General features: G+C 41.6%; 2 protein-coding genes across 2 annotated transcripts; one reads left to right on the top strand and one right to left on the bottom strand.

Moving 5' to 3' along the window:
* The first annotated feature begins 11,649 nt into the window (after nt 1-11,649).
* Nucleotides 11,650-12,983, top strand: ATOH7 (atonal bHLH transcription factor 7). Its single transcript, XM_055140596.1, has one exon. It carries the CDS (start codon nt 12,478-12,480, stop codon nt 12,874-12,876), a length of 399 nt encoding a protein of 132 aa, XP_054996571.1. The 5' UTR covers nt 11,650-12,477; the 3' UTR covers nt 12,877-12,983.
* An 11,541-nt stretch (nt 12,984-24,524) lies between these two features.
* Nucleotides 24,525-121,555, bottom strand: MYPN (myopalladin). The gene is made up of 20 exons (XM_055139154.1): nt 121,500-121,555; nt 102,739-103,638; nt 80,966-81,141; nt 78,285-78,336; nt 73,020-73,134; nt 72,081-72,152; nt 63,949-64,090; nt 59,976-59,999; nt 57,219-57,335; nt 56,376-56,730; nt 50,890-51,483; nt 50,214-50,352; nt 44,005-44,226; nt 39,036-39,185; nt 37,374-37,456; nt 36,070-36,196; nt 34,575-34,782; nt 31,490-31,655; nt 29,009-29,142; nt 24,525-27,786 (listed from the first exon to the last, which is right to left on the bottom strand). The coding sequence occupies exons 2-20, from the start codon at nt 103,635-103,637 to the stop codon at nt 27,617-27,619; spliced, it is 3,945 nt and encodes a 1,314-aa protein (XP_054995129.1). The 5' UTR covers nt 103,638; nt 121,500-121,555; the 3' UTR covers nt 24,525-27,616.
* Between the last annotated feature and the right edge of the window lie 22,624 nt (nt 121,556-144,179).

Genomic DNA, 144,179 nt, shown 5'->3' with positions numbered 1-144,179 from the left:
GCCAGCAGAGCAGAGAGCCCTAGAGCCTCTCCTTGTCCTAGCTATTCCCAGAAGGTATCCCTATCCCTGGACACCCTTGGCATCACTAGAGAATTTGCATGGTCATAAGAAACTTTATAAGAGATAATTTTCAGGACTCATGGGCCAGGGATGGAGCTCAGCAACAGGAGAGCCATTGTCTTGCATGCATAAGGGTTGGGTTTGACCCTACACCATGCACACACTCACACAGTTATACTGTAGAGGAGGAGGAATTAAAAAAAATTTTAATATCAAGTAAAAAAACTTTTGGGCAAGAAGACATGCAGATATTTTAAGAAATAAAACACTAAGTAAAACACTAAAATATGCAATAGTACAGCAGGTAGGGTACTTGCTTTGTATGGATCTGGTACACATTCAATCCCTGGCATTCCGTATGTTCCCTGAGAACACTAGGAGTGATTCCTGGGCACAGAGGAGTAACTCCTGAGCACTGCCAGCTCTGGACCAAAAGCAAAACAAAACTAAAACTAAAATGTTTGGTGTGTTATTTTATTTATTTATTTTGGTTGTGTGGCCTCACCCTACAATGGACAGAGGTGATTCCTGGCTCTGTGCTCATGGATCACTCCTGGAAGTGCTCAGAGGACCATATGTGGAGCTGGAATTCCAAATGGGGCCCAGGCAACCACTTAACTTTTTATACTATGTCTCTGGTCCATAATCACGAAAATGTTTAAGACAGCCCTCTCCTTAATTTAAAAGAAAAGACTCAGCTTGCATTTTCCAAAACATTTTCTTGGGATACTACTCTCTGGATATCTGCTGAGATACAGAATCTCCATAGCCACATAATTTGAAATAGTTTGAGAAGGACCCTATTCATAAGAAAGGATCTGGAAAGTCTTGCAGTGAGAATATCGTATAGATTTTTTTTTTTTTGCTTTTTGGGTCACACCTGGTGATGCACAGGGGTTACTCCTGGCTCTGCACTCAGGAATTATCCCTGGCGGTGCTCAGGGAACCATATGGGATGCTGGGAATCAAACCCAGGTTGGCCGTGTGCAAGGCAAATGTCCTATCCGCTGTGCTATCGCTCCAGCCCCTATTGTATAGATTTTTAAGCTTGAATTTTTTTTCTTTGTTGGGAGTAACCACCTCAGGATACATACTGAGAAATAGACTTTAGGGAACCAGCAAAATTGATATGGGTAAAATGAGGCAAGGAAGCAAAGGGATTTGGGAAATAGGGTCAACATTCTGGAACTTCTCTGGCTCACTTAGACTGGGGACACTTGGGGGATCAAATTGGTAAAGGACTTGCAATGGACTTTTTGTGGAAAAAAAAAACAACTCACATTCGAGAGTTATTTCCTGGCCTCACATTAAGTCTGTAAGTAAACTTTTGACTTGCTAGTCTGTAAGTAAACTTTTGACTTGCTCAAGGCGAGGGATCACTAAGAAAATGATGGCTAGAGGAATCAGTTGGGATGGGAGATGTGTGCCGAAAGTAAATAATGGACCAATCATGATAGCCTCTCAGTGTCTGTGTTGCAAGTCATAGTGCCCAAAAGTAGAGAGAGAGTATGGGGAACATTGTCTGCCATGGAGGCAGGGGGAGGTGGTGGGGAATGTGTACTGGTGGAGGGATGGTTGTTTGATGATTGTGTAATTGTGACCCAAACATGAAAGCTTGTAACTATCTCACGGTGATACAATAATTTTTTTTTTTAAAAAGACCTGTGGCAACAACCAGACAGCTGGATGCAGGAACTAGTTTTTCCTGAGCCCCAATTCAGCATTCACCAAGCAAACCCAACTACTAGGGTGAGTCAATTTGTAGGGACGAATTATATGACAACTGGACATTAGCCACTGGGAACAAAACAAACATGCCCAAAGGAGAGGTCAGGGGCTTCGCTGGCAACTGAGCACATTAGGAAACAGTAGTGATGTAACTAACCAGCAGATTGTGGAGTGTCAATCACGGAAGTCTCCCTGCCAGGCAGTGGCCGAGAGGTGAGCTTACAAGCTATGGGAAGCGGGGCTTGGAGGAGCTGACCCCTCTCCAAGTTTTAGCAGGAGGAACAAGAGCTGTATTTCCAGGGGACCAACCCCACTTCTCCTTGGCATGTGTGATTGAGTTTTCTGAGTGCTGAAGGACAGTCTGAAGCTCTGGGTCAGAGGAGGTCATATTGCAAACCTTGGTTCTTTCTTGGGAGTCATTCACCATGATGCTTGGGGAATCTAATTAGGGTTGACTGCATGCAGGACAAACACTTTAATTCCTGTGCTATATTTTTGGCCCCCAAGATGAAGATTTTCAGGTCTCTACCCCAAAGTGGTTGTGAAGACAGGAGCTAACTCCTGGCAGACGTTTGCCATTTCCTGAGGAGTTATCCCCCAAACTGATGATGGTCAATAGGAAGCTGGGTCCTACCTGGGCAAGGATCTAAGAATGACAAATGCTGGTCACCGAAGCTGTGCACTTACGTTTTATAACACTTTTTAGATCAACATTACCTTATCAGGGCTGGAGTAATAGTATAGCAGGTAGGGTATCTGCCTTGCACGTGACTGAACCAGGTTCTATCCCCAGAATTCCATATGGTCCCCCAAGCACTACCAGGAGTAATTTCTGAATGCAGAGCCAGAGGAACCTCTGAGCATTGCCGGGTGTGACCCCAAAAGACAAAAAACAAACAAAACATTACCTCAACAACAATAGGGAAAACTGAATGGTTCTAACTCCTTGAACAAAACTCAGAAATAAGGCAGGGATACACGGGAGCACAACCCTCGAAGGAAAAGTCCAATCTGGACATTTAGAATAGCTGGTGAAGTCAAGCTGCTGAAATTGCAGAAGAAAAGAAAAAAGCAACCCCGGCTAAAGTAGGCAGTTCCCAGGGGGCAGGCGCAGACCTCAGTGGCTGCTGTGGGCCAGAGCTTCCACTGTGCTGACTCAGAAACTGCCTGAAACCTGGATGGTAATGAGTGTCTTCCTCTGGGGACAGGAGCCACCTGCTCCCTACAAAAAAGTGTCTACCACAAACTCAGAGCAGAGACAAAGCAGCAGGTCTGTCAGCCCTGCTTGATGGTCAGGTTCACCTCTCTCCAAGTTTCAGCAGGAGGAACAAAAGCTGTGTGTCTAGGGGACCAGGCCCGCTTCTCCTTGGCGTGTGTGAGCTTTATGTGTTCCCCCCTCCCTTCCTTCTCTCTTTCAACAAGTATCTATTGATCATTTCTTAGGAGCTAGACATAACTCTAGGTATTGGGGGCCAGAGCTAGGAAGAGACCAGAAGAAAGCCCCATATCATGGCTCTTCCAAACAGGCAAGGGAGGGCAGGTGACATGTCAGACATGGCAGTAGATGGCAGACACAATGGAGCCAGCCAGGGGGACGGGGGGGGGGGGGAACTGCCTTTGAGGCTGAGGGAGCAACTGGTAAAAGAGTCAAGTGGGTAGAGCTTGGGCAGAGGAGGAGCAGCCTGTGAGGAGCAGTGGTCAGAGCGGATGTCCTGGAGATGGGGCTGCCAGCTGAGATATCCCCCCTCCCCCAGCATGGTAAAATCTCCCTGTTCTGAGACATGCTGGGCCTCATGCTGAGAACAGTGATCTTGACTATGCTGATCAATGTTTGATTAGAAGAAAGAGAACATTCATATCTATTCACAGATGGGTATAGATGCACACACACATATCTCACTCACTCTTTTGTAGACTATATATCACACTCCAAAATAGAGCTGAAAAGGGTGAGATAAAGTGGCGGGAGCTGTAATAAGGGGGTAGAGTGCTTGCCTTGTACACGGCTGACCCAGGTTCACTCCCTCGTACCCCATGGGATTCCCCGAGCACAGCCAGGAGTGATCCCGAAGCAGAGTTAGGAGTAAGCCCTGAGCACCACTGGGTGTGGTTCAAAACTCAAAACACACAAAAACAGGGGCTGGAGCAATAGCACAGCGGGTAGGGCTTTTGCCTTGCACACGGTCAACCTGAGTTCAATTCCCAGCATCCCATATGGTCCCATATGGTCCCCCAAGCACCGCCAGGAGTAATTACTGAGTGCATGAGCCAGGAGTAACCCCTGTGCATTGCCAGGTATGACCCAAAAATAGCAAAAAAAACCCCAAAAAACCAACCCCCCAAAAACCAACCAAAAAAGACCCAAACAAAAACAAACAAATGAAAAAGTGAATTAAAATAATATTCGCAGTTTCTAGGCTTTCCCACACTGTGTGACTGTTGTGTCAACCTCTCTCGAGGGCCTCTTCCTGAGTTTTGAGGTCTTTTTTCCGATGTGTGCTGGCTCTTATTGCCATAGCTGGGGATGTGAATTTTGTTTGGCTGAAGGCTGTCTTGTTCCCGATGTTGCTTTGAACATGCTGGAAGAAGGAAACAGTGATTTTTAATAATTCCTGTCCAAGGGACAGAGGCACTGATTCTAGGGGGCTCAGACAATGGCGTCCCTCCAACGACTTTGCTCTTGTGATCTTTCTGAGGGCTGCACAAAGCGTTCTCCAACTTTTAGGGTTCAAAAGAGGAAGCAGACCTACTGCAAGTGCAGTGGACAAAATGGTTATTAGGACCACAAACTTGGGAAAAAGATAGGCCCAGAGGTCCAAACACAGGCTGTGAGCAATGCAAGAACACTCATTTGGAAGCCCTGACTTGTGAGTCAGAACTGGGGCTGGTGAGAGAGTACAGAGGTGAAGGTACTTGCCTTGCATGTAGTTGACCCGAGTTTGATCATTGGTACCACTTGACTAGGAGTATCACCCAAGTTTGATGTGGCCCCTTGACCTCCTTGTCCACCCCCAAAAGTCAGAGCTTACAAGGGATCTGAAAGCCAGGCGGCCAGCCTGATATAACTTCATAGTGAAGCACTTGCCCTGCACATGTGAGGCCCTGAGCTTGATGCTGTCCTAGCACTGGAGTGTGGTGAGGGCGGGGAAGTCTGTAGAAGTCAGGCTCTTTGTGGTCACCCCCTCTGTGAGTTCATATGAAGCATCTGATAGTTCACAAGAAGTATTGGAGGCCTCTGCAAGACTGGTCCTCAGCAGAGATCACTGGGTACAAAAGGAGAAAGATCAAGGCCAAACTAGTGACTCTCGTGTCACGGCTCTAAGTTACACTCATCTTCAAAGGATGCCAGATTATTCCTGCCTCCCAAAGCTCAATTTTGCTTTTGCCGACTCAAACCCAGAACCACAAGGGGAAGGAAGAGCCATATTAATCACATAGCTTGTGTCTCAGTTTCCCACACATGCCTGTGACTGATTTCCCTGGGCTGGTTCTCGGGCTATGAATAGCACCTTCATGGCTCTTGATGCGTCTTCTCACATACTGTAATACTAGGAGGGAAACAGCCTTTGGTGAACGCCAATATTATATTCCTTGGGAAAGTGGGGAACCCTGGAATACTTGTGTCTGTAGCTGTAAAATGGAACCTAAAACTATAATGAAATCACCAAATGTACCAAACAGTGAGGTCACAAACAGCCTTTGTGTCAGCTTTTGCCTCTGACATTTCAAACTCATATTTGTCCAATGTTAAAGAAAAAGTGAAATTTGGCTTTGCTTTCCCTCTTGCATGGGACAATGTGGATGAGCAGGGAAATGAAACAAAAAGTGAGCAAAAGGAGGTGGTCAACATTCTGGGTAATTCACAGGTCTTTTTTCCCCTTCATCAAAACAAGTATGTGTATATCATATTTAATTGTGTGCCAGTGTATCTTTAAGTGCTTTACTGAGTAATTTTATCCTCATACCAATTTATAAGGTTGGTTCTATTATTAACCCTCTTTTGGAGATAAGTTAAGAGGCATAGAGAGATTATTTGGGTTGCCCAAATCACATGGCTGAGATTCATAGCATGTCTAACTCTAGATGTTTTTCCTCTTCAGATCAGACTAGGCTACTCTTTTTTTTTGGGGGGGTCACACCTGGTGATGCACAGGGGTTACTCCTGGCTCATGCACTCAGGAATCACTCCTGGCAGTGCTCAGGTGACTACATGGGATGCTGGGAATCGAACCCACGTCAGCCGTGTGCAAGGCAAATGCCCTACCTGCTGTGCTATCACTCCAGCCCTGAACCAGGCTACTCTTAAGGGGTCATGCTGGTGCCAAGCATTGAACCGTGGCAAAGTGCTTTGACTGATCAATCCTTTGACTGATTACTGTTGTCCCCTAACTGTAGTTTTATGAGTAAAAGGTTCAGAAATTCGGGGAGGGGCTGTAGGTCAGTGTGGAACACCCGCTTCCTATCTGTGAAGAGCTGGGTTTAATCCCCAGCACCCTTCCACCCCCCGCCCCCAACACACAAAAATGATTCATTACATCCCAAAGCTACAGAAACTGATAAGATTTCCATTTTCCAAAATCAAAATATGTAGAATTAGCCTTCATGTATAAAGTGATTGCCTTAGGGACCAGGCAGGGTCCTTTATAGGCAAAGTTCCACTGAAGGCTCAGTGTCACCTGTGAATGGTTAGCACAATTCCACCCTGCAGTTCCACGTGGGGAACCAGGAGAAGTTATTCATGCATGGCCATAGTTGATAGGAGATCTAGGCTTCCAAACTGACTTCAAAGATCCTATTTAGCTAAGTGAAAGGGTGTGAGGTCCAGGAATGAGCAGACACAGGCAGAGTTCAACTATGCAAATCAATCTGGCTTGTGGCGATATAACACCAAATCAACCTGATCTACAACAGCTTCTCGATCAGCGTGTGACATGTCTGGGCCCCTGAGGTGAGCATGTGCTTTTTGGAGGTGAGTGATCATTTTGGGATGACCTGGGTCAGGGGGCAGTGGTGCTACACAGATTTTTTTCTTTCATTTAAACTATGGGATATCGCAAAGCTACAAAAATTGTAAAATCCTGCATTTCTGGTCTTAAATGAAATAAGCACTTCAATTTTATTTTCAATTTTTAAAATTTGGGGCCATACCTGGCAAGTGTTCAGCGGTTACTAGCTCTGTGTTCAGGAATCACTCCTGGTGGGGCTGGGGAATCTATGGGATGCCAGGAATCAAACCCGGGTTGGCCCCATGCAAGACAAAAATGCCCTATTTGCTGTACTATCACTGACGTTTCAGCAATCCAATTTTAAAATTAGTAAGTTTTTGGATAATGAGGGAGTGGGTTTTTTTTTTTATCACCATGTGGAAAGTTACAAAGTTCTCAGGTTTATGTCTCAGTTATACCGTATTCAAACACCATCCCTTCACCAGTGCCCATATTTCACCACCAAAATCCCCGGTATGCCCCCCGCCCCCCACCCCAACTGTATAACTGATGAATTTCACTTCATTTTCTCTTCACCTTGATTACGTTCCATATTTCAACACAAAACTCACTATTGTTGTGGGAGTTATACCCCCAAACAAGATAACCCTACTAAGGAAGCATTTGATAATTAGTTTTCCATTAAAAGATTGTATGTTTTCAGGTTTTAGAAAAGGTCGCGCAGCCGTGTTAGCGGCCGTGTGGTTCGGATGTGTTCCAGTCCCGCAACCTGGAGCCGTGTTAGTTGCTGCTCAGTGTTGCCAGGGCTCCATCTGGAGAAGGTGTGCTGGCTGCACCTCCACCTTCCGGCTCCCCGGTGTTGTTGGCCCCAATTCGGGTCCGGAGCATTTTCCAGGCCGCGTTGCTCACCAGAATGCCTGGCTGCTTCTCTGCTGGTTGTGGCAAGATGGCGCCGAGGGTGGGTCGAGGGCGTGACTTCCGGCGGCCCGGACCACTTGGAGTTTGGGCTGGCGCCACCCCACTCCAGTGCCCCCCACCCCCCGAGGCTCGGATGTGTCCCAGTCCCAAATAGGGAGTGTTGTTTTTGAGGCTATTCTACACAATGCAGGCACTGATTCTTTAACCTCTAAAATAATAGTATTTTTCCATTGACATTCACAAATTCCTTCTATATTCTATAGAATATATATTCTATATTCCTTTCTCCTCTTCTTTCTAGCTATCTGTCAGTTTTGATTTTTGGCCAATACCCTTACATAGTGACACTGCTTAGCCTGTAGGATGATGCCTCAGAGTGGGGACAATGTAGAAATCATTTTGATATGAATGTTCTTTGACCCATGTGACTATGGATCCACTTTTTTGATAAGAAAGAATCCATTCTGCATTCAAACTGTGGAACAAACAAAACTTTGGTTTGCTTATTTTTGCTTTCATGTTTCTGGGCCATGCCCAGAAGCCTGTGCTGAGGATTGACTCCTGGCAGTGCTCAGGGAATCGTCTGCTGTGCTGGGATTAGACCAAGACCAGTGGAATGCAAGGCAAGAGACTTTCCTCTTCTACTATCTCTCTGTCTCCACATTATTTTTCTCTAAAATAATAACATTTTTTCTTTAAAGTAGGTAAGGGAATGTAGATCAGTCTCAGAGGTTGTTTTCTGGGGAAATAGTCATTCCCTATATTTTTATCTAAATTATTTTTTCAGTCATGAAGTCTAAATCTGAGGTGCTAGAGGTATAAGATAAATGACCTTATCCTCTAATACGGGGCCTCGTGGGATAAGGGCGTAGTCATTCCCTATGTTTTTATCTAATTTATTTTTTCAGTCATGAAGTCTAAATCTGAGGTGCTAGAGGTATAAGATAAATGACCTTATCCTCTAATACGGGGCCTCGTGGGATAAGGGCGTAGTCATTCCCTATGTTTTTATCTAATTTATTTTTTCAGTCATGAAGTCTAAATCTGAGGTGCTAGAGGTATAAGATAAATGACCTTATCCTCTAATGCGAGGCCTCGTGGGATAAGGGCAGAGCCAGTCCTTTCCACCCCCTCCCGCCCCTATGAGACCCCAAGTTGCCACCCACGAATGAGTCCTCTGGCTTCTGATCAAGCTGCTTATCAGCCATGATCCCAAGGACTCAGAAACAAAGCTCAGAACACAGCAGCTTTTGGCAGAAATACCTCTATATTTAATTATTAAAACTTCAGAATTCCAAAATTGTGCAGCCGCAATAGTGGCCACGCACCATCACATGTGTTGGGGTAAAATCCCACATAATAATGGTGGGTTTGATGTCAAAATGTTGAATGTAACAAAAGTAATGTGGAAATCATATGCCACACAGGTAGGGGAAGTGTGTGGGATAGGGGGGATACTGGGGTTTTTGGTGGTGGAAAATGTGCACTGCTGAAGCATTGGGATTTCATCATCGTATGACCGAGACTTAAATCGAAAACTTTGTAACTGCTCTCATGGTGTTTCAATAAAAAAATTTTTTGAAAAGACCTTATCTTCTAAGCAGAACATTTTAATACATTTATTTGTTTTATTTTGTTTTGGTTTTGGGTCACACCTAGCAATATTGGTTTTGGGTCACACCTAGCAGGGGGTTACTCCTGGCTCTCTAGTCAGAAATTATTCCTGGCGGTGTGTTGGGGACCATATGGGCTACTAGGAATTGAACCCAGGTTGGCCATGGTACAGGGCAAGTGCTTTACCTGCTGAACTATTGCTCTGGTCCAAATACTGTTCTAAATTTATCTGTGCTTTACCTGACTTTGGAAAATCACTTGTGTATCTCAGTTGTCTCATTATGAGCTGAGGGGCTTCATAAAAGTGATCTCACTATTGTAAAGTCTCTTAACACAGACAACACGGGAGATTTAATGTCCTGCATTGTTTAGTGCCTTTGAGCTTAGTGTTTAGTCTCTATTTTTTTCCTCTAGAAAAATAAATGAACAACTTTGAAAAATTGTGTTTCAAGAAACTTTGTTTAAAGGCCTTCTAGGAAATGAAGTTTCAGTGTTCAAGGTCTAGGAAATGGTTGATATTGATAAGTATCTTTAATATAGGACTTCTCAGAAATGTTTCTTCCAAGCAAGTGAGAGTAGATACATTACCCAAACTTACATGATGTTGAAACTCTTCTTCCAGAAGGATCTTTGCAGAACAAATTGTGAATGTCCTTGAGAATAGATTTGAAAAATGTTTCTAGATCTTTTTGAGGAACTTTATCAAAATATTCCCTATCTTTGAGTCAATTTCTTGTCTTAAATATCTACTAGTTTATATTCCAAAATAGTAGTGCTGGGTTGCAGAGCTAGTATAGAGGATAAGGTGCTTGCCTTGCATGCCGCCTACCTGGGTTCTACTCTAGCACTGTATATGTTCTCCTGAGCACTGCTAGGAGTTATCATTGAGCCACAGAGCCAGGAGTAAGCCCCAAGCATCACTGGGTGTATTCCAAAATAAAACAGCTAAAATAGTTGTTCTGTGTGCAACTTACATACAGTAATGTTTCTTTTTCCTCAAAAAAATTATTTATTCAGCCTACATGATGCAAGAGCTATAATAGCAAACACACATTCTGCAAAGACATATGTTTTATCGAACTTTGGACCTAGTGTTCAGAAAAAGTACATAGTCTATTTTGCAGTGAGACATGTGAAAGAGTCACATGCTGGGGACTTCTTGGGAGAAAGAAATGAGATAATTGAACAAAAAAAAAACCCTGGCATTGGTAAAATTTTACATTTCCATGAAAATTCAAAAGAATAAATATATTTAAGATATAGGCGTGTAAATCACAGTCTTCCCTCACACTGTACTGCGTGACTGGTCATGGCTGCTAGATTCGATAAGAGAGCTGAGTGACACTGTGCAAAAAAGTCTGTGTTCAACATCTGTCATGCTAAAGGTCATTAATTTTCAATTGCATCCCATTGTCCTCATGTTCCTTCACTTTGCTTCAGCTGGGGATTAATCAACTATTTATGGGCAGACAGGATTTGGAGTCAGGGCAGACACAATGGGATTTCTGGGTAAGGCAATGTGGGATGAAGCAAGTTATGGTTAAGGATTCATGAAAGCTTGTTGACAATGGAGTTAAGCAAAAATATCTAAGAGTGTCGCCAATATAGGTATTTTTAATTTTTTATTAGTGAATCACCATGAGGTACAGTTACAGACTTACAAATTTTCATGCTTGCATTTCAGTTACGCCAAAATAATTTATGTTTCTAAAGGAAAAACAAGCATGCTTGGTCTTCCTGAAAAATTCAGAAATGATCCTAGCTTGAGTCTAGGTGATGCTGATCTCTTTGCCACTTCACACTTCTTAAGACAGGAACCAAGTCACTGGCATTTCTATTCATCACTAACTAGAGTGGAAGTCATGCTTGTCATTGTTTCTGAGCACAGTTGATACATCTGAAATGCCTGAATGATGTGAAATATTTATAGCTTTAAGCCATGGAGGGGAATCTTTCACTAATAATCAATTTGAAAACTTCATAATGACTTACATGCTTATATTTTTCACATATATGTGTATTGTGATTAACTTTATTATTTTTAAATGTCAAATTGAAGTTGATTGTCCTCTCGAGATTTGTCCTGGAAACATTTTTGAACTTGCGTCAGAGGAAATGGAGTACACATTTTTAATTAATTTGCTTAAGTATCTGGACTCATGCAATTCAAGCATAAAATTGGAACAGCATACTTTTAAAACATACCATTTAAAAGTGTTATAATAAAGTATCTTGCAGAAAACAGGTAAATCGTTTACACAGTAACATTTCAGGACTGCAATAGTATTAGGACCTACAAATTTGTCCCAAGTTACTTAACGGCTAAAGTAAAAGGGACAGTCTAAAAGATTAGCATTATCTCAAGCGGTCACACATCTTGACATAGCTAAATCTTCTACCAAACTTGTGATATATTATCTCCTGATTCCAAGACAGACATGTTCACTCACACACAGTCACTGAAGATTTAACAACTTGGGCTTCAGCTTTTGATAGGTAAGCTGCCCGCCTATGTGGGAAAAGATGCACCAAGCTCTCCCTGACCCCCACGTCGTTATTCTTCTGAGGCCAATCAGGCCACTCCAGATGGTGTGTAGGGGTTGAACCTAGTTCTGAACAAACTTCAACAGATGATGGCCGTGGTGTCAGGATTTTGCTGGGCGTCGCCCCCTTCCCCGCCGGCAGTTCCCAGGGCTGGAAGGTGCTGAGACGGAAGGAGGGACGCCCGCCCACCTGCCACCACCTGTTCCCTCCTGCCGCCCTCTGCTATAAATTCTCCTCGCTCAAAGCCTCCTCCAGCGTGCTCCGACAGCTACTGCAGGAGGGGGTTGGAAAAGCGTTGGTCCTATGCGAAGCGTCGGGGATCCCACCGTGCAGAAAAGAAATTCGCCAGCTTTCCCAGGTTTCCCAGAGGACTCGATTAGGCGTTTCCCGAACCAGTCACACCAACTCCTGCCCCCTTTCCTTTTCAACTCCATGCGTGGGGGCGGGGGGGGAAGGACTTTCTTCTGGGCATCCCAGCTGGGACAGGGGAAGAGGCGCTAGGAGGTTTCGGCGCGGGAGGACGCTGCCAACCCGGAGTCCCCGGCGCGCGGCGCGGTGCCTGCACGGCCACTAAGGACAGCCACGTCGCGGCGCGGCTCGCTCACGCCGGGCCCCGCACAGGTCGCCAGCCGGCGGGTGGGCTCGGCGCCGTGACCGCACGCCCGGGATGAAGTCGTGCAAGGCGGGCGGCCAGGTGGCGGGCCCGTGCGGCGGCCCCGGGCGCCTGGAGAACGCGGCGCGCCGACGCCTGGCGGCCAACGCGCGCGAGCGCCGCCGCATGCAGGGGCTCAACACCGCCTTCGACCGCCTGCGCAGGGTGGTACCCCAGTGGGGCCAGGACAAGAAGCTGTCCAAGTACGAGACCCTGCAGATGGCGCTGAGCTACATCATGGCCCTCACCCACATCCTGGCCGAGGCCGAGCGCTTCAGCTCCGAGCGCGACTGGGTCGCGCTGCACCGCGACCGTTACCTCCCGTTCGCCGGCTCCAAGCTGCCGGCCGAGAGCGAGCACTACGGACAGAGGCTTTTCGGCTTCCAGCCCGAGCCGTTCCAGATGGCCAGTTAGGGGGCGCGGCCCCGTAGGCACGATCCGGGTCCCCGCGGTCCGCCCCGTGGCGCGCAGCCCTCCCTCCTAGTAGGGGCTCGCGGTGGTCTGGACTTGCAGTTACTTTTATGCCCATCACCAGCCCGATGGGCGCAAAGCTCTCACTGACGGTCTTTCCTTCCTTACCAGTGTTTTGTAGATTTCCAACGGGGCTCCTGAGTGGGGTTCATTGCTGCGAAGAGTAAACAAGCCCCCACCTTTCCCCCGTCTGGATTACTTGGAGGTAAAAACAATTCTAAAGGGGGGGAGGGGGAAGGATCAGGCTCTTGTGCAGTTTAAGAACTCAGATAAAGCGATCACTTGATCGAACTTTGTCCTCTTGGGATGATTGTACAGGGTCTTTTACTTTTTGTGTGTGTGGGCCTCCAGCAGAACGTCCTCTCTGCCGGGTAAACTTTCATTTATACTAGGTGGACCGTGCGTGCATGCATGAAGTAGTAACCTTATGCTGTCCGGCAAGTGGGGCGTTTGTGCTCTGTATTTTAAGCATTGGTATATGTTACTGAAATGTAGATTCTGTAAAATATACATTAAAATGTGGGTTTGTTTTACATGCCAAGGGCCTGCTGCTTTTCTCATAAAGACCTATTATACTGAGTTCTTCCTTGAGCAAAGATGTGGAATGTTTAATTCCAGGGATTGGTGTATGTGCTGTAGGACCTTGTTCAAAAAAAGACAAGCTGGTCGCGCAAGTAATTAATTTGGAAGTTTTCTTTGTCAATTTTGGAAATATAGATATTTTCCCTTGATTTTTTAAGGGTTAACCAAACTAATATTAAGTTTTGAAGTAACTGCATTTAGGCATATAGTTCTTCAATATTTTATTTTCCTAGTTACTGCTACTGATTTCACATAAGAACTGAAACATAGATCACCAAAAGAAATGAAAAAAAAATTGCCTTTGGAAGTGATTTACATTATTTAAAAATTTTATTTATTTATTTGCTTTTTGTGTCACACCCAGTGATGCATAGGGGTTACTCCTGGCTCTGTATTTAGGAATTACTCCTGGTGGTGCTGGGGGAATCATATAAGATGCTGGGGATTGAACCTGGGTCTGCAATGTGCAAGGCAAACGCCCTATCTGCTGTACTATAGCTCCAGCCCCAGGAAGTAATTTACTTTTAAATATTTTTGGTTTGGGGGCCATGGGCTTACTCCTGGCTCTGTGCTCAGGGATCACTCTTGCCCGTGCTGGGGGACCTTACAGGGTGCCATGGATCAAACCAGAGAAAATTATTTCCTTTTCATCAATATAATTTGGTCATTTCATCAATATAATTTGGTCAAGTCTAATCAAAATGAGAGTAAAATACATAAGGTATTGGTTTGAATTACTTTTATAGATTTGGGTAAGTAAACCAATCCCTTAAAATAAGGAATAAATTTGGTAGTCAACAGCCAGGCATGCCACTTAGGTACTAACTTGCTAGTAATGAAAAAAGGCAAGACTGGAAATTTGTGCAAATGGACTTTGGCACGAGTCAACAGAAACAACAATGACATAGTAACAATAATAGTAATCTGTTTCTATTACAGATTCCAACTCCTTACAGCAGACATAGTCAGACACCTATTTTGAGTTTATCAAGTCTCCACCAAAAATTTCACTTTCTTAGTTATTTCTACTTATCAAAATTTAATTGATGGGCAGTGAACTGGTCTTCTCCACTACATACTTAAAAATTATTTATTTTTTGGTGGCATCATGACTTATAGTAACATTAAATTTAGAGTTTTATATTTACACTGTTCCATCACCTTCACCATGTGTCACTATCCCTCTACCACAGTCCCAAGGTCCCTTCTCCCCCGCTTGTTTGAAATCCCAGTTTACAGTTCTGCGGGCAGTGTCTCGAGATTTGTTCCTTTTGGGGACTGTCTATTCCCTGAGTTTATTTCTCTATACTCAGGTATGAGTGAGGTCAGTATCTATCTTTTTCCTTTCATCCTACTTCAAGTAGTGTGAGATCCTTCAGTTCCATCCAAGTTACACTGAACCTTAACATTTAATTTTCCCCCATAGTCTAGTCATATCCCAAAGTGTATGTATACCATAATTTCTTTTTTCTTTTTCTGCAGGTAAGACCCTCCCAGTGGTGCTTGAGACCCAGAAGCCCCACTGGCTAATCTCTTTCATGTGGGGGTGGGGGGCACCCTCAGGGTCATGCCTGGCAATGTTCTCAGGCCTCTCTAGGACGGCATCTAGCAATGCTCATTTTTTGTTGGGCAGTTGGGTTGTTTTCAGACCCTGGCTATTATCAGCACATTAGTTTTAACTGACAAAATCCAAGTGTGTCTTCAGAAACCCATTTACTTACTGATGCTGAATTTCCCTTTTCTCTTGGTAGCTGATAATAAGAAACCAATAGGTTGAGCCAACACTTTGCTTTCTCACTGAAACTCAGGGAATTAAGTACTTACCCTTGTCTTAAGCGGACTTGAGACCAGAAGACAATGCAGCTCTTAAGTGATGACATCAGCACTTTCTCTGGGCCACATCTCTGCAGAGTGTCCTTGGACCATGGTAAAATTTGGGACAGCTGCCCTCCTCTATATTGGGGTGCAATTGCTCACTTATTTAGACCTCAAGACGAACTTCATCAATAACTCCCAGTAACTTAATGGAGTTTGAGAGCGAATAAAATCAGTGTACTATCAGAAATAATCACAAAAACAAATTGTTAGTCCTTTTTTGGGGGGGTCATGTTTATAGTCTCTTCTCTGGACTATAAAGCTTTATCTAATGGAAGAAAACTCACTGTCCATCTGATCTGTATGGGAGACCCAGACAAACAATAAACATTTTTGGGGACTTAGTAATTTTAGCACACTTGAAAAAAAATAGAGGCCTGGGGTCAGACAGATAATAAAGCAGGTAAGGCACTTGCCTTGTATGCGCCTGGGTTCAATCCCCAGTATCTCATATGGTCTCCCAAACACTGCCAGGAGTGATTCCTGAGTGCAGAGCCAGGAGTAACTGAGCATCACCAAGTATGCCTGCCCCTGCCAAACTGCCCCTCGGTCCCCCAAAATAGAGGCATCCATTGCTTGTTCAGGAAGGCCTAGGGCCACACCCAGTGATTCTTCACCCATGTGCTAAACTCAGTGTTGTTTGGTCACATCAGGGACATACCTGCAAGGGTAAGGTGTCTAGGATCCGACTGTAGGCCTTTTGCCATGTGCTCCTGCCCTTTGAGCTATTTCTCTTTTTGCAGAAACACTCAATATAATTAAACAGTCAAAAGCATGAAATTAGGGGGGACTGGAGAGATAGTACAGTGGGCAGGGCACTTGCCTTGCATGGGGCCAACCTAGGTTTGCACTCCAAAACAAAACACAAAACAAAATAAAAGCATGAGATTAGGAGCTGGAGAGATAGTAGGGGGGTAAGGCACTTGCTTTGCACAGAGCTGACTTGGGTTCACTTCTGGCACCCCATCTGGTACCTGAGAACCACCAGGAATGACACCTGAGCACAGAGCCATGAGTAATCTCTGAGTGCTGTAGAGTGTGACTTGAAAACATCCATCCACACATACAAAAGCATGAGATTATAGGGGTCAATGAAACAATGTCTGTTTTGAAGTTAAGATTCATGTTCTGAAAAAAAAAAAGATTCATGTTCTGAATAGACTTAGATTACAAAAGAACTTAACAGTTGCTGTAATAATCTGTTATGTTCTCTGAAAATCTATGTTTTTTCTAGTTGGAGAACTGGAAAATTTGGATCTTAAGAATATTTTCCCTAAGGAGAGAGTGAAAAAGAAGGAAAGTGCCTCCCATAGAGAGAGGCTGGGGGTGTGGGGTGTGTGGTTTTGGGGGATGGTGGGAGGGAAACAGGGAACATTGGTGGTGGGAAATGTACACTGGTGGAGGGAGAGGTGCTGGATCATTGTATGACTGAAACCCAATTATGAATAGCTCTGTAATGGTCTGTCTCATGGATATTCAATTAAAAATTTAAAAAAATATTTTCCCTATGCTCCCTTTGCTCAGTAAATCAACACCTATTATCAAGCACCTGCTCATGTTCAGGTTTACTCAATACCATTCTTATGGTTGGGGACACAGCAAGGAAGAGCTGACATGTTTCAATTGACCCAAATCCTAAAGAGAATTAACGGGCTGCTTTAACGGTGTGGTACTAGCAGTATGTGCCCTGTGAGTGGGGGGGCGTGGAGAGATAGCTAAGGGGCTTGTCTTGCTCATGTCTGACCTGAATTTGATCCACAGGTGGTTCCCCAAGCCCTGCCAGGAGTAACCTCTGAACACAAAGCCAAGAGTAATCCCTGGGCATTCCCAGGTGTGGCCCCCAAACAAACAAACAAACAAAGAAAACCCCTGAAAACTAAGAATTAAGAGTTGGGGCCAGAGCGGTAGTACAGCAGTAGGGAGCTAGCCTGGCATACCCCTGACGTGGGTTCAAGTCCTAGCACTCTGTATGATCCCGTGGCCCCACCAGGAGTGACTCCTGAGCACCACTAGGTTTGGCCCAAACCCCACACCCCTAAAAAAAAAGAGCAAAACTAGAGCATTGAATAAGAAATGCACACTTTGCAGGCAAGATTTCATCTCTGCTTACACGTGGACTCTGTAGGTGTCAGCCAGAGGTCTGGGACCCCCAAACCAGGGTCAGACATCTGGAAGGCTATTTGCATATGAGTGGGGCTAGGCCTGGTTTTCCTAACCTTAAATGTTCATTATGTCACACAAGGAAGTCTTGGGAAAATATCCCAGGCTGAGCTTCCAGCTCAAAGACTGGTTTAACTGCTTTGAGGGATACTGGGCACATTTGTGTTTTCCTAGTTTATTCTCTGAGTTGTCATTCAATTAAACACTATCAGACATGTTATCCAAACTGGAATGTATTGGTTTCTCATCTTTGGGTTTGCAGAATTTTAGAAGGATTCGTATATTTCTTTTTTGAAAATTAATTATTTTTCTTTAGTTTTATTTCCTTTCCTTTTGTTCTTCCAGTGACTGGGGATGGTATACAGGTGGCTGTAGTGCTGATACATGAGAGTCTTCTTGCTTGCTGACAGGGTGAGGGTGTCCCACACTTTAGCTGTGGTGCTCTCACACTCTTGGCTGTGTAAGCCAGAGACTGTACACTATGTTGTAGCTCCAGGCGCCTAAACAACATCTCCATGATGGAACTGCGTGCATGGGGGTGGGGCCAGGGACTGAACACTGGGCCTCAGATTTGCAAGCATAGTATCAGGAGTAGCCTGCAAGGTAGGTGTCTCTGAACTCCAAACTAACACCAGATACAGCGAGTTTCTTAGCTTATGAAGTAACCTCTATAATCATGGAAATATTAAAGTTTTGTTAATATGAGCAAATGGAGTATATTTAGATTGTGGCTAATACTATAATTCAGCAATGAAGGTTCAGTTCACTTAAAATTTGCCATCACTGTCTCTGTATCACTGTCATCCCATTGTTCATCAATTTGCTTGAGTGGGTACAAGTAACATCTCCATTCGTCCCACTCCTGAGATTTTAGCAGCCTCTCCTTATTTGTCCTTCCCAATGCTGCAGTATTGGAGGCTCCTTCAGGGTCAGGGGAATGAAGCCTGTTATGTTTTTGACATATCAAATATGCCACGGGTAGTTTGCCAGGCTCTGCTGTGTGGGTGGGATACTCTCGGTAGCTTGCCAGCCTCTCTGAGAGAGAAAAACTGCGTGATTTTCTTTGGGGAGCTTTGTTTTATAGTTTCTGGGTCTTGGCCATTGATGAGATTACATGGTGCCAGGGGCAGTTTGTGGGTGTGACTACCAAGCTACTGTAATACTGGGGATCTGGGTGGAGGAGGCCCAGCCCTAATCTGAGCAGGTTTGGAAATCTCAGCCACGGGTCCCACATACCTGGGTTCCTCTGCCAGTTCTTTCATGCGTGACACTCGTCTGTGCACATGGAGAGGGGCCTTGAGCATGGCTGTGACTGGGTTCTGGAGGTTTTCGGCTACCGTGGTTCTGCATGGGGCAGGAGGAAGCCTCAACCTGCCCCCCCCACACTCTGAGGGGGCCCAGTGAAGACAGCCTGGCATGGGGGCAGGAGATTCTGCCATATTTGCCAGATTCTGCCAAAAAAAATTTCCATATTACAGTAAAGGTCTGAGGCTATTTTAAATTTAACTGACTCTGCTTGCTGCTTTAGTGTGACTAAAGATGTCTCTTCACTATATGTGAATGAAATTTCAAAATGCATACATCTATGAGCTACTCCAAAACCAAAAAAAAAGTGTTTTATTGAATTCACCCAGGACTTCAGATTGCACACAACACATTTTCTCCCTCTCTCTCTCTCTTTCTCTGTGTCTCTCTGTTTCTATCTCTGTCTCTCTCTCATTCTCTCATATTTTGGAGCTCAGGGCTTATTCCTGGCTCTGTACCCAGGGATAACTCCTGGAGGGTTTGGGGGACCATATGGGATGCTGGAGATCGAACCTGTTTGTTTGTGTGCAGTGTAAGAGCTTTCCCTGCAGTAGTATTCCTCTGTAGTATACTCTGGCCCCAGACAAAGCACTTTTAGGACTGGAAAAATAGTTCAGTAGGCTGAGTTCACAGCAGCATGCTTTATGCAGAAGGTCTTGTTTCCATCGTGCATAGCCTGTTCCCCTAAGCACAACCAGGACTAACTCCTGAGCATAGTGTCAGGAGTAGCCTCCAAGAACCACTGTACACATCCCTCCTCCAAAATGTTTAAGTAGTGTAGGTATCAAATGTATTTTCACATTAGAAATTAGTTTAATTATTAAAGTGAAGGGCTGGAGCGATAGCACAGTGGTAGGGCGTTTGCCTTACACGCGGCCGACCCGGTTTGGATTCCTCTGCCCCTCTCAGAGAGCCCGACAAGCTACCAAGAGTATCCTGCCCGCACGGTAGAGCCTGGCAAGCTACCTGTGGCATATTCGATATGCCAAAAACAGTAACAAGTTTCGCAATGATGATGTTACTGGTGCCCGCTCGAGCAAATCGATGAGCAACGGGATGACAGTGACAGTGACAGTGATTAAAGTGAAAATATATATTATCGTGGGACTCGAGACATTGTGCAGTGACTAAGGTGCTTGCATTGCATATGGCTGACCCAGGTTGGATCCCTGGCTTCCCATATGGTTCCTGAACACTACCAGGAGTAATTCTGAGTGCAGAGCTGGGAGGAAGCCCTGAAGATCACCAGGTGTGGCCCAAACTCTGTCCTCCAAATGTTTATTATCAAATAGTGTTGAAATACTTTAAAAAAATAAATAAGGGAAATATTTCTTAATCACTGGTATTTTAAAGTCTTGTAGCAGACTTGAGTTTCTATGCCTCTGCAATATAACCAGACCCATATGTATGCTTACTCCCAGAATTCATAACCTAAATTCTCAGAGGGTTGCAAAGTATAAAAGTATTCTTCCTCTATTTCTTGCAATCTTAAGGCTACTGTTCTTATTGATGTTTCTATTACTTACATATTCACAAAAGGCACTCTGTTTATGGTTCAGGTATTAAGTGTAATTAGAAGAAGCAAACTTTTTTTTTTTTTTTTTTGCTTTTTGGGTCACACCTGGCGATGCACAGGGCTTACTCCTGGCTCTTCACTCGGGAATTACTACTGGCGGTGCTCAGGGGACCATATGGGATGCTGGGGATCGAACCCGGGTGGGTCGCGTGCAAGGCAAACGCCCTACCCGCTGTGCTATCGCTCCAGCCCCAGAAGAAGAAAACATTTTAAACAAATACGGAAATTTTTTTGCACTACATAATTTTTCAAAATGTGATGTTAGTGCTTTAAAAAATATTTTTTAGCATACTGATGATCACTGCACCGTAAAATTTTAGAAGATGCTTAGCATTTTTCAAACAAGGCTTCAGTAATTAATTGTAAAATATTGACTCACATTGAACAAGGATATGCAACGAATTCTAAGTACTGTAAGTTATTAGATTACTTAGATTACTGCTGCAATCTAAGTAATGGGTCATAAAAAGTATTGATCTTTTTTTCATTTTGTTTTTGTTTTTTGGTTTTTTTTTTTTTTTTTGCTTTTTGGGTCACACCTGGCGATGCACAGGGATTACTCCTGGCTCTGCACTCAGGAATTACCCCTGGCCGTGCTCAGGGGACCATATGGGATGCTGGGATTTGAACCCGGGTCGGACGCGTGCAAGGCAAACGCCCTACCCGCTGTGCTATCACTCCAGCCCCTTCATTTTGTTTTTGAATTTTATTTATTTAGGCATTGTGATCAATTCTGTTAATAATAGAGTTTCAGGCATAGTGTTCTAAGACCACATCTGCCACTAGTGTCAGCTCCCTCCACCAAAATCTTTAGGTCCCTCTCACCCTCAGCCCCCACACTTGGCAAACTCAGTTCTATATGCCAATTATCAGGATCTGTTCCCTTTGGCCATTTGTTATTCCCTTGTGATTCTTTATAACCCACATATGAGAGTCATCATTCTGTACATGTCCCTCTCCTGGCTGACTTCATGCAGTATGATACCCTCAAGTCCCATCCATGTAGCAGCAAATAGCATGATATCATCTTTTTTTTTTTTAGCTGAGTAATATTCCATTGTTTATATGTGCCATGTAATTTCCCACTCATTTGTTCTTGGGCAATTGGGTTGTTTTCAAATCTATGCTACTATTAATAGCACTGTAAGGCACATTCATTTTGACTCAACAGCTAGTGGAAAAACTTTGAGGGACAGGTTACCCAAGGACTGTGGAAGGACCTTGAATAAAGGTCATTATGAATAAATTTGCCTTGGAGTTTACAACAAACTTTAAAAAGTCCATTGCAAACAGACTCAGGACAGGATCTCAGATTGGAGGTACACTGGGAATGTGTAGGAAGAAGGGAAGGAAGAGGCTGTGATCAACCAAAACAGTTATTGGGCTTTTGACACCATTTTTTTTTTTTTTGCTTTTTGGGTCACACCCATTGATGCACAGGGGTTACTCCTGGCTTTGCACTCAGAAATTACTCCTGGTGGTGCTTGGAGATACCATATGGGATGCTGGGAATCGAACCCGGGTGGGCCGCATGCAAGGCAAACGCCCTTTCCGCTGTACTATCGCTCCAGCCCCTCTGACTCCATTTTTCAGTCTTCTCCTTACAAATTTGTTTTTTCTTTGCCAACCAGCCTGCCAAGTAGAAAGTGGATGGGAGTAAGCAAGCAATTGCTTTTTAAAAAATGCAGCAGTTCTGAGAAGTCAAAAGACTCTCAGGCAAGAATTTGTTCTGTTGGACTGCTTTCTTTTGAACATTAGGCCACGAAACAGAGACCTGGAGATGGACCATGTTGAAATATGAAGTGCACTGGCAGGCATGAAGGTGAGAATGTGATGGGGTGGGTTGCAGAAGCGGGGATAATAGATCACAGGGCACAAGACATCTGGGGGAGGAGGGGGTAAATGAGGACTTGATGCAGAAAGGAGCAGATACACTTTGTCGCTTCCATATGATAGATACTAAAAAGGGAGGAAGTGGCCTTGCATTTCCTCTTATAGGCTGCTGTGCTTGGGACCATCTAGTGTAACAGACACTGTAACTTGGTTATGAAGTAATTGAGTCGATTCTGAATTCACTTTGGAGTTTAGCATTGAGTACTATGTGGAAATATAATTTGAGGGTTTAATTAAAAAAAAAAGATTTGCCTTTTGGCTACTGCATCACAACTGTGGTACTCAAATCTTACTCCTGGCTCTGTGCCCAGGGAACTATATGTGTTGCTGGAGATTAATCAGGGCTGGTTGCCTGCAAGGTAAGCACCTTAATCTTTGGTCCTGCAATTTGATTTTTAAATGGATTAGCAAATGGATTTGGAAATAACCCATTTATCATTTGAAGTTTATCCATATTAACCTGTACATAGCTTTTGACTCCTTTGAGACTTAATCTGCATTGGATGTATCTTTCAGAAATTTAGCTATACCCACTGCTGGTCTTGTGACCATTTAATTTCTCATTGGATGCTTACAAAAGTGTACTGCAGGATAAAAAGAAAAGATGCATTCAAACCAGTTCTATCATTTGGCAATTCTCATATGAATCTTAGGTTGGTGAAGAACACATCTTTTAAAAAAAATGGTTTGGTTATTTGGTTGGTTCCTGGACCACACCCAGGATGCTCAGTGGCTATCCCTGGATCTGTGCTCAGGAGTGACCCTGGAGATACTTGGGGGACCTTACTTAGGTATGCCCCAAGTTCCTTACTTCCTGTAATATTCCCCTGGTCTAAGACAATTTGGTTTTAATGATGTGTTTTCTTCCCCCCTTCCCCACTGACCTCCATTTCCATGACTCACAAGTCACAGAAACCTTGCCACTTCTTTGGCGAGAAGAGTATTTATGGGATCAGTGCAGCATTTTGAGTCAAAGGGTAGCTGAATTGCACCAATTGCCATCATTTCCCTGGTCCATTTTTTGTTTCTGAAATTCCTCTCTGGGTTTCATGAATACCACATGGTTAATGAACACAGTATGAAAGCGTTCATTTAGTTCTATGGAGCCACAGTTTCTGTGTGTTCATTTCTACTACATTTCTGGCACTCCCGGGCACTGTGCTCACTGAAGTCAGCCCTACAGCTTGATGCCATCTGCAGCCTTTTGGGCCTTTCCAGGTAAGTTCTGAAAGAATTCTTGGGCCCAAGTGATAGTACAGTGGGTAGGGCTTTTCCTTGTATAAAGCTGACCTGGGTTGATCCCTGGCATCCCATATTCTTCTGGGAATACCACCAGGAGTGATTCCTGACTACAGAATCAGGATAAATCCCTGAGCATGTGTGACCCAAAAAGAAAAAAAAGTTCTGAAAGAATTCTCAACAACTTGGCTGCTCATTGGAATAAACTCAGAGGCTTTAAAAAATGATACCTGTGGGCTGGAGCGATAGCATAGTGGGTAGGGCATTTGCCTTGCACACAGCCAACCCGGATTCGATTCCCAGCATCCCTGAACACATGCATTGCCAGGTGTGACTCAAAAAGCGGAAAAAGAAAGAAAGAAAGAAAGATGCCTGTGTCACAGTTCCAGCACTGTTTTTCTTTTTTTCTTTTCTTTTCTTCTTCTTTTTTTTCCTTTTCGGGTCACACTTGGCAATACACAGGTGTTATTCCTGGCTCATGCACTCAGGAATTACTCCTGGCAGTCTGGCAGCGCTGGGGGGCCAGGAACCATATAGGATGCTGGGAATCGAACCCGGGTTGGTTGCATGCAAGGCAAATGCCCTACATGCTGTGCTATCGCTCCAGCGCCCCCCCCCCATCACTGATTTTCATGATAAACCGGGACTTACACTTTTTGTTTAGGGGCTATACCTTGCTGTGCACAGGGGACACTCCTGGTTCAGTGCTCAGAGGATCATGAAGTGCCAGAGATCAAACTTGGGCAATGAACCCAGGCCTTCTGTATGCAAAGCAAGAGCCCAAGCCACTGAGCTATCTCTTTGGCTTAAGAATTGGTATTTTGAAATGTCCTCCAGTAGATCCTAATTTGTAGTCACTGTGGAAATGAGCCATTTGTGGACTCATTTCACTTGATACAAAAACATATGACTTACGTAGAACTTTAAATTTAATTCAGGTAACAAATATTTATTGAGAAACCTTACTTTAATACAATCAATCCAACAATTCAAATTTCAGGAAAAAAAATTGTGGGGGGGTGGGGTGGGGAAGTTTGCTTTATTTTATGCTACAGCGCCATCTAGTGTCCAAATAGAATACTTATCCTAGTCTGTTGAAAGCTAAACAAGAAGTTAAAAAATACTCAGAAAGCCAAGACATGTAGACAAGACCATTCTTTCATAGGAGAACTAAGGTTTACAGAAATAGTTTCATGGGAAAACTAAGGTGTACATAAATATATATGATGGGGTTTCCAACGTTGGAGAATAATTTTTGTAGTTATAAAGTGCTTTTTTAGTTACAAAGATTTCATTAGAGAAGTCAATACAGAAACAAAACATTTTGCAATACTTTTTTTTTGTCTTGTTTTGGGGCCACACCCAAAACCAGTACTCAGGACCTGCTCTCAGCTCAGTGTTCTTGGGTTGCTCTTGGAGGGCCCTGAGTGACTATACAGTGCCAGTATAAAGACTGAGGACCGTACTCATGCAAGGCAAATATTTTACTACATGCATTCTGAATGGCATTCATTGCAGATTTCTAATTTTTTAAAAAGTATTTCCCCTGAATACATGAAAAAAGGAAACTAAATATAATAATTATGTCAAATAATTTACTGAAATCCGTCCTTTTTTTGTGGAGGAGCATGTGGATATTCAGTTGGCGGTTGCTTCTGGTGGTGTTGGGGGACCATGTGGTCCCAGATGGTGCTGAATCAAACCCTGGTCTCCTCCATGCAAAGCCCGCACTTCACCATCGAGCTCTCTCTAGTACTGCAATTCTGATTTCTTGGATGTAACCCAAGATATTTTGTTTTACTCAGAAATAAAATTGAAAATAACTAGAATGATTTTAGCTATAAAATGCAAGAGGAAGATTATTAGAAACTTCTAGTTTTTATAAAGACTAGACTTTCTTTTGTCTCAAAAAGTGGCCGTCTACATGGCTTATATCATGTCTCACCCATGAGATTGTAAGCACCCTGAGGACAGGGACTGTGTCTTTTTCCTATCTCTGTGTTTCCTAAATCCTCTAGCATAACATTCTGGACACAAATGATTTTTTGAGTACATGAGTTTAGTTTGGCTTTGTTGTTGGGGCCAGGGCTGGTGGTGCTAGAGAGGATGCCAGGTCGGGGATCCAACCCAGGAGCTTGCACCTGCCAGGTCTGTGCTCTGCCACTTCTCTGGCCATAAATGAATTCATTTTTAGACTGAGCATCCTGCCTTGAAATAAAGAGAGTTCCAGGACTTCCTTTATAGTTACTGTTGTTTGGCTCAGAGAACATTCGAGCCAAGGCCTCAGGAAGTGGTACCAGGTGCCTCCGGTCTACTTCACCTGTGAGTCTGGAGGAACCGTCACTGTAAGAGCCATTCTTAGGGAAAATTTGGGGTGGTGCATGAACTGTAGATTTCTCTCCATTCATTCACCCAGCAAATAGAAAATATTGAATATCTACTTTCTGTGAAGCAACATTTTCCTAGGTATTGTAGACATCACATAAATTTACGTCTAAAAATTCTTTGGAGAGGCAGGCGGCTTGGAATTGGTGGATGAGAATCATTGTATCACTGTCATCCCGTTGCTCATCGATTTGCTCAAGTGGGCAACAGTAACATCTCCATGGTGAGACTTGTTTTTGGCATATCGAATATGCCACGGGTAGCTTGCCAGGCTCTGCCGTGCGGGCGGGATACTCTCGGTAGCTTGCAGGGCTCTCCGACAGGGGGTGGATGAGAATACAGATATATATTTCCCCTTTCTTATTTTTCTTTTTGGGTCACACCCAGCGATGCACAGGGGTTATTCCTGGCTCTGCACTCAGAAATTACTCCTGGCAGTGCTTGGGGGACCATGTGGGATGTTGGGAATTGAACCCGGGTCATGGGACCATATGGGATGCTGGGAATTGAACCCGGGTTGGCCACATGCAGGGCAAATGCCCTACCCACTGTGCTATCGCTCCAGCCCCTTCCCCCTTTCTTTACACTGCCCCATTAGTATCTTTCCTACCTTTTTAAACACCTAATTTGATTATTGATTACACTTTTAAGAAGCTAATAGCTCTTAAAGTCCTCTTCTTCCTCAACCTTTGGGGCAAGTGGAAAACTATGCCCTCCCATCACGTCTTCTTCTTGTTTGCATCTCTTCCTTCCTCACTGCCTTATACTATTCTAGACTTTTGGGTAGCAGGGGAAGAGCGGAAAGGTACATATTTTAGGGGCAGATAAAGAGGACTTTTGCATATTATGCAAGTGGCAGTTAACACCCAAAGAAAAGTTCTTTCTAGGTTTATTAACAACCCTTCAGTTTTAGAATTTTGGGGTAAAAAAGAAAGAAATCTCGGCATCATATCCAAAAGGAAAGGGTGCAGACAAGCTGGAACTGCCCTTTTTGGCTACAGAATAAGTGTACTGTGCAATATTGAGTGTTTCAGTGAAAAAAATATTGTTTTTTAAATCTTAAACATAGTTGGCACCGTATAAGGTGGCTCCGTCCACGTTGGATAAGCAAATTGCAAGTGCTGACTTTCCTTCATAATATGAGTTGTATGGTATGATCTCCTAAGGCTAAGTAGAAGCTGGTTTAACAAACCCACCAATGCATCAGTGAATCCAGGAAAGGTGATGGATCTCCCACAAACCCCCTTTGCATTGTTTGGTGAGTTCATGAGACCTGAGGTTACTACGGATGCCTCCTGGCCCAAGCTTATGGCCCCTAATTACTCCTGGCAGGGCCTAGCCATTACTAACACAGCAGGGTGCTGGGGAACATGCTAGCTTTCCCCAAAGTAGGGAGGGCAACTGCGCGACATCTTTGGTTCATCTGTATTGTTTTCTCACATTTTTGCTGGAATCTTTAAAAAAAAAAAAACACAAAACTCTACATCTCTACGTCTTTCTGGCAGCCAAGACTGCAAGAGTCCCCAGCTTACATATTTAAAGCACTCTTTTCTACTGGTCCAGCAGCATGGGAACTTACTCAAATCCAGTTGCTTGGAAACCACCTTGTCTGAATGTCCTTTCCCTTGCCACCACTCACCCCCTTCCATCGAAGGCACCCAGACATTCTTAAAGTTCATCACTCTCCACTACACTCCGAGAAGAACATGAATACACTATTGTGCTTTCCATGGAGGAAAAAGCCGAGAAAATGTCAAGTCCTTTCGTGATGAGAGATCCGTAACGACTGCTACTGGGCCGGATGGACATGGGCGGTGGGATCTGCTGATGCCACTGAGCTGGAAAATGAAGCAAATAAGGCGTTATTGTCAGGGAAACAGTCTAGCAAGGGATCCACGAGTGTAACCTGGCTCCGTTCCTGTCCTTGCTGTGGATCCTGGTCAGGGCAGTGTAATCTATTCGGGTCTGAGATGCTTTATTTGCATGAGAGAACAATAAAACCGCCCCTCCCTGTCAGGAGTAGAAGCACTGGGCTGATGATTACTTGCGTTTTGTTAGTTTCTTTGTTTAGGAGCCACACCTGGTTGTGCTCAGGGCTTACTCCTGGCTCTGCACTCAGGAATCACTCCTGGTGGTGCTTGGGGCACCATATAGGTTGCTGTGTGCAGGGCAAGCACCTCACCCTCTGTACTATCTCTCCAGCCCCCTGAACTGATGATCTCTTGAGCCCCCAATTCTGAAACTTAATATTTGAATCCAAAAAGATCAGAGGGTTTTTTTGTTTTGTTTTGTTTTAAAGAATGTTATTTTGATAGGACTACTCTATCATTCACCCAATGGTAGAATTGGGCACTAAATCTTTGTGGAATGAATTAACCAATGAACAGGGCTGGTGAAATTCTGTTTGTCGGAAACAGGCAGTGGGAAGGGGGTTCCAGTGGGTGGCTAGTGGCAGCATGGAAACTATAAAGATACTGAATGCTCCATTATACAGCACACAAACAGTCTGAAGCAACTGTAGTTCCCAGGCCAGAAGCTCTTTCTTTTTTTTCCCCCCAAACACCTGGCAATGCTCGTGGGTTACTCCTGGATCTTCTCTCAGGAATTTCTCCTGGTGGTTCTAGGGGGACCATAACCCAGGTCTGCTATGTGCAAGGTAAATGCCCTACGCACCGTACTATTGCTCTGGCCCCAAGTCCTCTTTGGAAGGTGATGCTCATTGTAAAATACGAAAGTATTTTATCCTAGGTGACTAGGATAAAATGTCTTTTAAAATCTCCTAAGCACTGAAAAGCAATCAAATCAATTCATTTATGGACACATACCACACATAAAAAATTCTCTTTGGGGGCGGGAGACAAACCCGGGAGGGCTCAGAACTTACTCTGGCTCTTGCTCAGGGATCACTCCTGGGGGCACCGTATGAGGTGCTAGGGATTGAACCTGTTTGGCGGCATGCAAAGAAAACACCCTAGCTGCTGTACTATTGCTTTGGTCCCTAAAGAGAATGTTCTAAAACTGTTTATCACAGGCTGATGTTCAATGAGACCATGACAATACCGTAGATATCCAGCCTCGCGGTGCAGGACACGATGCCGGCTTCGTTCTTGGCTGACAGCGTATACCAGCCTGCGTCTGATTTCTTGGCTGGCTGAATGAAGAGGCAGACATAGCCTGTTGCATCCTGGTGCATACTGGAAAAAAGAAAGAAGAGAGGCATACTGTTTCTGGGGACAGAAAGGGCTTATTTAGAGAACCTCCTGAGCTCTGTGCTTGCTCTGATCTCTCTTCCTGACCCAAAGGAGAAGGAAGGTGGGCTCAGTTGAAAGTGAGAGTCAGAGGCCCCAAGGGCAGCTGAGACCTGTTCTTGCCTTCTCCTGTCCTCTCCTGAAGTTGGAATTCTCACCACTCGTACTTAAAATGGTCACACCCAAGGTCTATTGAAAGCTCCTGGCAATGCTCAGGGGTTACTCCTGGCTCTTCACTCAGGAATTACTCCTGGTAGTGCTTGGGAGACCCTATGGGATGCCAGGGATTGAACCCGGGTCAGCTGCAAGGAAAGCACTCTATCCACGGTACTATTGCTCTGGCCCTAGGAAGCTCTTGAAACACAAATGCAGATGAGCACCCAAAGACGGATGGACTGTTTGCCCTGACTGTTCTGTCCTAATGCAGTAAGGCAGACACATCAGTCAGCACAATACAGTTGGGGTGCAAATCAACATGCTTCCTTCTGTTTTCTCTATAATACTTTGCAAATTTGGATACATATGCAACCATGGATAATTAGAATTTTAGGCTGGGTTTGATTTGGTACATTCATTTAGACTTAAACATTAATTCAAGAATATTCTGGCATAACTTACATTGTACCCATACACTTCTTGGATGCCAATAATCCTGTCAAACTTATCAGCTACAATTTGTCCCGGACAAATTCAGTTTACTGTGAATCATTTTTGGCCAGACATTTTTGTATACAAACTAATTTTGCTTACTTGCTCTCTTATGGCATACAGCTAAAATAGTTGGGCCAGGAATAGCTCAACAAGCCAAGTTCATGCTTTGCACATAGGAGCCCTGAGTTGCAACTCTGGCAGTGCACAGTCCTCCAAGCATGCTCAGGAGCAGTGCCTGAGCACTGAGTTCAGGAGTAGTTGTCCCTGACTACCTCTGGTTATGCCACTCCTCCATAAAGAACAGGGGCCAGAGCGGTAGTACAGTAGATAAAGTGTTTGCTTTGTATATGGCCAGTGTGGATTTGATCCCCAGCACCCCAAACAGTCCCCTGATCCCTGCCAGGGGGAATCCCTGAGCTCCACTGGGTCTGTGGCCAGAAGGAAAAACAAACCCTCTAAACCCCCAAACAAAAGCAAAGAATAGTGAGGGGAAGTCAAACAAGGCGCCACTTTAAGGATTGGATTCTGCTCCAGGAATGTAGCTTCACGGTAAGCACTTGCCTTGCACTTGTCAGGCTCTGGGATTGATCCCCAGGACTCAAATCATAAAAAAGAAACTAGAGCTTAAAGTTACTTAAAAAGCAACCAAATGAGTGAGAAATAGAGAAAGTATCACTGCTTTAGTGATTTGTTTTGTCTGATTTTAGGTCTTTCCTGTGAAAGTAGATTTTTTATGTTAATGTGTCTAAAAATATGCAGAATCTTTATAAATATCATATATTTTTAACTTGAAATTTTAGCAGTCTTTTTTCCCCCAGCTTTTTTTGGGGTCATATTCAGCGATACTCAGGGGTTTCTATTGGCTATGCACTCAGGAATTACTCCTGGCAGTGCTTGGGGGACTACATAGGATGCTGGGGATTGAACCTGGGATGGTTACATGGAGGGCAAATGCCCTACCCACTGTGTTCCGGTCCCTTGGGTTCTTTTTGGATGGCTTTTCTGGGAGAGCATGTTTGGCGGTGCTCAGGGGATACTTCTAGCTCTGAAGTCATTGCCCAAACTGCTCAGGGAAACATGTGGTCCTGGGGATTGAACCTAGGACCTCACACATGTGAAGCAAATGTGCTCCCACTGAGCCACGTCTGCAGGTCCCAAAATTCAGGTTTTAATGTGTGCCTCACATATGTGTGGTCCTGGGTTTGATCCCTAAAGTCCACAGGGATAAAAACATGAAGGTTTTAAAACTGGGATATAGGCTCAGAAAGATAGTACAGGAAGTAAGAAGTGTGCCTTGTATGTAGTCAGCTTCAGTTGGATCCTGGGATCACAAATGATCCCTTAAGGACTGTCAGGGGTTATTCCTGAGCACAGAGCCAGGAATAGCCCCTGAGCGTAGTTGGATGAGGCCCCCCAACACTCCCAACCCCCAAACTCCTCCCAAACAAAAAGCTAAATAACTGCAGGCTATTTATAGACTGGACTACCCTAAGGAACAAAAAGGAATAAACCTTGACCCCCAAATCCCAATACCATGGAGGAAACTCACTTGCCACATTATGCTAAGGGAGAGAAGGCAGATTCAGAGGTTCCAAATTTAATTTGGGTGACGCAATAATCTGCTGAGCCCGGGTGGGTGTACCTGATTCTCTCTCTGGTGAACGGGATGGTCTCATTGTCCTTCTTCCAGAAGAACACGGGCGGCGGCATGCCGATCACGCGGCATTCCAGCCTCACGGGGTGGCCTTCGGGAACGCCGCAGTTCTGCAGCTTCTCCAGGATCACCGGCGCTTTCTTCACTTCTCTGGCTGTGGGGAGAGAACGGCCGTTCTAGTTGATTTCTCCTTGGTTCTTGCCTTTAACTCAGAGCAGGCACCGGGCGTACCTCCTCTTCAGGTACTTCTTAGGCTCCCAACTCAAAACCACTGGCTCAACAGAAGCTCCCCAAACTACTCCTAGACTTCAGCAATTACAAAGGAAACAAAGAAAGTGCCTCTGTATCCTTTTTTAAAAATTATGGGTTTAGGGGCTGGAGAGACAGGATAGCGCCAGGCACTGGCACTTTGCATATGCCAACCGGTTTGATCCCAGGTACTTCCTCTGGTCCTCTGAGCACTGCCAAGAATGATTGTGAGCACAGAACCAAGTGTGAGTGCTGAACTCAGCTTGGTGTGGCCCCTCAACAAAACAAAACAGAAAGACAAGACTCTTTTTTAAAAAAGGAGTCTCACTGACAATGCTAGGAAGGAGAGGGGAATTCAGGCTAGGCTGTCCAGGCCTGAGAGTTTGGTTCAGGTTCTCTGGCCAGGAGTTGGGAGGGCGACACCTGCTGGTACTCCAGGGCTACTGCGGTGGTAGGGATTGAACCCCAGAGACAGCTCCGCCGGCCCGTCTGCTTATCCCTGAGACAGCCCTGAAGGACTGGGTGGCACAGGTGGGATGCAAATGGGGTGGGATAAAGAACTTTCTGTCTGGGGGTCTGAGTGATAGTACAGTGAGTACAGTGGGTAGGGCGTTTGTCTTGCAATAGCTGACCCGGGTTCGATCCCCTGCATTCCATACGGCCTTCCAAGCACCGCCATCACTGGGTGTGACCCAAAAACCCAAAAAAAAAAAAGAAAAAAGGAACTTTTTGCTTTCACTTTTTGTTTTTTTGGGTCACACCTGGAGGTGTTTAGGGCTCTTCCTGGCCATATTGAATGGAGAGGGCACTCCAGTCAGTGCTCAGGAGAACATACAGTGCCAGGAACTGAATCCAGGCTCCCGGCAATCAGAGCACTGACTTAGCTCCACAGGCTTAAGCATGTTCTTTATTGTTCAGCAATAAAATTTGAGAAACAATATATTTTCTGCTATAAAGAGCCCCCAATACACCATCGGGCTACACTAGCACGCGACAGGGTTAAATGGAGATGTAACTGGCGCCCGCTGGAGCAAATAGATGAACAATGAGATGATAGTGATACAGTGTATTTCCATCCATTTTCTTTCTTCCTGTGTGTACAAAGTAAAGAAAATTCTATTAAAAGAGTGAACTTGGGCTTCTGTGGAGAAGTAAAAGGAATTATGTGGTTTGACCTTTTATTGTTTGTTTTTTGGCCACACTTGATGGTACTCAGGGAGCACTCCTGGCAGAGCTTGGGGAATGATATGGGATGCTGGATCAAACCTGGGTTGGCTATGTGCAAGGCAAGTGCCCTATCCACTGTACACTCTGGCCCCAGTAAGAGGAATTATGTGCCCCAAATTGGGAAGTGGAAGTACCTATCTTTTTTCTCTTTTTTTCTGGAATAGAAGAGAATAGAATTTTAATAGAAGAGATTAATTAATTCACCCTCAACTTTTTATTTGGAATTTTTGAATAGCTATAGAAAAGTCTAAAAGAAGTATGCTCTTTATACAAAAAAAAACCCATAAAGTGGGCTTAAAAGTTGTTTATTTTTTGTTTTCCACCTGGGACCAATTAAGGCAAAGACTTCAGAATCTCAGGGTTCTGAAATCAGTATTTTAGTGAAATAGGCATGTGGAGGATACAGTGAATCCTGCAGTCAAAAGTCTCCTTGCAGAACAAACTTTCCTAGTCTGTTGATAAAAACTTAAGAATAAGAAAAAGAGAAAGATATGCTGGGGAAATTGTCACTAGTCTAAAGAGAATTAGCCTGCTCAAGCAATCCCGATATCCTTCAAGGGCCACCCTCTTGCACAGTGGGAGAAAACCCAGTACTTGAATTTTTACATCCCGATGTTTAACTTGGCTGGGCTGTCCCAGAGGACTGGCACATTCTGAGTGCTAAAGATGTGACTTTACCTGTAGGTTCTACTCGTTTTGTTCACATTATCTTATAAGATAAAGGTTTGCACTTCCGTCACTGTTTTAGCATTGTTGAAGCACCTTCCACGACTCAGGTAGTGAGTCAGATAGCAGAGATGCACAGAGCAAGTCAGAATCTCTCACCTTAGAAACTCAGAGTCTCCTCATGGAGGCCAGGGAGTAAATAACTCCACAGAAGACTGTAAGTGTGCTAAAAGTCTCTCCTTTGTGGAGTGCTGTGGAAACAGAGGAGGATGTGTCCGGTGGGACTGCTGTGTCATGCGGGGCCATTTGAATTCAACCTTAGAGAATGAATATCAGTTTGCCAGGCCAAAAAGGGCCATTTGGGAAGAGATGTTAAGGCATAGAAGCTTGCCTGGGGCATAAAGGAAGAGCTTGTGTACTCTAGAATTGGTGAACTGCAGGGGAAGTGACCTCAATTTAGTGATAGTTAATTAATTGATGAATTGAATTGCTATTACAAGGATCTCCTTTTATTGCATGTATAATACACATAAGGCACCATGCTATGGTTTTTTATTTTTTATGTTTTTGCCTTTTGGGTCATACCCAGCGATGCACAGGGGTTACTCCTGGCTCTACACTCAGGAATTACTCCTGGAGGTGCTGGGGGACCATATGGGATGCTGGGAATCGAACCCAGGTTGGCCGCGTGCAAGGCAAACGCCCTACCCACTGTGCTATCACTCCAGCCCTGACCATGCTATGTTTTTAAGTTGCCAGTATTTGGTTTTAAGCAATAAAGGAAACAGGGTCCTTACTCTACTCAAGTGTAGGAGAAACCGCGGGTGGACGTTGGTGGGGTTACAGGAATGGGAACTCAGGTCAAAGTTCTGCATATTTGGACAATGGCTTTGGCGGGAATTAGTTTAGGGGTTCCAGTAGCAAAGCTTACCTACTACAGTGAGCTCCAGACTAAAGGAATTCTGCCCAGTTTTGTTGGTGGCAACACATGTGTAGGTCCCCGCATCGCGCTGAGTGAGTGGGTCAATGAGCAGAGAGTGGACTCCAGTTTCCCTGACCAGCATCTTGTGGGAGGCATCTGGAAGCACGGGGTGGCCATTGAGAAGCCAGGTCAAGTCCGGGGGTGGTAAGCCGCTCACCTGACAAACAACAGGACAGGTGAGGCAAATGACAGACTAATGACAGGCAGGTTCACTGGGGGCTGGGTTCTCCATCCTTATTTGGCACAAACAGAGAAAATACAGGATGTGGAGAAGCCTTTCTGCAGTGGGTCAGGGCAAGAGGGGACTGGATGGATGGTCTCATGAATTTAAATTGTTTAGTATATGGAACCGAAGAGATAGTACAGCAGGGGAGGATGCTCTCCTTGCATGTGGTCACCCCAGGGTTCATCTGTGGCACCAGGATTGATCTCATAGAGTCACGAGTAATCCCTGAGCATAACCAGGTATAGTTCAACATTTCCTCCTCTCTACCCTAACTCAGTCAAATGATCTGCTAGATTAGAGTAACTAAGAATTAAATATTAGATAGGTGAAATAGATCTGCAGCATTCACTTCAGAAATATTATGTTGCTTTTCGTACCTGAGAAGTAAGAGGTCACCAAACAAAAGGGAAAGCATGAAGAGTTTGAAAACACTGTTATATGATTTCCCTTTCTTTCTCTCTTTCTTTCTCTCTTTCTTTCTTTCTTTCTTTCTTTCTTTCTTTCTTTCTTTCTTTCTTTCTTTCTTTCTTTCTTTCTTTCTTTCTTTCTTTCTTTCTTTCTTTCTTTCTTTCTTTCTTTCTTTCCTTCCTTCTTTCTCTCTCTTTCTTTCCCTTTTTTTGGTGACCTCTTCTTAGGTATTGTAAGCAATCTTTGAGAGATTAGTCACCTTGAAATTACAAAGTTTTTTTCATGATTGAATTTCTGGCATACAGTATTTCAACACCAATCCCTTCATCAGTATCAACTTCCATCTACCAATTGTCCCCCTCCATTCCCTATTTGCTTCCCACCCTGCTTCTATGAGAGACACTTAAAAAAGGAAAAAAATATATATGTATGGCACTGTTGGGAAAGATGAGTAGAGAGGCTGCTAAAATCTCAGGGTTAGGACGAATGGAGACGTTACTGGTGCCTGCTCAAGCAGATCAATGAACAATGATGGGATGACAGTGATACAGTGATATATACATATATATATTTCTGCAATGTGATTTACAGTACTGTTGTTGATAGGGTTTTGTACAAAACTCTTAATCTCTTTCAGCATCACCTCTTCCTCCCAGTTGAACATTTCCCTCCACCATAGATATTGCCCCCTCCCCATTCAGACCCCCCAAAAACAAACAACCCAAAACCCTTCATCAAACAAACAGAGTAAGTCCAAACACACATAAAAAATATAACAGGTCTGGAAGCAGGATGGTTGCCAGAGTCTACCTTACAGTCCAGCCGACAGAGACGTCCCTCATGAGCTACCATGTCCCCAGGCGCCTGCAGGAAATGTGGTCTGAAAAAGCGTTCCTGAAGGGGTTCTTTGTCTCTTTCTTGCCCCCGAGATCTTCCTCTAAAACAACAAACATGCTCAGGCATTAAACATAGAAATGGTTTACAAAACTTCAGTGATAGGCATGAAGTCATGGCTATTAGAGCCTGGAGAACGTAGGCGTGGGGGCGAGGAGAAAAAGGGCGGATGCTGGACCAAAAACAATAGTAGACAGTAGCGTGCAGCTGCTGTAAAAAGCGTAGTAGTAAGTAAGCGCTCCATACTGTGGGCTTATCTTGCATATTCGTCATCAAATAAAAGGCTTTTCTGGCCGGACTGATTGTGTAGACTAACCGAGGACAAATTCTTGGCACCCCATAGGATCCCCTGAGCCCCACCAGGAGTGATCTCTAAACACAGATCCAGGAGTAAGACCTGAGCACCACCAGGTATGGTCCAAAAACCAAAAACCAAAGCAACCCAAAACAAAAAGAAAAAACAATAAATACTAACTCTATTGAAAACATGTTACCGAAACTGGAATAATTTTTAGAACTAAAATTTTTAGAACTAAAAATAAATTGGGTGCTATAAGACTATGGCTTTTCAAACTTAATGTTATTATGACTCATTAACATGGGGATTCTATTAACATATAAACTTGGGGGCTGGGAGAGAATTATGGCAGGTAATTGTACTTGGGGTTCGATTCCCAGTACCACATGATCCCCCGAGACCCCAGCACTGTGGAGGTGGCCCAGGTATCTCTGGCACTACAGGGCTGAGCAGCGGCACATCCTCAGGCCCTTGTACTAAACCGACAGTCAACTGGGACCCTGGACCTCCTGAGCACTGCTTGGGAGCATCTCCCCAAAAGATAAAATATATATTCTGGGATCAGAGACATAATACAGGAGGTAAGGTGCCTATCTTGAATATGACTAACTCCAATTCAATCCCTGGCACCTCAGATGGTCCCCTGAGCAGTGGCCAAGATCACTCCTGAGCTCAGAGCCAGGAATAGCCCCTGAGAACGGCTGTGTGTGGTTCAAAGTCCCCCTCCCCTATAATAAAATATAGATTCTGATTCAGACAGTTTACTTGGGGCCTGGCGTTGTGTCCTGGAACAAGCTCTCGAGTGATGCTAATGACACAGAGCATGGCTGTGCTTTCAGCAATATTATTATGCCTGACACTCTGGCGGGGGGGGCGGGGGGGCTTGGGAGCAGGTTGGGAAGGAGATTCTTATCATCATTACCTGTGAGACTGACCGTCAGCTGTGAGTCGACTGCGAATGGGCAAACTTTGTACCATTAAGTGACCAGAGCAGCTGATTCTCCCCTGAGAAAGAGAAAATAAAGATTAAAATAAGGAGAATGTCACATTCTTTTTCAATTTACAGAAGTTTCTGGATAAGAACATTATGAGCCTTTTGATTATTATGAGGTTGTTTCCTTTTTTTTTTCAGGGAGAGGGAACTATATTTAAAAATATGTGTAAAAGGACTCAACTTATTTTGAGTATTTCGGGGGAAGGGAATTTTAAGAATACCATGACTTTGTTTGCTTCTTTCTTTTTTTCTTTATGTATGTGGACACATCAGGCTGTGCTTGGGGACTTGATGACAGGATCCAAATCACACATGCAGGGCCAGTACTGCACCACTGAGTTACATCCATGGCCCATGGCTTTAATTTTGAGATACAAATTAACATAACACAGCATGAAAAATCCGAATTCTTGCCTCTGAACATTATCTGCTGCCACATAACAAAAATTAAGGTATATAGTTGATATTTTTTCAGTAGAGTTTCTCTTCAAAACTAACATTTTAATAGAATAGTATAAAATGAGAATAGAAACAACAGGTCTGTTCTCCCTATTCTAATGGTAGCTGAAAGTCTTTATTATGTTATGTTTTAGGGGACTATTAATTATTGATCTCATTCAGAAAAAGATTGGCGCTTTCTGTTTCTGTGGGTTTTTGGCCAGGGCGGGTGCGGGGGCAACACCCAGCAATGCTGGGAGCCAAGTGGTGCTGGGGATGGAACCCAGATAACTCAAAGGATCAGCATGCACACTAGTTTTCAATTTTACCCCATGGGTTCTTAAATTTACCCCTTCCACCAAATGACATTATAAGTTTTGTGGCTATTCATAAACCATTACAAAGAATCTGTTCTAAACACTGAAACTAACAAACCATTCTTTGACAGAATGATTTCTGAATTTCTCTTTGTTTGTTTGGGCTACACCCAGCATTGCTCATGGGTTAGTCCTGGCTCTGCACTCAGGGATTACTCCTGGCCAACTGCATGCAAGGTAAATGCCCTACCTACTGTACTATTACTCCAGCCCCCTATTTCTTTCTTTCTTTCTTTTTTTTTTTTTTAGAGAGAATGAAAAACACAAGATTTAGCTTAATAGTAGCACTGTAGCACTGTTGTCCCATTGTTCATCGTTTGCTCGAGCAGGCACCAGTAACACCTCCATTTCCAGACTTTTCGTTACTGTTTTTGACATTTCGAATACTCCACAGGTAGCTTGCCAGGCTCTGCCATGCAGGTGAGATACTCTCGGTAGCTTGCTGGGCCCTCAAAGAGGGGCGGAGGAGTCGAACCCAGGTCGGTGCGTGCAAGGTAAATGCCCTACCCGCTGTGCTATCGCTCCAGCCCTGCTCAGTAGTATAGGATATAAACGCAGAGAATAGATACTAAAGTGTTCTTTGACAAAGACTGAGGGAGTGAGGGACAGATCCATCTTCAGCTAGTTGATGTGTTAAGTTGTAATAATGTGCTCTAATTATACATAATCACAATGCAGTTCATTCATTTTCCTCATTAATTCTCAAGGCTTTGTTCACACTGACACCAACCACGCATCCTCTGGTGTGACACCATGAAGAATCCCGAGTTTCTACCTGGGGGTTGGCAGCCATGATGGTGTAGTTGCCGTCATCATCACCCGTGGTGGATTCAATATGTAGCAAACAAGTCCCATCTCCCTCACGCCTCATTTTGCAGTGCTCGTTTCTTTTTGAAATTTGTTTCCCATCTTTGAACCAGTAAACCTGGAATGAAAGATAACCAAGGAGAATGTACACAGTTCTGTACACATTTAGAGGATTGTGAAATAAGGAGCTGAGTGAGGCCAGGATGTGCTGTCAGCTCTGCTAGGGACCCATTTCCTGTAAAGCACTTAGCAAAAAACAGAAAGCATGTGAAGAATAGTTCAGTAGGGATAGAGAGCTAGTATAGGTGTTGAGGTCCTGCAAGTAGCAGACTGTGTGATTTGGCCCCAGGCCAGCCCAGTCCCCTGAATATCACTGAGTGCACCCTGGGAGGCTCCCAAGTACTGTCAGTGTGGCCTTGGTTGTCCCTGGCACCATAGTGACTGAGCAGCACCATGTCCTTTGGCCCTTGCATTGAACCAGGGCCTCGGTTGGCTGAGAGACCCCTGGGCCTCCTGAACGCCACTTGGAGACCGTCAAAACAAGAAGAAAACAAAAAGAAAAGTAGCATAATGTACTCTTTTAATTATACCAGACTTAGTAAAAATATGCCATTAAACATAGCTTTTGACTCTTTTTGAATGGCTAATAATTTCTTTAAAAATTTTTTTTAAGATCTAAAAAATTTTTAAGTTTAGGTATTATAATTTAGGAAGTTACAATAGTATTAAAATTTATGGTATTGAGATACACTTACTAGCCCCTCCTCTACCACCAAAGTGCCCATGGCACCCCATCACTGTATGCCCCAGATGAGTGACACTCTTCTGTATTTGTCCTCTGACATATTTTGCTTCAGATGATACTCCAGTTCCATCCATGTTGCAGCAGACGGCTTGATTTCATCTTGTTTTACAGACTACTTTTATAAATAAATAAAATTTTTATTTTCAAAGGGCTGGAGCGATAGCACAGCAGGTAGGGCGTTTGCCTTGCACGCAGCCAAACCGGGTTCGATTCCTCCGTCCCTCTCGAGAGCCCGGCAAGCTGTCAAGAGTATCCTGTCCACACGACAGAGCCCAGCAAGCTACCCGTAGCATATTTGATACGCCAAAAACAGTAACAAGTCTCACAATGGAGACGTTACTGGTGCCTGCTCGAGCAAATCAACGAACAATGGGACAACAGTACCACAGTACAGTACAACAGTATTTTCAAAGAGTTGTTCACAGTAATTGATTACATTCAATATTTCAAACCAGTCCCACCACCATCACATCTCCCACCACCTTTATTTCGAGTTTTCCCACCACCACCCAAGCCTGCCCCAAAGTCACTGTATCACTGTCGTCCCATTGTTCATCGATTTGCTTGAGCGGGCACCAGTAATGTCTCCATTGTAAGACTTATTGTTATTGTCTTTGATGCCCCAAAGGCAGATGCTAAAGTGCTAAATAATTTATTTTGTATTGCTTGTCGTGAATAATTGGCTACAAATTGTCCAAAAAGGTTTCCTTAGAGGAAAGCGAGTGAAAATTGTTGTATCTCATCTTGGAGCCATTAAGTCCTTGTACCATAGATTATTAACATGTTGTTAGAGTTTGAATCTTGTGTGCTTTCATACACACACACACACACATGTGTGTGTGGGTGGTGTGTATTTCATCAAGATTGATTGCTTACAGACTATTTTCTATCAAACTTCATAATTACTTTTTTATGGTTAGGGGGCACACACTACCCTTCACCAGTGTTCCCAGATGCCCTCCCCACCCCAACCCCCACTCCACCTCCACCTGTCAACTTGACAGGCACGTTACAAGGTTCCAGTGGATGCCGCTTAGATCTCATGTTTGCAGTTCTGTTGAATCTGTGTTTTGGGAATATGGCTGTACCTCTCACTCATCACTGGTGTAACTGAAGCCCTGATGCCTATTAACCTGTAGGGAGCCATTTTACCTTACTGATCTTATCCTGTCACTATTTGTTTAATCACTAGCTAACCCCATGCCACACCTAGCAAAGGTTGCCACTCCTAATCTTACTGATCTTATCCTATCAGCATTTGTTTATTACTAGCTAAATCCCGTGCCATACCCTGCATTTCTATTGGGGGTCCTGGCACCACCTCCTCCCAACAGGGAGGTATAAATACTGTAACTGCCATAGAATAAAGGCCTTTTCTCCCTCCTCCGGGCTCTGCGTCTGTTCTTTTGGCTGCGCCCTATGAAGCGTTCTCCCTGCTGAACAGAACGAGACCTCCACATCGACTTCCACATTAACCCATTACTTCCTGTTCTTTTCTTCCCTCCCTTGTTGGAGTTCTTCCTGGTATTTTGGACTTACTCCTGGCTCTGTGCTCAGAGATCACTCCACCTGACAGGCTCAGGAAACCATCTGGAATTCTGGGATTCAAATTCAGGTTGGCTGGATGCAACGCAAGTGTCTTATCTGCTACATACTGTACTATCTCTACAGCCCTGTACTTCATGATTACTTAAAAACTATTCTAAGAACCAGACCTGTTTTCAAAGGAGAAATGATGAAAACCAAGAGCCTGAATTTCCCCCCATTATCCTATCTGCAACTCAACTCTGCTGCAGTCAAAGGACTGTAATAACTTGCCTTGCTTGAAAGGATAATGTGGTTTATTATCCCAAGTGGAAAGAGGCCAGGACTCATCCGCTATATTTTTTATCTGACTAACACACACATACATATATACAATACATGCATATAAGGTAAAGTTCTGCATGTATGAAGGAGATCGGTCAAAGATGAGGGGTGGAAGGAAAAGTACAGGTGTAACCACCCTCTTCACATTTATTGGTTACCTAGCCATATATAATAATATCATGTTAATGTTAATGAAAGTAGAGTTGAGAGACCCATGTTGCAGTTATACCAAGTGTAAATTCTTCTCTCAGTTGACTACCAAGAAATCTGGTGACTCATGTTTCAGCAGCTAGTGATAGCAGTATGACTTTCCTAGCATTTACCAACCTAATAATAATAATGCAGATATGACTCACTGGGTTTAACAGCTATCTTCTGGATAGTGAATAGATGTAAAATAAAAGGAAAAAAATCAAGTTGGCAATTTTTATGGCTAGAAAATCAATAACCCAAATGAGTGAGTTCACAACTAAGAAATCTACTGTTTTGTTTTTCAGCTACCAGCTATCGAGCTCAGGGGCTACTCCTAACTTGTTGCTTGGGAGGTTGCTCCAGGCAGTGCTCAAGGGTTGCTCTTGGCTATGCTTGATGGACCATGTGTGTTGGGTGTGTTGGGTACTTTTTTTTTTTTTTGCTTTTTGGGTCACACCCAGTGACGCAAAGGGGTTACTCTTGGCTCATACATTCAGGAATTACTCTTGGCGGTGCTTGGGGAACCATATAGGATGCTGGGAATCGAACCTGGGTTGGCCGAGTGCAAGGCATATGCCCTACCCGCTGTGCTATTGGTTCAGTCCCATATGTGTTGGGTATTGAACTGAGGCTGCTGTGTGCAAAACATGTGCTCCAGTACTTTGGGATCTCTCTCCAGACCAAATCTATTAAATTAATCATTATTTGGGAGGGGGCACACCTGGCAGTACTTGGGGGCTTTTATTTATTTATATCTTTAAAAAAATTTATTTTTATCAAATAGCCATGATTTAAAAAGTTGCTGATACTTGTGTTTTAGGCATACAATAGTTCAACACCAATTCCTCCACTTGTGTCAGCTTTCCTCCATCAGTGTTCCCAGTCCTCTCTGATCTCAATCTCCACTCCTTCCCACCTGTCAACTTGACAGGCACATCACAAAGTGCCAGTGGATGCCTGTTGCATGAACATTCATGCGGTAGGAGGCACTGAGACAAGGAACTAGGAAGAAATGTATGTCATGGAGGGTCTTAGATCTCATGTTTTCAGTTCTGTTGAATCTGTGTTTTGGGGGTATGGCTGTACCCCTCACCCACATCACTGGTGTAACTGAATCCCTGATGCCTGTTAACCCATTACTTCCTGTCCTCTTCTCCCCTTCCCCCACCTTGTTGGAGTTCTTCCTGGCTCAGCTTCTGACCAACTAAGCTGCTGGGCTTGTTGGGGGTGCAGAGGGAACCCCTAGTCACCATCTTGAGAAGGGGAACTGTTGTCCAGGAAACTGGCATTCCTCAGAAATCAGCATGGCTTAATGGCCTTGCAACTGCCTGTGGCCGGACTTGAGTTTGGGGAGATCCAACACCTGTAGTGTCTATAGCGCTTGTTGTTCTACCTCTGTACTATGCTCCCTCCCATCTGGCTCATGTAAACCATAGATTTCACCTTCCTCTTTCTGTCTCATGAGCCGCATGTAATGCAGCCCTTTCTGCCCCCCATTATTCTCCTCAATAAACTTTGTTATATGATCCCGATTCTATGGGTGTGGGTGACTGTGCCTCAGTCATGTTGCACACAGGAACCTTTGAGCATTTGTTATCCTAGGTGCCGGAAAACATTCACATTCCCAGGGATCAGTAGTTGCAGGCTGGATACACCTCTTTGATTTCTTTCCTTTTCTGTCTCTTTTCTAAACACTGGGGTCAAGGATGACCTAAGCATACTTGAGGGTTATTTTTGATGGAATCATGCAGAACTGGGTATTGAACTGGGCCTCCCATATGCAAAGCATCTATTCAGCCCGTTGAGATATCTTTCTGGCTCTCTCTGATTTATTTTAAATTTTATAAAAATTCCAACTTACTGATAAGTCTTTTTTTGGTCAGGAGAGCTGTTTGATGATCCTATTTTTAATTATTGCTTTTAAGATCAGATTACATGGGCTTCACTATTTTTTATACTGGTTTTTATTCCTGCTGTAGATACTTCATTGAAATCTAATAAGACTTTCTTGGAGGTACTATCTTCAGTTTTGTGCTGCTGACTGGCCCACTGCCTGAGCATTTCCCCCTACCTTTGGAACAGGTATCCCAACAATTTTGCAGGTGAATGTGACCGGAGAGCCTTCTGTGACCCGGAAGTGCTTGAGTCTTTTGTCAAAGACCGGAGCAAGGCATCTGCCCGTGGGGATCTCATCGTGTTGGATTTCATCGTCTGACTCATCCACAGGGGTCCGTTCTAGGCGAAACTCTATTTCATTCATCAGCCTCTGTTCAAAGTTTGAAATTTTGTACTCCTGTCAAAATAGCAAATAATTGTCAATTTAATTTTCTACAGGTAAGGAAGAAGGCATCTATTAGTATAAGTTGAGGATGCCACTTTGAGTCAAATATTAGCTTCATATTATGGAATCACAATACATCAGGCATTTTCCAATCTTTCACTATAGGACACTTAGTGGAGATTTCAGTGTCTTTACTATAATCCCAAATTGCCTTAGTGAATCCTGATTCCTCACCTGAGCATGAAACCCTGGTAGAATCCTGGAGAGAATGGAACGAAGATAGATAGCATCTTCATAATTGTACTAGTGTCCATATCAATATGTAGAACTGCCTATACAGTATTTTGGCAAAAGTATTCTGACCTGCATTCTGATATATATGGGTACTACCAAAGTCTTATCTGCATACCTGAGGAAAACCTGTCTTGAATAAATCTTCCTTAGTCCCCATATGCATCTTCATTTTATCTCTGTTTCTCTCCCAGTGAAACTGTTTGAAATAATATTCTATCATTAAGGGATCATTACCCTGTCACCTATTCTCTTGCTAACCTATCCCAATAAAGTTTCACTGAAATGACTATTGTAAGGGTCTCCATATTTACTAAATCCACTTGTTACTTATTTCCTACCTTTCCTGACCTCTCATCAGCATTGTACACATATAGCTACTTCCTTCTTTTTGGAGCCTAATCTTGTGTTGGTGCCCATGAAACCACAGTGTTTTTTCCCCTTCTTTTTCTCTAGTTGCTCCTTCTCAATTTCCTTTGCTATCTCCTACTCCTAGGTATATGATGTCGTCTGTTATCACAGCTTTAGATATCTTCTGTATGCGGATGGCACTCACATTTGCATTGCCAAGGCTGGTCTCTTTCCAGAACCCTCATATTCAATGATCTTCTCTGTTATGAAGGTGCTAGAACCAACAGTCTGCTGTATACCATGGGTGTCTAATGGGCATCTTATACTTAATATAGTCCAGATGGCAAATATTTGATTCCTGGTTTCCAAGAGATGCTTCTACCTTGGTCTTAGCCATCTTAGTAAATGGTTGCACTGTTCACCTCCTCAGCTAAAACAGGTTTTTAAAATTTACAAACTGTAGCTTTACAAAATAAAAAATAATTCAAGGAATTAAAAATTGCATACTAGAGCTAGACATATGTCTATATCTCTATGTATTTATGTCTATCTATCTAGTTATCTCTAAGGTTAGTGTCTTGCATGCAACTGGCCCTAGTTTGATCCCAGGCACCACATGATCCTTCAAGCATCTCTTAGTACAGCCCTGGAAGCCCCCCAAGCATGTCTTGACTTTTGCTGCCTAGATTTGACCCCTGGCACCACATATGGCCTCCCTTAAACCCCACCTGTGGTGATCCATGAAAGCAGAGCCAGGAGTAAGCCCTGAGCACAGCTGGGTGTGATTCCAGACAAAAATGAAAAAGAAACTATGGTATAAATATGGAATGGAGTACTCTCTGGCTGTGAGAAAAAAAAATCATGCCATTTGCTGCGATATGGATGAATCTGGATAGTATCTGGCTGAGTGAGGTTAGTCAGAAAGAGAGGGTCAGACACAAAATGATCTATCTTATATGTGTGTATAAAGAAACATAAAAGGGGAATTACGTGTCCAAAGGCAATAGAAACTGAGAACTGGTCTTCAGTATGAATCTTACTACAGGGTGGAGAGTGGGGGGATGTTCTGATGTGTGTGTTTGTGTGTGTGTGTGTGAACACTGGGACAATGGTGGAGAGACACAAACATTGATGGAGGGTGTGGTGCTGGATGAAAGCCTATCATCAATAGCATTGTAAACCATGGTGCCTAAAATAAAACAAAAAGTGTAAAAATAGCTTAAGTTAAAAAATCTTAAGTATTACAGAGAATTTCAGTGATTCTAGGAGAGAAAATAAAAAACTAGAAAATTATTTCAGAAGATAATTCCTCTTAGAATATTTTTTCTTCTTCAGTGATAATCTTCTGAAGGCTGATATTGTGATAATTGGAGACAACTTATTTCTGGGACGCGTCAGCAGTAGTTTTTAAATCATCAAAGAGTGGGAAAGAGTGCACCTTTTATTGATAACCACAGTGCAATGACAGTCCAATCATATGTGGAATTGTCAAGGCTCTGGATTTCCAAAACATGGACCAACAGTTAACAACCTGCTCTGAGCTCCCAGCTGATTCTCTCTACTCTTGGCTGAGTCTGGGCTTTCGAGGCAACTAAATAAATCAGTAAGACCAGCTGGAAGAATGTACTTAAAGTATTTCCAAGCAACTCTGGGATATTATTCATTAAAGAAAGTCTTCTGTGCTAAAAAGAAGAAAAAGGAAAAAAGCATTATTTTTACTATCAGAGACAATCACCGAATGGTAACAGATAAAGGATTCTTAGGCAAACCTGGAGGTTAAAAAATGTTTAAAAATGTACAATGGCTTCTTGTATAATTCTTTCAATATTAGTTGATCTATCTCATTCTATATGATCTATCTAATACTTCCAACAGAGTACTTCCAATAAAAATGACAAGATTCCATATCCAACTGTCTGCCAAATTCTTAGGAAGACCCTCCAATGTGCTAAATGCTGTTTAAGTTAGGCACTGGGAACACGAGAGTCTAAAAAACATGAACTCTCGAGATGAACCAAGAGCCGCGGCACGAGAAGCAGAGCCTCCCGCCTACTGACTGTGATCCTGAGGTCTCCTAACCCATTTTGGCACCAGAGCAGATTCTTGGAGCCATGCATTTTGACTGCGAACTGAACTACAACCTCGTGCAGCCCGGGGAGGGATTTTTTTCCCTCTCCACCCCATTTTTCTGAGCGAAAATGGCGGCAGCGGCAGCAGCCACGCGGTGAGAGCCACCCTCTAAGACCCCTACACCAGGAGGTAGGACTTTCTTTAGTGACGTAGCCTGTAGGTGATCCTGGGAGGGGAGGTGTTCCCGGCGCGCCTTCCGCCCAGAGATGAACCAAGAGCCGCGGCACGAGAAGCAGAGCCTCCCGCCTACTGACTGTGATCCTGAGGTCTCCTAACCCATTTTGGCACCAGAGCAGATTCTTGGAGCCATGCATTTTGACTGCGAACTGAACTACAACCTCGTGCAGCCCGGGGAGGGATTTTTTTCCCTCTCCACCCCATTTTTCTGAGCGAAAATGGCGGCAGCGGCAGCAGCCACGCGGTGAGAGCCACCCTCTAAGACCCCTACACCAGGAGGTAGGACTTTCTTTAGTGACGTAGCCTGTAGGTGATCCTGGGAGGGGAGGTGTTCCCAGCGCGCCTTCCGCCCAGAGATGAACCAAGAGCCGCGGCACGAGAAGCAGAGCCTCCCGCCTACTGACTGTGATCCTGAGGTCTCCTAACCCATTTTGGCACCAGAGCAGATTCTTGGAGCCATCCATTTTGACTGTGAACTGAGCTAAAATATTAGAAACCCAAAACCGCGCGGCCGCTATCGCGGCCGCGCGGACTCAAAATCTTCACCTTTACCAAGGAAGAGAAATTATTAGATGATGCTTATTCAGCAGGCCTGATTGTTGGGGAAAATTTCCAATCAACAATAGTGAGTTCTGTATGGAAATATGAAATGTACTCAATATATAGAGAGAATAATGGGAATATCATCAGCTACTTAGATGGGGGGTGGGGTGGGAGGGGGGTGTATTGGGGTTTTTGGTGGTGGAACGGGTGCACTGGTGAAGGGATGGTGGTTTAATCAGTATTTGACTGTGACTTAAACCTGAAAGCTTTGTATTTTTTTTGTTTTCACGGTGGTTCAATAAAATATTTCTTTAAAAAAAAAAAAAAAAAAACATGAACTCTCACTTCAAGGATGTTGCATAAAATTCTTTTAAATTCAAAACTTATACTTAATGATTTCATAAGGATGCACATGTTCGCTTTGCATAAATGGTTAGTTAGCACCAGAGTTTTGCTAAATTCCAGTGTTTTAAAGTTTTTACAATATTTAAAATCAGTTGATTAAAATAGATTGCTACCATAAAAGGTATAATTAAGTATAATCAGATTTTTTTAAATCATCAGGTGAGATCCATTCTTTTTCCTTCTTTGTCCTTTGTCTCCTGTCTCCCTGTCTTTTATTATGGGGGATCAAACACTTTGTTGGGGTGGCACAACTAGAGGTGCTCAGGGGATACCTACTCCCATCTATGTGCTTTGGAAAGAGAGGTAAGCAAGAGAGAGAAACAGACAGACAGACAGGAGAATGAACTACATAATTAAAACATGGGAAGGTTTTCAGAGAAAGGAGGTATGAAGTCAAATAAGAGAATCTATATAAGACATTAAATAGAAGATTATGTACTTATAGATTTAGAAGTTAGCAGTCAACAGTATTTTTTGGATATGGAATGTCTTGCTAAGTGATATGCAAAATAGTCATTAATCCTGAATGCTCAACTACATTTTGAGACCCTGGTTTCTTCGGATGTCTCTGATATACTTTGATAAGCTATATTATTTAAGTTTTTTCTGATGCTAATGAAGATCCAGTGGTGGTGAGTCATACCCTCCAAAATACAGCGATGAAGCTAAAGTGCAGAAATCCAGTACTTCTCTCTTAGCTTATTCCTAACCCAAAGGAACTTTGTTGTCATTTTAGAAAGATACATATTCTGGGTCCAGAGGAAGAAGGCAGTGGCTTGTAATACTTGCTGGGCAAGCACTGGTCAGGAGTTCGGCTCCCGGGCATCACTATATGCACCAAGCATGATCTGGGCAGCTCTAATCTTTGAGCTTGGCAGCCCTGCTATCTATAATCACTGGTGCTGCAGCGATTTCTGGCACCACAACCAGGTGTGTATAAGTACCACAAAGGGTGACCCCTGGCAAACATAGGTGTGTGTGAGTGCCATGTCAGGAAGTGGAACCCTTCATGGGCATGTGTGTGAGCACCAGGACTAAAAAAGTGCAAAGCTCAGTGAACATCATCACCAAGTATGTATGTAAGAACCTAACCCTATAAGCAACCCAGCAACCCGTAGCAGCATCACAGCTAAAACTGTGCAAGCAACCACAATCTGGCCATCACAACAATGACAACCGCAAGAATACCAACAACAAGAAAGGGAAGGAAATGAAAGAACAAAATAAAACAGATACAATTAAAAATATTTCAAGGAGAAAGAAATTATCAATATGAAAATCTAAGATGATGTTACTTTTATATTATACAATGTTATAAGAATAAATAAGCAAGGACTGGAGATATGGTAAGCAGGTAGGGTGCTTGTGTTGCACGAGGCTGACCCGGGTTCAATCTTCAGCATCTCATTTAACACCACAAAAAATGATCTCTGAGCACAGAGATAGGAGTAAACCCTGAGCTGGGTGTGACCCCAAAACAAACAAACAAAGAGGAAAGGAGACCATTTGGAACCTCAAAGTGATTAAATTTTAGATCATCTCAAAGTTCAGATATACAAGAATCTCCGAGTGATGGTTTTTGCCGGTACTGAACTAAGGATTGCTGGAATAGACAACAGACTACTGAATTTCCTAGAAATAACAATCCTTTTTTTAAAAAAAATTTTTAGTTTTTGCTTTTTAGGTCACACCCGGCAATGCACAGGGGTCACTTCTGGCTCTGCACTCAGGAATTACCCCTGGCAGTGCTCAGGGGACCATATGGGATGGTGTATGGGATGGTGGGAATCGAACCTGGGTCGGCTGCGTGCAAGGCAAATGCCCTACCTGCTGTGCTATCACTCCAGCCCTGAAACAACTATCCTTTTGCTTCTCTCTTTTAACATGTCTAATTCTTGGTGAACACAAGAAAGCTGAAGCAATTACTGGGACAATCAGGAATGTACAGCCATGTGGATCAGTTTCCTACATGACCCCTGGTTAGTCTATGCTCTTCCTTCGATGACTGAACTGCTGATCTCATTGGGTCAAGTCACCAATGAAGCAAAATTATATCTTTTACAATCAAATTCCAACAAACCATCTGAACCCAATCATCTTACCTGCTGGTTTAATTTGACATCACTGAAATTCATCTTCTTCCCCAAGTCTAGAATCACTGCATTCTTGGCTTCACGAATGTAATCATCATTCACTGGTTGGGCAGGCTTTGTATTTTTCTTCATGAGTCCCTGGGAAGGGCTATAAAATAAATTCACAATAAATTTCATGTTATACATGAAAAAAATATCGGCCACTGTACAAAAGTCTAGAAATCAGACGCTTGAAATATCAACCAGATGCAAGGAGTCATTGCCACTTATGGAGGATATCTTGTGTACAACAATCAAATACTGTTGAAGAGAATCTATCTTCAACATTTAAACGATACAACAATCAGAGACCAGAGTGCTAGGACATGTGGTTTAAGGCGATTGCATGGCATGCAGCCTACCCTGGCTCAAACCTGGGCACCATATATAATTCCTAGCAGGAATTATTCTTAACCACAAAGCCAGGAGTAAGAACTGAGCACTGCTGCATGCAAATCCCCCCCATAATTAAAAATTATTAAAGCAATTATGCTCTTTTTTCTAAGATGTTCATGATCCATTTTGTACTGGAGCTAGGACTTCCTTGAAGTCTCCCCTACAGAAGTCCTGTCCCAGACAAGCTACTCCATAGAAAAGACTCTTCTGAACTGAGACTTCTGCAAGCAGAGTCCTCAATGACACTTACACCGTGGGTGCGCTTCTGGGCAGCCCCATGGCATTGGTGGGTGGCACGGCGGGGAGAGAAGGCAGGACAGAGCTGAGGAAGGCCACCGGGTTTTGAATCCGGCTGGTGGGAGACACGGGAGACGGGGACACACAGCGCGGCTGGAACTGGTTTCCGCTGGACCCGGGAAATGTGAGTGGGGTGGCTGCTGGCTCCGGTGGGCCTGGAGGGGGTGGCTCAGTCTGGCTGGATGCCGCTCCGGGGACTTTGGTCTGCGCGAAGGGCTGAGAGACGAAGAGGGTCTCCTTGCTCACTGTCCTCTGGAGGGCTGGGGGCGCCCCGCCGAGCGTGGACACGGGAGAACTGCAAGGGGACTCACTGGCCGCGCTGGTGCTCGTGGACGGGAAGAAGTGCTTGGGTCGGGCCACGCTGAACGCCTGCGATGACGGTGGGGCCTTCACCTGCTTGCTGGACACGGTCACCGCCAGGGGCAAGGTGGAGTTGAAAACACTCATGTTGAAAGGAAACTCTTTAGGAGACGAGGGCGGCGGGTTCTGCAGCTGCTGCTGCTCCAGGAGAACTTGGTTGTGAAGCTGTTGTAACTGTGTGGAATCCCTACACACACACACACACACACACACACACACACACACGGGGGGGGGGGAAGAAAGAGAGAGAGGGAGGGAGGGAGAGAGAATGAGAGAGGGGGGAGAAAGAGAGAGAAGGAGGGAGAGAGAGAAAGAGAGGAAGAGAGGAAGGGAGAGAGAAAGCGAGCGAGCGAGGGAGGGAGAGAGAAAGAGGAAGGGAGAGGGAGGGAAAGAGAGAGAAGGAGAGAGGGAGGGAGAGAGAGGGAGAGAGAGGGAGGGAGGAAGGGAGAGAGGGAGAGAGAGAAAGAGGGAGAGAGAGGGGGGAGGAAGAGAAAGAGAGAGAAGGAGGGGGAGAGAGAGGGAGAGAGGGAGGGATGGAGGGAGGAAGAAAGAGAGAGGTTAGCAGAGGGTCTCGTCCTTCAGAAAGCGGACACAGGCTGCTTGTACCTTTTGTTCATCAGAACACAACCAGGGTTAGGAGAAACCAGTCAATTGAGCCCCACTGGGTTGCGGGTCCCTCCTTTTTAGGGCTGTGCCACTGCCCACTCAGGTAAAAGGCTACCACCCTAGAGGGCATCTTTCACTGTGTGCTCTTTGTGTCGTGACCCTGGAATTGTGCTACATCCAATTTTAGAGCATTTAGGAAGAAGGCAAAAGACATAGAGACAGCGGGGATGGAGTGATAGGGCAGCGGGTAGGGCTTTTGCCTTGCACATCGCCTACCTGGGTTCAGTCCCGGGCATCCCATATGGTCCCCTGAGCACTGGCAGGAGTAATTCCTGAGTGTAGAGCCAGGAGGAAATCCTGAGCATTGCCAAGTGTGGCTCAAAAATAAGAACCAAAACATTAGAAATAGTAACCAAGATCTTCTTGTTGAGAGTGCTCAAAGATCTGGGACCCAAAGCCAGTATTTCAGCTTGGGGTGAGCACTGTACTCATGTGGCCTGTGACTTGCCAAAGGGGCTTAAATTCTGCAGGCCAGTGTGCTATATTCTTCATGGGCCTTCTTTTAGAGCAAAGGTTGCTAAACTTATTTGGCCTACCTAACCCTTCTCAGAAATGCACTGTAGGCTGGAGCGATAGCACAGCGGGTAGGGCATTTGCCTTGCACGCGGCCAACCTTGGTTTGATTCCCAGCATCCCATATGGTCCCTGAGCACCTCCAGGAGTAATTCCTGAGTACATGATCCAGGAATAACCCCTGTGCATTGTTGGGTGTGAACTAAAAAGAAAAAAAAAAAGAAATACACTGTAGCACTGTCATCCTGTTGTACATCAATTTGCTTGAGCAGTAACGTCTCTATTGTGAGACTTGTTACTGTTTTTGGCATATTAAATACGCCACAGGTAGCTTGCCAAGCTCATTGTGCGGGAGGGATACTCTTAGTAGCTTGCCAGGCTCTCCAAGATGGGCGGAGGAATCGAGCCCTCTTTGGCTGCGTACAAGGCAAATGCCCTAGCTGCATTCTCAGAAATAATACCACACAAATAACCAGTGATTATTTATAGGTAAGACATATTACATACTGCTATTTAATGTAAATGTATATAGTGCAATCAAAGAACAAGCTCCCTCTAATGAAGGAAGATTAGTTACATAGCACATTGGTTTTAAAATCCCGAGAAACCTCTCAAATTCAAAACAGTCACCTGGGCTGGGGATGTAGCTCATGTAGAGTGTAAGCTTTGCAAGTTCTGTATTGAACGTGCAGACTCCGGGAGGTTAATCTAAAATCCCCTTGAAGAAAACAAAACTGGGCTGGAGAGAGTACAATGGGTCAGGTGCTTTCCTTGTGTGTGGCCAACCCAGGTTTGGTGTCCGGCATGGTTCATTCTCCAGATGGTTCCCTGAGTCTGCCAGGAGTGATTCTGAGTGTAGAACCAGGAGTAAGCCCTGAGCATTACTGAGTAGAATCAGGAGTAAGACATGAGCACAGTTGGTGTGGCCCCCAAACAGAAACAAAACAAAACAAACAAAAAGATGGTACTTCCTAGCCCCCTTTCCATTTTGTATGCCACAAGCCTGAATTCTGGGCAGTGACATGTAAACAGCAGAGTTGGGTAGGTCTAAGATATCTTCTTTAAGAAGTTTGACATCAGGACTAGTACTCATCTGCCCTAACTGCTACTTAAAATGCTGATGTGAGGGCTAGGCCACTCTCAGTCATCTTGAACCCTAAGGACATCCAGAGAAAAAAACTGGTGCTGAAGGCAGGTCAGAAAGTCAGAGATTCATGCTATAGAGCAGTGTTTCCCAACTGGTTCCCAAAACTCCCTCTTGTGGGCACACTGGAATGATGGGGGGAAGGGTATTAGCCTTAGGTAGAATCGGGGGGCACTTTCTGTTTGCTTGCTTAAATAAGATAGCTTTGTGGAGACACTGAGCAATTTATTGATTTTCTGAAAAGGGGCATGTAGGCCGAATAAGTGTGGGAACCTCTGCTATGGTGTCACCAAAGACAGTCTCAGGCAGTCCATCTAATTCCTCTACTCGAGACAAAAATGGCCCTCGTGTCTTTAACCCACTGTTAGTTTGGATTTTCTGCAACACAAAGCGGAAACTAATCTTAGTCTCGACATACATAGTGGCACCTAACAGTTCCTGAGTAAAGGAATAATTGCTCCCAATGACCTCTTCCCACATTCCCTCTGCTAAGAACTGCCCTCTCCCACATTCTTATTGGATCCATTGAACTCTTCTTCCCCCCGCCCCAAACATAAATTCCTTACACCTGATCAGGCTGGACCTGTTCATATTTGGAATCAAGGTGTCCAGAGAGATCATTAACAGTGGAACTTGGCACAAGTCACAACACAGAGTCGGATATGCCCTGATGGGCCAGGGATAAGTGAAAGAGTCTTCAGAGAGGGAAGCATGGCGCTGATATGCCAACAGGAAACCAGGAAGAACTCACGGCAGGAAGTAGCAGACTGAGGCAGGGCTGACTATGTGATGCTAACTCCCAGATCTCCTATTGGCCATGCAGAATCTGGGTGTTTTTTTTTTTCATTCTTATTCCTGCTTATTATCCTCTAGCAACCTCTTGTTATCTATCCTTGAGTAAGGATTCCTTTTCTTTTCTTTTCTTTTCTTTTCTTTTCTTTTCGGGTTACACCCAGCAATGCACAGGGGTTACTCCTGGTTCTGCACTCAGGAATTACTCCTGGCGGTGCTCAGGAGACCATATGGGATGCTGGGAATCGCACCCAGGTTGGCCATGTGCAAGGCAAACGCCCTACCCACTGTGTTATTGCTCCAGCCCCTCCTTTGCTTTCTTTTTTTTTTGTGATTGAGGGGATAAAAACATTTCTAGGTATAATTTGCTAAGATGATTATTTTGTAACATTTTTGTTGCAAAATTTTGTTACAGGAATGTTACAAAATATGTGTTTTTGGGTGACATTTATTTTTAAACCAAGAATGTTGCCTGATATGGTAGTGAGAAGAATAAGAAGCTAAACTAAACAGCCTGAACTGATTCCAGTGAACATCCAGTGGCCTGGAAGCCATGAGCCATGGTAGAGCAGTTACGGTAGGTTTTCCTGTTGATAGTGGAAGGTTTCTGTAACTATAAACATAATTTAATCATCTTGATGTGTGGACCAAACACCATCATGGTAGTTCATGTTCTGTGTTCGCTTGGCTATGGATGAACTTTAACTGATAGAGATGCTCTAGATACTTATGGCAATAACCACATCAGGTTCCTGTGGTGGGTTAGAAAATTAAGATTTTTCTTTGCATTCCTTACATGTCTATGAAACCAACTCTGGTTACTACAGCACATCTAGCATAGCAAATACTCACCTAAAAATGTACTAATCATTTTCCTATGACTATAAGAACTTAAGCTCGGCTGCTGCCGAGATGTGATCCCGGGGGCCGCACACATGTGTGCGGCCCCTCCGCAGCTGCACGAGCGTGAATCCAGACCCAGCTGAACCACTTTTGACATGGGCAGCTACTTGCAGAATGTCTCCAGCCTGAGAACTAAGCCGCGACCCCATGCCCACCCAGGAGGGAAAAGGTATTTCTCTCTCTCTCTCTCTCACCTCTTTCTCTCCGGGAATGAAGGGCGTGGTGACCGCCATATTATGACGACCACAGATGGGGTTTACAAGCTTGCAATGATCCAATATCTGGAAGAAATCTCCCTGAACTTAGTTGTTAAAGTACAGAAGTCCAAAACTCATTTCCCTTCACAACAGGTCTGACTCTAGTGGGGTACTCCTAACAAAAATGGTCAGGTTTGTGTTGAAATATTGAATGTAACCAAAGTAAATGGAAAGTAAAGTGAAATTTATCAGTTACAAGGCGGGGTGGGGGGGGTGCGGGGGTGGGCGGGATGGGAGGTGTACTGTGGTTTTTTTTTTTTTTTGGTGGTGGGATATGGGCACTGGTGAAGGGATGGTTGTTTCAGCATTGTAAGACTAAGACTTAAGCCTGAAAGCATTGTAATTTTCCACATGGTGATTCAATAAAATAAAATTCTTATTAAAAAAAAGAACTTAAGCTCTGAAAGCATTGTAATTTTCCACATGGTGATTCAATAAAATAAAATTCTTATTAAAAATAAAGAACTTAAGCTCAAGCAGAAATGGGAACTATAAGAATAAAACAGATAATAACAATTATTAAATACAGAACAGGGCTTTATAGGAAGAGTGTGAAAGTGCTTTATCTGAAACCCTTAATAAAAGACGAAACTCTGAACTGCTTTAGGTGTAATATTTCTTAGTAGTAGACAATTAGTAGTAAGGAGGGTAGTGATCAGACACTTATATTGATGTAAAGGGGCACAGTTTACAGAGTATTAGCATTTTCTCATCTTCTAATTCCCTTTTCAGCTCCATCATTTTAAAGAAAGACTCAGAGAAACTCACAGGTATTCTTGATTTTCCATTCTGATTTTGACTTACAGTTTGGGCTTGGCCAGAACTGGAGGGGGCTCTTTGATCGGTGAAGAAGGCTCAGGGAGTTTTGCTGCCTGTCCATTGAATCTTTCCTGGAAGGAATCAGGCCTGGTCTGGTTGGTGGTCACCAATCCACTGTCAGAAGAGGCTTCACTTTCCTTGTCATCTTCAGGCAGATTGAAATGCACACGGAGTCCAATCCTTGAGCTGGATCGGGGCTCATTGTGATTCACCAGAACCCCTTCAAGTTTGGGTCTGCGGGGCTGTTCCACAGGACGCTCTGAATTGGGTGGCGATGGCTGGGGCTCAGTTGTAGCCAGATTTGTGGTGGAGTTAGCATTGTTACTGAGGTCCTCATTTCCTGAAAGGACAAGAATTGGATCTGAGTCATTAAAAATATCCAAGAAAAATGAGATTAGAATTGTAAGCTCATGTTGGGGCATGCATCCAAAGGCAAAGTACTCAAAGCAATTGAGTGTGTTAGTGGGGAAATGTAGACAGCATCATCTGGGCTATTAAAGAATGGTGAAATACCAGGAAGACTGAAAATTTAACTAACATTTTGGAAAGAATACTAGATGTTTTCATAAGACCAAGGCAATACTTTCAATGCTCTCTTTGGGAAAGAGAGATAACAGCAGGATAATAGGTGGTAGTAAATGTCATAGGAATTTTAAATTGGATTTAAATTGTTCAAGAACACTTTCACCAATAATGGTAGTCTTATAAGTGAGTTAAGTTTATAAATGAATTAAGCTAGCTTCATGTTCAAGGTAAAAAGGAAATGTGAATTCTGCATATGCATATCAGAGTCGTAACCTAACCTGTACAGTAACTGAGAGTCCTTACCTCTTACATCTAGCTGTGCTATGCTTGACACTGTGCCATATTTGTTGCTTGCAGTACAGGTGAAGCATCCAGAGTCTTCTGCAAATACCTCAGCAATGACCAAAGTACAAATCTCTTCTAAGTGCCAGTAAGACAAAAGGTTACCAACTTAATTATGGAAATGGAATTTTTGAATTTACTGACATAGATGATGATTTTTACAAAAGTCATAAATTATTGATTATATTGCTTGAAAACAACTAGTGTAAATAATTATTTGATTGAATAGATTGATTGGCAGCTTAATACTCAAAGTATGTAAACTCTAGGTAGACAGACTAATAACTTTATGTAGACAGACTAATAACTCTAGGTAGACACTATAGTTAAGCAGATTTTATAAAAACGCACACTATATGTTATGTATTCTTAGATAATTTTCTAATATTATCAATCCAATATCATAAAATTAGAACTGAATAAAAAACTTAATTACAAAAATAAAGTTGTATAAATCACAAAGAACAAAAACAACCAGTGTTGGTGGAGAAAAAAAGATGTGGAGAAAAAAATCATTCACTGCTGCTAGGAATATCAACTGGTCCAGCCTTTTTTGAAAACAAAATGGGCAGTTCTCAAAAAACTAGGAATTAATCTTCTATATTACCCAGAAATTTCACTTTTTGGAATCTACCCCAATGGTCTTCAAAAGACATTTGTTCTCTAATGAACCTCTGTGTTCATTCACAATAGCCCAAACTTCAAAGAACTCAAATGCCCAAGAATAAATGATTGGATATAAAAGCTACAGTACACAATGGAATACTACTCAGTTATTAAAAAAAAGATGATATCATGCAATTTGACTGTATGTACATACTCATCTGGAGAGTATTATGCTGAGTGAAGTTAGCCAGATGGAACAGATACAGAATGGTCTCTCTCATACGTGGGATAGAAAGAAACATGGTAGGGGGATCATAGATGCACAAAGGAAACACAAAGTTTCCAGTAGGAAGCTCACCACAAGGAAGAATGGGGTGCAGGGGTGGTGGAGGGTGACCCTGGGACTGTGGTAGAGGGAGGTGGACACTCTGGTGGAGGGTGTAATACTGGAATCTTTATCTATGAAACTATTGATATAGTTTTGTAAACTACACTGCTTAGAATAAAATGTAAAAAATAACCACATGCTAAAAAAAACAAACAAAACTAGATTTAGCGCTGAAACAAAATAAAGTGTGCGTGTGCATGTGTGTGTGTGTGTGTGTGAAAAATAAGGGCTAATAAACCTCTAATAATGGCCTCTTTCTGGAGTGAGAATAATTGGTTTCAGCCAGTTTCTCTCTGCCTGTTCTTGCTAAGTGGTGGCATATAACTGACAATTCTCTTAATGAGCTGGTAAGAAAAGTCGGAATTCTTGGAAAACTTTATAAAGGGAACAAAAGAGAATGCTATTCTTTGTTTTTGCCTGTGGATGTTACCATCTGCATGTCCCATGAAATGGAGGCAGCCATCTTAGCTATGGTTGGAATCAGCCTAAAAAGACTGACTGAAAATGGCAGAATGGAAAACTGGGGGTGGGTTGGAGGTGGGGGGAGGCTTGACTCTTGATGACGTGTGAGATAATAAATTAACTACTCTCAAGTAGTAGTTGAGATGAGTTGAGCTGAGTAGATGCATTTCTTATGCATCTAAGTATATGAAAAAATACATTTTTCTTGTTAAGTAAGTCACTTTTTGTTACGTTTTTCTTTGCTGCCCGCAAATCCAAAATGAAGGAGGCAATTTCAGAGTTTCTGTCCCTTTTCTGAGTTCTTGACCTATGCTTCTCTGTTTCCCTGCCCAAACATTCATATTCTCATCTTTTAGCAACCGATACTCAAAATGATGTGGTAAATCAGTTCACAAGATATTAAGCCTATCTGATAAGGAGTGTTCTGTCTCTAAAGGGTATTTGCAGAAAGTTTAGCTTGTGAGGCTGGGAAAGGCAAAAGCTGACTTGGGCAGTCACCACCCCCAAACTCCCCTACTCAGTTCCTGTGAAATTATTAGGTACTCTGGACCACCTAGTGAAAAGCCTGATAATGACTCAAATTATCATTCTTATACAGCTTTAGCAATTGCACAGCGGGTAGGGCATTTGCCTTGCATGCAGCTGACCTGGGTTCCAGTCCTCTGTCCCTCTCGGAGAGCCTGACAAGGTACCAAGAGTATCTCGGCCGCACAGCAGAGCCTGGCAAGCTACCCATGGTGTATTTGATATACCAAAAACAGTAACAACAAGTCTCACAATGGAAACATTACTGGTGCCCGCTGGAGCAAATCGATGAGCAATGGGATGACAGTGACAGTGATGCAGCTTTACAAATATGTTGTGATTTTTCAGGATAATCATATAAAGGATTTTTGGGATTTTTTTTATATACATATGCTGTGGTTTGTGAATGATGTATTTAAGGAGCACTGGATTTAGTGGTGCTAGGTGACTATTTCCCACTCTGTGTTCAGAGGTCACTCCTGGGGGTGCTTAGGGGACAATGTTGTAGTAGGTACTGAACAGGGTCTGCCACATACAAGTGAAACACCTTAATCCCTATGCTCTCTCTGGCCCTGGTTTGTATGTCCTCCCTCCACCCCCAATCGCCTTCCCCGCAAAAGTAACCTCAACAACTTAATTTTTAACCTTTTTTTGACACCAGTATAATTTAATTACATTTAAATTATAAATACTAAATCAATGGTTATATATATTAATAAACTTGAAGCAATTTTTACCTGGCTCAGCCATGGATCGAGGTTCTAAAAGGAAAAAACATAAGATTCTGAGCATTTATTTTATTGACCACTTGTATTTTCATCAACAACTTCCTGTAGAATTTCATAGCCTCTTGTAATTCTAGTGGTGATTTGATAAGGTTATGTGAATACAACATTAGGTAAGGTGACCTCAGCACCAATGACTTTAAGAGGGATGTGATGATTGTCACAGAAGGATACCACAAGAATAGCTTACTAAACAATATTGATGTATCTTGAGACAACAGCCCTCCCTTGGGTGAGAAAAAATTTCTGGGTTATCTAGGATTCAGAAATGACCTGCTTTTATTGGTACCTATTCATTCAGCCTTAAGTGAAAGAAAAAGTATGTGTCAGCTAAAACTTTCTGGATTTTAGGCTCTCACAAAGTGAAAAATATACTTCCTGTTGTAAAAATTCTAAATTTAAGAGTCTCTTTTGGATGATAGATTTCTTTATCTTAAAAAATTTGGCAACATGGAAAATGTTCTTTTACCAAAAATGTTCTTAATTCAAAAATGTTCAAAAAACTTCCAGTTTTTAATGTCTTAATATTTTTATTAGATTATAGAATAACAAATAAATTGAATCTATAGATCTTTTAAAAATTGGCAATTCTGAAAGTGCCCCGGAACAAATATTGATGGTCAATGAATATATATCATATTGCAGGCACTTAGCAATTGTTGACATTAGTTATAATCTACTACACTGATAGAACTATTGAATTTTATTTTCTCAGTTTGAATATTAGCCATACTACATTATTGCTGCTGCTATTAAAGTTAAATCTGAAACAGTCTGGGCCATATACCATATTGATCAAGTGCTGCTATTTTGTGATAGGGAGAAAAAAGTGAATAAATAAGCAAGTAACTTTCAGTATATTTGAACAGATCTATCATCTATCTTATGACTAAGATGGGTTCAGTAAGTACTGCATGACAAGGTCAAAGAAGAAAAAGAAGTAAGAAGAAGTAAGCACTGAGAAATAAGTAACACTTACAATATTAAAAATCAAAACCCTTTGTTCATTTTTATAAGTTACTTGTTCTGAGCAGATAATTTAAAAATAAATTAATACAAACAAATACCTGTAAATATGAAAAATCCATCTTACATTTAATTAGTGAAGTACAGATTAAAACAGGTTTTTTCAGGCCTGACAGACAGCCCAATGGACTGAGAGCATACTGTGTGTGCAGGAGGTGTGGGCTCGATCCCCGGTACCACATGGTCCCTGGAACACCATGCTAGGAGAAGCCCTGAGTACCATGAGGTGTAGCCCCCAAACAAACAAACAAAAACCAAACAAACCAGTAAATCACACATGTTTCCATTTGGGGCCCATAGCATTTTGGAATTAAAAAAAATGTTTACTACTCATTGTTGGCAAAATCATGAGATAAAAAGCATCCATCCACATATGCTGCCAACGACGGTAGAATATAGAGAAGGCAATTTGTGTCCCAGTTCAACTGAGACAAGTTGAATAAATAAACAAGTCCAGGGGCTGGAGCGATAGCACAGCGGGTAGGGCGTTTGCCTTGCACGCGGCCGACCCGGGTTCAAATCCCAGCATCCCATATGGTCCCCTGAGTACGGCCAGGGGTAATTCCTGAGTGCAGAGCCAGGAGTAACCCCTGTGCATCGCCAGGTGTGACCCAAAAAAAGAAAAAAAAAAACAAGTCCAACTTGTTTATTACTGGGATCCTGAGTAACTATTAATAGCACTCTCTTTGTAACTATTAGTAACTATTAATAGTCCCTAAAACATTCCAGCTTGAATGATCAACCATACGATCATCCTAAACTCAGTTCAACATTATTGGGTGCAACTTTCGCAATATATAGAAAAATTCTTAAAGTGTGTGAATTTACAGTAACAAATCAAGTACTCAAACTTATCCAATACAAAAGTTTGCTCTGTTCTCCTTTGTGCCGCCACGCGAGATCGACCCCGGAGGCAACTGAACCACTTTGGACACGAGCGGCGCCCCCAAAATGCCTTCAAACTGTGTGCTCAGAGCTACTGGCCCAGGCGCGGCCAGCGGGGTATGGTCCTTTCTCTCTCAACTCTTTCTTTTTGAACGCAGCGAGGCAACAGCCAGTTTTTAGACTATGCAGGAAGCCCGGGAAAGCCGATGGGGCGGGACTTCCAGATCCGCCCTGTGCCAATGATATTTAAGCACAGAGCCATGTGGGGACGCTCCTTTGCGCCGCTGCGTGAGATCGACCCCGGAGGCAACTGAACCGCCAGCGAGTGATGCAATTACCAAAAGAATTTTCCCTGGACTTCATATAGAAATCCAAAACCGCGCGGCTGCGATAGCAGCCGCGTGACCTAATATCTCTTGATTGTCAGCAACGTGTAAATGTTCCTTTTTGGCAGGGCTTACCATGGGGGTAAACTCCAAACAATAGTACTGAGTTTTTTGTTGAAGGGTAAAAGATTGTAGCGATAGAATTTTAGGCAGAATTTTCCCTGGACTTTATATAGAAACCCAAAACCACGCGGCCACGGCAGCCTAATGTCATCTAATCATCAGCAATATGAAATGGTTCCTTTGTAACGGGTTGGACTTTGGGGGGACCATAATAGGGTTAAAGTTTGTAGTGATGTGTAATTTCTGGCTGTGCTTTCCCTGGACTTTATACAGAAATTCAAAGCCGCGAGGCCACTGCCATGGCCGCACGACCTAATGTCATTTAATCATAACCAATATGAAATGGTTCCTTCTTAACGGGTCGGACTTTGGTGGGAAATCCTAACAAGAATAGTAAGTCTTTTGCTGAAATATTGAAGGCAATCAAAGTGGTAGCCATCTCTATAGACTGAACTAAGCCATATCCCCACGCCGGCTGAGAAGAAATATCCTTCTTTCTCGGGAAGAAACGCGGCGTGGCGTTAACCATAGTATGATGTCCATTAAGCTGACACGGACCTGGTGGCGTGGGAATGGAATACAAGGGAATAAATTATTATGTACTTGGAACAGCGGGACGCTGGTGGAACCTCGAGCTGGGGCCGATACCAGCGTATTACTTTTGGTTCCAGAAACTGCTGGCAGACATTCTTCCAGACTATCAACTAAGCCAGAGCCCCACGCCGGCTGATGACGGGAAATAACCATCTTTTTCGTTTTTTTTTCCCTTTGTCAGGCAGCGTGGCGATTACTAAACAGGCGTGAAGTCGGTGGCGCGGGACGAGGCTGGGGGGGGGGGAGGAGTGGGGAATAGAAAAGTTATGTAACAAACAGCGGGACTTAATATCTCTACATTCTCAGCAATGGAGAGCTATCAAATGCTTCCTTGACAGTAGGACTGTCTTTTCTTTTTTTGGGGGAAACCCTAGCAACAATAGTGAGTTATGTGTTGAAACATGGAATGTAACTAAGATAAAGCGTAAACGAAGTGAAATTTATCACTTTCAAGGGCGGGGACTGGGGAGGCGGGAGGGGGCGGGAGGTATAATGGGGTGGTTGGTGATGGAATATGGGCACTGGTGAAGGGAAGGGCGTTTGAGTATTGTATAACTGACATAATCCTGAGAGAACTATGTAACCCTCCATATGGTGATTCAATAAAATTTATAAAAAAAAAAGTTTGCTCTGTTAACAAACACTGAACAAACTTCATAATAGTAAAAATTTATGAGCAGTCTAAATTTTCTGCAATAGAAAACCCCCATAAAATCCATTGCATTGATTTATTTCTAGAAGATCTATTAATTTTCAAAAAGCTCATACTTTGAAAAATTAATTTATAATAAAAGTGTGATTTATTTTATTAAAACACATGGGAAAATTCTTAAGGAATGGACACAAAAATATTTCACAGGGTAAGTATGATTACAAGTTTTTTTTCTTTTTCTAATCTGTTAAAAATAGATGCACACCGTATCTTTATACAAATAAGTCATCAGAAAAATTAATTTAAAACATCAACTTACTTTTCTGTAAAATCCTAAAATCTGGAGAATCTTCTATCAAGGTCCCTTCTCTATACCATTCAACTTTAGGTGATGGAGCTCCCTTTACTCTGCATTCAAAGACGACCAGCTGACCCTCAGATGCTGATAAATTTTGTAACATCTATAATGAGAAGAATATTGTTAGAACTAAAAAGTTCTTAACTTAAAAATAAGAGTTAGAACTGGAATTTTGTTCCAGAATGAAATTTTGAAAAAAGATACCATTGCCTCCATATTTAAATTTCCTCCTAATCTCTCTCTCCAGCAGTTTCATCCTGGGGTTGTACACTGATCTATTTTTGAGGAGAGAAACATCTGAGCCTGTGGGAAGCATGTTTCTTACTGTCTTCTTTCTTTTCCTCTATGTTGCAGTGCTAGACAAGTTTATTAAATACCAGGCAAAACAGAGTCTGCAAAAATACTAATTTGGATAAAGTACTTCCTCTTAAATGCCCAACTGGAATTTGGTTTTAAGAAATAATGACAGTTGGGCCGCAGGGATAGCACAGTGGTTAGGGCACTTGCCTTGCACGTGACCCACCAGAGTTCAATTCCTGGCATCCCATATGGTTCCTTGAGCCCCACTAGGAGTGACCACTGAGTGCAAGAGCTGGGGAGCCCTGAGCACCACTGGATATGACCAAAACTGAAAGCACAACATATAAGAAAGACAAGGAGAAAATCTGCATTAAGTGAGAGGTGTATCGAACAAATTCTTGAGATTGAACAACTCTATGCCCAGGTAGTCAACTGTATCTTCCTGACTTTCCTTTGTTTCCATTCTGTAGACCTGGAAATTGACATTTGTTCTGCTATTTTATTTTCTTCATGTGTTTTTACAGTGGTGCCGCAATGATTTTTAATGCATGTTAACAATAAGGATTTCTATAAAATCAATCATGTGTAGATCATACTGTAATATAAATTGTAATCTTGTGAAAAAAATCATTAAATGTTTTTCATGTCATGTGCTACAAAAAAGCTTATATAAAGCACTGTGGATTATAAAATATCAATGTATTAGACAATACTGTATTTTCCTTTAACTCAGTCTTTCACTCCTCTGATTTGAGAGCTTAAAGTCCCACATTCATTTGATTGTAAAACACTTCTTTGCATGTGGTCTCTTGAGCACTGTCAGGAATCATTCCTGAGCATAGAGCCAGGAACAATTCCTGAGCACTCCCTGGTGTCACCCTGCCATCCCGCCCCAAAGAAGTAGATCATAGGGCTGGAGCGATAGCACAGTGGGTAGGGCGTTTGCCTTGCACGAGGCAGATCCGGGTTCGAATCCCAGCATCCCATATGGTCCCCGGAGCACCGCCAGGGGAGATTCCTGAGTGCATGAGCCAGGAGTGACCCCTGTGTATCGCCCGGTGTGGCCCAAAAAGAAAAAAAAAAGTAGATCATAAAATGAAAATGTATGTACGTGGGAATGCTTTTGTTTTTAATTTAGGTACAAAGATTGTAAACATGGTATTGTTTCATCCACGACTTCCGTAAGGAACAAATGCTGAAGGACTTTCTGTTATTACAATTTGGGCCTTGTTTTAGAAATACTGACTCTAGACTCAGAAGTGGAAAGCAAGTAGCTCTTCTTTCACTATTAAAATATTTTATTATTGTTCCCAACTCTCACCTGAACAACTTACAATATTTGTGCGATGCCTCATCAAAACGTGTATGACTTGTCTAAAGAAAACAGGACTTGAGCTACAGACTTCTACCTCAACGAGATGTTGATAATTGTGACAGCCAGGGGGCGCTGTAGTACACTATTAGTGTTCCCTTTCAGCATTCCCAAATTTGTTTGCTAAAGTAATTCAGGATGGTGTTAACATATAGTAGTTTCTAAATTAATATAGAAATTTTGGCTAGAAAATTTGATTGTTCTCTATATCCCCAAACTACACATTCTACTGACAAGAATGGAATATCCACAGTCATGAAAGTAGGAAACATCAGGGTCCTGAATGATATAGGACAGTGGTTAAGGTGCTTACCTTGCATGCATCCACTAAAGTTTGATCTCTGGCATTCCTCAGGTCCCTGAGCCTGCCAGGAGTGATCCATGCATGCAAAGTTAAGGCCTGAGGAAAAAGCTCTAAGTAGCACTTGTATGGCCACCCCCACAAAACAAACAGAAAGTAGGGAACATCAATGAGTCTTAGGTGCTTGTGTTAAGCTGGTGAATATGTCTTCTACTCTGACTTGAGCAAATTCTGTGCTTAAATGGAAGCTTTGCAGGCTAATGGAACATTTAACAGAGGTCAGACATCTCCCTGGATTTCACACAGAATGAAGTTTTATTACTTGTTCAGGCAAACACGTTAGAAAACTAAAGCAAGCAACAAGCGCACACCTGCCTCAGCACCTGCCACCCAGAATGGGTGGCGGGGGGGGGGGGGGATGGCAGAGGAACTAAAACAATGACACATGACATATTTAAAGGTGGATATCAGCAGAATGAGACCATTCTATATGATCTGACATGGTTTGTAGTTCAAGAAAGCTCTATGGGCCGACTCTTGATTTATACCAATGCTTGAGCATTTATACCAATGCTTGCAGAAGGATCTCCCTGAGACCTCAACAAAGACCAACATTCGCTGGTTATTGTTATTCGGCCAACTGCTGACATTGAAGGTTAAGACCTGTATTCTATTTGAGAACCCAGCTGACTTGCCTGAGATACTAGAGGTCTGCAGTAAAGGTGGACACCTGTTCCAGAGTGACACATCATCATCAGAAAAGGAGGTATCAAAGATCATTTTACAAGTCACTTTGAAAAAAAGCATCATTGCTCAAAAAAGTGCTTTTCTTACAAAGGCTTGATGAAAAGGAATGGACTTTGAATGTGGGGCCCATCCAATTACACCACTTGGACGCAAAGGGTGCCATGTTCGGTACAGTACTAGGTGTTAGGCTGTTACTAACGTCATGGTATGTCCAAACTTCATCATAATCATCTCGACTTCACTAGAGATGAGTAAAGACAAATAAATCATGATCCTACTAGCAAGATTAAATTAGTCTTCACTAGGAACTGTGAAGCAATAGCACAGAAGCAGGGTGTTTTCCTTGCATGGGACTGACCCGGGTTTGATTCCTCCGCCCTTCTGGGAGAGCCCGGCAAGCTATCGAGAGTATCTTGCCCACATGGCAGAGCCTGGCAAGCTACCAGTGGCGTTTTCAATATGCCAAAAACAGTAACAAGTCTCACAATGGAGACGTTACTGGTGCCTGCTCGAGCAAATCGATGAGCAACGGGATGACAGTGATGACTGTGATACAGTGACAGGAATTGTGGGTGTGGAGTACAGTCACTAAATAAAAGGCCCATAACCTTCTGAGGTAACCCTAGCCAAAGTGCAAATCTGTCCTCTGCATTATGACCAGATTGATCATTTGTGGGAGCATTCTTTGTAGACGACCTGTTAACACAGAACTTTGTGAATCATGTCTTCCATCTCCATTTGAAATTGATTTTTCTCTGTTCCTCTTAACTCTGAAATCACAAAACAATGAACAGAACATCCTTTCTTAACTTACTGGCCACAGAATAAATATTACTTTGCGCTTGACTTATGCCAACAGATGTGAATATGAATTGAAAGAACATGGTACCTGCTTAGTTACTCTATATCCATAAACATAATGCAGGAATATACTTGAGAAAGGATTACTAATCTCTTGTACTGGTTAAATGATGTAAGCTCCAGGTTCACTGATATTTCAAGGAGTTACTTTTAATGTTTTTTAAGGTGGATGATATTGTTTCCTCTGAGCGGGGGGGATGGGAGGTGGGGGGTGGGTGTCCTCAATACAGGGGACAGTAATTGCCTTCTGCATTTGAGAAGGGGATGCTTTCTTTTTGTTCACTCAAAGAAGGTAGATTTCAGCAGGAAGCTGCCTTTTCTTTCTTTTAATTCTTCTGAATAGGAAGCAGACTCCAAACAACTTTTGGAATCTCTGCTGTAAGTGAATGCGTACGATATTTTAGAATGGAGTTGAATTAGAGAAGATTTCTTTGGGGAGTGGGGGTTAGAGAGGCCACACCCAGAACTATTCAGTGCTTACTCCTGACTCTGTGTTCAGGGATCATTCCTAGAGGGGCTCAAGAGACCATTGGTATGCTGGGGACAGAATTCAGGTGAGCTACATGCAAGGCTTATGCAATGGACTATGTCACTCTGACCTCTAGAGAAGCTTTTTTTCTTTTTCTTTTATTTGTTTAGCTTTTATTTTTAAGTAAAGAGTTTTATTTAGAAAATTATGGAGACAGAGAGAGAGAAAGAGTGAGAGAGTAAGAGAGAGAGAGAGAGAGAGAGAGAGAGAGAGAGAGAGAGAGAGAAACTACATAACACAGCCTGGCATATGGGCAAGTCTAGAATGGAATGTACTGGATAAGAGAAATTTTTTATGATAAATAATTGTTTGATATGAAGGAGGCCTCTTTGCCCCTTGACTGCTTGCAGTGTGTAACAGTGGAGTTAGAAAGGTTTTGGAATTGTTGGGCTGGAGAGAAGGGCCTGTGTAATCTTCACAAATCTGGATCCGGCCACAAGTCCATTTATTTTCGGGTTTCCTGCCTCTGCTTATATAATTAAGTGCTCTTCTTCAAATTCTCGCTTCCCCTGCCCCCTTGCACTCTTCAAATTACTGCTGAAGCAGCTGGAGCCAGGGCTGCTGCGGCCCTGAAAGCCTGCCCGGGCAGCTGCTGCTGGGGTGGGAGCAGTGATAGGAATAGACTCGAATTTGATCGTCTAACCGCTTTCACACTCACAAAGTGTGAGCACTGTTTTCCCCTCTACAAACAGAGCAAAAATGCTTTTGACTCTGTATAAAGAAGAGAGAATCATGTATCTCCAAGAAATATTTTAAAAGACAAATATTACTTCTTTTTTTTCTTTTCTTTTTCTTTTTGGGTCACACCCAGCGATGCAAAGGGGTTACTCCTGGCTTTGCACTCAGGTATTACTCCTGGTGGTGCTTGGGGGACCATATGGGATGCTGGGAATCGAACCCGGGCCAGCTGCATGCAAGACAAATGCCCTACTTGCTGTACTGTCGCTCCAGCCAGTATTACTTCTACGTAGAGCACATGGAATCCCAGACTGCCACTGTTTTTGCCTTCCTTTTCATCTTTTTTTCCCTTTTCATCTTAATCTTATTTTTTTGTTTGCCACACAAGGAGTTAAATAAAAACTCTGTTCTTTAATTGTTGCTAAAAAAATAAAAAAGCCCTCTGCTTTTCCTGGCAGAGAAAGCTTTTGTTGGGCTGTATAGAAAGTGAGTCATTGGGGCGGGAATGACAGAAGTCCCTAAAGATGTAAGTAAAGCAGGAATAACTCACCAAGCATATGCACAGGCTCAGTTATCATGACTCACACCATGTGGTTATCAACCTCCATTGGTGGCTCTGACTCAGAAATTTGCTAATGTCACCAGCAGTGACTATGACCTCAGCCTTGTCCTCACTGATGGAAACTCACACAAGCACACGGCTGCCCGATAAGTCCCTCTGCAATCTGAGCTACAGCCCAGCCTCGCAAGCTGCGTCTCAGCAGGCCTGGGCCCATTTACGGAGGTAGAAGCTCATCACAGAGCCAAGGAAGCCTCATCGGAGTCTCTGTACCCATTTTCCCACCATGGATCTAACATGCTTTTGGAGATTTATCTAACCAATAGGAACGACGAACACATTTTTATTTATTAAAGGCATATGTGTATCTGCCAGTCCGAGCACATCATTAGGGGGCAATCAGAGTCACCATACAAGGGCAGATGAACCTGTTGCTCTAATGAGCCCATGAGGATTAAAGGTAAAGAGTAAGTGTTTGGAACCAGGGAGGTCCTCAAATACCCTTTAGGTTCTGCACATGGGAGACCGGGTTTGCTCTCTAGCACTGCATGGTCCCCTAAGCACCTCAGAGACAATTACTGCGCAGCTAGTAGACCCTGAGCACTACCAAAGATTAAGAGACAAACAAGAAAAAAGTCTTGTAAAAGTCCTGTTAAAGTCCTGTAGGACCTGTTGAAATATACAAGCTTCTCTGGATCTATTATTACCTCTATGGACTTCTAGCTCCGTGTTGGATCTATTATTACCTCTATGGACTTCTAGCTCCGTGTTAGAGCTAGCCCCAGGCACCTGGGAGAGGTAGAGAAGTCAACAGAGTAACTACTTTGCTGAATGCTGTCCTACAGTGATGCACCAAGGAATATCAATGCTCTGCTCTCAACGCCAGGAAGACAGAGCGTCTAGAAAGAGTAGACACTGAACGGAGAAAAAGAAGCCTCCGTGGTGGTAAAGAAGAGAAAAGGAGTTTTTACTGGGGATTGGGTATAAATTAGTCCATAGTTCAGTTTGAAAAGTTAGCACACTAGAATGTGACTAATGGGCATGACAAATTCAAGTAACTGGTTTCTGGGGGACACTTAAGCTCTTTTTTAAGAGCTAGGTGACTCAGCAGCAAAATAAGACAATTAGAGCTCTAATAGCTCTATTGCATGCTCTTATACACAGGCATACACACACACCCATGCACACACATGCACACACCCATGCACGCACACATCCTCCTATAATTCTTCATCAAAGTCTTATGTTCACCAACTTGCAACATGTTGCCTTCCTACCACAAATCCATGAAAACAGCAAAAGGAAAATTCCAAAAGTGAAGTTGCAGGAAAGGAACCTGAAAACCTAGAGGTATTTTGTTTCACACAAGAATGCTTGCTCAGGTAGGGAATATGGCTCAGCTGTGAGCATTTGCCTTATAAGTGTGAGGTTCAATCCCTGGTACCACAATAAAATGCTAAAATAAAAACAATGTTTCCCCAACTGATATGGATATGGATAAACATGAGTCACTTTGAAAAATCAGCTTGGGTGAGCTGATATGATGGAACTTCCTTAAAATTAATGTTTCTATGCAAAGTAGATTTTGCTCTTATTTTAGGATAAGTACTCATTGAAAAAGAGACCATTTTTGCAATTTTGCTCTAAACTAGGTCGTTTCAGCCTTAAGATTATAGACATTTTGAAATGATTCTTTGTTATTCTTTATTGTGGGAGGCTATTATCATATGCATTGTAGTATATTCAGCAGCATCTCTGGGACCAGCAGGATTATTTTCTGGTTTGTCAAACATAAAAAGCTTAGTTATTGCCAAAATATCCATTGAAGAGCAAAACTCACCAAAATGCTCTAAACTTCACCACATTTCTGAAAAGATAAAAATCTTTTTGGGCCCAAATTTTGCATTCATACAAGTAACAAACTATAAATCCAAGCATCAATAAATCCATTTGGTGTTTGTAAACCAAAACAAGCAAACAAAACAAAACAAGCAAACAAACAAAAAAACCCACAAAAAAAACCATTTTGACTCCATTTTTCACTTCTGGATATTCTGTCCTGGATAATATAAAATCTAGGCTATAGAGGAAATGAATAATAACTGAGAGAATTTATTCCTAGTCCTGTTCTGGCACTAGTGAGTCTGTCATCTTGGATAGATCGCTTTATATCTCTGATCCTTTCTTTTTGTTGCTGTTTTCATTGGTAAATGAAATGCCTGGCAAATTTTCCAGTTCTAAATACAAAAGCTCCGAGGCTCAGAATTTGATATTGCCACAAGTGTTGAAATCACAAGCTAGGAAAAGAAAGCTCTTTGTCCTAAAGTAAAATGATATGTTATGTCTCCTGGAGTGTTTTTCTCTAGTTCCTTAAGCACTAAAGACATGAATCTACAATCTGATTCTCTCAAAAGTCCAGACAAGCCTTTGGTGTAGTAAATAAGTGGCTGGAAAATTATTAGCTAACCTCTAGGAGTAGCCTCTGTGCTTAACATCAATGAAATGGGCTATAGAGATCACGATGACAAGCAGGGGAGACTTCTCCCATTATTCAAACTGTGATTGAAAACCTGGGACTTGAAGTGAGAGTATAGCAACTCTCCCAATATCAAATCCCGTGCTATACATAGGAGACCAAAATCCTCAGATAAATTCAGTAGATCTTGATTCTTACAATTTTATTTGCAAATGTACATATTGTGGTGTGTTTGAAGTCATGAAAACATGAAGCAACATTTTTTATTACCTTGGTAAACACAGGAGCTGCTATGATCGGCTTTCCATCCAAGCCTTGCAAATAGTTGGTAGGGCTCTGACACTGTGAAAAGGGAACCAACAACAGATTCATTGTAGCTAAGATTACTAGATAAAAGATCACAGTCCGAAAATCCCTGGACTAGAACTGAAATGTCACCACTCTGCACTAGTGAGTGGGTGAGATCAGTAACCATTTAAATTTTATGAAAAAGGCTGCAAACGAATATACTTTAATCTACTTATCAATATATTGGTAGATTTACCTATAAATAAGTATATATATTTGCAACAACAGATACAAATACATTAAGGTTAGTTTAGTGTAATATTTTAAGTATATGTATAGTGTTATACTTTAAGTGTATGCATGCATATTTATCTATATGTGCATGAAAATGCCAAGAACTATCTGCTACAAACTATTAAAAGGAAGTTCCTCTGAGTCATGTAAACACAGTAGAATGCTGCCTAATTTTTTAACTTAATACACTTCTATACTTTTCAATATTTTATAAGTATGTATTATGCTACTATTATTATTATTGTTCACTAGGAAGAATCTTTCATACCTTTAAAAATTATTCATAATTATTCTGTCTTAGGAAGTAAAGTTCTTTGTAGCACTACAAAACTACTTCAAGATAGGCAAAGTTTGTCCTGGGTCTACCAGCTGGCAACTTGTGATATAGGTAATCATAAGGTTGGGCCATAAGGGGCTAATTTGTGAAGATTTTCTTTCCCAAGGCCTAGGAACACTGACATCATGTTTCAGAACTACATAGTGTTTGTCACAGTCAGGTAAGCGTTTTGCCCAAGAACATATAATGGCTGCAACAGAGAAGGGCAGTCATATCCTGTGAGAGAGTCTGGGTGACCGTGGTCATCTCCCACAGTCCCTGGGACTTGAGTTTCACTTAGATTCATGTACCTGCTGGAGGGTTGTCACCCTGGGCCGGACCTCCATGTGCTGGGTGTGGGGTACTGCTGAAGGAATGGCTGCAGAGACAGGGGGAGAGGCTGCCGCTGCTTTTGGCTTCTGGATTCTGAGGAGGGATTGAAAGACAGATTGTCAAGCAGATCCCTCATGAAGTAAATTCTTCCAGCAAAGCTAGTTATATCTTGCTTACTTACAGTTAGGTATAATAATAATCTTCAGCAGTCCAGCTTCACTCTACAAACATACTGAGGAGTATTTTATTGCACTGTTTTATTGCGTGTAAAGCAATATCATCGGGAATATCAGGAAAATGATAAATGCTTTTCCTATTCTTGGGCTGATTGCTCTGAGTGCATCTGGCATGTCAAGCATATCCACAACTGAGATTCAAGACAAGTGTGATCACAAAGCATGTGTAGAAGAACTTTGTGACAGTGTCCTCTGAATTTTCCCTTTCCCATCCCATGTTAAGGAAGAGGCCAGACTTTGTAAAGATTGGCTCCTGGGATTCTGGTCAGGCAGAAATCAGATACAGCCTGAGCCAATGAGTTCTTTGAGTTTTAACAAATTAAAGAGGTTATTTGAAGAGCAAAAGAATCAAGAATATATGTGCTTGAGAAACCTAAGGAGGAGAAATTCTTTCAGTTAAGTTGTGGAGAAGAAACAGGTCTATGAATTTTGCCGCACAAGGAGAAGTTGGGTTCTCTAGTTCAAGGGGTTCCAAACACAACCAAAGCAGGATGGATTACTCTTCTGTTTAGGGATGAATGTTTTCTCTCACTCTCAACTTTCTCAACTGTGTCACTGTCACTGTCATCTCGTTGCTCATCGATTTGCTCAAGCAGGCACCAGTAATGTCTCCATTGTGAGACTTGTTGTTACTGTTTTTGGCATATCGAATGGGTAGCTTGCCAGGCTCCACCGTGGGGGCGAGATACTCTTGGTAGCTTGCCGGGCTCTCCGAAAGGGGCGGAGGAATCGAACCTGGGTCAGCCAAGTGCAAGGCAAATGCCCTACTCTCTGTGCTATTGTTCCAGCCCTTCTCAACTCTAAATTGGGGAAATAAGTTTTTACCTCATTAAGTATTTTTTGTGAGTGTTAAATGAGATCATTTGGGGCTGGAGTGATAGCACAGCGGGTAGGGCATTTGCCTTGCACGTGGCCGACCCGGGTTCGATTCCCAGCATCCCATATGGTCGCCCAAGCACCGCCAGGAGTAATTCCTGAGTGCATGAGCCAGGAGTAACCCCTGTGCATCACCAGGTGTGACCCAAAAAGCAAAAAACATAAAAATAAAAAAATAAATAAGATCATTTATGCAAGATCATTTATGTAAGGTGCTTAGAGTGGTGCTCATTATTTCTCTATCCTCAGTTGTATGGGATACAACTCATACATCTCATCTCAGAAACAGAATTATGTGCTAACATCAAGATGACAATTTTCTTCCTTTACAATGATAAAATTCATGATTCCTTCTCTCTTTCTTTCCTTTTCTGTCTCTGTGCTCAGGAATCACTTTTGGTGGTGTGTAGGAGACCATAAGCAGTGTTGGAGATGGAACTGGGATTAGCTGCATACCAGGCAAGCCCTTTAACCCCTGTACTATCTATCCAGCCCCCAAAACCCTGATTTCTTTACATAATTACTCCAAATGAAAACCTACATTTCCCAGACTTCACTGAAGCTAGATGTGTCCAGTGGCTACCTCTGCATGGAATTTGAGGAGTACGGATGCTCTGATGTACACAATTTAGAAAGGGGTGACCTCCAAAGCAGTCCAGGACAGGCTTGTCACTCCTTCTCATTGTTAGATTAAGAAGACAAGGTCACATCTAGAATGACAAGCTGCAGTAGATGGAAGCAGATTGGAATCCAGTGGAATGTGAAACCATTTCGCCAGCCAAATTGATATTTTTTATGAGAATGAATGTAAATATCATCTTATTTAAGTGATAATTATTTTGGGTCTCTAGAAGACACAGTTGAAGCTAAACATATTACATACTTGAGGGGAACAAACACATGAGATATTTCTTGTGTATTAAGTTGATAAACACAAATTTATACTCATTATGTTTGGTGTCCAATTATGAGAATTTTGGCTAAGGAGTCATGAGTGTTCTAAAGAGTTTTGCTTGTCTAAATAAGGTTTAGTATATCATGTTTAAAAAGAATTTTGGGGCCTGGAGTGATAGCACAGCGGGTAGGGCGTTTGCCTTGCACGCGGCTGACCCAGGTTCGAATCCCAGCATCCCATATGGTCCCCTGAGCACCGCCAAGGGTCATTCCTGAGTGCATGAGCCAGGAATGACCCCTGTGCATTGCCGGGTGTGACCCAAAAAGCAAAAAAAAAAAAAAATTTAAAAAGAATTTTGGCGGGGAGGGAACCACACAAGCAGTGCTAAGGCCTTACTCTTGCCTGCGCTCAGGATCATTCCTATTGGCACTCAGGGAACAATATCAGATGTTGTGGAACAAATGTGGGTCTGCTGCATGCAAAGCAAGTGCTTTATTTGCAATTATATTTCTCAGGCCTCTCTAAATTTTCTTATCTGCAGAAAAACTAAAAGCAAATTATCATTGCAATATAGGCTTACAGAGAAAACCCTGAGAATTGGGGCTGGAGCAATAGTACAGTGGGTAGGGTGTTTGCCTTGCACGTAGCTGACCTGGGTTCGATTCCCAGCATCCCATATGGTCCCCCGAGCACCGCCAGGAGTGATTCCTGAGTGCATGAGCCAGGAGTAACCCCTGTGCATTGCCGGGTGTGACCCAAAAACCAAAAAAAAAAAAAAAAACAACCCTGAGAATCATTTCTGCCCTTAAGGAATAGAATGTACCAATGGTCTGAGGTAGAGGGACATTAGAGACTTTGTTTGTAGGTGTGGTATGGCAACAAACACCTTATTTATTTATCTATTTATTTGCTTTTTGGGTCAGAATCCAGCGATGCTCAGGGGTTACTCCTGGCTTTGCTCTCAGGAATTACTCCTGGTGGTGCTTGGGGGACCATATTGGATGCCAGGGATCAAACCCAGGTCAGTCGCACGCAAAGCAAATGCCCTACCCACTGTGCTGTCGCTCCAGCCCAACAAACACTTTAAAGAGAAGTGAAATTCACTCCTAAAACATGTATAGTCACGTAACCTAGTATTTAATATAATCTCAATTAGACTTGCTCTTCAAGCTCATGTTCTCTCTTGAGCACACCTATTGCCCGCTTGTCTCTATGTATGTTTGCTTATTTTCACTCTGGAGAAGCCCATGTGCTCTTCTGAACACATATTTCTCTATTTTCCCTCTTTCTTTCCTTTCTCTCTCTCTCTCTTTCTTTCTTTCTTTCTTTCTTTCTTTCTTTCTTTCTTTCTTTCTTTCTTTCTTTCTTTCTTTCTTTCTTTCTTTCTTTCTTTCTTTCTTTCTTTCTTTCTTTTCTTTCTTTCTCTTTCTTTCCCTCTCTCCCTCCTTCCCTCCCTCCTTCCCTCCCTCCCTCCCTCCCTCCCTCCCTCCCTCTCTCACTCCCTCCCTCCCTCCCTCCCTCTCCTTCCCTCCCTCCCTCCCTCTCCTTCCCTCCCTCTCTCTCTTTCCTCCCTCTCCTTCCTTCCTTCCTTCCTTCCTTCCTTCCTTCCTTCCTTCCTTCCTTCCTTCCTTCCTTCCTTCCTTCCTTCCTTCCTTTCTTCCTTCACTTTTTGGGTCACACCCGGCAATGCACAGGGGTTATTCCTGGCTCTGCACTCAGGAATTACTCCTGGCAGTGCTCAGGGGACCAGATGGGATGCTGGGAATCGAACCCAGGTAGCCTCCAGGCAAGGTAAACACCCTACCTGTTGTACAATTGCTCCGGCCCTACCTTCTTTATTTTAAAATAAATGTTATTAAAAAATTTCTTGCTTCACACAAGAAAAATATACACAGGGGCTGGAGCAATAGCACAGCAGGTAAGGCACACGGCCAACCTGGGTTCGATTCCCAGCATCCCATATGGTCCCCTGAGCACCGCCAGGGGTCATTCCTGAGTGCAGAGCCATCATTGGGTGTGACGCAAAAAAAAAAAAAAAAAAGAAAAGAAAGAAAGAAGAAAGAAGGAAAGAAAGAAAAGAAAAGAAAAATACACACAAAAAGGAGCAGGTCATAATATGTGAGTACAATGAATGACTCCAAAATACTGCCTTCCAAATACTAGTGTTTGTTTCAGATACTCTCAAAAGATGTCTGCTGTGATTATTTACAGTTCAGATGCCTCTGCCCATAGCCTCCTCTGCCTGAAATGCCCTGGTCTTCTCTGTATGGGGTGTCTATTTACTGCCCACTTAAGACTCAGCTCAAGACCACCAACCCTGCTCTTTTTCCATCCCAAACCAAAAGTTACTTGTAGCAAGTGCCATAGACTTTGCACATGCTTATATCACTTCATCTCTCTTATTGACCAGATATATATCTTATTGTATTTGCAAAGTATTTCCTCTAATGGCCGGTAGGCCTCTAGAAGGTCAGGAACATCTAATTTTTCTTTGTACTTTAGTCTAATTTGTTTAGTTAAGAGTTTGTGACTTGCTCAGATTAACTGTAAAATCTAGCATGAGACTAGGTTCTCGAAAGTATAGGAAACATGAATCTTTTTTTTTTAATTTTTTTTTTTTTTTTTTGCTTTTTGGGTCACACCTGGCGATGCACAGGGGTTACTCCTGGCTATGCACTCAGGAATCACCCCTGGCGGTGCTCAGGGGACCATATGGGATGCTGGGATTTGAACCCGGGTCAGCCACGTGCAAGGCAAACGCCCTACCCGCTGTGCTATCTCTCCAGCCCCAGAAACATGAATCTTTAAAAGAACACTGACTTATTTGTTTTTTATTCCACATAAATATGATATTTCATAGTTGATAACTCATTTAAAAATATTGAAAGATATAGCACAGGAGATAAAGCACTTGCAGCTTTCCTGGGTTTAATCCCTGGCACCATATATAGTCTCCTTAACCCCTCTATCACTCCTGAGCACTGAGCTAGAATAATCCCCTGAGCGCTGCCAGGTATGGTCTCCCTGCCCCCCCAAATAGCATAAAAATATTGAGAATATTAATATTAATTTTCTAGTAAAGACTCAAGCAAAGTAAGTTGGGTTTTCTGTTGTCTTCCCACTTCATTTATTTTTTGAGGTCATAACTTGTCACTCTCTTTAAGTCTAATCAACACAGTACTAGCTTTCTTCGGGATATGAGACTGCTAAGAATATGAAAAACCAAACAGAATTACCGATTCATTTCTTCCTTGTTAGGGTCCCCTTCTGAGTCAGAGGAAGAAACTCCTAGAAAATGAAAAGAAGGGAAGAATTTTTTAAGACGACAATTCCTTTCACTGGTTTCCTATCATGTGAAAAACCATAGACTTTACACTTAGAAAAAATCCTCAGTGATCCCATACATGAGCACTGAATTTTACAGATGAAGAAAGAGACTCTAAGTGGTTGAAGGGGCTGCTCAAGGTCACATGGCTGTTAGGGATACTGTTAGAATTAACTGGCTCAAACGCTAAGTGTTCTTATATGTAAAAAGGAAGTGCTGATGCCTTTGGACTAATATAATAACAGAGCTGAACCAACGTTGCCGACATGCTGTGGTATTCTTAGATCCTCTTGACCTTGTCCTACACAGATTAAATTAAAAAAAGAAAAGGATTATAGTGGATTCCAAACATTGCAACTGTAGGTGGATGTTCTTCCGTCCAGTCCTAATATTAACAAGTCCCAACTGCATTTTGGGAGTGGGGGTGTTTGAAGTTCTGTTGTTGCAAAGGAAAAATAAATCAACGATTCAATCTCAGCACTGTTAATACAGTTTTGATCCTGGACTTACTTCTCAAGATAGTGAATTACAGGAAGCCATAATAGAACTAAAATCTGGAGGCATCTATCATACTTCAATATTTTGAAAATAAAACCACATATTTCCATTCATATAGTTATGCAATAAATGTTCATCAAATGCCTCCTATGTTCTTGGCACCATGTCAAGTATTTGATGTATAAAGAAGAATTAGTCTTTGCCTTAGAGACTAGTTGGTAAATGGGCATTTATGTCATAATATTTAAGTGTTAAAACTAAGGCATACACAAGGCATTATTGATGATAAAAGTGCTAAAGAGTGGTCCCCAGAAAAACCACAGAGGCTACGTTAATAGGAACACAGAATTAGGGATATACATTGATTTCTTCCCTAAAACTTGTCAGAAGCTTTGGTGCTGATATAAATGCCTGCCTAAGGATTCCCCTTGGTCTACCTGCTTTTCCCCTTGCCTCTCTGCTGTCTATTGAGAATACGAACCAGGTAGCCCTGTGAAAATCAAAGGCATACTATGTTTTATCTCTGCTCAGACTTTCTAGAGCTTCCCTAAAAGTAAAAATCCAAGAACTGTAATGATTTATAGAGACTGTATAATCTCGGGGGTGGGGGGGCGGCGCATGGAAGAGCCCCTTGACTCTCCCTCTCTCCACCCGCATCCGGTAGATTTGGGCCACTCCCCTTCCCTGGGCAGCCCAGGCCAGGGACTGACGAAGGAGGAACCGGTGGCCAAGCTGGTTGATTCCAGTTGCCGTCTATTCCATTCTCCCCACATGTTTATTCCAGTCTCACTAAGCTCCATCTTGCTACCCTGTCTCCCTCTCTCTCATCTCTCTCCAACTCCTTATATTGGGAGTAGTCACCACACCCTATCCAGTAACAAAATCAACATAAGAAAACCTTTCCTTTGCTCAGGGCAAAATACCACTTAAGGTGTTTTTCTCCTTTCCTTCTTCCAATAACTTAATTAACATCCTAATTCTACTTCTTAATATTAGTTATTTTGTATAGACACAGTAAGAGTTACATTGAGGCTTGTAGGGTGCCTCTCCTGGGGACATCTCGCCACAGATTTAGACTACAGTGCTCAGGCTGGATTAATCGTTCCTAACCCTAGCAGGGTCCAAATTTAGTTATTGCTTTTTGGCTCATGACAGCGTTTGTCCATGACCAAGCTCTTAACTTATAGTTAGGCATTATGGCACTTTGGCCAGGCCCATTTCAATGCCAGGGTAGCACATAGCTCACAGCTTGCCCTGGGTCCAACCAATCCCTCCTCGGGACCCTGCTATTGGCTTGCTAGGAAGTAAGGGCAACTGAGGCTTAGGTCGAGAGAACAGATGCCCTGCAGGTAATATTATCTGAAGTCAATTAACTCCCACGTTACAAAAGCATAGCATTAACTGTCTTCTAGTGCCCATACAAAAAGGACATTGCTCTGAGTTAACTACACAAAAGACTTAAGGAGAAGAGAAAAACAATATTTATAAGTCAACAAAGCACAAAGAAAGAGGTTACAAGTAAACACAGAGGAATGGGGGCACTGTGATGGGATTAACTCAATAAATTAAGTTCCCTGTGGCAAGGTGGAAAGGACTAACCAATGTTATCCTACAAAAGACTTTCACAAGCTGCTCACTTGCATTTTCACCCCATTTTGAACCTCTGTCCTTACCTGTCACTTAATCCCTTGTTTACTACATTCTGGCTATATTGGGGCTCACCTCCATACCTGAGTGTGTGCACACACACACACACACATACACACACATATACACACACATACCCCTCTCACCATGCATACACACACACGTATACATATGCCTACTCCTATTTCTTTTTCTTGCTTTCTGTTTCTACCATAATGATTATATATCCTTATTATAGTCTACATCTTATTTATTTTATTTTCTATCCTATCTATACCATTACTATGTAAATTCTATCTGTCTAGGAGCTCAGGGACTTTTTTTCTATTTAATTCATTGCCACATGCTCACTGTCTATAAAGTATGTAGAGTATTCCCTAAACAAATATTTACTATGAGTTTATGTTTATCAATGAATGCCAGACTCCTAATGTGTTTTTGCTTTACCTTCTATATAAATTTCAGCAGAAGTTGAATCTGTCCCATAGATGTTAGAAGCGAAGCAGGAATAGCGTCCTGTGTCCTCTTCAAAGGCCTCAGCAATGGTCAGTGAGTGCAGATTTCCTGCCTGGATGATGTGAATGTCTGGAGAATTTTCAAGTTCCTTACCTTCACAATACCACCTATAAGGAAGGGAATATTGGATGTAATTGAAATGTGAGAATTAATAAATGAGTGGCTTCAGATGTTCCCTAAGAAAACCATAATGAATTTAGAAAAAAAAACACTAATCAATCCATTGTTAAATGGCAGAAATTAATAATCACAAGAAGATGGAAAAACCCCGAGTGCCGGAGAACAGATGACTGGTTAAAGAAACTTTGGTACATCTACACAATGGAATACTATGCAGCTGTCAGAAAAGATGAAGTCATGAAATTTGCATATCGGTGGATCAACATGGAAAGTATCATATTATAACATGAGACTGACACCCAAGAACAATAGATACAAGGGCCAGGAGGATTGCCCCATAGCTGGAAGCCTGCTTCATGAGCGGAGAAGGCAGATGGAATAGAGAAGGGATCACTAAGAAAATGATGGCTGATGGAACCAGTTGGGATTGGAGATGTATGCTGAAAGTAGATAATGGACCAAACATGATGACCTCTCAGTGTCTTTGTTGCAAGCCATAATGCCCAAAAATAGAGAGATAGTATGGAGAATTTTGTCTGCCATGAGGCAGGAGGTGAGTGGGAAAGGGGGGTATACTAGGGATATTGGTGGTGTGCACTAGTGGAGGGTGGGTGTTTGATCATTGTGTGATTGTAACCCAAGCATGAAAGCTTGTAACTATCTCACAGTGATTCAATAAATTAAAAAAAAAGAAAGTATCATGTTAAGTGAAAAGATCCAGAAAGAGAGGGACAGACATAGAAAAATTGCACTCAGTTGTGGAATATAAAATAACAGAATGGGAGACTAACACCCAAGAATAGTAGAGATAAGTCCCAGGAGGATTACTCCATGGCTTGGAAGTTGGCCTTACATGCTGAGGGAGAAGGCAGCTCAGATAGAGAAGGGAACACCAAATAAAGGGTGATAGGAGAACCTGCTCGGGATGGGAGATGCGTGCCGAAAGTAGACTATAGACTGAACATGATGGCCACTTAATATCTCTATTGCAAACCACAACACCCAAAAGGAGAGAGAGAGCAAAAGGATGGGGAGGGGTGGGGGAGACAGGGTGAGGATGGTGGGAAGGATACTGAGATCATTGGTGGTGGAAAATGGGCACTGGGGGAGGGATGAGTACTTGATCATTGTATGACTAAAACGCAAGTACAAAAGTTTGTAAGTCTGTAACTGTACCTCATGGTGATTCATTAATAAAATATTATTTAAAAAAATCACAAGAAGAATTGTCAAATCACATGGACACTTTATTGGGAAATTAGAAAGTGTCAAGAATGATACAACTGAGGGGCTGGAGTGATAGCACAGCGGGTAGGGCGTCTGCCTTGCACTTGGCCAACCCGGGTTCGATTCCCAGCATCCCATATGGTCCTCTGAGCACCGCCAGGGGTAATTCCTGAGTGCAGAGCCAGGAGTGTCCCCTGTGCATCGCCAGGTGTGACCCAAAAAGAAAAAAAAAAAGAATTGATACAACTGAGAAGTGATGATTGGGAAAGCAAATGCATTTCACCTAGAAGATCAAGGGATTTGATACAGAGCATGACTTCTCCTAAGAAAACTTAGTATTTTTAATAGAATGCATCATATGTGCTACTTACTCCTGAAGAGAAGCTAAAGAGTAACCTAAGGTTTGTGAAACTGAGTGCACTTATTTCTGCTATGAAATTGCATCTTTCCTAGCTAAATGAAATATATTTGCTTAGTTATGAAGTTTTCAAAGTAAGAAAAATAGATCATATTCCTCCAGGAGTAGGCCATCCCTGACAAATAACCTGTCAAATGCAAGTCTTGGTTTGTGGTGGGCTATATAAGTGCATTATAGCTTAAAAATATTGTAAGTCAAAATGCATTTAATACATGGAGTGTCATAGATTAGCCTAACCTCTCGTAAGCATGCTCAGCACACTTATATTAGCATAAATTGGGCCTAATAATCTAACACAAAGCCCATTTTCAAATTAAGCAAGTAATATCTTATACAATTTATTGACCAGTATAGTACAAATGAAAACAGAATTGTTGCATGGGTTTGCACCATTAATGTACACAGTTGAAAATACACTGGGCTTCATGCCAGGGAGATAATACAGAGAGTAAGGTGCTTGCTTTGCATGCAACTGACCTGGGTTTGGTCCTCAGCAAACCATATGAGTCCCTGAATTACTCCTAAATTACCACTATCAGGAGTAATTCTTGAGTGCAGGGCCAGGAGTAACCCCTGATCATTGTCAGGTGTACCCCCAAAACAAACAAAACAAGGAAATACATTAAGCCTCAAGAATGTTTGAAGCATCTATTGAACCAAAATTAATTGATTTTAGTTGAATCAATTAATTTTAATTGGTGGGAATGCTACAGCAAGAATCATCAATTTTTTTTTTTTGGCTTTTTGGGTCACACCCGGCGATGCACAGGTGTTACTCCTGGCTTCGCACTCAGGAATTACTCCTGGCGGTGCTTAGGGACCATATGGGATGCTAAGAATCGAACCCGGGTTGGCTGCGTGCAAGGCAAACACCCTACCCACTGTACTATTGCTCCAGCCCTCAAGAATCATCAATTTCTTGCTCTGCTGTTGAGGCTTGAGAAGAGGGGGTTGAATGATATTTGCCCTCCTATTTGCATGGCTAATGAGCAGCTGTATCTTACTGAAGCTACTTAGCATCACAGAAGAGCACCATACTGAGTAATGCTGTTACCTTAGAAAGAGATCAAATTTCGGAGTATGAAGTATGCTTTCTACTAAAAGCTTTCACACTGGAAATACAGAAGAATGTTAAGTCTACCCATTACTAGTTGGGCATTGTCTTTGTGTTTTTATAGATTTTGGTATTTTATTTTAATTCAATCTACTTTACGTTAGAAATTTTAATTTCTAATAGTTGTTTTATAGTTTTGACATAGTTTTATTTTACTTAAAGCTTACATAAACAATGTTTAAAGTGTGGAGGTACATCAGAAGAAAAAAATGCAGGGGTCAGAGAGATATTACAGTGGGTAGGGCACTTGCGTAACTCATGCCCACCTAGGTTCAATCCCTGGCATCCCATATGGTGCAGAGCCAAGAGTAAGCCCTGAGCACCACCAGGTGTGGCCCTCAAACAAAAACAACCCCCAACCCCCACAAACCAAAATAAATAAAATGTAAGAAAATAAAGTGCTTTAAAAAGAAGAAAATATATGAACATCAGGAAATATTATTTCTCATAAAATAGATTGACAAAAAAATTAAATTTGCCTATCATATACTGCTAATAGGAATATAAGATGAAACAACTCCTGTGAAAGGAATATGACAATATCTCCAAAATTACACATGCATTTATTTATGTTACCCAACATTCCCAGATATGGGAATCTATCATACAGCTACATTTACATTCATACAAAATGATAAGTATGCAGATTACTCATTTAAATAATAAAATATTGAGACCATCCAAATGTTTGTCATTAGGGACTGATGAAATAAACTGTGATACAACCATCTTGTAGAACACCGTACATCTCTACAAAAGGGAATGAGAAAGATTACTTTATAGATACGGGGAAAAAATACACAGACATAGTCAAAGTTTTAACAGTAAAGTACAGAGCACATAATGTTAATTTTCATATAAGAAATGTTGTTATTAAGGGTTTAATCACCCCTCCTCAAAGATACCTGTATTTGTGATATTACCTTATATGAAAATAGAATATTTGCAGGTATAATCAAGCTGCAATAGTTATTAGGGTGGGCTGATGCAATATAAATGAGGTTCTTTTGTTTAATTTTGCTTTTTGGGTCACATCTGGCAATGCTCAGGGGTTACTCCTGGCTGGCTCTGCACTGAGGAGTTACTCCTAGTAGGCTTGGGGACCCATATGAGATGCCGGGGATCGAACCCAGGTCGGCTGTGTGCAAGGCAAAAGCTCTACCCACTGTATTATCTCTTTGGCCCATAAGTGAGGTTATTTAAGAAGAAGAAATCCCCATGTGAAGAAAGACTTAAGGAGCAGGCTGGGATCTGAGAAATGCAGCTGCAAGCTAAGAATGCTAAAAACTAGACACGAGAGGCCCGGCAGCATTCTACCCGCAGTCTCCAAGGAAAGTACGGCCCCTCAAAGGCACTTGGATTTATGACTTCTAGCCTCCAGGAGAGTGAGACTATAGTTCTGCGTTGAGCTCTCAGTTTGTGGTACTTTGTTATAGTAGCTAGTAAACTAATACAGGAACAAGAAGTAGGACACTTGGTACACACATTTATACATTTCCAGGAAACTGGAAAGAATAAAATTTTAAAAATCAGAAAAAATATCCAAAATGAAAATCAAAGGTGGATGAAGAAAACCAAATAAGATGAATGAAGACAGGAATGAGATGTCTTAGTGTACGGATTTTATTTTATTTTATTTGGTTTTAGGGCCACATTCGGTGGTACCCAGGGCTTACCCCTGACTCTGTGCTCTGGGATTACCTTTGACAAGGCTTGGAACACTATATGGGGTGACAGGGATTGAATTGGGTTGGCCACATGCAAGGCAAGTGTCCTACCAATTGTACTATTTCTCTAGCCCCAGAGTACACACTCATATACATATGTAATATACATATATATTGTTGATCTAACCACTTCCTGACAGTCAAATTCTCTATTGTTTTGTAAGTATGTCACATCTCCCTTCTGAACACAAATCTCTGCTAATTTTAGTATTTTACCACGCTAATCCCAGCACCTCTAACAGTGTTCAAGGTAGGTATCTGCTTTTCTGAGATTCTATGTTTTCTTTCAGCAACTTACAGTCAATCCCTTTGACTGTAACTCATCCACCAAACTTTGTCTCAGACATCACCTCCTATGGAAAATATCTTTTATCACCAATTCTCAATGACTGTTTTTGTAACTATTTTTAAAAAGCAAGTGCTATGTCACAGGAGACTTGATTATATCCTGTCTTGTAAATTCTTGGAAGGCGAGGACACAGGCTTTTATGCTCTTACAGTATCCTAGATTAATTTTTATTAACTTTCACCCCATCTTTGACCATATTTTCCCATCCTATAGCTCCCCATAATTATAATCTTCACCCATAATGTATAAATTTGCCTTTCCAACCTTTATTTCTGGATCCCTTTGAGCATCACTTTCCTATAATAATATTCCAAATACATCAGGCTTTTGTCCATGTTGGAATTTTTGTGCTTACCAAAATCCTTTTTGCCCTTAAAGAAGATCTTTCAAAGGTAAATTCTTCTCATCAGTCAGGCCTCAGCTAAAATGTCACCTCCTCAGACAGGCCCTCCTTGACCCTCTTTCTAACATAGACCCTTATCTTTTAATTCTACCTCAATTTCCTCTTTTGATATCTTGACAGCACTTATTATCTGGAATGACCATATATATACTTGTTTACTTTGTTCTTTGTTCACCCCATTAGATTGTAAAGTCATGAGAGGATTTTATCAGTCTTACCACTATAATCCCAGCACCTTTAACCTTTCAAAGTAGTTGTTTGCAGAAAATGTGTTGAATGACTTGACAGTTAATATTTCATAAATGTTTTGTAATTTCTACAAATTCTTCAAATTCTACAACAGTCTTTGAGCTGCTGTAGCAGCAGCAATACATGTGACTGCTGAAAAGGATTTATACATCTATAACATTAATCTCAGCAAGACCCCAAGTAGCTTATCTGATCAAATTTGCGGAACGAGTGGATTCTAAAGACAAATAATGAGTAGCCATGAAACATGACATGTTGAGCACGCGTGTTTATCTTTACCCCCACACTGTCCTGATATGCTCCTAAATAAAGACTTTTTTTTAAGGTAGGAAAGCACAAATACAAAAAAGGAATAGGAAGAGAGATAATAGCAGATCTGAGACCTCAAAAAAAGCTTGTAAGAGTTGAAATTACTGAAAATAAAGTGGCTACTTGGGCCTTAATAATAGATGTCAATTTGTAAAGCAGGAAGCTTCAGGATCTAAAGATACAGGTGGGAGTGTGTGGAAATAGTCTAACAATGAGAAAGGAACATGAAACTTAAAAAGGAAAACAGGTTTTGAGTTTGGAAACTAGCACTTAAATATTCACAACAGATCTGGTGTTTTCTTCTGTGTGGTTTGGTGATGTCAGGATGAAGGCGAAGCTGAAGGCTGCATGAGCAGTTGCTTTGTATTGGAGCAGGAGGCAGGGCACCAGGAGAGATTGTCGAGGGGAAAACAAGTAGGCCTGATGCCTTAACTGTGTGGAACAGAAAATGTAGATGTTTTAAAATTTTATCGGTGAAGGGTCAGAGAGATGATAGTACAGGAGGTCAAGCACTTGCCCAGCAAATAGTTACCTTGCCCAATCTTGATCTTGGTTTGACCACTGGTGGTACACACAGTTCCCTGAGCACTGCCAGGGGTCAGGAGTCAGTCCTGAGCAACACAGGTTGTGCCCCCCCCACCCCACCCCACTGTCACTGTCACTGACATCCCGTTTTGCTCATCGATTTGCTCGAGTGGGCACCAGTAACGTCTCCATTGTGAGATTTGTTATTGTTTTTGGCATATCTAATATGCCACGGGGAGCTTGCCAGGCTCTGCTGTGTGGGCAAGATACTCTCGGTAGCTTGCCAGACTCTCTGAGAGGGATGGAGAAATTGAACCTGGGTTGGCCGCATGCAAGGCGAACACCCTACTCACTGTGCTATTGCTCCAGCCCACACACTCCACCCCAAGACAATAAAATAAAATAAATTATTGGAGAATTGAGAGGAATTTGTAACTAAATCAGTGAATTAAGCACAAATAAAAAGACAAGACTAGGAATATAGCTCAGTGAAAGTGTATGCCTATAGATATGAGGACCTAGGCCTGGTACCACACACATACACCAAATTAAATAGCCACCATCAACACCATGACAGAAACAAGACAGCAAAATCAAAAGGTTTATGCAGAGCCAGGAGTAACCCCTGAGCATTGCCAGGAAGAATTCCTGAGCATTGTTGGGTGTGCCCCTCCAACAATAAGAGAGAGAGAGAGAGAGAGAGAGAGAGAGAGAGAGAGAGAGAGAGAGAGAGAGAGAAAATAAAGATAGAAATAAAAATCACTTATAAAAAATCAAAAGGTTTACAAGAAACCTTCATTTTACCCTATGGGCTTTAAAAACATGTAATTTGGGGACTGGAGAGATAATACAGTTAGGGTGCTTGCCTTGCATGTTCTTGACCCGGGCTTGATCTCCAGCACCTTATATGGTCCCTTGAGCACTGCTAGGAGTGATCCTGAGCATAGAGCCAGGAGGAAACACTCACTGAATATGGCCCCCAACCCCCCAAAATTAAAAATAGAAACAAAATTAAAACAATTTTTCCCATAAAGGGGCCATACCCAGCAGTGCTGGGCCCCCCTTAGAGCTACACTAGAAAGTTGGGAATAGGGGCACATAACATAGGGGATCAAACCCAGGATCTCACGTGTTCTATGACTTGGTTTGGTTTTTGGGCCATACTCAACCATGCTCAGGAGTTACACCTAGCTCTGCACTCAAGGTCATTCCTGCAGGTGCTTGGAGGACACAATGGGATGCCAGGGACTGAACCTGGGTCAGTTGCATGCAAGGCAAGGACCTTACCCACTATACTCTCTCTCTAACCCCTGTGTTCTATGATTTTAAGCCACCTCTCCACCCCCTAAATTAAAAAAACAGTAACAACAACACTGTGATATGATTCTATTGAGATGATGGAAGAAGGAACAATGTGGGTACTGGTTTAGTGAAAGAGTGCTAACCCCCTAGCTTCTGAAACAGGAAGGCCAAAGGAAGTTGCTAACATCAGCATACCATCAGTGTATCATAGTAATTCTCAACATGCAGTTTGCTTTGTGAGAAGAGAAAAGCATTTTTCACATAATACTATTATGTGACTTTTCACTGTGCTGACACTTACATTGATGTTGTGAATGGCATAGTGGGTAAAACTGGCACTTCAGCTGCACAAGTCAAAGAACTACCACAGTATTTAATAATGGCCCTCATGCTCATCAATTACATCACAAAAAAGGTAAATCATGGGCCTGAGTGATAGCAGGTAGAGTATTTGCCTTCATGAGCCTGATCTGGGTTTGAGCTCTGACACCACATATGGTTCCCCAAGCCTGCTAGGAGTAATCCTGAGCACAGAGCTGGAGTAAATCATGAGAACTGCTGGGTGTGGCCCCCAAATTCAAAACATCAACTCCAACAATGAAAAAAGTTAACCAGGGAGACAGGAGGCACACAGAGAGCACATTCCTTGTATTGCAAGGCCCTGAGTAATTCCTGGCACTGAATGCTCCCTACCACTACCACAACCCCACCTGCATCCCTGAGTCACCTACTGTCCCCTAAGTAACACTGGGTATGGCCCCAGGTGACCTCCAAGCATAGAGCATGCTACCACCAGGCCGAAGCACCAGACACATCAGGCTGAGGTTATCAGACCAAGAGTGGCCCTGGGACCACAACAGCACTACTCCCTGTGACCCTATAGAAAATGATTCTAAAAGTCTACTTTCACTTAAAAATGTTCTCAGTGAAATAGTCAAGAGCACACATTAATTAACTTTCAATTTGAGTCCATTATCTTTTTACTATTCTAGGTGGTGAGATGAGAAGAATTTTTGCTAAATATATAAGTGAATGCTTGAATGACTGAGCTGAAAGGTAGCTGCTTAATGCAGGAAACACTATTTTAATTTACTATTTATTTTATTAGTTTGGGGACTACACCTGGGCAGTGCTCAGGGGCATCTGGATTTGTGCTTGGGGGTTGCTTTCAGCACTGCTTGGGGTCCATGTGGTGCTGGGGTCCATATGGGCCTCCCATATGCAAAACACGCACTCCAGCTGTTGAACCACCCTCTGGGCCTCTGAATTAATAACTGAACTTGAAAAAAAGCTGACAGATTACAGTTATTCAGACATGGGTATTCTGCAGATACATTCTCAAAAGCCTTTCAAGTAAAAATAAATTGCGATATTTGCTACCAATGAAAAAAGCTTGAACTTTCTAGTAAGAATTTTGGAAAATGTGCTTTCCCACAGTAAGTTTAGGGTTTACTAATTCTTAAAGACTTGTTGATAAAATAGATGATGTTGGCAAATGTGATATTTTGATACTGCATTATAAAATGTGTCAACATTTGGGTTCTCTGTTTTAATCAATTTTCAAAAGATAAAGGCAGCATGTTATCTATTCAAAGTCAAAGACAGACTAATGGTTTTATTAAGCAGAGGACACAAGCTTAATGGTATGGTTTCAGACTGAACATTGCAATTAACCCTTAAGAAACTACTGCTAGGGGCTGAAGTGATAGCACAGCGAGTAGGGCGTTTGCCTCGCTTGCAGCTGACCTGGGTCCCGGTATCCCATATGGTCCCCCAAGGAACGCCAGGAGTAATTCCTGAGTGCAGAGCCAGGAGTAACCCCTGAGCAATGCTGGGTGTGACACAAAAAGCAAAAAAGAAAAGAAAAGAATGAAAGAAAGAAAAAGAAACTACTGCTAGATGTAGATGAATTTAAAGTAGCATCAAACAAGAAAAGTCACACTATTTGAAAATGCTATCTAAACTATCCCTCTGGTTTCCAGTGTCATATTTGCCTAAGTCAGACACTTCACACTTAATTTGAACCAGACAACATTTATAAATAAAGCAAGAAGCAAATAAGAGAATCCAGGCTGGGGAGATAGCACAGCAGGAGGGGTATTTATTTACCTTGCGTGCAGCTGACCTGGGCTTGATCCTTGAGATCACATTTGGTCCCCCAGAACCAGCAGGAGTGATCACTGAGTGTAGAGCCAGGAGGAAACCTTGAGTACAGTCAGGTATAGCCCCCCAAACAAAACCCAAAAGAAGCCCCCCAAACAAAAACCAAATATGAGAATTCAGTTGTCTTCTACTGAAAGCAAATATAAATATTCCAAAACAAAAAAAATACCTTCTCTTATACAAAGTTTATAGGTTATAGTCTTTCTTTAGATGTTTCTCCTCCTTACCAAAATGAGAGTGGAAACCTCTACAAGTCATTGGATCATTGTAAGGAGAGAAGTGAAATGATTCAAATGCCCAAACTCTCTGTCAGAAGCATTTTTATCCTCAGTTGAAAGGCGAGGATTATTTCAGCCAGCTCCAAAGAACAATCCGTAACTGTCACTCTGACTGTAACACTAATGACCCACTCCAAAAAAAAATAGGGGGCCGCAGAGATAGCTCAAAGGGCTAGAGCACATGTCTGGAATGCACAGAGCCCCAGGTTTGATCCCTGGCACCACACAGCCTCTGAAACACCGCAGGGTATAGTCCTAATGGCCTCGAGCACTTTGGGGCTGGTCCCTAGCCAAAAATACCTGGGTCAGGTTGTTTTCTGAAAAAGCATCCCATCTTACCTAGTTAGGGTCATGGCTGTGTCTCAGTGCCAGAGAGAAAGCTTCTGTTGTATGAGACACTAGGTTAAGTTCTCACGATTTTTAAATCCAGCTATCCTGAAGATTTTTGATGGGAAGAGAAAAAACATCATTCCTTCGAACATTTCTCCATGTTCAGAAATGCTTTCATAGAAATGTCTGGCCTAGCTGCATGGCTTTTGGATGCCAACTCCTTGTGCCACTTACAGAACAGCAGTGGGTGCCAGATATAGTTCCTGGCACAACAGAAATGAGTCAGTAATCTGGGGAAATAGGGCAGGTTCAAATGAAAAAGAAGGACTCACTTTTCCTATAGTAAAGATAGCTTGTTTGTTCCGCTTATTTGGCTAGCCACTAAATTTGGGAATGAAACTAAAGACATTTTTTCAGATTTAACTCGACTTTGGGGAACTATATCACCATTCTGTTGTTAGGCTCCTGTTTTATCTAAAACATGGCATAAATAAATATTGTGACTCAAAGTTTTAGCACAGTAATGACTTCTAAATGTAATTTAGATGTGTTTCTCTGACTCACCAGTAATAAAGCTCATTAAAAGAATGATTAGTCAGATCCTTTCTTTAACCATGCCCCAACCCTTCCAATGTCCCTATTCTACCTCTTATTATTCACTGTCCTAATATACCCTGCTTTTTTCCTTCCCCAAACCTATATATAATTTGTAATTATGTATTAATTTTTAGATTTTATTTGCTGAGCACTTCTCTTTCTTACTGGAAAATAAACACCATGACCAAGATAATTACATCTAGGGCCAGAGCAAAAGTAAAGCAAGTAGGGGGATTTCCTTACATGTGGTCGACCATGGTTCAATCCCCAAGCACCCCATATAGCCCCCCAAGGCTGCCAGGAGTGATCCCTGAGCACAGAGTCAGGGGTAAGTCTTGAACACTGCCAAGTGTGTTCTCTCCCCCCCAAAATACCCCAAGAAATAAAATAAGAGAAAATTATTATCACATTTGCTTTTTCAGAGTGGCCATACTCCAAAGTATTCAAGGCTTATTCCTGGTTCTGTGCTCAGGGATCACTCCTGGCAGTGCTCTGGGGACATATGTGGTACCAGGAATCAAAGCCAGGTCAACTGTGTGCTGTCAACTTCCTGCTGTACTCTTTCCTGATCCTCAATAGCGGTTTTATATGTAGTAAACTCAGATATATTTTTCTAAAACAAAGTTATCATTCATAATAACATAAAATGATGTACTTGTGAATAAATTTAACCAAAGAGTTGGTAACGGAGAAAAATATTGCTAATCTTTTTTAGAAACCATATAAAAAATCCAAATAGAGGTAGAAATTCATATAGATTTTGAACATAAGGCCCCAATATTTAAAAGATGTCAGATTCTATATTAAGCATACTCAGAAACCTTGATAAATTTTTGTAATTGTGAAATTTGAGAAGATAATTGTGAAATTTATATTATAGAGCAAAAGGTCTTACAATAAATAAGTGGGAAATAAGCAGGAACAAAATCTACTTGTAAAATTAAAGCACAAAAAAGAATAGAGAGTACAAAGCTAGGTCCAAATATTTATGGTATTTTGTGGGGGAGAATGCTTTCAGACACACATGGCAATCTCAGGAGCCCCTCCCAGCTCTGCATCTGGGGGTCACTTCCAACTATGCTCACTTCCACGTGGTATTGAGGATCAAGCTGTGGCCAGTTTCATGCAAGGAATGTACTTTAATACCTACATTGTTTTATTACAAGACTCTGGACTTTTTATTTGTGATGGAGCTGACATTAGAGGTCAGTGAAGAAAAGATGACTTTTCAATAAACTGAAAAAAATTTGTAACAGGTTCTCTGCTTCATACTATATACAAAGCCAACTTTGAATGGATTAAAAACTTAAATATAGGACCAGAGTCATACAAGAGGTAGGGTATTTGCCTTCCATGCAACCAACTCGGGTTTAATCCCTGGCATCCCATCTGGTTCCCTGAGCTCCTCCAGTAGTAATTCCTGAATGCATAGCCAGGATAAATCCTTGAGCATTGTCAGATGAGGCACACAAAACAAAGCAACCCCTCCCCCCTCAAAAAAAAAAAAACCCTGAATATGAAATACAAAATGGTAACAGTTTTAGAGAACATTATACAAGAATAGATTTATGAGATTAGAAAAAATATTAAAATTAAATACAAACTATTTAAACACAAGCTACAAAAACCAAAGTCAGGGCAGGAGAGATATAGTACAGGAGATAAGACACTTGCCTTGTATGTGCCCTGTCTGTTGTGGCCTGCTTCAGATTTCTAGCACCACATATGGTCCTCTGTGCACCACCACTAGGAGTCATTCCTGAGCACAGAGACAGAAATGGTCCCCAAACTCTGCTGAGTGCAGCCCCCAAGTGTGTGTGTGTGTGTACAGGGAATAGTGTAGTGACTTAGTTGGCTACCTTGCAAGTGTAAAGCTAATAAGTTCAATCCCTGGTGGTGCCTCGTGTGTGAAGTGCAGTGAAGCTCTGCTCTTTAAGCCTGATTGCTCTGCAGTTTGTAATCCTAGTGCTGTGAGTGATTTCCCTTCACATCCCAGCTGTGTGTGAGTATCACAACTAAAGGGGTGCAAGATCTCATGAGCACTGCTTTAAGATGCATGAGCACTGCGGCCAGGAAGTGGAACACTTGGCAAGCATGTGTATAGGCATCATAGTGTCGGACAATGAGCTCGGCCACCAGACTGTGCCTTAGTTCCACAACAAAAGGGGGCAACTCTCAGACTGTGCCATGGCAGAGTGTGGGAGTACTGCTTTGTCATGTGCTAATCCTGGCAAGAACCACAACTAAATGTGTGAGGACCGCAGTCTGGCATTTTTGCTATTCTTGGTTATCACAACAAAGGGGAAGGGAAGGAGAGGAAATCAAATTATAAATGATATCCTGGGGAAGAGGAAGACAAATCAAATTTAAAAATCTCTCCTCTTCCTTTCTCTCCTTCCTTCCTCTCCTTCCTTCCTTCCTTCCTTCCTTCCTTCCTTCCTTCCTTCCTTCCTTCCTTCCTTCCTTCCTTCCTTCCTTCCTTCCTTCCTTCCTCCCTCCCTCCTTTTCTTCCTTCCTTCCTTCTTTCCTTCCTTCCTTCCTTCCTTCCTTCCTTCCTTCCTTCCTTCCTTCCTTCCTTCCTTCCTTCCTTCCTCCTTTTCTTCCTTCCTTCCTTCCTTCCTTCTTTCCTTCCTTCCTTCCTTCCTTCCTTCCTTTTTTCCTTCCTCCCTCCTTCCTTAGTTCCTTCCTTCCCCTTCCTTCCTTCCTTCCTTCCTTCCTTCCTTCCTTCCTTCCTTTTTTCCTTCCTCCCTCCCTCCTTTTCTTCCTTCCTTCCTTCCTCCCTCCCTCCCTCCCTCCCTCCCTCCCTCCCTTCCTTCCTTCCTTCCTTCCTTCCTTCCTTCCTTCCTTCCTTCCTTCCTTCCTTCCTTCTTTCCTTCTCTCCTTCCTTCCTTCCTTCCTTCCTTCCTTCCTTCCTTCCTTCCTTCCTTCCTTCCTTCCTTCTTTCCTTCTCTCCTTCCTTCCTTCCTTCCTTCCTTCCTTCCTTCCTTCCTTCCTTCCTTCCTTCCTTCCTTCCTTCCTTCCTTTCTTCCTTCCTTCCTTCCTTCTTTCCTTCCTTCCTTCCTTCCTTCCTTCCTTCCTTCCTTCCTTCCTTCCTTCCTTTCTTCCTTCCTTCCTTCCTTCCTTCCTTCCTTCCTTCTCTCCTTCCTTCCTTCCTTCTCTCCTTCCTTCCTTCCTTCCTTCCTTCCTTCCTTCCTTCCTTCCTTCCTTCCTTCCTTCCTTCCTTCCTTCCTTTCATCTTTTCATTTTTGGGCCACACTCAGCTGTACTTGAGAGCTACTCCTGACTCAGCGCTTGGGGATTGGTCTTGACAATGCTTGGGGGACCATGCAGTGCCAGGGATTGAAACTGGGACTCTGCTATGGAGAGCATGCTCCTAATTCTCTGAGCATCTTCCCAATCCTAAGAAAGGACTTTTTTTTTTTGCTTTTTTTTGGGTCACACCTGGCGATGCACGGGGGTTACTCCTGGCTCTGCACTCAGGAATTACCTCTGGTGGCGCTCAAGGGACCATATGAAATGCTGGGATTTGAACCCGGGTCGGCCGCGTGCAAGGCAAACGCCCTACCTGCTGTGCTATCTCTCCAGCCCCAGAAAGGACTTTTTTAATACTGTTATGTCTTAAGATTGGTATAAGATTTTATATATATATATATATATATATATGGAAGGGCACACCATGCCTGACAGTGCTCAGGAGCTACTCTAGCTCAGTGCTCAGAGAATGCTCCAAACAGTGTCCTGAAAAGATTGTTCTTTATTTTTTTCCTTTTGGGGCTACACCCAGCAGTCTTCAAGGTTACTCCTGGCTCTGCAGTCAGGGATTACTCTTGTCAGTGCTCAAGGGACCGTATGGTATGCCAGGGATTGAACCTGGGTCAACTGCATGCAAGGCAAATGCCAAACTGGCTGTACTATAATTCTGGCCTCTTTGAGGACTATGTTGTATGCTGGGGTCTGAATTCAGACTGTGACATACAAAGAAGATCACTATCTCTTTCAGCATCTCCCCAACCCTAATCATATTTTTAAAAGTCTTAAAAAATAATAAAAGAAAAATGAAATATGCAAATTGGCCCTTATATATAATGAACCTGAGTGGTCAATGAAATTTTTAAAAAGTTTTTACCTTCATTAGTGTGTATAGAAACAAAAATAATGGCATTTTATACCCATCAATTTGCCCCAAATGAAAAAACCTAATATCTAAATACTATTCATGTTTGTGATCATGTAGAACAATTAAAATTTTTATGCAGAGTTTATGCCAATGTATATTGAAACAAGTCTGTTGGAAAATAATTTCGTATTAGATAAAGTTGCAGTTATTTTTGGTTTTGGTTTGGAGTTTTTGAGGTTTTTTTTTTTTTTTTTTTGCTTTTGTTTTGTATCCACGGGCTGGGCCTCGATCAGAAGGACTTGAACCCCCCCCACTTGGACTAGAGCAATATCACAGCGGGTAGGGTGTTTGCTTTGCACACGGCCTACCCTGGTTCGGTTTATCCGTCCCTCTCGGAGAGCCCGGCAAGCTACCGGGAGTATCCTGCCCGCACGGCAGAGCCTGGCAAGCTACCCGTGGCATATTTGATATGCCAAAAACAGTAACAAGTCTCACAATGGAGACGTTACTGGTGCCCGCTGGGGCAAATCGATGAGCAATGGGATGAGAGTGATACAGTGACAGCTTTTGTATCACACCTGCCTGTGCTTAAGGATTACTCTTGGCTCTGTGATCAGTGAGAGTTTGGGGACCATTTGCGGTACTGGGGAGTTGAACCAGGCTCATACATACTGTATCACTGTCAAGCCATTTGTTTGCAAGGCAAATGCCCTACCTTTTGTGCTATCGCTCCAGCCCATACATAAGTAAAGCAAATGGTGTAAGCCCTGCACTATCTCTCCAGTCCAAGGTCTCTCAGCAATTCTGTGCCTGATATACTCATGCATGAAACATACCAGGAGAATATTTTAAACTTCTTGTAGGAATATACTCATACTAAGAAAAAAAATCAACCCAAATGTACATCAATAATAAAATCCTCTTATCTTAGAATAGAATACTATCCACTTTTGCACCATTTGGCAATAGGACGTGTCCTGAGAAATGCATCGTTGAATGATTTAGCATTCTGTGAATGTTACAAAGTGGAGTTGCATAAACCTTGCTAAAATAGCCTACTCTACACCTAGGCTGTAAGGAAGAAAGAACAGCTTCTAGTGTTGGGACCATTGCTGTCTATGCAACCTGCCTTTGACCAAATGTCTTTAAGTGGCATGCAAAGGTCCACCAATAAAAAAGAGAAATTCATAGTAACATAAGACATCATAAATATTCTTTGTATGAAGAAAATTCAAGTAGCAGAAGAATTAAAATTCCACTTGCAACAATTTTTAATCTGTAAAATTCACTAATATTAGTAAAAATAATAATTTTTTTTAATCATGGAAACTGCCAAGTATAGAGACTAAATCATGAACTCCCATGCACACATCGTGATTATGAAGAAACATGGTGGACATGTTTCTTTTAGATCCTCTTTTCTTCCCACCTTGGACTATTTTAATGTCACTTCAGGATTTTGTATCATTTTACCTGTAAATATTTACATACCAATATTGTTTAGAGACATAAAGGATATATTGTAAAATATATTGAAAAATTGTTTATAAATATTCATTAAAAAAACCCAAAAATTTTGAGCTAGTGGTTATTTCTGGTAGGTTGGAAGGAACAAGATAAAGAAGATAGAAAACAAAAACAATGGTAACATTGGGGCCAGTGAGATAGTACAGTGGGTAAAGCACTTGCCCTTGCATGAGACCGACCCATTTTGAAAAACTTCTTCAGCATCTTTTCAAAATGTACTTTAAAAAACAGGTCAGCTAGGGGCTGGAGCGATAGCACAGAGGGTAGGGCGTTTGCCTTGCACGCGGCCGACCCGGGTTCGAATCCCAGCATCCCATATGGTCCCCTGAGCACCGCCAGGGGTAATTCCTGAGTGCAAAGCCAGGAGTAACCCCTGTGCATCACCAGGCGTAACCCAAAAAACAAAAAAAAAACCCAAAAAACAGTTCAGCTAAAGATGGTTGGAAATGATCACTTTGGATAAAAACTGAGTGCTGAGAGAAGGTAAAGGGGAAAATCTGATAACCTTTCAGTACCTGTATTGCAAACCATAACACAAAAGGAAAGAGAGAGAAAGAAAACAAAAGAGAGAGAGAAAGAAAAAAGTGCCTATTATAGAGACATGCTGTAAGGAGTGGGGCGGGAGGGAAACTATGGTGATAGAAAATGTACACTGTTGAAGGAATGGATGATGGAACATTGTATAACTGAAATTCCATCATGAACAACTTTGTAACTGTATCTCACAATGATTTAAAAAAAAATCATAGCACCAACTCCCCCTCGCCAAAAAAAAACAATTTAGAAAATTCAGTCTGGTGACCTTTGTTCACCTTCATAGTACATATGAAGAGGCTGAAATCTTACTTTTTATTTATTTTGGGGGGGCACTGAGCTCTGCACTCAAGAATCATTTCTGGTGGGACTTGGGGACCACATTGGGTACCGGAGATTGAACATGGGTCTGCTTTGTACATGGTAAGTGTCCTGCCTGCACACAATCTCTTTGGCCCAAGCTTGGTAGGAAGCCAGAGGGAGATAGTAGGAGACTTAAAGCACTTGCCTTGGCACAGGACATGGAATAACCCTTGAGAACCACTGGGTGTGGCCCAAAAACCCAAACAAAGCAAAACAAAATAGGTTGGTAGGGTTGGCAAGCAAATCAGGCAAGCTTCTGTCGAACGACTTAGTGAGAGTGATTTGTATTCCTAGAAGTTTATGAGGATAAGAGGTTTATGCCCAAATTTTTCCTCAAAAAATATTTGAAAGGTGGTAGAGAGATAGATAATACATGAGTTAAGGTACTTGCTTTACATCCCAATGATCCTGGGTCAAATCCCCTAAACCATAAACCCTCCCTGTGCACTGCCAGGGCCCACTCCTGAGCAAAGTTGTGATTTGCTCTGATACCCACTAGGTGTGACCTCCAGAAAAGCAATGGGGACATTACCAGTCTTAGGGGACACTGTGGCTACCGCAGTAGTGTTCAGGAGCCTATAGGCACTGGGTATTGAAGCCAGGGCCTCAAGAGTGCAAATGAGCTCTAGTGCTTTGAGCTAACTCTCTTTGTTTCCTGCCCTATCTTTACCAAAAGAAATTCTTTAAAGTGAGACTCTATTTGGCATTAAGCAAGGGGGAAGATCAAGGATAAAGGATTTGAGGGGAAGCAGCCTACATTTTCCATTGTTTCCAAGGTAAAAATGTGCATTTTCCTATGTGTCAAGTGGACACCACCAAAATAAGCTCATTTTTCCATCTCAAACGAAATCACACATCAGGGACCCACCTACAACAGTGAACTGACTCTAAGAGTCTCCGAGGGTCATTCTGTTAGAGTGAAGACTAAGGAATAGGTTCTTAACTGAAGAGTGCAAGACCTAGGTGAAGGAACAGAACCGCAACAGGGGCCCTCTGGGTTCAGATGTCTTTGAAGAAATTGCAAAAGTACCTTAGCACAGAAACATACTAAATTTGGGGGACAGGGGAAATGGCTCACAGGGCTGGAGTTCATGCTTTGCTTGCAAGAGCCTTGAGTTTGATCCCTGGCACTGCAGGGTCCCCAAGCAATGAGCCATGAATTGGCCCCAAACCACACAGGGGAGATCCCAAAACCAACCAACCAAACAATAAAAGCACTGGTTAAAAGACAATTGTCCAACCTTACCCCTAGAGATCCAGATTCAGCAAGTCCATGATGGAAACTGCGAATTTGTAGAGCCACTGAAGTCCCAGATGGCGCAGACACTCCTGTCCTAGCCTTCTCTCAAGCCTAAACCATCTGCTCTTAAGCCATCGCCTCCTCTCTGGGATGGGTGCTGTCATTTCCTTTACTTCTTTAAACTCAGCAAACATCTTGGGGCCTCTGGCCTTCAGGTTGCTGTTCCTGCATCCTTTCTCCCTCTCACTCCACTTTGCCTGGTCATCTTTTATGTGCCAGCTGAAATTTCACTCTATGGGATGTTCAGTTTAGTTGTAAAACTTTTGTGCTTGGTACAACTTGGGTATCAGGCTACTTTTTCCATTCTACATTTTATAAAATCTAAATGTGAATTATTTCTTAGCAAATTTTAGCATCTAAATAGAGATGTAATGTGAGTCTAGAAATCATGGTAAATTTTGAAGTCCTAGTTTTTAACCCTATAGTTTAAAAAATAATATAAATACTTGTAACTTTTTATATATTATTTGTTGAAATAATAATGCATTTAACTATATTAGCTAAATATTATGCATTAGAATTTATTTCCTCCAATATTCATTGAGTGTGTGAGAGGTGGGGAGTGGGGTTCACACCTGGTGATGTTTGGGATTTACTCCTGGCTCTGTGTACCATTCCTGATGCTGTGAGGGAACCATATGTGATGCTGAGAATTAAACCAGGGTTGGTTACCAGGCAGCTGGTGCAGACACCACACCATGACGTCTTGCAAGGCAAGCACCTTAGCTCCTATTATCTCTCCACCATCTCCACTCAGTCACTGTCATCCCGTTGCTCATCAATTTGCTCGAGCAGGCACCAGTAACGTCTCTCATTGTGAGACTTATTGTTACTGGTTTTTGGCATATCGAATACGCCACGGGGAATCTTTTAAAATGTGGCTACTAGAAAATTTTAAATTGCATTTATGGCTAATAGCATATTTCCATTGCCCAGTATTGCTTTAAATCTGTGTTTCTCAAACTTTTATGGCTGTAATTCCCTCTGACTTTATTTCCTTCCTGTGACAACCCCCTCCCCCTGCCCCCTTTCTTCCAACCCAACTGACTCTACAAGTTGATCCGTAGGTTCCTGCAGTGGCCTTCTGTTTTTGCCATTTAAACCCTGACCTCTTTGGAATATCCACCTGGGGTGATGTAGCCCCCGATAAAGAAATGATACCTTAAATTCGTTTTTCTCGAAGAAAATATGTAATCTGGTCCCTTTTGGCGTGGCTGCCGATCGAGCATGATAGAAGAGCCCAAAAGAGCGCCCTTGGACTCCAAGCAGCTCACTGAACTAATTCCAGCATGGGAACAGAGACCCTACGCCGGGCTGAGACAGTGGAAGCCGGGCACTCCCCATTTTTTTTTTTTTTTTTTGCTTTTTGGGTCACACCCAGCGATGCTCAGGGGTTACTTCTGGCTTTGCACTCAGGAATTGCTCCTGGCAGTGCTTGGGGGACCATATGGGATGCCAGGGATCGAACCCAGGTCGGCCGCGTGCAAAGCAAACGCCCTACCTGCTGTGCTATCGCTCCGGCCCACTCCCCAATTTTTTTAACCTCTCTCTCTCAACCCCTTCCTCCTGAGCACAGCACAGGTTCCACGGCTTTCTGAGCGCAAAATGGAGACGCCGAGCCAGCTCTCTCTAGGTTTCTCCATCTTATGAGCACCATAAAAGGGTAAAAGTTTGTAGTGATGCTATTTCTTGTTGTACTTTCCCTGGACTTTATACAGAAACCCAAAACCGTGCGGCCGAGGTAGCGGCCGCGCGACCTAATGTCATCTAAGCATCAGCAATATGTAATGGTTCCTTTTTAACGGGTCGGACCTTGGGGGGAGATCCTAACAAGAATAGTAAGTCTTTTGCTGAAATATTGAAGGTAATCAAAGTGGTAGCCATCTCTCTAGACTGAACTAAGCCATATCCCCACGCCGGCTGAGGAGAAATATCCTTCTTTCTCGGGAAGAAACGCGGCGTGGCGTCAACCATAGTGTGATGTCCATTAAGCAAACACAGACCTGGTGGCGTGGGAATGGGATATAAGGGGAAAAATTATGTACATGGAACAGCGGGACGCTGGTGGAATCTCGAGCCGGAGCCAATACCAGCGCACTACTTTTGGTTCCAGAAACTGCTTGCAAACATTCTACTAGACTATCAACTAAGCCAGAGCCCCACTCCGGCTGATGACGGGAAATGACCATCTTTTTCGTTTTTTTTCCCTTTGTCAGTCAGCGTGGCGATTACTAAACAGGCGTGAACTCGGTGGCACGGGGCAAGGGGGGAAAAAAAGAAAAGTTATGTAACAAACAGCGGGGCTTAATATCTCTACATTCTCAGCAATGGAGAACTATCAAATGCTTCCTTGGCAATAGGACTGTCTTTTTCTTTTTGGGGGGAAACCCCAGCAACAATAGTGAGTTATGTGTTGAAACATGGAATGTAATCAAGATAAAGCGTAAACGAAATGAAACTTATCACTTACAAGGGCGGGGACTGGGGGGGGTGGGAGGGGGCGGTAGGTATACTGGGGTGGTTGGTGATGGAATATGGGCACTGGTGAAGGGAAGGGTGTTTGAGTATTGTATAACTGACATAATCCTGAGAACTATGTAACCCTCCACATGGTGATTCAATAAAACTTAAAACAAAATTAAAAAAAAAAGAAAATATGTAATCTTCGAAACCACATACTTAAAAGATAAACTTAGGAGGACCATGGCAGATGGGAGGCAATTATCAAATTGTACTTTGGAGTCATTTTTACCTTACTTGAGGTGGTGGAATTCCTACCACGATGCAGTCCAGCTGTACTCTGCTTCCTTCTGGAACTTCTCTGCTCCGTAACTTTTGTGTAAATCGGGGAGGTTGCCCTAAAGGTTCTTCATAGTACAGAGATGAAGGTGAAGACCCTGGCGTGGTGTCTCCGCCAGTTGCCTCACTGGCAGCCTGCTCAGCTTCACGCAGCCTGGCTTCCCTCTGTTCAAGGGCATGATTCACTTCGTTATCCCTGGTATCTGTAGGGATAGCGATGGGAACAGAAGATCTTTCTCGCCTTTCTGACAGAGCTGAGAAACTGGAGCTGTTTTCCTGCATAACTTTGTTTTGAGATTCCGATTTACTCTTGTGGTTTTTGCAGGCACGAGGTCTAATCCTCTTGGAGCTATGGGCTTTGAAGAGGGAGGAGAGCTCCTCAATGAAATCAGCCGCCTTATTTAAGAATACTTTTTTGGACTGACTTTCAGAACTATACTGTGGCTTCTTTGGCTCTGGGTGGCTCTCTTTAGAGTTCGCAGGGCTTCGAGGGCTGTCCTGGCAGAAGTTAGGGTCAAAACTTGGTTTCGATGAGTGTTTCATCTGATCAGAAAGACGTTTTCGAGCTGAAGCTTCATCTGTTCTCTCCAAAGGGTCATGATTGATAGCCAGTCTCGCCAGATTGACACTTTCATCTAACTCTTCTTGGCTCAAAAAGGCTGAAAGATCAGGAAGGTCATCTTGGCCTCCTCCAGCTTCGGCAGCTCCTGAAGGACTGCTGAAATGGAAAGGATTGGAGGAAGGTTCTGCCCGACTTCTCTCATTGTTCCCCCGATGTCTTGTTTCAGCTAAATAGCTCTCTCTTAGAAGCTGAGAGATGGACGTAGAAGCTTCTATGTTATCGTCTTGCATACTGTCAACAAAGTAACAGTGACACAAAGTTTGGATCAGATCCAGAGAACAATCTAGCTTATTATAGAAAATTAAAGCTCAAATTTTAAAAAGTTGCCTAATCTGGATATTTTTACAAACTTCAAAAGCTTACATATTATTCACAAATTAAACTAAAGAAGAAATGAAGGTAATTTCCCTGAAATTGAAGTGAACAATATGCATACTTATGACTTCATCCATTTCTTATGGGCAGTTTTAATTCTCTAAGCAATATAAATCGATCTTTAAAATAAGTTTTTAAAAATAATTTTATTTTAAAATAACTAATTTATTTTTGGTTTTTTTTTAATTTTTAAAAATTTTTAAATTTTTTTTTATTTTTAATTAGTGAGTCACCGTGAGGGTACAGTTACAGATTTATACATTTTTGTGCTCATGTTTCCCCCATACAAAGTTCGAGAACCCATCCCTTCACCAGTGCCCATTCTCCACCACCAGTAAACCCAGCATCCCTCCCACCCTCCCCAGTCCCGTCTCCCCCCACCCCCAACTGCCACTATGGCAGGGTATTCCCTTTTGTTCTCTCTCTCTGATTAGGTGTTGTGGTTTGCAATAAAGGTGTTGAGCGGCCATTGTGTTTAGTCTCTAGTCTACATTCAGCACGCGTCACCCCTCCACATTTTACTTGGTGTTCCCTTCTCTGAGTTGCCCAGAATGAGAGACCAGCCTCCAAGCCATGAAGTCAACCTCCTAGTACTTATTTCTACTATTCTTGGGTGTTAGACTCCTAGTCTATTATTCTATATTCCACAGATGAGTGCAATCTTTCTATGTCTGTCTCTCTCTTTCTGACTCATTTCACTTAGCATGATACTTTCCATGCTGATCCACTTATATGCAAACTTCATGACCTCATTTTTTCTAACAGTTGCATAGTATTCCATTGTATAGATGTACCAAAGTTTCTTCAACCAGTCATCTGTTCTAGGGCACTCGGGTTTTTTCCAGATTCTGGCTATAAAATAACTAATTTATTTTTGGACTGGAGCAATAGCACAGTGGAAACGGTGTTTGCCTTGCATGAGGCTGACCCGGGTTCGATACCTCCGTCCCTCTCAGAGAGCCCGGCAAGCTACCGAGAGTATCCCACCCTCACGGCAGAGCCTGGCAAGCTATCCATGGCATATTCGATATGTCAGAAACAGTAACAAGTCTCACAATAGAGATGTTACTGGTGCCCGTTGGAGCAAATCGATGAACAATGGTATGATAGTGCTACAGTTCTGTTTTTGTTTTGTTTTGTTTTTTGGTCACACCCAGCAATGCACAGGAGTTACTCCTGGCTCTGCACTTAGGAATTACTCCTGGCAGTGCTCAGGGAACCATATGGGGTGCTGGGAATTGAACTCAGGTCGGCTGCATGCAAGGCAAATGCCCTACCTGCTGTGCTATTGCTCCTGCCCTGATAGTGCTACAGTTCTAATTTATTTTTATTTGAGGGGCTTCACCCAGCAGTGCTCAGGATTTACTCCTGGCTCTGCACTCTGGTGGCACTCAGGGGACCATCTGGGGTGCCAGGGATCCAACCCAGGGTCATCTACATGCAAAACAAGGACCCTACCTCCTCTACTATCGCTCCGGCCCCCCAAAATAAATAAGTTTTAAAGTCTTAAGAACATAGTACAATAACTATACTTCAAGGCCTCCAGAACTAGAGATTTTAGTAATGAGATAAATTAGATGATTAATAGTATATCCATTATTCATTCACACACTTACTGGAGAGCAAGCTTGTAAGCAATAGATTGGTGTTCATCTTTAAAGTTGCTCTAATTAATCACATTTCTGTTACCGTTCACTTTCTCTACACTCTGCTCTAAGCTACTACCGATCAGCAAGAGATTAGTCACTTTTGGGGGATATGTGATTTTCTCTTAAGCCTCTTATGACTTTAAGATTCTGCAACAAACTTATTTAAGTTCATTCCTCTTCTTCCCTTTAGAAGAACACATTCCAGTGAATTGACTTCTCATACTTTTGAAGTGCTACAAAATTATCTAGTTTAGCCAAGTAGGCAGTCACTTTAAAAGGTGGCTAAAAGAATCACCCATAGCAAAATATTTTTCCACATGCTCACTGTAACCTGAGATTATCCCTTCTGGAGCCACTTGAGTGAAGTCTATTGTGACTTTTAAAAAAGATTAATTGAAAATAATGGTGTTGGATGGGTACAAAGACTTATTTACAAAGATATTTACCATAATATTTCTCACAACATTAAACCATTGGAACCGTGACCAATATAGGAAGTTGGTTAATTGAATTAAATTATGACAAAGGTATTTATCGTAGCATTTCTCACAACATTAAACCATTGGAACCATGATCAATATTAGGAAATCAGTTAATACCCACATATGCTGATCTATGTGGGTATTTAAAAATTTTGCAAAAATTAAATGATTTAGAAGATCATATGAAAATGTAATTTTCATATCTCAATTTAAAATTTTCTGGGGCCGGAGCGATAGCACAGCGGGTAGGGCGTTTGCCTTGCACGCGGCCGACCCAGATTCGATCCCCGGCATCCCATATGGTCCCCCAAGCACCGTCAGGAGTAATTCCTGAGTGAAGAGCCAGGAGTAACCCCTGAGCATCGCTGGGTGTGACCCAAAAAAAAAAAAAAGCAAAAAAATAAATAAATAAATAAAAATAAAATTTTCTCACTTGTGTGTTAGCTATGTAGAACAGTTAAAGGTATATGAAATAAGGTACAAAACTGTACTTGAAAATCCTTTTCATTTGTAAACTATTTTTTAGACTCTCTAAATTTCTAGATATGCTAAAATGTGAGGGGATAATTGAATGCTTATAAATCAGAGTGATCTCCTATTAGTTGAGCATAACTGTATATTGTGTTTTAATGTAACCTGTAACTATTTTAAGACTGTTGCCACTTGAGGCAACATGGGATGAGTTTTGGCTTTGGAAGCAGATAGATCTGGTTTCAATTTTTGGTTTCACCTCTTAGCAGTTATATGACTTTGAGAAAATTATTTGACTTCTTTGAGTTTTGGATTCCTCTTGTAAAACATAGATAATATATATTTTCCAGGGCAGTTAGTATTACAACTGCAAAACCCTGAGGGCCAACCACTAGAATCAATTATGTTAGTAAAAAAACAAACAAAACAAACAAATAATACTTAGGTAAAAGTGTCATTAATGTTGATGAACTTTCAAAAGTTTAAATTTATAATGAAATAGAAAAAAATTATAAGTAATCACTGCAACTATTTTTTCTTTTTAAAGAACAGTAAATTCAGATATGAATGCATGCCTGTTCTGATGCATATCATTATGAAAAATTATTATCTTAATTATAATTTCAGGTATTAAAAATAAAGTAGAACTTGTTACTGAATACTTTAGAGTGAGCTAGATCTTATTCAAATCCCATTTTGGACACATTCTTTCTGTATAAATTAGAAAAAGTTATTTAACCTCTACAAATCTCAGTTTACTCATTAGTAAAATTAGGATAATCACAGTAGCCCTTTCATAAGTTGAAGTGAAGATGAAATGTGTTTAGCATTTAGTAAACATTCAATAAATGGCAATAACTACTACTATTATTTTGTTGTTGTTATTATTATATAGCTACAGATACATACCATGGCAAGAAATAGATGTGGGGTACTGAAGAGATAGCTCAATAGCTGAAGCACATGCTTTTCCTGCAGGAGGCCCAGGTTTTACTGGGACTGTGTGGTCCCTCAAGCACTGCTGGGAGTGACCCCCAGCAAGTAGAAAGGAGGGTCCCCCAGCACATGGGCCTCTCCAAAACAAGCAAAAACCAATGGGTGTGGGGGAAGGAAGTAGAAATAACAACTTGACTCGACCCAAGGGCAAATATTGAAGAGAAATTGAATTCAACACTTGTAGTCAATTGATCATATCAGTATTTTACTGGAATACTCGGAGTCTCGTGGATACACTCTCAGCTTTTGGGTCTTTGTATACAGTCTCTTTGCTCAGGTTGCCCCTGTCCCCAGTTCCTCTCATTACTTTGCTGGCCCAAATCCTAAATGGTCTCAGTTCATAGCTGAGACATTACTCTAAGCTTTCTTCTTTCCTTTGGGTTTGGTATTTCTCCAATGTGCTCCCAAAGCTCACAGTGCTTACCTCCAAATACAGCACTTGCTATAATACATTAAACTCGCCAAGTTAGTCTTCTTTCTACCCCACTTTGTTTTACATCTTCACTTTACATCTTCACACACAGACCACACCGAAGGTGACTGGCCATATAGAGCGTAATGACTATTTTGTTGCTTAGAATTTTCTGCTAAAGCTTTCCTTGCTTATCTATTCTTTCAAATTTTGAGGTAATGTAGGACAGACCAACAGATACCGAGTTTAGTAAAACACAGACACAAAGAAAAAATATCAATTGATAAAAATTGTAGTAACTTTCAGGTACTTTATTTTTAATTATTTTAGTTTTGGGGTCATGCCTGGTGGTGCTCAAGGTAAGCGCCTGACCTGTTGTACTATTGTTCTGTCCTTTAAGGTAACATTAAAGTGAACATTTATTCATATTAGATAAAATAACTGGAATTAAACTTTCAGTTTTAGGAGGGAGCAAGGAGGCACATCCAGCTGTGCTTAGGCCTTACTTCTGGCTCCGTGCTCCCACCTGGTGGGCTCAGGGGACCGTGTTGGAAGCAGCACACCCAGAAATGCTCAGGGGTTATTCCTTACTCTGCACTCCAGAATTATTGCTGGCAGTGCTTGGGGAATCATATGGGATGTTGAGGTCTAAACCAAGGTTGGTTGAAAGCAAGGCAAAAGCCCTATTGACTGTACTATCTCTGACTCCCGATCAACACATCTAAATTAAATGAGATAAATGATAAATTATCTTAATTTATCAATTTGTTCAAGCGGGCACCAGTAACGTCTCTCATTGACTTATTGTTACTGTTTTGGGCATATCAAATACGCACGGGTAGCCTGCCAGGCTCTGCCATGTGGGCGGGATACTCTCGGTAGCTTGCCGGGCTCTCCGAGAGGGGCGGAGGACTCGAACACGGGTTTGTCGCATGAAAGGCAAAAGCCCAACCTCTGTGCTATGGCTGCAGCCCATCTTCATTTATCAGATAGCATAATAATAGTTCTATCTCAGAGAATCCACAGAGGAAATACATATGAAGATAATTAAGCTGGAGAGTTCACCAAATAAGAAATAGAAATATTTTTTCTTTATAGCATTAATTTTTAAATACTGTTTTAAAACATCAGTACTAGAAAAAAAAGTAGGGCAATGGTTAGAGAATGATAAAAGATGAAAGATCATGGCTTTACTGCTCACTTGTTTTTGTCTTGTTTTATTTAAACAAGGAAGATTTACAGTTTCTAAAGCAGTGGAGAAGCTAGCCATATGATTATTTGAAGTTGGGGAGGGAGAATGTCAGGACTGAAGAAGAAGTTGGTGTCCAGCCCTTGGAGATTAATGCTTTTCAGTATTTGAATCAGGTCCATTGTGCCAGGAATGGGTGAAAACATATTGAATGAAAAGAAATTAGAAAAACACAAGGTCAGATCATGTAAAATCTTGTAGACCATGGAAATGACTTGGCATTTTATTTATTTATTTATTTATTTATTTATTTATTTATTTTTGCTTTTTTGGGTCACACGCGGTGATGCACAGGGGTCACTCCTGGCTCATGCACTCAGGAATTACTCCTGGCAGTGCTCGGGGGACCATATGGGATGCTGGGATATGAGCCCGGGTTGGCCGCGTGCAAAGCAAACGCCCTACCTGCTGTGCTATTGCTCCAGCCCCAGGACTTGGCATATTATTAAATATGTAAGTGGGAAATCAATGTAATATTTTGAAGGCTGAGATGGACTCAAGTGCAAGCTTTGCATATAGGAGACCCAGGCTGCAACCCTGGCACCACATGGTTCACCAAACATTAAGCTGGGGGTAACCTCTAAACACTGCTGCATGTGACAACTCCTCCTTCCCCCCATTGCCACCTCAACATTTTGAGAAGTAAACGGCAGGGATTTGAAAAAAGTTCAGTCATAGCTGCTTTGTAAAGAATCAAATTGGAGAGAGCAAGTATGAAAGGGGGCCATGCAATTAGGAGCTTATTGTGATACTCGGTGCAAGGATGATGGTGTTGTGCATCAGTAAAGAGACTTCAGTGGCAACTGGTGAAAAAATGTCACATTAGAACTGTTTCAAAAGTAAAACCAGCGATTTGCTGGTGGGTTGAAAGTGGGATCTGAGAGAAAGAGCAGAGCCAAAAGTGACCTCCATGTTTATTCCTGAACAACTAGAGAAGTAAAGTTATTTAATGAGGCAGGAGCAGATAGGGAAAAGAATTTTAGAGTTCTATTAGACATTTCACCTCAGATATTCCAAATGACATTGGCCTTTTTTTCCCATTTTTCCTCCTGCTCCTTTCATTGAAATTTAGATTTTATGCCATTTTCAAAAAAGGATTAGAAAATGCCCATGAGAACAGATCATGCTGTTGGTGAAGTACATGTTGGAATGAAGCAACTGAGACTTTTAGAAATCATGCAAATTAATTTGTTAATAAACTATAGTAGGAAGTAATTAGGATTCAAATAAGTATTCTGACAATGAAGTTTTCTTAGATATTTGAAGATGAAAGCAAATCTGATTTCTAGGTCAACACAAAAATAACCTAATGCTTAATAATGTTGGGAAGACAGCTGGGATAGACATCTTTAGGTAACTCACTTCCAAACTGAAAATGAGGGGGCTGGAGCAATAGCACAGTGGGTAGGTCGTTTGCCTTGCATGCAGCCAACCTGGGTTCGATTCCCAGCATCCCATATGGTCCCCTGAGCACCACCAGGGGTGCTGACCTGAGTGCAGAGCCAGGAGTCACCCCTGAGCATCGCTGGGTGTGACCCAAAAAGCAAAAAATAAATAAATAAAAATAATTAAAATAAAAATTAAAAAAATAAACTGAAAATGAGCAAAACTATCTTGCTAACTTGATTGGTTTATTTGCAAAAGCACTTTAAATATGCAGAGCACTAAACAACTCTAAGGTAGTTCTTTTCTGATGAACCTGGGCCTCCTGTATGCAAAAAGCATGTGTTCCAGCCTTCCGAGCTATCTCCTGGCCCTGTTCTTCTGTTTTTGTTTGTTTGCTTGTTTCTTCTTTTTGGAACACACCTGGTAATGATCAGTGGTTACTACACGCTGGAATTACTCCTGGTGGGACTCAAGGGACCATCTGGGATCCCTGGGTCGGTGTGTGCAAGGCAAGTGCCCTACCCACTGTAGTATGGCTCTGGCCCTGTTCCTCCTTTTTAAGGCTGGTGTTGTCCTGTTTGTTTTACCTTTTGTATACTGTGATGGTACACAAGAGAATAATCCAAACACATTTAAGGAAAACTCTTGATGGACCTTGAACCAAATCTCAGTATGTAATCTCAGTATATAAAAACTAAACCTGGAGAGCTGAGTTCAGACAACCTCTTAAAGATTTGGATGCAGATAAGGTGCATTTTAGGGTAAAATCATGGTTCACTGTTTGCAATAACCATCCCATTATTGTTATTCCCATCTTTTTTTTTCTTCCTGGTCTAACTTTGATGTAAATGGCATTAGTATCTTAAATCAATATTATTGTGCAAGAGGGATTATTGAAACATGGAAATATATGGAAATGTCAGTGACAATATAGAAACAATGTAAGTCCAATTATTTTAATTCCCTTTTCAGTTTAAAAGAGAAAAATATTAAATAAAAACAAACAAATGCAAATGTATACATTAAAAGAGAACATTGAAATAAAGAGACAGGGAACCAAGCTGATGGGCAGGTAAATAAGTGGGAAACTGTTTTATTAGGACTATCTCTTTTGGGGCAGGGACATCTCTCCTGAATATTGTGTTCAGGAGTTCAAGGTGCCCCCTTGGCACTTCCTGGCCAAGCAGACCAGGAACAGTTGTTCAACGCAAGGGCCCAAGGATATGCTGCTACTCCGGTAGGCAGTTGGGGACCCCTGATGGTGTTGGGCACCTCCAGGGCTACACCTGGAGATGCTGGGGAATTAGGAATTAGAATGTGGTGTTAGGGACAAATCAGGTGGTTAGCATGACACCAGTCACGGTTCTATCTCTTGGCCCTTAATAACATTTCTTAAAGTGCAGCAATAAAAGAATGAAATTTTTTTTTGCTTTCTTGGGGGGGTCATACTCAATGATGCACAGGGGTTATTCCTGGCTCACGCACTCAGGAATTACTCCTGGCGGTGCTCAGGGGACCATATGGGATGCTGGGAATCGAACCCGGGTTGACCGCATGCAAGGCAAACACCCTACTCGCTGTGCTATCACTCCAAACCCTGAATTTTTTTTTAAATAATAGACCACCAATGAACAGTAAACTGTTCTTTTAATGTGTTACTGTTTTAATAAAAATGGCAAAGAAGGTAGGAAGGAGGGTAAAGATTTATTTGGAGTGGGAGAAATGAAACTAGCAGCACTAGTAAAGGATATTGAAACCGGAGCCCAAAGTTAATATTTAATTTGAGAAGAATAAAAGGTGTAAAAATACATGTTATGACCAATAGAAAGGCAAACAAGAAGACCTAGTGAATCTAGAATCAGAAAAAGGTTTGGTGGTTGTCACAAAAAATCGTAAGCGTGGCAAGTTTTGTCATCACTCAAGATCCCACATTCACTGTGAACTCAACTTTTATATAGGAAATTCCACAGGAGAAAATATTGTCGATCCCCAATTGTTTTATTTTATATGAATAGATTTTATTTTAATCAATAAAAGATTAGCACTGTAGCACTGTAGTCCTGGGCTCTCTGAGAAGGACGGAGGAATTGAACCCTGGTCCCCGAGTGCAAGGCAGGCGCCCTACCCGCTGTGCTATCGCTTCAGTCAAAAAATATATTTCCAATGAAAATATTTTGATACTTTGTTTAAAACTAAGATTTAAACAAGAAAAAAATGGACATTGAAGCTGAAGAGGCAGTACAGAATGTAAGGCATTGCCTTGCATACAAAAGTCGCAGGTTCGATCCCCCACACCCCATAAGCTCCCCCAAGTCTGCTTGGAGTGACCCCTGAACGCAGCAGAACGGAAGCAAACCCTGAGCACTACTGGGTGTGGTTTGAAAAAAAAGAAAGAAAATAGTAAAAAGAGACATTTATATAGTTCCCCAGTCTCTTAATATTGTATCAGTTTTTCAGGGTGATGAAGGATTTGAAAAAATGTTTCATCCCTGCGATTGAAGAGATAGTGCAGATGGTAAGGCATTTATTTGCTTTGTTTTCTGCAGTGGTGGATTTGATCCCCATTAACCTACCTGTTCCTCTGAGTCTTGCCCGGAGTGGTCCCTGAGCCAGGAATAAGCCCTGAACACTGGCAGATGTGGACTAAAACACAAACCAAACCCAATCAAATAAAAATTTTTTTCCCTAACTGACAAAATACAATTTATTAGATTAGGAGAGGAGCAAGTGCCCAAAATATACCAGAATCATGAGGCCTAGTTCTAGCTTGAACGTTTAGTGGGAAAGCTCTCTCAAGCACTTTGAGGGACAGTGCTCATAAAGTGTGGCTAGAAGTGGCTCCCAGCACTGCTGGCTATAGCCCCAGATAATTTTTGTTTTCATGGTTCAATGTTATTTTTTAGGTGTGAGTTGTATCAGTCTTTGATGTATATTTAAACTTATTGATTCATTCCTTTTGATGCTAGTTGAACATGGAATTATTTATTTTTATTTTTGTATTCTGGAGTAATAGTACAGCGGGTAGGGCGTTTGCCTTGCATGTGGCCAACCCGGGTTCAATTCCTCCGTCCCTCTCGGAGAGCCTGGCAAGTTACCGAGAGTATCCCACCCGCACAGCAGAGCCTGGTAAGCTACCCATGGCGTATTCGAGATTCCAAAAACAGTAACAAGTCTCACAATGGAGATGTTACTGGTGCCCGCTCAAGCAAATCCATGAACAATGGGACGACAGTGCTACTGTGTTATTCTCAATGACAATCTGGAAAAATTCAGTGAATTATTTTGTACCGATATACTATTCTGTGCTTCAAGTCTGCTTCAGTTTCTGAGTTGTAGAACTGGTTTACTTGATGGACAAAAGAGCTGGTGTCCCTTTGCCCACCCTCCCCCACTATCCCTCTAGGACCTCTGTTAACCTCTTACCCTCGCTGTTCCAGTGCTTTCTGAGCATTGTTCCTCAAAGTAAAGGTTCTATTTAGTGAGTAACTGGTACAGAGCTTTTCAAGATGACTCTGCTTTTACTTGAGCTTGAAGAACTCTTTGGTAACTGCAGGTAAGTGGTCACACCAACTTTTATGCACAACCCCAAATGCTATTAGATTCTTACATTCCCTAACAGACCATTTTGTCTGTACTTGGGCAGTTCCTTTTAAACAGGAAGTGTAATGTCCTGAGGTTATAAAAAGTGTTGTCAAATATGAAGCACCATAGACATTTAAGAAAATAATACCACATTTTAGGAGGGGAAAAATGTCAAGAAAACTGCATTTTGTTATAGTTAGGTATTGTCTCATATCAATGAAGGAAATTAATCTGAGGTTAATAGTTTCACTCATATTACAGATTTTCAGGTCAGTAAGAGGGCTATTACTCCTATTTACATAGAAATTAACTTTTAAAATATTTTGGGGGGAAAGCCATTGAAAACATTTTTCTATACTAACTTTAGGTCATCAAAGATTTTCTTTACACTAAACCCAATTTATTTGCTTTCATTTCTTAAAAAGTAAATTAGAAAAAGCATCTTTCAAAATTTCAAAACTCTGTCTGGATAAGAAGTCCCTCAAGCCTCTTGTGTTCCTGAATTGTGTGTCTGAGTTTATTCCACTGACTGTGTACCTTGTAAAGTATATTGGGTCAGAAAAATATATTAGTTTATAGTCAAATACATATATATATGAAACTCTGGGACTGTAAGGCGTTATTGTAAGTCATAGTCTATAAGTGGGAAAAAACCAAATTTCCAGAATTGTGAAAGTGCCTACTTTTTAGTTCATTATTATAATATCATATACATCATATATCATACCATTATCATGATTAAATGTTTTCTTTGACAAAGTAAGCATAGTGCCAATATATTCCATATTTCTTGGGATGACCATTATTTCAAATACTTTGCTTGTTGCCAAATCATGTACTAGATGGCATGGCTAAATTTATTTTTTTTAAAGTCTGTTTATCGTAGCTGTAAGTATAGGTGTTCTCACTCTTTAAAAAGGATTATGTATATTTTGTCTACAGGTTATTAAGTCTTAAAGAGAGATTAAAATTTATGATAATAGAAAAAAAATTCTATGCCAAACTTTTTAGAGCTAGTAAAATTTATCTTTACCAATTACATATTGATAGTGTTAAAAATTATAATCCTAATAATGTGAAATAAATGTATGAATAAATAATGTGAAACAAAACTTTTTTTGATAAAGAAGACTAGATAATTTCTTTATTTCTTTCAAACTGATGTTAATATCTTTAATAAGTATAAATAAAACAACTATTCATATAAAAGTAACATTTCTTATTCCCACTAGTCTAAAGTTCACTGAATGGAAATTCATATTGTTTTTTTCTCTTTGTATATAGGCTTTAAAAATATCATTCGAGACATGCATCTAAATACTGCTAGTCATGTAATTGTAGTTGTAGTAGGCCAAACACTTGCCACTGGACATCAAATGTTTCTCTGAACGCATCTGAAAAAGGAGAAAGACAGAGAGACAGAGAGAAACCTAGCGAGATTGAGAAGCTGAGAGAGAGAGAGAGAATGTGTTAGAGAGTGTTAGAGAGAGAGAGAAAGGGGAAAGAAAGAGCAATGTCCTCTGAGCAAGGCTTTCTGCAGCTGTTGTGTACATTAATCCAGGGAGCAGATCTCCCGACACTAAATATAGCAAGCATATCCTTTTACATGATTAAAAAAAATTAAAACCAAAGTATTTAACTATGGAGTCATATTATTTTAGATCTTATTTCCTTTCAAAAGGAACTAGGCATCACACACATATTCTCTCTAATAAACATTAATGTTTTATAAATGAATGTGTGGAAAATGCCAAGAGTCAATACATGTCATGACTTCCTCTACTGAGATATTTTCCTGAGGATCCAATGAGGCTGTGATTTCCGTGAGTCACATCAATTCATTCCAAAAGCTTTCTATGTGGAAAACTTGATTTTCTCACATGATTTCACATGCCATCATATACAATTAGAAAGTCACCCCAAGTTTCTCTCTTATACAGTTTTTAGGTTCCCGCAACACCCCTTTTCCCATTGTCAGTGCCCTGTTATCAAAACACACTTGAGAACTTAAATATGGATATTACCTTTCTGTTTTTAGTTGACCCAGATGAAGATGTCCAACTCTGGCACTCCACTGTGATGACAATTTTTCAAGGAAAACTTTCAGTTGACAGCAGAAGAGAAAAAGAAAAAGCTTTCACGCCTTTGGAGAGAGACTGTAGCCGTGCATAGGGAGTGAGGAGTTAACCTTAGTTTCAGTGAAGATGGCTGTAAGAAGCTGGACAACCTGTCACCACTGGAGCCAGGGCATTTGTCAGCTCACAGGTCCCAAGTTATTTTGAGCTGTATAAACCATGTGCCTATGAAACATTCCACCTGATTGGATAGGAGAAAACTAAGGCAAGGGATTCCATCGAAAGACGGCACCTATGGTCAGTGGCACCAATCTGTTTTTCTACCTATGGAATTTCACTTAACATTAAAGGACCAAGTTGTTGGTTTTTAATTTATATTTGTGATTGATACTAAGTGTTGTTGTACCACATCCATGTGTCAACTAGACTGGCGTTATTTCAAAAATATATCAAAATTCATAATTTTTATAAACCTTAATTTCAGTTAGTGATAAAGTCCTCATTTAATCAGATATATTTTAGAAAATTTGGCCATGAAAATTAATATAAACCTGAGGGCTTAAAACTGAGATTTTAAAAATAATCTGTCCATAAGGCTAAGCAAAAGCAGAGAAGATAATGAAGTTAGAGTTTGCAGAGAAAAATGGAGAGAAGGTAACCATCAACCTGAGAAAAAGCCCAGTGACAAATTAGTTTAAAGAAACATTTTCAGAAAAAAAATGAATCAAAATCTATTTAAAAGTCAAAATTATTACTGTTCAGTCATTATAAGGAAGGAAATCCTGCCATTTGCAACAAAAATAGATTGTCATCAAGTCACTGCACTAAGACTCTATAGAAGCCAAGGCTTAGCTGCTCATTAACATTTGGTTTTGTGCATTTGTTCAGCTTTATGATGATAAGTTTTGTTTCTTCCCTCCTTAAGACTGTGAAAATTTCTTTTTCTAAAAAAGGAATCTATAGAAGAATTCTTCACAGGAGCATGTGCATTAGAACAAACGTGAAGAAAAAAACTATTATAATTTATCAAACCATGTGGCATTATTAGGAACAATTTTTTTCTGAAAGAAATTGTATTTGGGGCCAGAGCAATAATAGTACAGTGCTAAGCAATGCAGCTGACCAGGCTCCGATACCTGGAACTGCATATGGTCCTCTAGAAGTGCTCTCTGAGTGCAAAGCCAAGAGTAAAACCTGAGTATTATCGACTGTGGCCGAAAAATCACACCCCCCCCCCAAAAAAAAAGCAAGCAAGCATATTTAAGAGGCTGGAGGGATAGTTCAGTGGTTATGGCAACCTGGATTCAATCCCCAGCACCACACATGGTCGGTCACCTGAGCAAGGTCAGGAGTGAGCCCTGAACACAGAGCCAGGAGTAAACACGAAGCACAGCTGGGTGTAGGCCCCAAAAGCCAAAAAACAAGAAAAGATGAATTTAATTAAATTGTTTAAAATTCCTATGTCAAACACTGAGGTACTAATCCTGGGCTTGATGCTCGTGGTTGCTCTGGCAGAGCTCAGGGGACCATGTAGTGCCAGGGGTTGAACCTGGGCCTTCAGAGACCAGAGAGATAGTACAGCAGGTAGGGCATTTACTGTGAACACGGCAGACCTGGGTTCATCCAGGCATTTCATATGGTCCCCCAAGCAGTGCCAGGAGTAATTCCTGAGTGCAGAACCAGGAATAACCTCTGAGCATCACTGGGTGTGGCTCAAAAAGCTTGGGGTGGGGGAGGGGGAACCTGGGCCTTCCTTGTGCAAAGCATTCACTCCAGCAACTTTAATACTAGCAAAGGTTGGTTTTTTGAATAAGTTACATAAATTTTTATCCAACTAATTGAGAATTCAGAACTTCCAAATTTTAATTAACATACTACTAGGTGACTTCTAATTTTACTCTGGCTATAATATCAACTCAATTTGGATGAAACTTTAGAATGCTGCTTAAGTAATCTGAGTTGTTTTTCAAAAATGAAATAATGTCAGTAAGGCCATAACTCAAAGATGGACTTTGTTTGATGCATTAAATTCTATTGCAACATCAACAAAAAGGAAATGATGACAATGAAGTGTCACAGAATGTATGTGTGTAGTATATATGTGTGTGTATACACGTATATATCTCTGTATCACTGTCATCCCATTGTTCATCAGTTTGCTTGAGCAGGCACCAGTAACGTCTCCATTCGTCCTAGCCCTGAGATTTTAGCAGCCTCTCTTTACTCGTCCTTTCCAACGGTGCCACATTGGAAGCTCTTTCAGGGTTAGGGGAATGAGACCCATCATTGTTACTGTTTTTGGCATATTGAATACATCAGGGGGATCTTGCCAGGCTCTGCCGTGCGGGCAGGATACTCTTGGTAGTTTGCTGCTGGGTTCTCCGAGAGGGAGAACTAGACGATAAAAGGTTGCGTGTTTTATAGTCTCTGGATCTTGGCCTTGATGGGATTACATGGTGCCGGAGGCAGTTTGTGGGTATGACTGCCTAGCTACTGGAAAAGGGGGGATCTGGGTGGAGGAGGCCCAGTCCTTATCCAAGCAGATTTGGAGATCTCAGTCCCGGGTCCCGTACACCTGGGTTCCTCTTCCTGTTCCTTCATGTGTGAGGCTCGTCCGAGAGTGTGGAGAGTGGTCTTGAGCATGGCTGTGGCTGGGTTCTGGAGGTCTTGGGCTGCTGGGGCTCCGCTCAGGGCAGGGAGGGAAACACAACCTACCCCCACTCTGGGGGGCTCCGGTGAAGACAGTCAGGCACGGCATGGGAGGGATGCTGGGTTTATTTGTGGTGGAGAATGGGCACTGGTGAAGGGATGGGTTCTCAAACTTTGTATGAGGGAAACATGAGCACAAAAATGTATAAATCTGTAACTGTACCCTCATGGTGATTCACTAATTAAAAAATAAATTAAAAAAAGAAAATCCCTGCCAAGTTTTACAAGCATTATCAATCAATAAAAAATAATCTTTAACTGAACCTGCATCTGCTCAAATGCCTATTGTCAATGCATAGATTCTTGTCACACATCTTCAGAATACTGATGTGGAAAAAAATGTCCCCATTGCTTAGCAGAGATTAAGTGTTTTATAAGATCATCAATATTAGTAGAGGACCAGACTTTGAAAATTCAGCATGTCACTGGTTATTTTCAAAAAGGTCTATTCTTAAATTTGAATAGCAGAAAATATGTTGGTTAATATCCAGTTTCTAATTAAATCACTCATCTTCTTGTAGAATTTCCCCCAATCCATTCAATTCAACAAATATTTGCCTAATGTCTATTCAGTCCCATCTACTAGGTACAAAACAGTTTACGGAAATACATCAAAATTCTGACTTAACGGACATTTACAGAGAGATTTGTGGGGAGAAGTTTGTCACACCCAGTAGTGCTTAGGGGGTTACTCTCAACAATGGTCAGGGAATCGGGGTCAGCTGTATGCAAGGCAAGTGCCTTAATCCTTATACATCTTTCTGGGCCCTACAGAGATACTTAAAAAACTCTTTTCCAATCAGTAAGACTCCAAGAAATATATTGGATGATATAAAAATATTTTATTTATTGCAATCTTATCAAAGATTTCACTGTACATTTTTAAATAGAATTTTACTTTTTCAGGTACTGGAGAGATAATACAGCAGGTAGGGTATCTGCCTTGCATGTGACGTATCTCCTTACGTCAGAGTATCTCCTTAGTGCAGAGCCAGGAGTAACACCAGAGCATCTGGGATGTGACCCAAAATCAAATATAAATTTTAGTATTCAGAGGCAAAGTGAGGAATTGAGAAATATTTTTACATAATTTGTTCAGGAGTCAGAAAATTGCTACAAAAGGTAAAGTCTTTGCCTTTGATGGGTCCAACCTCAGCTTCATTCCTGGGCTCCATAAATGTTGCAAATAGATGTGCTACAACTTAGTTTTCCAGAAGGAAATGTTTACACTGTAAGGAAACATACTCGTAATTCCCTCCTAGCTGTGAGATCATAAGCCTGGAAGCCTATTTTTCATCAAAGTATAGAATACTGAGGTGGGAAGTGGCCTTGATGAAAGATAAAACAGAGCTGATTGGGCAGTGGATTTAGGAATCAGTAGGAAAAATAGGTTTAAGATATAAAAAAAAAAGTTAGAAACCAAAAAGTGTCTGAATACTGGCAATCTCATTTGTAACATTCTCAAATATAGATGGCATACAAAATGTTTTGAGTTCTTTGAAAAAGAAAGCCAAATACAAATATTATAAGGAATTAACATTAAAAAACTGTGAACACCTTATTTACAACAAACACATATTCTTTATCCTACTTTGTAATAGTTTTTAGCTTCTGCTCCCAAGTAGTGCAGTCCCTATCTGGCTGGCAAGGATCAGTAGAAATTACACAAACATTATACCAAAATCCTTGTAGCTCAGAATCTATTTGTTTATAGATTGAGAATAGTTTTAAGCACCTTGAGTCTAACGCAGTTAAAAATAAAGTTCATAAGTGACAAGCAAACACAAAGATACTTATCTTTAGCCTTGCCTATAAAACTTAAAGACCTCACCTACATGTGTTTATTATGATTTAAACATGATCTTGTGCTTGCCTTCAGCTATTATCTTAGTTAAGCTACAGAAACAATTTACTCACATTGGGATGATCCTTAGAAATGCCCCCAAATCTGGTACATCTAGGACAGAGGAAGTTGTACTTGGAGGAATGACATATGGGAATTTCTGTGCTAGTGGACTTATATTTAAAAATTATATTATTATATTGTTATTTTATATGTAGAAAAAAACTCTGTATTTTAATTTCTGAAAATGAATTGCTTCTCTCCATAAAATTTGTTTTAAAGTTCAGGTTTATATTGAGATAGCTCCCCTAGTATCAGATTTAAAACAAAACCAAAAAAACCCCTCTATGTCTTATTTCTTATTTAATTTTGTGGGGCATAGGGCAATATCTGCAAGTATTCAGGAACTACTCCTGGCTCTGTGCTCAGGGATTACTCCTGGAAGTGCTCAGTAGACCGTACACAGTGCTAGGGATCAAACTGGGATCAGCCACATGCCAGATAAACACCTTCACCGTTATACTATATTTCCTGATCTATGTCTTATTTTTAAAAGTTAGAACATGCATGGATTTTCTTATCTTTCAAAATAACAAAAGAACTCATAGGAGAGACAAGTCTAACCATCTAAAACAATGATACAGTACATTAGAGAGAGTCCTATACAAAGTGAATAACACAATGGAACTGATAAATATGAAAACTGTAAGAATTTTTTTCTTCTAACTTGTCTTAAACTGATGGTCTGTGAAAACTAAAAGCAATAAGAAATTATATGTTCAAAGCCTATTTATTTAAGAAACAAAATGAAAAACCGAATACCTATTTACAAACATTATCCTGAAAAGTAAATTTGTGTTTACCTGTGTCAAGAGAAGCGCCATCCTATATCAATCACCAGGATCATCTAAAGTCCAACACTTACTGCCTAACTTGTGTCATCCACTGAAGTTGCTTGGAGGAAATGTGATATGGCTCTGCTAGAGTAATGAAGGGTATTTACAGAGATCCGTGGCAGATCCAGGGACAGTCATTTAGAACAGATTGCTCTTGCAGATCAACTTTAATAACTCAGTCTGCACGATGTCCTTAGCCCAAAGGGATGAGGGGGTGGAAAGAACTGAGATGACTAAGGAAATAGACTTTCTTGATCGCTCCTTTGGCTACATGAAAAGGATAATCATGATAAAAATATAAAGAAGAGAGGATCGGGAGTTAGTATGTGTGAATATCCTTAGTTAATAGAAATTTGTATTTTATCTAAATATGGTCAATGTGTTAATGATAGCAAGTATGGATAAATACTATAATAGGAAAATTTTGCCCTCCCAATTTCAGGATAAGTAGCTTAAAACTTTATTATATGATTTTCATAACCGCACACTAAGACTTTATTTTTTCAGCTATGCTTTTGATAAGTAGGACATATTAAATTTCATACATTTTAGAATTATTTGCAAAAAGTAAATATGTTACCAGAATTTACTATCATTTTACTTAATTAATTTTTTTACTACATCTATTTGTGTTCAGGGGCTACTGCTAGCTATATGCTTCAGGATTACACCCATTGGTGCTCAGGAGACCATATATCAGTGTTAGGAATCAAACCAGGATCAGAAGTGTGCAAGGCAGAAGCTTTAACCCCTATACTATTTCTAGCCCTGAGAATTTGTTTTTTTGGGGTGGGGTTCACCCAGTTGATGCTCAGGTGCTCTGCCGTGAGGAATCACTGGTGTGCTTGGAGGACTTTGTAGGGTATCAGGGATCGAACCTGGGTCAATTATGTGCAAGGAAAGTCCTCTATCCATTGTACAATCACTTCAAACCCATCTGCAATTTTTAATGACCTTGGGATAGATTATTAAAAATACAAATGAATGAAAGATGAAAGAATCTTTAATACTGAGAATTTCTGAACTCTAGAATGCGTCATCTGACATTTGGCATGAAAATTCATGTGTTTCACAGCTAATTTCTTTGAAGTGCTTTTTATAGAGAAAGTAGGAAAACAAGCTAGAGATAGGCATGAAGGTCAAAACTGTTCTTCGGCAGCCTCTAGCTGTAGACTGTTTACTTAGATAGATATCCATGCAGCAGGACTGAGGGTGAAACATGCCTCTGCCTTCTGAATCTTCCACCTTTATTTCTTTCCTAAGGACATGTGAGCTGGTGTGGGAACTCCTGCTACATTCATTTTGCTCAGCAAATGCCTTTCCTCCACATTCTATCCATCTTCTGAAGCTTCGGCGAGGTATATAGGAGAGGGTGCTTAAAGAACTAGCTTCCTGTTCGCAATATTTCAGCTACATTTGATCTCCCAATTTCAGGACAAATTGATACATAGAACAAAGTCTTAGGTATTGACATTCAAAAGATGAGTATGCAAAAGGCAATTTAAAGGCTTTGACAGGCCTATATTTTTGTTTGTTTTGATAGACATTTGCAGGAATGGCTTAAGAACTTGTTCTTTTAAATATGAATAAATGCTTTGGTAAATTTCTCAGCATGTCAACAAGAGTCAATCAATTTTATTTTTGCAAGTTAAGGATAGGGAAAGGGTTGGCAAATTCTCTTTTTTAAAAAATAATATTAACATTAATATTCTAAATGCTTATATGTCAGACTCTTGGTGATTTTGTGCTGATTCTATTTTAGAAAAGCACTGGCATCCCAGAAAACTGAAAACAAAGTTCAAAGTTCCAAGGCGTCACCAAGAATCACACTAACACTAATGATGTGAGGGAAAGGAAACAGGAACAAATAGTTCTAATAAACATACTCTAAGCCTGGATCAGCCAGTTATCTCATTTCTCATGCAACACTGAGTCATTGTCTGCATATTACTAAGAGGAATCTTACAGTTAAAGAAGTTTCTCTTTCTCAAAGTTACCTAATCAATGAGTTGTACAGCTGGGTAAATTTAAGTTGAGGTGATTTAGTATAAAACATAAAACATTCTCTCTCCCATTTTTCAGGCCACACCTGGCAATGCTCAGTGGTTACTCCTGGCTCTGCACTCAGGAATTACTCCATGCAGTGCTCAGGGGACCATATAGGATGCCAAAGATGGAATCCACGTCGACTGCATGTACGGGAAGTGCCCCACCCACTTACTATCTCTCTGATCCTAAAACATTCTTTTTTTCACTGGCCTCTTCTGCCTTCTCATGAAGATAATTATGTAGGTTAAGTTTTAAAAAATTCAGAAATCAACAAAACTAGGAAATTAAACATGTTTTCATAAGTATTTATGAGGAATTATAAATTATAAAAGAGCTTCAACAGCTTTTAACTTGGGTTTTAAGGGTTTGGTGTTTACTGAATAGAGGAGTACAGAAATATAAACAACCATCTTATCTTCCTTCCTCTCTTCTTCATAAACACTTGTCTCAAACCCTAAGTTTTATTACATTTCTTTTGCTGCTATATCCTCCCAGCTTTTATTCAGTTCCTTCCAATTTCTTTAATGAAATTAAATGTTAGTGGTTTTAACATTTTTTAAAAAACTGAGTAATGCTAATTTATGAGAGTATAAATATTGATATATTTTAGGGATGAAATGTCACCATACTAGTCCCATCACCAAAATTCCAATGTCCTTTCATCACTGTGCACAGGACCCTCCCCATAACATTTCTTGTATTGTTGGCTTAAACTAATTTTTTCTTTATTTAACTGGATCACTCCTGGAGAATCAGGGACATCATTTTCCATTCGTGGGCTGCACAGTTCTAAAGACATGACACAAAGAGGGTACATCATATGTATTTATAACACGCCATAAAAATGTTTAATTGTTGAGTTGTCCTAAATTAGCCACTCAATTCAATAAATATTTTCAGAACACTGTGTTTGTGTGCCTAAAAAAAGATCAAATGACTCAAACTCTCAATAAATATTAGCTTATTTTTCATTAATTAGTATGATAGAATTTAACGCTGATATATCATTAAAAATCACTTTAAACAAGGAAGAAGTTTAAAAATTATTTGTTGCTTACAGAGCACCAAGTAGCAAACTATATATGCTTTGACTCAGCTGATTCTTTCAGTTCCAGAGATCACTGATACAGGGGATCCTTGTTTTGGGGAAAGGCATGGTTCTGTATACTGCACTTCCCTTGCCAAAGAATTCTCTCTAAAAGGTACTTGTATATGTTTGCATATTCCTGATCTTGTTATTGCTATTTTTCCTGATTACAGCCATTGTCATATTTTTATCCACCCCAAGAAAATCCAAAACATCCCTTGAGTTTTGGACTTACCACCTTACTGGGGAGCAATTCTGTTCACTCTCAAGTCCTTTTGGGGATTCCAGTTCAAGTCATAGACTGAACTTTTATTTTCCACAGAAATAAGGAGTACACTCAAAACACATATGAGGAAAAATAAAGAGGGATGGAGAAATAGTACAGCAGATAGAGTGCTTCTATGAGCGCTGCTGGGTATTGCCCCCATCCCCAAACAAACAAACTTAAAGAAACAAAAACAGAATAAAGTACACAACACATGGCATTTAGATAATGATTTCAACTCTTATGACTACTTCCCATTGAAAGGTAGGTAGGTAAACCAGAATGAATTATTTAGTTTTCTGAATGACCCTAGCTGACCCAACACAGTATCCACATAAACCAAGTTTGTTGTTTATATTTAGCACATATTTTAATTTAATACAATCAAAGAAGTATGTGTAATTAACTCCACTTTATGAATGATGAGGCAGAAAAGATTATAAGCTAACTGCTACTGTGGTTTTCACAAATTCAAATACCTGCGTAAGTCTCAGGAAGTACAGCTTGAGATTGCCCAAGATATACTATATCATTATCCTCTATTTATAGAGAGGGAATCTAAAGATCAGAGAACATCTTTGTACAAGCCACTCAGAGTTGTGATTGACACTCAGGTCTACAGGACGCCAAGCCCAAGCTCGTCTTTACTATATATCACACCACCTTTCAGAGGTGCCCACGCTTGTTAATGAATTTCAGAATTAGTTTGTGGCCAGTGAGATGGCTAGTGGGCTGAGAATATGCTCTGCGTGGAGGAAATTGGGTTCTATCAACAGCACCTCATGGTTCTTTGAACACCACCAGAATAAACTGGTCTTGGAGTCAAGAGTAGCCCTGGAGCACCAAAACTGAAAGATCAGGTATGGCCTCAAAACAAATGAATAAAAGATCAATTTGGAAATTAAAAAAAATTCCCCATTTTTAATTGAATCACCATGAGATACACAGTTACAATGTTGTTCATGACTGGATTTCAGTCATATAATGTTCCAACAATATTCCCAATACCCATCCTACCACCAATGTCCCCAATTGCCCACCCCCATGACAACCACTGACCTCTGTAGCAAATATTTTTTTCTTCTCTCCCTTTCTTCCTCTCTCCCTCTCTTCCTCTTTCTCTCTCTCTCTCTTTCTCTCTCTCTCTCTCTGTATTTGGAAAAAAGTTCATAAGATGTAAACTCAAGGAGATTTCTAGGGATACAGGGATTATGTTAATCTGGTGACTTACAAAATCCTTTAAATCCTTGGCAATCTGGATGATTCAGTATGCTGAGTGGTCAAAGAACAACAAAAAAAATTATAGTTTTTTTAATAACAACAATAAATATAAACAATCCTGTTTGTACAAGTTACTAGACACAGTGAAATTAAGCTTGAGTCCAATGATTACTATGTCTTAATTAGACATTTACTTACCTTTCAGCTCTTTACAGTTATTTTCAATCACATTTTGATGATTATGCTATAAGAATAATAACAACAAGATAATAGTATTTTTAAAAATTGGTCTTGGGGTCTGGAGAGATAGTATAGTGGTTAAGGTGCTTGCCTAGTAAACAGCCGACCTAGGTTTGTTCCCTGGCATCCCATATGATCCACCGAGTATTGCCAGGAGTAACTCCTGAGTGCAGAACTAGGAGTAATCTTTGGCACAGCTGGGTATGGCCCCAAAACAAAAAAAAAATTTTTAATAAAATTAAGAAATTAATGTTTATTATGTTTATTTTGTACAAAGGAAAAGTAATTACTAGGCTATCTATATTACATGTAAATCAGCAGTAAAATCCAGATTGTCAAGTTAATATTTTTCACTTAGTTTAATTAGAGGTACTTTCAGGAATACCCCAAACATTATATGTCACCAAAACTGAAGAAAAAAATGTGCCAAATGAGACAGCATAATTTGAGTAACTGATACTAGGGGAGGCAACTAAAAGAAACATGAAAAATACTTTTAGGGACTAAGCATACTACTGAATAACTATCAGGTCAACAAGGAAATCAAAGAGTAAATAAAAAAAATTCCAGGTAGGGCATTTGCTTGCACGAGGTCGAACAGGGTTCGATTCCTTCGTCCCTCTCGGAGAGCCCAGCAAGTTACCAAGAGTATCCCGCCCGCACGGCAGAGACTGGCAAGCTACCCATGTTGTATTCGATATGCCCCAAACAGTAACAATAAGTCTCACAATGGAGACGTTACTGGTGCCTGCTTGAGCAAATCGAACAACGGGATGACAGTGCTACAGTGTTACAGAAATAAACACAACATATTTAATAGTGAAAAACTGAAAACTTTATCTTGAGGATCAGAACAGGACAAGAATGTTTGTTATTACTATTATTCTACATATGGAAGACCTAACTAAGTAATTAAATAAGAAAATAGGGTTGAATGGGGCCAAAGCAATAGCACAGCAGGTCAGGTGTTTGCCTTGCATGCAGCTGACTGGGCTCTATCCCTGGACCCCATATTGTACTCTAAGCCTGACAGAAGTGATACTTGAGAGCAGAGGCAGGAGTAAGCCCTGAGCACTTCCAGGTGTGGCCCCCAAAACAAAACTAAACAAAACAAAAAGGAAGGAAGAAAATAGGGCTGGAGAGATAATGCAAGGGTTAAGATACTTGCCTTTCAGGCAGCTAATCCCAGTTCAAACCCTAGCATCACGTGAGATACTCTGAACACTGTCAGGAATCACTCCTAAGCACAGATCTAGGCTAACCAGAGAACCACTGGGTGTAGCCAATCCTGTCCTGCCTGTCCAGTAAACAAAAGAAAAGGAAAGGAAACCAAAGGGATCCAAATGGGTGATGACATTGCGTCCTTTTTGTAGCAGGTAGATAGGTAGCAAGCACCCCATACTCTAAGTCCTATGGGGGAAATAATACAATTTAACAGGAGATTTCCTAGCCCAGAAGGATCCCAAAGGCAGGAAGAGCACATCTCTTTGATATGCAAATCCTGAGCTCTTTGAGGCTAGAGAAACAGACCAGACCCTGAAGTCCAAGACCCGGCCCAGAGACGGGTGGACTCCTGAGAAAAGGAGTCTGAAGAATCTCTAAGATTTTCATAATCTTTGCATCACCAGTGCAAAGAAGGAGATTAGGAGAAGCCCATCAAATGTGCAAGACTTTTATTGGCATATGCAAAACTTTAGGGAAAAAAAGAACATTTGGAAGAATTGTATAAAAATTCCCTGAAGCCACTTCTTCCTTTCTTCTCCCGCCCTCCCTCCCACCCTCCCCCCTCCCTCCCTCCCTCCCTCCCTCCCTCCCGCCTCCTTCCCTTCCTCTCTTCCTTCCTTCCTTCCTTCATGTGAAGAAAGGTAGTTTTTATTGAATCAAGCTTGCTTAGAGAGATGTGAGAGGAAAGTGCAGAAATGTGTTGAAGAGAGAACACAGGCTTCTCCAGAGTGGAAATATGCAAGCAAAGAAACAGAGACAAGCAAAAATATGTGTTCAAGATAAAAATAGGCTTGAAGAGCAAGTCTCCCCTCCAGCTTTCTAAGTTTTGTTCAATACAAACTATCTTGTTTAGCTGTTTTCCCTACTGAAGTTCTTCTCTCTCTCTCTCTCTCTCTCTCTCTCTCTCTCTCTCTCTCTCTCTCTCTCTCTCTCTCTCTCTCTCTCTCTCTCTCTGTCTTTCTTGTTTTTGAAGTAAAAGATTAACTAAAAGATTTTATTTGGAGATTTTAGAAGGGAAGGAGGGGGAGAGAGTGAGAGAGTAACAGAGGGCTTCTCAAGCGTGGAGAGAGCCCCTACACACATCCAAACGTTAGATGAAAAAGCATGAAAGTACACATCTCAAGAGGGGAGATGCGGCCACACATGTGCTCAGCCACGTGGGTGCAAGTGGCTGGGGCAGCATATGCCCGCCTTTCCTTTTTTCAAGGTGGCCTTTATAGGGCTTCTCCAACCTGCCCCCACGTGGGCTTCTACCTAGGTCAAAGTCGGTTGCTAAGGAGGTTACCAAGTGGGCAGGGAGTGCTGATGGTCTTCTTTGAAATTCCTTTCCTGGCCTTTTGTTTCTGCAGGAGCTTCTCTGTTACTGCCACCAGTAAGGTGAGGGTCTTATCAGGCCTTAGTTCCTATTTTCTGCAAGGTTGTTCTTTGCAACTTTCCCCAGGAAATTTACTGCCATGGCCTGGGGAGGGGCCCTTCCCTATCTGCCTGTCTGCTTACATCATTGGAAGCTATCCTAAGAATTTAAACTCTGGGGTCCCAGCCCCCAAGTCTCCCAAGTCGCCCAAGGGTGTCTGTGTGAAGCCTCTGTCCTATGTTCCTGCCTACGTTCATGCTAAGTCAGCCTTGGAGACAGCCTTGTCCCCATTACATTCAGGGTGACCAGAGATCCCAGAATTGCTAGTGGGTGACCCGAGACTGCTGACTGACATCATATATGACCCAGCACTGAACTTGCAATGTGACACAGCATTTGTCAGCAAAGACAGTTTTGATGCTTCCAGAACAAAGTGACTCTGTGATCAGTCTTCCTAGGGACAGGGACAGCACACACTGAGCTGAGACGGGTGTTGCTAACACCCAGTGATTACATCTCAAGGACCATTTACCTGACCCGGGTCTTCCGGCAGAATTTTATATATATATATATATATATGTATATATATATATATATATATATATATATAATAAGAGGTTTTTTTGTTGTTGTTGAACCAAATAGATCCAACATATCATTTCAAACTTTAACATTTTAGAAATTATTGAGATTGAATCACAGTGAGATACACAATCACAAAGATGTTCATGATTGGGTTTCAGTTATATAATGTTCCAATACCCTTCCCTTCACCGGTGTACATTTCCCATCACCAGTGTCCCCAGTTTCCCTCCCGCCTCTCCCCTGCCTCTATAGCAGGCACTCTCTCTCTTTCTCTTTCTCTCTCTCACTCTCGCTCTTGCTGTCTCTCCCTCCCTCCCTCCCTCCCCCCTCTCTCTTCCCCCCCTTTTCACCATTATTGTTTGCAATACAGATACTGAAACGTTTTCAGGTATATCCCTTTATCTACTTTCAACACTCAGTTCCTGTCTAAAGTGATCATTTCCAGCTATTATTGTCATGCTGGTCCTAACTATCTGCTCAGAAATCTTAATTCTTTATAATTGCATCCACCAGGAAAATTGTAGTTCTAAAATCACTTGTATCACTTGTCATCCGTTGATCTTCGATTTGCTCAAGTGGACGCCAGTAACATCTCCATTCGTCCCTGTTGCATGCTAGTGTAGCCCAATGATATCTGCTCGCTCCAGGAACAGGAAGAGCCTCAAACCGTTCATTCAGGGTTTTGACGAAGAAGTCTGACCATCTCGTTGGTGGGTGGCCACGCGGTCTTTTGACATCCCGTGGAATCCAGTTGGTAACAGCTCTAGTCCAGCGGTCATCTCTGAATCGCATTACATGTCCGGCCCATCTGATTTTTGATGTCTTGGCAAACGAGACAGCGTCCCTGATTTTTGACCATCGACGGAGGTCAGAACTCCAGATTCCTTCTCTCACTTGAGTGAGACATGATACTCCTCGCATAGCTCTTTCGATTCCTCTTTGGAAGACCCAAACAACATTCTCATCCTGTTTAAGATATATAGCATTAATGAAATGGAAAAAATCTTTATCCGTTGTATGGTGAAGAGGTGGTGGTGGAGGAGGCATTAAATGACCTTCTCAGGATAGTATGGAGTATTTTACTAAACTCAGGAGAAATGGTGCTTTAGTGCTCTTGGGGGCATGCACTTAACAGATTTTCACATCCGAACACACCAAGGTTATTAATGTCAGGCGCTAACGGAGTCCTAGCTCTGAAGCAGGCTCTAAGCAAAGCAACTGAAAGGTATTTCTTATTTAAACTGAGGATCAGATATTATGATCCCACTTTTTTTTTTAGTTTATGATTATTTTTAATTAGTAAGTCACTGTGAGGGTATAGTTACGGATTTACACATTTTCATGCTTGAGTTTCCTTCATACAATGTTCAATGGACATACAATGTCCATCCCTCCACCAGTGCCCATTCTTCACCACCGATGAACCCAGTATCCCTCCCAGCCCCCAATACCATCCCCCCACACCACCCCGCCTCTGTGGCAGGGCATTCCCTTTTGTTCTCTCTCTCCTTTTGAGTATTCTTTTTGCAATATGGGTATTGAGTGGCCATCGTGTTCAATCTATAGTCTACTTTCAGTGCACATCTCCCTTCCCGAGCGGGTTCTCCAACCACATTTTACCTGGTGTTCCCTTGTCTATCTGAGGTTCCTTTCCCCCAGCATGTGAGGCCGGCTTCCAAGCCATTGAGCAAACCTCCTGGTGCTTATTTCTACTATTCTTGGGTGTTAGTCTCCTATTCTGTTATTTTATATTCCTCAAATGAATTATATTCCCATTTTCACATGCGTTGAGCAAGGCCCAGAAAAGTTAAGTAATCACACACAGCATGTGTGTGGTGAGTCTGAGCCTTTAAACTTTTCCCCCCTCTTCCCTCTGTTGCTGCAGTGCTCCAGGGGCTGGGGTTCACACATTAGGTTGCGGTGCCACTGATCACACCAGCAGCTCCAGGAACTGCACTCATCAGCAATGGGGTGGGGGGGTGGTACCAGGGATCAGACTCACAGTCTCACTGCGTACAAGCTGGACTCTCCACTCCGAGCCCCACCCGCGCCCGAGGCTGAGCGGTTGCCATTTGCCTCCACCAGTTCTTCCTGCCACCATCCCTGTTCTTTTGATGTTTGGGATTTTTTGTTTGCTTGCAAAACCAAAGTGCCCTAACACTGTACTCTCTCTCCAGCTCCATTCCTTTCCTTTTGAATGGGAACGGTCAATCGGAAGAGGCCACCGGCATGAGACTCAACATCCACCACCCTGTGGCCCTCTCTCGGCCCCCATCTCAGTGGCTTCATTATAAGCTTCCCTGGGCAAATGAGTCTCAAGACCCGGTTTTGAAACAAGAACTGCCCCAGGGTCGCTCACATTCTTCCACCAGTTCAAACACAGTGAGTTAGCTTTGAACATGAACGTTACTCAGCATGAGTCACCGGGTGTTCACGGAGCTAGGATACAGTGGACACTCAACTACAGTGATCTCTCTCAGAATTTTATAGACAGGCAGGACTGAGACTACTGGGTGTCCTTTAAGTCTAGCGTAGGTCTGAAGTTCTTTTCTGTGAGGGAAAGGTAACAGACGGACAGCACCTGGACCGAGGTTAGGACAGACTTTGCCAGCCCAACTGATCAGAGCCAAACATTTCCTAGAATGTGGTGGCCAAGGTAGGTAGAGCAGAAATGATGAAACACTCTTTTCTGAAGTCTAATTCCCTTGCTCCCCACAATACTGAGCCCACTTTTAATGTATTGCTGAATTTATTTTGCAATGATTTTGTTGAGAGTCTTTGTATCTATGTTCGTTCGTGGAGTATTGACCTATAGTTATTTTGTGGCATTTCTATCTGCTTTTGGCATTAGGACAATACTGGTCTCATGAAATATGTTTGGTAGAAATTTTTGCTTTTTTTGAAAGTTAAAATTCTTTTAATTTTTTTTAAGTTTCAGCAAACTCAGGTAATAAATCATCTTTAAACATTTCATATAACTAGTGAAATCATCTGGTGCAGTGGAATAAATAAATAAAACTGAGATTTATTTCAGAAATATAATAATGGCTCAGTATGTTCAAATTAATTTATATGATATAATATATGATATCAACAAAAGGGAGATAAAAATCATGATTATATCAGTATATATAGAGAAAGAATTTGACAAAATTCATTATTTATTTTTGATTTTAAAATATCTCAACTCTCAATTACATGCAAATACAAGGAACATACATAAACATAGGAAAAGGAATATCTGACAGATCCTTTACTAACTTCATTGCCAATGGTAAAAATCTGAACAGTTTTCTTCTAGGATCAGCTATAAGATAAGATGTTTGTTATCACTACTATTATTCAACATACTATTGGAAGACTTAGTCACAGTAGTTAGATAAGGAAAGGAAACATTTATAAGTGTAAATAATGTGAAACATTTATAAGTGTAAATAATGTTTAGATCAAACTGAAAAAATAGATTAAGGGGCTGGAGCAATAACACAGCGGGTAGGGCGTTTGCCTTGCACACAGCCGGACCCGGGTTTGATTCCCAGCATCCCATATGGTCCCCCAAGCACCACCAAAAGTAATTCCTGAGTGCAGAGCCAGGAGTAACCCCTGAGAATCGCCGGGTGTGACCCCTCAAAAAATATATTAATATAAAACCATTGTAAAATTAAGATCTTTATGCACATTAATCTTAGAATAGTGATGTATATAAATAAAATTTAAGATAGATGAAAGCGTTTCAGAAGGAATAACAAAAAATAGTATAGGATTATGAAAAATTATAAGGCTGAGACACTGATATACATCCTTTTAGTATACACACACATATACCATCTTATTCTACTGCAGATGTACATGTAGAAGAACTCAAATGTTATAATTAAGCAGAGAATATTTGTATTTAGAACTATTTCCAACTCTTCCACTTATTATCTAAGAAATATTAAGTTATTTAATCTCTTTGTGCCATAATGTCTTATCTTAAAAAATATGAAAAATGAATAAACCTACTTCATGGGATTGCTATGAGAATGATACTTTTAGAACACTTGACACCTAGCAAGTGGTCAATAAATATTAGTCACTATTATTTCCATTATTATTATAAAAATATATATTTCAAGTAAGCATGTTACTCTTCAAGACTGTGTTCTCCCTTGATCTTGCTTGCTTGTCTCTGTTTCTTTGCTTGCCTATTTTTAAATAGTTAAAATTTGCTATTTTAACTCTGGAGAAGCCTGTGAAGCCTGTGTTGTCTCTCAAACATGTATTTCTCTCCCCTCACATCTTTCTAAATAAGTTTTAATAAAACCATCTTGCTTTACACACACACACACACACACACACACACACACACACACACACAAGCACCCTTTAATCTGGCTTTGTGAAGTCATAGGGAGGGAAGTATACATGGTTGTGCTGAGCTGTAAACTCTCAGAAAAGGCCAAAGGCTGAATGGGCCCCTAGACTGATGACTCAGACGTGGCAGTTCAGGTTTCCAGACTGATTCAGACCTTGGCTTCTGGCCTGACACTGACAACAAGAATGCCAATTAGTGCCAGGAGTGATGAGGATTTTTTTTTTAAACGTGTGAGCTATTTATTAGAAATTCAAATCAGATAACTTACATTTTGCACAGAACACCAATAGTGATCACCCGAGTTCAGAGAGATGTAAACATTTCATATCTAATTACCATGCTCCTGAATCATCTGCTTCTGAATTCTAAATTCTCAACTTATCTATTGCCAAGTGGCTAAACATAGCTAAAGGATTTAAATTATAATTTGATCTGACAACCAGGTATGAAACAAGACTTCTGGAGCAAATTAGAGTGGTGACAAATATCAGAAGAATATATCCACTCGATGTTGTGAATAATTTATTTATTTATTTAAGTTTGGAAATTAAACCCTGGGACTCACACAGACAAGGCACTCTGCCACTGAGCCATATTCTTAGCCCTTAGGAGTTTTGTGATGAAAAAATAATGATTGAAACTATTGGTAAATATTTTATTTTTTATTTGGACTAAAAAAGGGTGTCAGCACAAAATGGATACTTAACAGGCTAACAAAACAATTGTTAAGGTTAAGTGATTTAGAGAAGAAGTCTAGGGAAAGAGGCATATCTCACTGTTCATGATTTTGCATCATCTATAGACTAATATTGAATGCACTTAGACACCACATTATGAATGCACTTAGACACATCAAACTATTGCTTTAATTCCCACTATTTAAATGTTCACTTTAATTCGCACTATTCAAATGTTCTTAAATGTTAACATTATTTTGAAAAGGTTTTTGTTTTTTTGGTTTTCAGACCACATCTGGAGGTGTTCCAAGGCTGCTCCTGACTCGCTGCTCAGGACTGGACCCTGGGAGAACTCAATACTTTATGCAGTGACAGGGATCCAACCAGGGTCAGCCACATGCAAGGCAAGGGAATTACTTCTAGTACCATCCCTCTATATTGTTTTTTATTAGCTATTTCTCATTAGAGTCCCATCAACAGATATGCTTTAATACTCATGTTTCATGTATGAGGAAACTGACATACAGAAAACATAATTAACTTGTTTGAGATACATAACAATTCAATACCAAAAAACAAATCTGAGAATAAAAGTTGTCATTGGAATAAATCACTATTTTATTTATCTTCAAGTTTGGGTACTTTGTCTCCATATACATAGCATGATGTGTTGCAGTATGTTTTGCCCACCTATGAATCAAATTCATGCAAAAAATGTGAGATGCCTCAACATAAATCTTTGCATTATGAATAAAGGTCTTATTTAAAGTCTACTTTGAAATTTTATTTCTAGGTAGCTTACTCTGAATAATTTTTAATATATTTTTATTGTGAATATATGTAATCAAATTTGCTATTTTAGCCATTTTTACATTACATTTCTATGATATCACATACTTTCATGTTGGGCAACCATCCCTCCTAACTTCCATCTTCTTCAACTTTTTTTCATCTTGCAAAACTCAAATTCTGTATTTATTAAAAAGAAACTCCCAGAGGGCCAGATAGATAGTACACAGGGTAAGTACTATCTCTTATAAGAGCCAGAGCAGGACTAAGCACAGAGCCAGGAGTAAGCCTCACCTGAGCACAGCTGGGTGTGGCTGAAAACAAAACTAAAATAAATATGAAAAGAAAAATAGAAAAATAGAATAGTCTGATCCAGAGAGATGGTGAACCCATTCCACATATAATAAATGTCAAATATGGGCTGGAATGATAGTACAGTGGCTAAAGTGCTCGGCTAGCTAGTGGCTGACCTAGGTTTGATACCTGGCATCCAATATGGTCCTCTGAGCACCACTAGAATTAATTTTTTGAGTGTAGATACAGGAGTGATAGAACAGCGGTTGGACGTTTGCCTTTCACTCGGCCTACCTAGGTTCGATTCCTCCCCCCCTCTCAGAGAGCCTGGCAAGCTACCGAGAGTATCAAGCCCACGGGGCAGAGCCTGGCAAGCTACCCGTGCGTATTGGATATGCCAAAAACAGTAACAATAAGTCTCTCAATGAGAGACGTTACTAGTGCCCACTCGAGCAAATCGATGAGCAATGGGATGACAGTGACAGATGCAGGAGTAACCCCTGAGCATTTGAGTGTTGTCCAATCCACACCTCCCTCCACCCCCAATAAATGTCATGTATAATAATTCTATTTTTTAAAAAATATTTTCCAGGGTCAGAGAGATCACTCAAGTGATAAGAGCACATGCTTAAGGCAAGCAATGCCCTGGATTCCATCCCTGGCACTAAATGTTCTCCCCCTGCAAGTATTGCTTGGTTTGGAGGCCCCTCTTGTAGTACTTGGAGGACCACTTCCTACTTAGAGCTTGGGGTCTCTCTTGCTGGTTCTGGGGGCATGCAGAGGTGGGAATCAAATCTTGGCCTCCCACAAGCAAAGGCTGAGCTCATCCCATTTAAAAACAACTAAAATTTAGTTGTTTTAAAAATAGATTTCATAGTTTGGAAGAGGCTCAAAGGGGTAGAGGACACACTTAATATGTGAGAGACTTGGGTTCATCTCTGGCACTGCAAGGTCCTGCAAGCATTGTTGAGAGAGAACCCTTTGACACCAAGACAGGAATAGCCCCTGAGCACCACCATACATAGCCCTCAAACCAATAAATTAATTAAGTAGATAAATACATTTATTCATAAATAAGTTGATAGAACATGACATTTGGTTTTATTCTAAAGCCATTCCCCCACCCCATTTTAAAGCAATAAATTGAAATCTGGTTACTGTTGCATTATTCTCTTAGGAGTTTGATAATGTAAGTAGTTTTCTAAGGGACTGGATTAATTTTGAAAAGTTTTTTAAAATTATGTTTCTGAGAGTCTGGACAGCTGAATATCATGCAATGGAATCTGGCGATTTCATCAGGGAATATTAAAAACTATAAGAAGTTATGACATACTACATCAACAAAGGAAAAATTATCCCATCTATGAGCAGAGAAAGCATTTCAATATCTATTTATCAAGAAAAATTTTACTAAAACCAGTATAGAAACAGCACAAAGAAATTGGAAATAGAATAAGGAAATAGTACAAATAGTACAAAAGAAAATTTGCATGGACAACAAAAGCCAGTCTTGAGAAAAAGAATGAATGCATCATGTTTCATAACTCCAAACTATACTACAAAGACTTGGGATATGGTTCATTGTAGTCATCATCAGAGCTCTTGCTTTGCATGTGTCAGATTCTGAATTATCCTCAGAACTAAGTAAACAAACTATTCTACAAAGCTATGACAATCAAAACAGCATGATATTGAAATAATAGCAGATATATACATCAATGGAATAGAATTGAGAGTCTAGAAATAAAAGAAGGCAGGAAAGCAGGAAGGCAGGAAGGCAGGAAGAAAGGAAGGAAGGAAGGAAGGAAGGAAGGAAGGAAGGAAGGAAGGAAGGAAGGAAGAAGAAAGAGAAAGAAAGGGAGGAAGAGAGAAAAAAGAAGAGGAGAGGGGAGGGAGGACTATCATTAAAAAGCAAAATATAGCACTGAGAATGTAGCTAAGAGGAAGGGCACATGAGGCCCAGGGTTTGATCAAAATAAAACCCAAGAAATCATCTTTCATACTCATTGGAAGCAAATATTCACATATCACACATTCCACAAGAGCTAATATCCAAGATATATTTATTTTGAAATCTGTAAGAGTCAACAAAACATAGATCAACAGAAAATATCCCACCCAGAAAATGGGCAGAATAGCTGAAGAGTCATTTCTTCAAAGAAGACATGCAATCGTCAGCAGGCCCAACAAATTCCTATTTTTTCTTGTATTCCTTCTCCTTTTTTTTTTTAGTGAAGCAAAGTAGTTTTTATTGAACAAAATTTAAAAAGATGTGAGGTGGGAGAAAGAAAAAAATGCAAAGAGAGAACACAAGCCTGAAAGCAAGAAGGCAGAGACTTAGGTATGTATTCAAAGGAGAACATGGGCTTGAGAGAGCCAGACTGAAAATTCTTATCTATTACCAGAGGAATGCAAGTCAAAACTGTAATGAGAAATCACCTCACACCTGTGAAAATGGCTCTATAAGAAAAGGCTAGAAAGATAGATCAGTGGATTGAGTGAATGCTTTGAATTTAGGAGGTCCAGGTTCAATACCTGGCACTTGTCTTGCATACAGCTGACTCGGGTTTGGTCCCTGACACCCCATATCGTCCCTCAAGTTTTTCTCAGAGTGATCCCTTGTGTAATCTCCTCCAGGCGGCTAGGAAGAGCTGCTCTCTCTCGCTGCTTGCTTTCGGGCGGCTGATGCCATATATGGAGAAAGGAGGAAGCGAGGGCCAGGCTGGTTGGTTATCAGTTGCCGTTTATTCCATTCTCCCCACGTGCCTGCTCCAGTCTCTCTGAGCTCCCCATTCTAGTCTCACACTGCCCCTCATTCCTGTCTCCGCCTGTCTCTCCCGCTCATCTCTCTGTGCTCCCTCTCGCAGCCGCGTCTCTCGTCTCTCCAAACCCCTGCTCCTGAATTCTTCCCCCTACATTCTTCTCCCTCTGTCCCCCTTGCTAGTCTCTCAGCGCTCCATCTTGCTGCCCTGGTCTCTCTAGTCTCTCCTTAACTCCCCACATTGGGGGTAGACACCACACCCTGTCTGGCAGCAAAATTAACATATCAAAAACCCTTCCTGATTGCCCATCAGGCTCAAGGCCGGAAATAGGAAATACCACTAGGGATGTTTCTGCTTTCCTTAGTCCAATAACTTAATTAACATCTTAATTTTACTTCTTAAAATTTTGATGGAGCAAGGTAGTTTTTATTGAACAAAATTTTAAAAGATGTGAGGTGGGAGAAGGAAAAAGATGCACAGTGCGTAGGGCGTTTGCCTTGCATGCCTCCAACCCGGGTTCGATTCCTCCATCTTTCTCAGAATGCCCAGCAAGCTCCGAAAGTATCCCGCCCACACGACAAAGCCTGGCAAGCTACCCATGGCATATTCGATATGCCCAAAACAGTAACAAGTCTCACAGTGGATATGCTACTGGTGCCTGCTCGAGCAAATCAATGAACAAAGGGACGACAGTGCTAGAGTGCTACAGTGCTATTTTGTATGGACACAGCAAGAGATACATTAAGCTTGTAGGGTGGCTTTTCTGGGGACATCTTGCTATAGATCTTAGACTACAGTGCTGGGGCCAGATTAATCTTTCCTAACCCTAACAGGGTCCTAATCTAGATGTTATTTTTTGGATCATGACAGAGTTTGTCTATAACCATGCTCTTAGCTTATAGTTAAGTATTGTGGTGCTTTGGCCTGGCCTATTTCAATGCCAGGGTAGCTCACAGCTTGCCCTGGGTCCATCCAGCCCCTCGTCGGGACCCTGCTTTTGGGGTGCTAGGAGGTAAGGGCAACTGAGGCTTAAGTTGAGAGAACAGATGCCCAGGAGTGAATATCATCTGGAGTCAATTAACTTTCAAGTTATAGGCATGTCTTTTTAACTGTCTTCCGGTGTTCATACAAAAAAGTGCTCTGAAGTAAGTAACCATGCAAAGGACATTAAGGAGAAGAGAAAAACAATATTTACAAGTCAACAGAGTCTGAGCAGGAGGCAAAGGTAATTGACAGGTTGGGGAGCAATCAACAAACCCAAGCTCACTGGCGGCTAGGGAGGAAGGGCAAAACAACATTATCCTACAATCCCTGAGTGCATACCCAGAAGTAAGCCCTGAACACTGCTGGGTGTGGCCCAACACCTTCCCCACTCTGAAATGAATTAAGACATCTTATAAAGTGCTATCTGTTAAATCTTTTAATCCATTGTGTGCTTGAAATTATTTATTAATTTTGGGGGTTCGGGACCTACACTTACTGGTAGCTCAATGAGTAGTGAGTTACCTCAATGGGCATGTGAGAATGTGAGAGGCCCAGATTTGATCCCTGGCACCACACAGTCCCCCAGGCGCACCAGTAGTGACCCCAAAGGGGAGAGCCAGGAGTAACTCCCAAGCACTGCAGAAGTGGCCCTAAAAACAAAACAAAAACTTATTTTATTGGATCTTAACTAAGATTATCATGAAATAAGTTATCACTATTAGAATTGATTAATCATGTAATTATGTATAGCATTGGAATGCCACTAGAACTGAGTAATTATAAGGTAGTGAGTTATAAAAGCACTCAAAATTGAGACTGAAGGTAACGATATTTTTCTATGTTCAGGGGTTTTCCCTGACAGGGCTCAGCAGAAGTGAGACGGGATACTATCTCTCCAGCAGTCTCTCTCACTTGCTACACAGATAAGCATCTCTAACAAAAGAAAACTTATAAAAGACCATATATAGTATAAATCCATCTATGTGATATGTCTAGAATAGGCAACTCCATGAAAACGGGAAGTAGATTGGCAGTTGCTTCAGGCTGTGGGTGAGGGAGTACTGGAGCAGAAGGAGAGTGATTTTTTCAATAAGAGCTTTTTTGAGGGAGGATGAAAAATGTTCTAAAAGTGATGGTGGCAGTGGTTGCAAAACTAAACATACCACACACATTAAACTGTACACTTGAAATTGGTGAATTGCATGCTATGTGAGTTATATCCCAGTAACATTGTAGTTTTTTATTTTGGGGTCACACCTGGCAATGCTCAAGGGTTACTCCTGGCTCTGTGCTCAGGGATCACTCCTGGTAGGGCTTGGAGGATGCTGAAGATAGGGCAAGCCCTGCCCCAACATTCTAATTATTCGAAAGTCCTGAATTGTCCAATTGCAAAAATTGACCTTGTGAGACACCCCCCTCTTTTTGATTGTTATTGTATGGGTTTCTGTTACTGTTTTTAGTTTTTTAACTTTTGTTTTGGAGCCACATCTAGCGGTGCATAAGTGCCATTCCCATTCAATGCTCAGGGACAATGTGGTGTGAGGAATTAAATCCAGTTTCCCACATGCAAAGTATGAATTACCTTCAGAATTACCTCAGTGGCCTGAGGCATCCTCATATTATCACTGAATGGTCTTACCACTAATGATAAGCTGTAACTTTAGAAAGCAATGGATAATCTAAAGTGAATTACAGTATAGAAGACAGAAACCATTGTGAGTGACAATACCCTGACTGGGAATAACTCACGGGCGCTGTAGGATAATCACTGGTCTAGTTTTGGATGGAAAAAACAATGAAGAAAATCCCATGGAGCTAAAACAGTAGTACAGTGGTTAAGTCGCCTGCCTTGCATGTGACTGCCCGGGTTTGGCCTGGTTTTGTCTTCGGCATCCCATATGGTCCCCTGAGCACTGCCAGGAGTAATTCCTGAGTGCAGAGCCAGGAATAATCTCTGAGTATCACTGGGTGTGACTAAAAAACAAAAAGAAAAAAAAATCCTATTCCCTTTCAGGTTTCTATTGTCTGTCCTTGAAACTCTACCACTCTTGTACTTTGTCCATGAAAAAAAGTACAGTTGCCCATTGGATCCATTTTGTGATATTTCTAATCATTCCTTTTTGATTGCAGTATCTCATCCATTTATTCTGGAAGGTACCCATTCCTCAATTTTCTTCCACTTGGTTTTACAAATGCTCAAGCCAGCCTACTCCATTACTTATACAGAAACACACCAACACAATCTGGAAATACCCAGTTCAAAGCAGTGGAAAGAGGTAGTTCAAATAATGCCTTGGGCGAGGATGGATTGTAAGGAAACTTCTATTGCTCTCATACTTCTGGAGCAATTTCTTTAAAAGGGGTATAAAATCTTTTGAATGTATAGACATCTCTCTGAAAAATTTCTTGTATTGCCTCCCAGCCTGATTCCTGAGAGAGGGCCTTACCTGGCACACATCACAGAAGGGTTCCATAGGCCAAGAAGGGTTCTGCTGGGGCTCCCTGTCCCTCACCTCATTGTTGAGGGCAGGGAAAATTGCCACAGCTTTTCTTTCCTGGGCTTGCCCATCTTGCTAATTTTAGGCTGCTTCCTCATGTGGCTGCTGTGGGTATCAGAGCATGTGGCTCCCCTCGGAGGAGCTATTTTCTCCTATGAGCTTTACTTGTTTGCAATTTCTCTCTTCGCCCTTCCTTGAACTATTTTGTAGTAAATAAATCATGTTCGTTCTAAGCTGAATTTGCTTCTGACTCCAAGGACGGGAAAACTTTTAGTATTAGATCTTAATTGTCTCTCCCAGCAGCCAGACTTCCAACTCACAGTCATCTAGCTAATATCTATATTAGGTTTCTACTATGGGCAAGTTGTGCCTTAGGTCACAGAACACAAAGATGAGTAAAGCAGGTCTGTGTTTCACTATTTAAACTTTATAATAGACTTGTCAAAATTCCACTCTCATTTGATGCCTTCCATTAAAGATCAGGGAATATAAAAATCAATTAGGTAAAGCTCCTATCCTGGAAAAGCTCAATATACACAGAGATTCAAAGAGACAGGGCTAATAAGTTCCTTTAAGGATTAGTTTTGATAGAATGAATGGACTAGCCATTCAGTTAACCAGTAAAAATGGGTTTAAGATTATTTTCTCTTTAGTGTCTGCCTGGCAAGCTACCGAGAGTATCCTGCCCACCGGCAGAGCCTGGCAAGCTACCCGTGGCATATTTGATATGCCAAAAACAGTAACAAGTCTCACAATGGAGACGTTACTGGTGCCCACTCGAGCAAATTGATAAACAACGGGACAGCAGTGCAGTGCACTGTAGTGCTAGTGTCTGCTACCATTGGGGGGAATATTTTTTTAAAATATATATAATATTATATCTTTTATATAATATATGTCTATATGAATATATATACACAAATAAAAGTCCTTCTTTAGAAAGATTACAATTGAAACTAGGAACAGTTGGGCTGGAGAGATAGTATGGCAGGTAGAGCTCTTGCCTTGCATGTGGCCTAACTGGGTTCCTTGGCACCCTGTATGGTCCCTTGAGCCCATCAGAAGTGCTCCGTGAAGAGCCCTGAGCACTGCCAGGTGTGTCCTACAAACAAATGAGCAAAAAAAAAGCCCAAATAACTAAACTAGAAGCAATTGATCTGTTAACAAATATTTAATGGATATTTACTATATTTTCAGTCTTTTCTATTGAGGGCTTCTTATTATCATTTTATCTCTGTTGCATTGTTTTCCCATTGTTCATCAGTTTGCTCGAGCAGGCACCAGTAACGTCTCCATTGTGAGACTTGTTGTCACTGTTTTGGGCATATTATTTTATCGCTAGGAACATTATTTTTGAAATATTTTGACTAAACAATATTTTATGACTTTATTTGTCACATTTTATTATTTGAATATGGGGGGTGGTTCTGGTACCAGAGATTGTATGTAGCAGTGCTGGGGAATAGTACCAGAGCATCACACATGCAAGGCACACGTTCTACTTCTGAGCCAAATTTCTGAATCAAAGGTAAAATTTTTATCAACTAGAATTTCTTACTGTAGTGAAACAAATAGCATTTGTTTATTCCTGGATGTACACTGGCAGAAATATTCAAATTCCTGATCTTGGGCTGCAATCAAATGTAGAAGACAGGCAATTGATAGTATTTTATGTGCCAAGTTCTATAGCACAGAATGACAGATGATGGAGGGAGTCTCCCAAATGTCAAGACAAGGTCAGTCTTCATAACTGCCTGGGCTGTCCTGAAAAAGAACAATCCTACTGGTTGAAGAAACAATAAGAAAATGTGGGAAGGAGCATGAACATGTCATAGCTTATTAAATAAAGATATGATTTGGGGCATATGACAAGGAGAGATGGAGTTGCAGTAGAGAATAAAGATGATTACATAGGATGTCAATAATAAAGACTTGGGAGAGGTTTTATCAAATATCCAATTTAGAAGATTCCCCACCCCACAATGGCTGGCTGTGCGGTTGGACCAAAGAGTGAAGACTACGGGTGATGTGCAAACTGCAGCAGCTGTCCAGGCTGGATATCGTATCTATCTTGTGGGAAAGTTGAAGATTAAAATAATTATAGTTACAAAGCAAAGAAATTATGTTTTGATATGTTACTGGCATAAATTAGTTTATTAAATTCAAGGGTAGGAATATGAAACCGCAGAGTGGATACGTTAAGTAGCATAACTTAGGGCTCTCCTTAAATTTCTCTAAGCATTTTGCTGTTTTATGTAGAT

This window comes from Sorex araneus, chromosome 5, assembly GCF_027595985.1.
Source record: "Sorex araneus isolate mSorAra2 chromosome 5, mSorAra2.pri, whole genome shotgun sequence".
Taxonomy (NCBI): Eukaryota; Metazoa; Chordata; class Mammalia; order Eulipotyphla; family Soricidae; genus Sorex; species Sorex araneus.
This window is presented reverse-complemented; position numbering and strand designations above follow the sequence as displayed.

Bases quoted from the DNA above. Each gene is read 5' to 3' on its own strand.
- ATOH7 (XM_055140596.1), top strand. From the start codon at position 12,478: ATGAAGTCGTGCAAGGCGGGCGGCCAGGTGGCGGGCCCGTGCGGCGGC.
- MYPN (XM_055139154.1), bottom strand. From the start codon at position 103,637: ATGCAAGACGATAACATAGAAGCTTCTACGTCCATCTCTCAGCTTCTA. The intron at 81,142-102,738 runs GTAAAAATGACT...CCTTCCTTATAG, and splicing joins ATTCCACCACCTCAAGTAAG to GTGGTATTGTGAAGGTAAGG. The intron at 50,353-50,889 runs GTAAGTGTCATT...TTTATTTTATAG, and splicing joins CCCAGAAGCGCACCCACGGT to CCCTTCCCAGGGACTCATGA.